Genomic DNA, 144,179 nt, shown 5'->3' on the forward strand with positions numbered 1-144,179 from the left:
GGACTCTGTCCTGCGCGGGGACTCTGTCCTACGCGGGGACTATGTCCTGCGCGGGGTCTGTGTCTTACGCGGGGACTCTGTCCTGCGCGGGGACTCTGTCCTGCGCGGGGACTCTGTCCTGCGCGGGGACTCTGTCCTGCGCGGGGACTCTGTTCTACGCGGGGACTGTCCTGCGCGGGGACTCTGTCCTGCGCGGGGACTCTGTTCTACGCGGGGACTGTCCTGCGCGGGGACTGTCCTGCGCGGGGACTCTGTCCTGCGCAGGGACTCTGTCCTGCGCGGGGACTGTCCTGCGCGGGGACTCTGTCCTGCGCGGGGACTCTGTCCTGTGCGGAGACTCTGTTCTACGCGGGGACTGTCCTGCGCGGGGACTGTCCTGCGCGGGGACTCTGTCCTGCGCGGGGACTCTGTTCTACGCGGGGACTCTGTCCTGTGCGGGGACTCTGTCCTGCGCGGGGACTCTAGCCTGCGCGGGGACAGGTCTATCGCCGTGGTTAGACATCTGACCGCCATCCGCCTGGATGCGTGAGACGCCGTCCTGTAGATAAAAACTGATCCTCTGAGGACGCCACCATGCTTCCATCAACGTGCACGCTCTGAGGAGCGCACACACCAACGGCTTCATCACCAGTTTCTGCTTTCCGTCCGTCCGTCTGTCCCTCTGTCTGAGGAGTGGCGGCAGGTCCGTTTGCCGGATGCATCGGTCCAGAACGGGAAGCGGACCTTCAGAAGAACCTCCACCAGGAAGAGACGAACCCGCTGAGTCATGTTTCCGCTGTCTGTAGCAAACGGCTTCAATGTGAACGTTGTGGTCTGCTCGACGTCTGACCAATCAGATCAGACCAGCTGTGTCTGCAGGCATAAACCAGTAAAAACTGGTTCTGTTTGCTTCCCACCTGTCCTGACTTCAGATGTAAGGACAAAACCTCATCAGGCGGATCTCGATCCTCCATGTCTACAGATGTAGCTGGAGATTCTCTGTAGACCATGAATCTCCATGTTGACACACCGACGTGCAGACGACAACTTTCACATCGAGCTCTGGCAAGTCGGCATCTTCCATCGGTTCGTCTCCTCGGAGCTCAAGTTGTTCCTTCTGACGCCAACTCACCGTTTATCTGGAGACGAAGAAAACCGCGTTCAGAGGATCTGGAAACTGCAGATTGGAGATTCTGTCCTGGAGGCGCTTAGAAGACGGCCTGATGGTTACCGAAGGCGGGAAAAGTCCAGCGCCGTCCTGACGGGACTTTGCTCTGAGTCTTCTCCGCTGTGAGACCGCGAGCGCTTCGCTGTCGTCGATTTTTCGCCATTGTCTCTTTTTCACCTTCGCCGTCGCCGCTTCGCCGTCGCCGCTTCGCCGTCGCCGCTTCGCCGTCGCCGCTTCGCCGTCCATAGTTCCCCCTCGGACTTCTGCTGCTGTTCTATGCAAAACGTTTTCCCCGAAATACCAAAAACCCCAAACCATGAAAATGCTTCCTCATCATCATCATCATCAGTGTTTCTGTCACCATCTTCGTCTGCAGCTCGGAATGAGCGCCTTCAGGATGAAACTAAAACCGCGCTGTTGGTACCAGGAACACTGTGGTCCAATCAGAGGTCCTGCTGAGGAGCCGAGTCATCAATCCCCCCCAAAAGACCATCATCATCATCAGTGAGCTTATGCAGGCGAATCATCTCCAGCCACGGCCCCCCGGTTCCCTGTAAAGTTCTGGTTTCCATGACGATGTGCGGTTGCACAGAAAGGCGACGTGTTTTTGGAGTTGGTCAAAGGTCAGATGGTCATGTCTGCGCGTCCAGCTACACGTGCTTCAAGCATTGCTTCCGGAAGCACGTGGAGCTCCTGCTTTTAACGTCGAAAACGGCTCAACTCGTTGCTTCCAGTCGTGTCTGCGTTGCTGTGAGGCAGAAACTGGATCACAAGGCCTTAAGGCTCCACTGCTCCTACTCCCATCCTGCTCCCACTCTGCTCCCTCCCTACTCCCATCCTGCTCCCATCTTGCTCCTTCCCTGCTCCCATCCTGCTGCCTCCCTACTCCCGTCCTGCCCCCTCCCTACTCCCATCCTGCTCCCATCTTGCTCCTTCCCTGCTCCCATCGTGCTTCTTCCCTGCTCCCATCCTGTTCCCATCTTGCTCCTTTCCTACTCCCATCCTGCTCCCATCCTGCTCCTGCACCCTGCTCCCATCCTGCTCCTGCACCCTGCTCCCATCCTGCTCCTGCACCCTGCTCCCATCCTGCTCCTGCACACTGCTCCCATCATGCTCCTGCACCCTGCTCCCAACCTGCTCCTGCACCCTGCTCCCAACCTGCTCCTGCACCCTGCTCCTGCACCCTGCCCCCAACCTGCTCCTGCACCCTGCTCCCATCATGCTCCTGCACCCTGCTCCCAACCTGCTCCTGCACCCTGCTCCCATCATGCTCCTGCACCCTGCTCCCATCCTGCTCCTGCACCCTGCTCCCAGCCTCAGACGTTCACCTCACATCTCACTGTAAAACCTGCGTTTGTTCTGGTGAAACTGGTTTGAAGACGTCCAGCTGGGAGGAGCGTTTGAAGACTTTGTCAGGAAGAAGAGGGAACGTCTGAGTAGCATACAGACTGAAGCCGCTCCCCATCGGTCGGAGGAACCGAGTCAGAAGGAAGAGTCTGATCCAACGACTCTGCTGTGACGGACTCGCCAATCCTCGTGGCGACTGCTGTACTAACGACATGTAATCCACTTGTATAATAGTATATATTGTAGTATATTTGAACCTGTACAGAAACACAGATTGTTCTCTTCCTTCAGTTCTTTTTTGTTTACCTCTGGTTTGCTAATAAAATATTGACGATACTCGGCTTCGACATCGCTGTTTGCATGTGTGACAACTTTTCAGCCCGACAATAAACTCACTTCCTGTATTCTGTCGTCTCTGCTCGTTTCTCTGCCTGTCTGCCGCTACTTTTGTCTTTGTGTCGAGGCTTTGGAAGCAGTGACCCCATTGCAGCAGGAATCATCAAACCACCAGAATTTACCTGCTGCAACACACCTGACACATATCCAGCTAAATCAGCTTCACATTAAGCTCTGCTGATCAGCCATAGCTTTGAGTCAAGTGTGTTGCAGCAGGGAAACTCCTAACGCTTGCAGGCCTGCGGCCCTTGAGGACCAGAGTTACCCACCCAGACTTAGAGGATGTTTGTTTATGCTTTTTATTTGGTTGTGTTAACAACATTACAGGTAAACATTCTATTAACTGCATGTTGTGGTTTGATAAAACATCCCTCAGCAAATCTTATTTTTCTTGACCGACAGAAATGGTCACCATGGCGACAGTAATAATGGTGCATTCACTTCCACTTACGCAGGTAAAACTCAGTTCACGGTGAATATTTGTGAGTTTGGTGTCTTGTGGAAACAAAAGTTTTGTGCTTATAAAACTAGAAGTGAAGTGACTTTAAAGTAAAAAGCTAATTTACAATTAACATTTATTTATAAAAAAAAATATGCGTGAAAAAATCCAAATTTCCAGTAAGCATCTACTCTTCATTTAACGAACAATTAAATCCGGTTGCAGACAATCTGGCCCAGCAGGAAATGCACAAACACACTCATGACCAGGAGCAGAGCAGCTATTTCTGCGTGGAGTTCGCACGTTTTCTCTCCAGCTGCCTCCAAACTCGTGCATCTCTCAGAGGAATTGATGTGAAATGCTTTGATAACGTTCAAGTGACACACAAGTCAGACTTATTCAGTGTTTTTCTTCCAGGTCATTTTTATTCCATTTCCACTGGAGATTTTTTTTGCACTAGTTTGCAAACACAAAAAAACTGCATAAAATATTTCACACAAATATGTTGTAAAAGGTTTTAAAACCTTGTTTAGCTTTTATAGATAATAAAAGGAAATAATTCTGCAATTTTAAGTGTTAAAGTTTCAATAAAAACAGGAAGAATAGTTTTTGTAGTTTACACGAAACGACCACAAAGACTGCAGAAATATTTTTCTTAAATCAACGAGTTCAGAACAATAAAACGGATCCAATCAGTGCATGCATCGTAAGTTTGTAACCAAAACACATGTGCAAAATAATGGATCAAACTTAAGCAAACAGTTAATTAGTGTAGATTTTAGATGGAGTGCATCTTTCATGAGTCTTTTCAAACAAAACAAAAAGAAACAAGAACAAGAAGAACAAGAAACAAGAAAAGTTCATGCAAACATAAAACATGAAACAAAACTCCATCAATCAAGTTTAATAAGAACTGTTCGTTGAACTGGCATCCCACAGCGAGCACCAACTTGTTTCTAAGGCCAAAAACAAATTAAATAAATACTAATAAAATGAATAAAAGTACATTTTTAACTTCATGTCTGTGGAACTTCTGCTATTCCAAAAGATTCCACAAGGGGGCACACTGGATAACTCCAACCACATAGAACTTCTGCTTTAGCAGAATGTAAACAAACAAAGACTCGATAAAGTATATATTTAATAAAATCACAACTGCATCATTATATGTAGTATTTAAGGATACAAAGATCCTGAACACCCAGCCATACGATATGTAGGAAGTACGCATGCCAACTCCGTCTGCCCCGCCTCTCTGCCTCTCTATTTAAATTCTATTTACACTGTAGTGGTTCAACAGGAGACAAATAACATGAGAATAAAACAGTTTTTCTGTAATATTCAGGTTTACACATTACATAGTGCAAAACAACAAACCACCAATATGATGGGCTTGGTTCACTAAAACGCATTAAATGTTTGTCATCATTCAACATGTGGAACCGATAAACAAATAGAAAACAACGTTAGAAAGGACACTTTCAGAAATACAGAAATGGAAGTGTGATGAAATACTTGTATAATTATACGGTATGTACTACAGACACTGATGAACCTTAAACTGTTTTTACTGTTTAAACTCAAACTAAATCCTAAAGCTGTTTTTCAATCTTTAGAAAAGCTTCCACTGTAAGAGCTTCTAAAACGCCTCATGTGTGACTCTCCATGTGTTTTTTCAGCCACGACGGGCGAATGAATAACTTTCCACAGGCATTGCAAGCGGAAGAAATCTCATCCGAGTGGCTCTTCAGGTGCCGGAGCAAATTGTTACTCTGTCTGAAGCTTTTCCCACACTGGTCACAGGAAAAGGGCCGGTCTCCGGTGTGGATCGTCATGTGGCGCAGCAAATGACCGCTCTGCCGGAAGCTTTTACCGCATATCTTGCATGAATACGGCTTGTCGTTTATGTGGATCGCTACGTGCCTTTTAAAAGCAGACGAGTCGGAGAATCGCCTCCCGCAGGTTTTGCAGCGGTACGGTTTCTCGCCGGTGTGCGTTCTCATGTGGACCGTTACGTCGCTGTTCTGACTGAAACCTTTCCCACAGACTTTGCATGAATAAAGCTTCTCGTCTGTGTGGATGGCTGCATGGCGTTTCAGAGCGGAGGACTGAGAAAAGCCTCTTCCACAGGTGTTACACAGGTAGGGCTTGTCCCCTGTGTGGATTCTCATGTGGACCAGCAGCTTACCGCAACATGAGAAGCATTTCCCGCAGGTCTTACAGGAATACGGCTTCTCCCCTGTGTGGGTTCTCGTGTGGTATTTCAGCGTCGATGCGTCCTTGAACTTTTTCCCACAAATGCTGCATGGGTAACGTTTCTCACACGTGTGGATTCTGCGATGCTTCTTCATTTTCGGCTTGGAGTGAAAGATTTTCCCACATACATCACATTTCACTAAGTTTTTGTTCGTCTCAGCGTCACACAGACCTTCTGATAGGAGAAAGTCATCAGTCGTGTTACTCGGGCTTTTATTTGGCCTCAGATCTGCTGCTCTGTAGTCAGCGTCCCTGCTGCTTCGCTCGCTTACAGGAGAAATCTGAAAGTACAGCTGATCTGTGCTCGATTCAGGCGCACTGCGGTCACTTCCCTCAGAAGTAGGAGTAACACACTCAGATTCCTCCTTCAGGACAACAACAATCTGCTCTCCCTCCTCATCAGTGGAGAGCTCCTCCTGTTCTTCTTTGATTATTGGAGACACTGCTTCTTCTTCTTCCTGGTCCAGATTGAACCTCCTCTTCCGACCAAAGAGCTTGCCATCAGTCAAAACTTTCCGTTTGCAGACGTTCTCCTGAGGGAGTTCTGGAGAGAAAAATACTAAGTTAGTGAAGCAAAAGCTGGACTTCAGGGGTGTAAAGCAGGTGTTAGACAGAACACACACATTTACGGTGATGTCGTCATGAACTGCGATCGTATTTCTTCCTACAAGTGAGAAGTTATCGTCTTGAACCGCTTCCTGGAAAGGTGAGGGGTGCAGATCATAGACTGTATATAAAAAGATGGGCGGAGCCTCCGTGACGTCACCCGTAGGTTTCTGAAGAGCTGAATTGAAGCTCGGTGGGCGGTTTCTACCATCTCCATCTTGGCAGGGGCATGCACCCGGAAAATACAAATATGGGCGAAGAGGTGGAGCTGAGAGGGGGGCTGTGAGCGTCATGGTGGATGATTGACATCGAGCGAACTCCGAGCTTTCTGTAGCTAAGAGCTAACTGAGCTAACCCGGAGATAACAGGAGCTAACCAGCTAACGAAGGTAAGCGGGCTAAAGCTAAGTCACGTTGTTAACCGGCTAAAAACCGCGGTTGTTCTATGTTCTTACTTGAAGTGGGAGATCGAGTACCTGTCAATCAAAAGGACACACCCCTAAATATGCCAAATTTCGAGATTAATTTACTTTTAAACGGGCAAGTTTGAAAAAAAATCCCCTCCCCCCACACTTGTCATGAAGGTAAACCTGACCTATTAAACCTAAAATGGATTTTTGAACCAGGTTGTAAACATGTTTATTTCTGGTGTAAACGTGTTTATTTCTGCGACAAACATGTTTATGTCTGCGGTGAAGTTGGTCTTTTTAACATGGGAGTCTATGGGGATTTGCTCTGTTTTGGAGCCCCTAGTGGATGAAGGGGGAACCACCGAAGGAGAAATGTAGTGTGTGTGAAGCAGCATGGACGGGATGTTGTTTGGTTTCCCATTAATGCTTTTTTATTCTTTACTTTCTACTTGTTTTAATGTTTCGCTCCAATGATTTGAAGCACTTTGAGTTATAAACGTCTGTCTGAAAAGCATTTCAGAAATAAAGTTTACATTTTTGGTTGCTGTAACGACAAGATCCCGTTTGGGGTCCATAAAGTAACCATGGTGATGGGGATGGGTGGAGGTTTGGTGCAGGCTCTTAGCGCCTCCTAGTGGAAGGAGGAGGTCATGGCGGGCTAATTGTTACCATATCATCAACTCGGAAACCGCTTTTCATTTAAAGGTTTGTTGAAATGTTTCCTCTGTGTGTTTATCATCCATCTCATCTGCTGGGAAAAAGAGAAGCTTTTATTTTAATTCTCTGATGAAGAAACGAATAAAACGAATAATGACTGGAAGGTAAAACTCGGATCAGGATCCTCCATGAGCCATATTCACATGTAAGCTTGATTTAGTCCTTCATAAGGATATTAAGTCCTTCATAAGGTGGTTTAGTCCTTCATAAGGTGATGCAGTCCTTCACAAGGAGAATCAGTCCTTTATAAAGGAGATTCAGTCCTTCATAAGAAGATTTAGTCCTTCATAAGGTGGTTTAATCCTTCATACGGAGATTCAGTTCTTCATAAGGTGATTTGGTCCTTCATAAGGTGATTTAGTCCTTCATAAGGTGATTTAGTCCTTCATAAGGTGGTTTAGTCCTTCATAAGGTGGTTTAGTCTTTCATAAGGTGGTTTAGTCTTTCATAAGGTGATTTAGTCCTTCATAAGGTGGTTTAGTCTTTCATAAGGTGGTTTAGTCCTTCATAAGGTGATTTAGTCCTTCATAATGAGATTTAGTCTTTCATAAGGTGATTTAGTCCTTCATAAGGTGATTTAGTCCTTCATAAGGTGATTTAGTCCTTCATAAGGTGGTTTAGTCCTTCATAAGGTGATTTAGTCCTTCATAAGGTGATTTAGTCCTTCATAAGGTGGTTTAGTCCTTCATAAGGTGGTTTAGTCCTTCATACGGTGATTTAGTCCTTCAAAAGAAGATTCAGTTCTTCATAAGATGATTTAGTCCTTCATAATGTGGTTTAGTCCTTCATACGGTGATTTAGTCCTTCAAAAGAAGATTTAGTTCTTCATAAGATGATTTAGTCCTTCATAAGGTGGTTTAGTCCTTCATAAGGTGGTTTAGTCCTTCATAAGGTGATTTAGTCCTTCATAAGGTGATTTAGTCCTTCATAATGAGATTTAGTCCTTCATAAGGTGATTTAGTCCTTCAAAAGGAGATTCAGTTCTTCATAAGATCATTTAGTCCTTCATAAGGTGGTTTAGTTCTTCATAAGGTGATTTGGTCCTTTATAAGGTGATTTGGTCCTTCATAAGGTGATTTGGTCCTTCATAAGGTGATTTAGTCCTTCACAATGAGATTCAGTTCTTCATAAGATAATTCAGTCCTTCGTAAGGGGATTTAGTCCTTCATAAGGTGATTTAGTTGTTCATAATGAGATTTAGTCCTTCATAAGGAGATTTAGTCCTTCAAAAGGAGATTCAGTTCTTCATAAGGAGATTTAGTCCTTCATAAGGTAGTTTAGTCCTTCATAAGGTAGTTTAGTCCTTCATAAGGTAGTTTAGTCCTTCATAAGGTGATTTAGTCCTTCATAATGAGATTTAGTCCTTCATAAGGTGATTTAGTCCTTCATAAGGAGATTCAGTTCTTCATAAGATGATTTAGTCCTTCATAAGGTGGATTAGTCCTTCATAATGAGATTTAGTCCTTCATAAGGAGATTTAGTCCTTCATAATGAGATTTAGTCCTTCATAAGGTGATTTAGTCCTTCAAAAGGAGATTCAGTTCTTCATAAGATCATTTAGTCCAGGGGTGTCCAAAGTCGGTCCTCGAGGGCCGCTGTCCTGCAGGTTTCCCATGTATTCCTGTTCCAACACATCTAGCTTCCACTAAATGGATCAAACAGCCAATGACGTGCACAACTGATTAAGCTCTACTACTAATTAATTTGAATCAGGTGTGTCTGAGCAGGGATACATAGAAAACCTATAGGATTCTGGCCTTCGAGGACCGGAGCTGGACACCTCTGATGTAGTCCTTCATAAGGTGGTTTAATTCTTCATAAGGTGGTTTGGTCCTTCATAAGGTGATTTAGTCCTTCATAAGGAGATTCAGTTCTTCGTAAGACAATTCAGTTCTTCATAAGGTGATTTAGTCCTTCATAAGGAGATTCAGTCATTCATAAGGTGATTTAGTCCTTCAAAAGGAGATTCAGTTCTTCATAAGATGATTTAGTCCTTCATAAGGTGGTTTAGTCCTTCATAAGGTGGTTTAGTCCTTCATAAGGAGATTTAGTCCTTCATCAGGTGGTTTAGTCCTTCATCAGGTGGTTTAGTCCTTCATAAGTTGGTTTAGTCCTTCATAATGAGATTTAGTCCTTCATAAGGAGATTTAGTCCTTCAAAAGGAGATTCAGTTCTTCGAAAGATAATTCAGTCCTTCATAAGGTGATTTAGTCCTTCATAAGGAGATTCAGTTCTACATAAGGTGATTTAGTCCTTCATAAGGTGGTTTAGTCCTTCATAAGGTGGTTTAGTCCTTCATAAGGTGGTTTAGTCCTTCATAAGGAGATTTAGTCCTTCATAAGGTTGTTTAGTCCTTCATAAGGTGGTTTAGTCCTTCATACAGTGGTTTAGTCTTTCATAAGGTGGTTTAGTCTTTCATAAGGTGGTTTAGTCTTTCATAAGGTGGTTTAGTCTTTCATAAGGTGGTTTAGTCCTTCATAAGGTGATTTAGTCGTTCATAATGAGATTTAGTCTTTCATAAGGTGATTTAGTCCTTCATAAGGTGATTTAGTCCTTCATAAGGTGGTTTAGTCCTTCATAAGGTGATTTAGTCCTTCATAAGGTGATTTAGTCCTTCATAAGGTGGTTTAGTCCTTCATAAGGTGGTTTAGTCCTTCATACGGTGATTTAGTCCTTCAAAAGAAGATTCAGTTCTTCATAAGATGATTTAGTCCTTCATAATGTGGTTTAGTCCTTCATACGGTGATTTAGTCCTTCAAAAGAAGATTCAGTTCTTCATAAGATGATTTAGTCCTTCATAAGGTGGTTTAGTCCTTCATAAGGTGGTTTAGTCCTTCATAAGGTGATTTAGTCCTTCATAAGGTGATTTAGTCCTTCATAATGAGATTTAGTCCTTCATAAGGTGATTTAGTCCTTCAAAAGGAGATTCAGTTCTTCATAAGATCATTTAGTCCTTCATAAGGTGGTTTAGTTCTTCATAAGGTGATTTGGGCCTTTATAAGGTGATTTGGTCCTTCATAAGGTGATTTGGTCCTTCATAAGGTGATTTGGTCCTTCATAAGGTGATTTAGTCCTTCACAATGAGATTCAGTTCTTCATAAGATAATTCAGTTCTTCATAAGGTGATTTAGTCCTTCATAAGGAGATTCAGTCATTCATAAGGTGATTTAGTCCTTCAAAAGGAGATTCAGTTCTTCATAAGATGATTTAGTCCTTCATAAGGTGGTTTAGTCCTTCATAAGGTGGTTTAGTCCTTCATAAGGAGATTTAGTCCTTCATAAGGAGATTTAGTCCTTCATCAGGTGGTTTAGTCCTTCATAAGTTGGTTTAATCCTTCATAATGAGATTTAGTCCTTCATAAGGAGATTTAGTCCTTCATAATGAGATTTAGTCCTTCATAATGAGATTTAGTCCTTCATAAGGTGATTTAGTCCTTCAAAAGGAGATTCAGTTCATCGAAATATAATTCAGTCCTTCATAAGATGATTTAGTCCTTCATAAGGAGATTCAGTTCTACATAAGGTGATTTAGTCCTTCATAAGGTGGTTTAGTCCTTCATAAGGTGGTTTAGTCCTTCATAAGGTGGTTTAGTCCTTCATAAGGTGATTTAGTCGTTCATAATGAGATTTAGTCTTTCATAAGGTGATTTAGTCCTTCATAAGGTGATTTAGTCCTTCATAAGGTGGTTTAGTCCTTCAAAAGGAGATTTAGTCCTTCATAAGGTGGTTTAGTCCTTCATAAGGAGATTAAGTCCTTCATCAGATGGTTTAGTCCTTCATAATGAGATTTAGTCCTTCATAAGGAGATTTAGTCCTTCATAAGGTGGTTTAGTCCTTCATAAGGTGGTTTAGTCCTTCATACGGTGGTTTAGTCTTTCATAAGGTGGTTTAGTCTTTCATAAGGTGGTTTAGTCCTTCATAAGGTGATTTAGTCCTTCATAAGGTGGTTTAGTCTTTCATAAGGTGGTTTAGTCCTTCATAAGGTGATTTAGTCGTTCATAATGAGATTTAGTCTTTCATAAGGTGATTTAGTCCTTCATAAGGTGATTTAGTCCTTCATAAGGTGGTTTAGTCCTTCATAAGGTGATTTAGTCCTTCATAAGGTGATTTAGTCCATCATAAGGTGGTTTAGTCCTTCATAAGGTGGTTTAGTCCTTCATATGGTGATTTAGTCCTTCAAAAGAAGATTCAGTTCTTCATAAGATGATTTAGTCCTTCATAATGTGGTTTAGTCCTTCATACGGTGATTTAGTCCTTCAAAAGAAGATTCAGTTCTTCATAAGATGATTTAGTCCTTCATAAGGTGGTTTAGTCCTTCATAAGGTGGTTTAGTCCTTCATAAGGTGATTTAGTCCTTCATAAGGTGATTTAGTCCTTCATAATGAGATTTAGTCCTTCATAAGGTGATTTAGTCCTTCAAAAGGAGATTCAGTTCTTCATAAGATCATTTAGTCCTTCATAAGGTGGTTTAGTTCTTCATAAGGTGATTTGGGCCTTTATAAGGTGATTTGGTCCTTCATAAGGTGATTTGGTCCTTCATAAGGTGATTTAGTCCTTCACAATGAGATTCAGTTCTTCATAAGATAATTCAGTTCTTCATAAGGTGATTTAGTCCTTCATAAGGAGATTCAGTCATTCATAAGGTGATTTAGTCCTTCAAAAGGAGATTCAGTTCTTCATAAGATGATTTAGTCCTTCATAAGGTGGTTTAGTCCTTCATAAGGTGGTTTAGTCCTTCATAAGGAGATTTAGTCCTTCATAAGGAGATTTAGTCCTTCATCAGGTGGTTTAGTCCTTCATAAGTTGGTTTAATCCTTCATAATGAGATTTAGTCCTTCATAAGGAGATTTAGTCCTTCATAATGAGATTTAGTCCTTCATAAGGTGATTTAGTCCTTCAAAAGGAGATTCAGTTCATCGAAATATAATTCAGTCCTTCATAAGATGATTTAGTCCTTCATAAGGAGATTCAGTTCTACATAAGGTGATTTAGTCCTTCATAAGGTGGTTTAGTCCTTCATAAGGTGGTTTAGTCCTTCATAATGAGATTTAGTCTTTCATAAGGTGATTTAGTCCTTCATAAGGTGATTTAGTCCTTCATAAGGTGGTTTAGTCCTTCATAAGGTGGTTTAGTCCTTCATAAGGAGATTAAGTCCTTCATCAGATGGTTTAGTCCTTCATAATGAGATTTAGTCCTTCATAAGGAGATTTAGTCCTTCATAAGGTGGTTTAGTCCTTCATAAGGTGGTTTAGTCCTTCATACGGTGGTTTAGTCTTTCATAAGGTGGTTTAGTCTTTCATAAGGTGGTTTAGTCCTTCATAAGGTGATTTAGTCCTTCATAAGGTGGTTTAGTCTTTCATAAGGTGGTTTAGTCCTTCATAAGGTGATTTAGTCCTTCATAAGGTGGTTTAGTCTTTCATAAGGTGGTTTAGTCCTTCATAAGGTGATTTAGTCGTTCATAATGAGATTTAGTCTTTCATAAGGTGATTTAGTCCTTCATAAGGTGATTTAGTCCTTCATAAGGTGGTTTAGTCCTTCATAAGGTGATTTAGTCCTTCATAAGGTGATTTAGTCCTTCATAAGGTGGTTTAGTCCTTCATAAGGTGGTTTAGTCCTTCATACGGTGATTTAGTCCTTCAAAAGAAGATTCAGTTCTTCATAAGATGATTTAGTCCTTCATAAGGTGGTTTAGTCCTTCATACGGTGATTTAGTCCTTCAAAAGAAGATTCAGTTCTTCATAAGATGATTTAGTCCTTCATAATGTGGTTTAGTCCTTCATACGGTGATTTAGTCCTTCAAAAGAAGATTCAGTTCTTCATAAGATGATTTAGTCCTTCATAAGGTGGTTTAGTCCTTCATAAGGTGGTTTAGTCCTTCATAAGGTGATTTAATCCTTCATAAGGTGATTTAGTCCTTCATAATGAGATTTAGTCCTTCATAAGGTGATTTAGTCCTTCAAAAGGAGATTCAGTTCTTCATAAGATCATTTAGTCCTTCATAAGGTGGTTTAGTTCTTCATAAGGTGATTTGGTCCTTTATAAGGTGATTTGGTCCTTCATAAGGTGATTTGGTCCTTCATAAGGTGATTTAGTCCTTCACAATGAGATTCAGTTCTTCATAAGATAATTCAGTCCTTCGTAAGGGGATTTAGTCCTTCATAAGGTGATTTAGTTGTTCATAATGAGATTTAGTCCTTCATAAGGTGATTTAGTCCTTCAAAAGGAGATTCAGTTCTTCATAAGGAGATTTAGTCCTTCATAAGGTAGTTTAGTCCTTCATAAGGTAGTTTAGTCCTTCATAAGGTAGTTTAGTCCTTCATAAGGTGATTTAGTCCTTCATAATGAGATTTAGTCCTTCATAAGGTGATTTAGTCCTTCAAAAGGAGATTCAGTTCTTCATAAGATCATTTAGTCCTTCATAAGGTGGTTTAGTTCTTCATAAGGTGATTTGGTCCTTTATAAGGTGATTTGGTCCTTCATAAGGTGATTTGGTCCTTCATAAGGTGATTTAGTCCTTCACAATGAGATTCAGTTCTTCATAAGATAATTCAGTCCTTCGTAAGGGGATTTAGTCCTTCATAAGGTGATTTAGTTGTTCATAATGAGATTTAGTCCTTCATAAGGTGATTTAGTCCTTCAAAAGGAGATTCAGTTCTTCATAAGGAGATTTAGTCCTTCATAAGGTAGTTTAGTCCTTCATAAGGTAGTTTAGTCCTTCATAAGGTAGTTTAGTCCTTCATAAGGTGATTTAGTCCTTCATAATGAGATTTAGTCCTTCATAAAGTGATTTAGTCCTTCATAAGGAGATTCAGTTCTTCATAAGATGATTTAGTCTTTCATAAGGTGGTTTAGTCCTTAATAAGGTGGTTTAGTCCTTCATAAGGTGGTTTAGTCCTTCATAATGAGATTTAGTCCTTCATAATGAGATTTAGTCCTTCATAATGAGATTTAGTCCTTCATAAGGTGATTTAGTCCTTCAAAAGGAGATTCAGTCCTTCATAAGATCATTTAGTCCAGGGGTGTCCAAAGTCGGTCCTCGAGGGCCGCTGTCCTGCAGGTTTCCCATGTATTCCTGTTCCAACACATCTAGCTTCCACTAAATGGATCAAACAGCCAATGACGTGCACAACTGATTAAGCTCTACTACTAATTAATTTGAATCAGGTGTGTCTGAGCAGGGATACATAGAAAACCTATAGGATTCTGGCCTTCGAGGACCGGAGCTGGACACCTCTGATGTAGTCCTTCATAAGGTGGTTTAATTCTTCATAAGGTGATTTGGTCCTTCATAAGGTGATTTAGTCCTTCATAAGGAGATTCAGTTCTTCGTAAGACAATTCAGTTATTCATAAGGTGATTTAGTCCTTCATAAGGAGATTCAGTCATTCATAAGGTGATTTAGTCCTTCAAAAGGAGATTCAGTTCTTCGAAAGATAATTCAGTCCTTCATAAGGTGATTTAGTCCTTCATAAGGAGATTCAGTTCTACATAAGGTGATTTAGTCCTTCATAAGGTGGTTTAGTACTTCATAAGGTGGTTTAGTCCTTCATAAGGTGGTTTAGTCCTTCATACGGTGATTTAGTCCTTCAAAAGAAGATTCAGTTCTTCATAAGATGATTTAGTCCTTCATAATGTGGTTTAGTCCTTCATACGGTGATTTAGTCCTTCAAAAGAAGATTCAGTTCTTCATAAGATGATTTAGTCCTTCATAAGGTGGTTTAGTCCTTCATAAGGTGGTTTAGTCCTTCATAAGGTGATTTAGTCCTTCATAAGGTGATTTAGTCCTTCATAATGAGATTTAGTCCTTCATAAGGTGATTTAGTCCTTCAAAAGGAGATTCAGTTCTTCATAAGATCATTTAGTCCTTCATAAGGTGGTTTAGTTCTTCATAAGGTGATTTGGGCCTTTATAAGGTGATTTGGTCCTTCATAAGGTGATTTGGTCCTTCATAAGGTGATTTAGTCCTTCACAATGAGATTCAGTTCTTCATAAGATAATTCAGTTCTTCATAAGGTGATTTAGTCCTTCATAAGGAGATTCAGTCATTCATAAGGTGATTTAGTCCTTCAAAAGGAGATTCAGTTCTTCATAAGATGATTTAGTCCTTCATAAGGTGGTTTAGTCCTTCATAATGAGATTTAGTCCTTCATAAGGAGATTTAGTCCTTCATAATGAGATTTAGTCCTTCATAAGGTGATTTAGTCCTTCAAAAGGAGATTCAGTTCATCGAAAGATAATTCAGTCTTTCATAAGGTGATTTAGTCCTTCATAAGGAGATTCAGTTCTACATAAGGTGATTTAGTCCTTCATAAGGTGGTTTAGTCCTTCATAAGGTGGTTTAGTCCTTCATAAGGTGATTTAGTCGTTCATAATGAGATTTAGTCTTTCATAAGGTGATTTAGTCCTTCATAAGGTGATTTAGTCCTTCATAAGGTGGTTTAGTCCTTCAAAAGGAGATTTAGTCCTTCATAAGGTGGTTTAGTCCTTCATAAGGAGATTAAGTCCTTCATCAGATGGTTTAGTCCTTCATAATGAGATTTAGTCCTTCATAAGGAGATTTAGTCCTTCATAAGGTGGTTTAGTCCTTCATAAGGTGGTTTAGTCCTTCATACGGTGGTTAAGTCTTTCATAAGGTGGTTTAGTCCTTCATAAGGTGATTTAGTCGTTCATAATGAGATTTAGTCTTTCATAAGGTGATTTAGTCCTTCATAAGGTGATTTAGTCCTTCATAAGGTGGTTTAGTCCTTCATAAGGTGATTTAGTCCTTCATAAGGTGATTTAGTCCTTCATACGGTGATTTAGTCCTTCAAAAGAAGATTCAGTTCTTCATAAGATGATTTAGTCCTTCATAAGGTGGTTTAGTCCTTCATACGGTGATTTAGTCCTTCAAAAGAAGATTCAGTTCTTCATAAGATGATTTAGTCCTTCATAATGTGGTTTAGTCCTTCATACGGTGATTTAGTCCTTCAAAAGAAGATTCAGTTCTTCATAAGATGATTTAGTCCTTCATAAGGTGGTTTAGTCCTTCATAAGGTGGTTTAGTCCTTCATAAGGTGGTTTAGTCCTTCATAAGGTGATTTAGTCCTTCATAAGGTGGTTTAGTCCTTCATAAGGTGATTTAGTCCTTCATAAGGTGATTTAGTCCTTCATAATGAGATTTAGTCCTTCATAAGGTGATTTAGTCCTTCAAAAGGAGATTCAGTTCTTCATAAGATCATTTAGTCCTTCATAAGGTGGTTTAGTTCTTCATAAGGTGATTTGGTCCTTTATAAGGTGATTTGGTCCTTCATAAGGTGATTTGGTCCTTCATAAGGTGATTTAGTCCTTCACAATGAGATTCAGTTCTTCATAAGATAATTCAGTCCTTCGTAAGGGGATTTAGTCCTTCATAAGGTGATTTAGTCCTTCATACGGTGGTTTAGTCTTTCATAAGGTGGTTTAGTCTTTCATAAGGTGGTTTAGTCCTTCATAAGGTGATTTAGTCCTTCATAAGGTGGTTTAGTCTTTCATAAGGTGGTTTAGTCCTTCATAAGGTGATTTAGTCCTTCATAAGGTGGTTTAGTCTTTCATAAGGTGGTTTAGTCCTTCATAAGGTGATTTAGTCGTTCATAATGAGATTTAGTCTTTCATAAGGTGATTTAGTCCTTCATAAGGTGATTTAGTCCTTCATAAGGTGGTTTAGTCCTTCATAAGGTGATTTAGTCCTTCATAAGGTGATTTAGTCCTTCATAAGGTGGTTTAGTCCTTCATAAGGTGGTTTAGTCCTTCATACGGTGATTTAGTCCTTCAAAAGAAGATTCAGTTCTTCATAAGATGATTTAGTCCTTCATAAGGTGGTTTAGTCCTTCATACGGTGATTTAGTCCTTCAAAAGAAGATTCAGTTCTTCATAAGATGATTTAGTCCTTCATAATGTGGTTTAGTCCTTCATACGGTGATTTAGTCCTTCAAAAGAAGATTCAGTTCTTCATAAGATGATTTAGTCCTTCATAAGGTGGTTTAGTCCTTCATAAGGTGGTTTAGTCCTTCATAAGGTGATTTAGTCCTTCATAAGGTGATTTAGTCCTTCATAATGAGATTTAGTCCTTCATAAGGTGATTTAGTCCTTCAAAAGGAGATTCAGTTCTTCATAAGATCATTTAGTCCTTCATAAGGTGGTTTAGTTCTTCATAAGGTGATTTGGTCCTTTATAAGGTGATTTGGTCCTTCATAAGGTGATTTGGTCCTTCATAAGGTGATTTAGTCCTTCACAATGAGATTCAGTTCTTCATAAGATAATTCAGTCCTTCGTAAGGGGATTTAGTCCTTCATAAGGTGATTTAGTTGTTCATAATGAGATTTAGTCCTTCATAAGGTGATTTAGTCCTTCAAAAGGAGATTCAGTTCTTCATAAGGAGATTTAGTCCTTCATAAGGTAGTTTAGTCCTTCATAAGGTAGTTTAGTCCTTCATAAGGTAGTTTAGTCCTTCATAAGGTGATTTAGTCCTTCATAATGAGATTTAGTCCTTCATAAGGTGATTTAGTCCTTCAAAAGGAGATTCAGTTCTTCATAAGATCATTTAGTCCTTCATAAGGTGGTTTAGTTCTTCATAAGGTGATTTGGTCCTTTATAAGGTGATTTGGTCCTTCATAAGGTGATTTGGTCCTTCATAAGGTGATTTAGTCCTTCACAATGAGATTCAGTTCTTCATAAGATAATTCAGTCCTTCGTAAGGGGATTTAGTCCTTCATAAGGTGATTTAGTTGTTCATAATGAGATTTAGTCCTTCATAAGGTGATTTAGTCCTTCAAAAGGAGATTCAGTTCTTCATAAGGAGATTTAGTCCTTCATAAGGTAGTTTAGTCCTTCATAAGGTAGTTTAGTCCTTCATAGGGTAGTTTAGTCCTTCATAAGGTGATTTAGTCCTTCATAATAAGATTTAGTCCTTCATAAGGTGATTTAGTCCTTCATAAGGAGATTCAGTTCTTCATAAGATGATTTAGTCTTTCATAAGGTGGTTTAGTCCTTAATAAGGTGGTTTAGTCCTTCATAAGGTGGTTTAGTCCTTCATAATGAGATTTAGTCCTTCATAAGGAGATTTAGTCCTTCATAATGAGATTTAGTCCTTCATAAGGTGATTTAGTCCTTCAAAAGGAGATTCAGTTCTTCATAAGATCATTTAGTCCAGGGGTGTCCAAAGTCGGTCCTCGAGGGCCGCTGTCCTGCAGGTTTCCCATGTATTCCTGTTCCAACACATCTAGCTTCCACTAAATGGATCAAACAGCCAATGACGTGCACAACTGATTAAGCTCTACTACTAATTAATTTGAATCAGGTGTGTCTGAGCAGGGATACATAGAAAACCTATAGGATTCTGGCCTTCGAGGACCGGAGCTGGACACCTCTGATGTAGTCCTTCATAAGGTGGTTTAATTCTTCATAAGGTGATTTGGTCCTTCATAAGGTGATATAGTCCTTCATAAGGAGATTCAGTTCTTCGTAAGACAATTCAGTTCTTCATAAGGTGATTTAGTCCTTCATAAGGAGATTCAGTCATTCATAAGGTGATTTAGTCCTTCATAAGGAGATTCAGTTCTTCATAAGATGATTTAGTCCTTCATAAGGTGGTTTAGTCCTTCATAAGGTGGTTTAGTCCTTCATAAGGAGATTTAGTCCTTCATAAGGAGATTTAGTCCTTCATAAGTTGGTTTAGTCCTTCATAATGAGATTTAGTCCTTCATAAGGAGATTTAGTCCTTCATAAGGAGATTTAGTCCTTCATAATGAGATTTAGTCCTTCATAAGGAGATTTAGTCCTTCATAATGAGATTTAGTCCTTCATAAGGTGATTTAGTCCTTCAAAAGGAGATTCAGTTCTTCGAAAGATAATTCAGTCCTTCATAAGGAGATTTAGTCCTTCATAAGTTGGTTTAGTTCTTCATAAGATGATTTAGTCCTTCATAAGGAGATTCAGTTCTTCATAAGATGATTTAGTCCTTCATAAGGTGGTTTAGTCCTTCATAAGGTGGTTTAGTCCTTCATAAGGTGGTTTAGTCCTTCATAAGGAGATTTAGTCCTTCATAAGGAGATTTAGTCCTTCATCAGGTGGATTAGTCATTCATAAGTTGGTTTAGTCCTTCATAATGAGATTTTGTCCTTCATAATGAGATTTAGTCCTTCATAAGGTGATTTAGTCCTTCAAAAGGAGATTCAGTTCTTCGTAAGATAATTCAGTCCTTCATAAGGTGATTTAGTCCTTCATAAGGAGATTCAGTTCTACATAAGGTGATTTAGTCCTTCATAAGGTGGTTTAGTCCTTCATAAGGTGGTTTAGTCGTTCATAAGGTGATTTAGTCGTTCATAATGAGATTTAGTCTTTCATAAGGTGATTTAGTCCTTCATAAGGTGATTTAGTCCTTCATAAGGTGGTTTAGTCCTTCAAAAGGAGATTTAGTCCTTCATAAGGTGGTTTAGTCCTTCATAAGGAGATTAAGTCCTTCATCAGATGGTTTAGTCCTTCATAAGTTGGTTTAGTCCTTCATAAGGTGATTTAGTCCTTCATAAGGTGATTTAGTCCTTCATAAGGTGGTTTAGTCCTTCATAAGGTGATTTAGTCCTTCATACGGTGATTTAGTCCTTCATAAGGTGGTTTAGTCCTTCATACGGTGATTTAGTCCTTCAAAAGAAGATTCAGTTCTTCATAAGATGATTTAGTCCTTCATAAGGTGGTTTAGTCCTTCATAAGGTGGTTTAGTCCTTCATACGGTGATTTAGTCCTTCATAAGGTGGTTTAGTCCTTCATAAGGTGGTTTAGTCCTTCATAAGGTGATTTAGTCGTTCATAATGAGATTTAGTCTTTCACAAGGTGATTTAGTCCTTCATAAGGTGATTTAGTCCTTCATAAGGTGGTTTAGTCCTTCAAAAGGAGATTTAGTCCTTCATAAGGTGGTTTAGTCCTTCATAAGGAGATTAAGTCCTTCATCAGATGGTTTAGTCCTTCATAAGTTGGTTTAGTCCTTCATAATGAGATTTAGTCCTTCATAAGGAGATTTAGTCCTTCATAATGAGATTTAGTCCTTCATAATGTGATTTAGTCCTTCAAAAGGAGACTCAGTTCTTCGTAAGATAATTCAGTCCTTCATAAGGTGATTTAGTCCTTCATAAGGTGATTTAGTCCTTCATAAGGTGATTTAGTCCTTCATAAGGTGGTTTAGTCCTTCATAAGGTGATTTAGTCCTTCATACGGTGATTTAGTCCTTCATAAGGTGGTTTAGTCCTTCATACGGTGATTTAGTCCTTCAAAAGAAGATTCAGTTCTTCATAAGATGATTTAGTCCTTCATAAGGTGGTTTAGTCCTTCATAAGGTGGTTTAGTCCTTCATAAGGTGGTTTAGTCCTTCATACGGTGATTTAGTCCTTCATAATGAGATTTAGTCTTTCATAAGGTGATTTAGTCCTTCATAAGGAGATTTAGTCCTTCATAAGGAGATTTAGTCCTTCATAAGTTGGTTTAGTACTTCATAATGAGATTTAGTCCTTCATAAGGAGATTTAGTCCTTCATAAGGAGATTTAGTCCTTCATAATGAGATTTAGTCCTTCATAAGGAGATTTAGTCCTTCATAATGAGATTTAGTCCTTCATAAGGTGATTTAGTCCTTCAAAAGGAGATTCAGTTCTTCGAAAGATAATTCAGTCCTTCATAAGGAGATTTAGTCCTTCATAAGTTGGTTTAGTTCTTCATAAGATGATTTAGTCCTTCATAAGGAGATTCAGTTCTTCATAAGATGATTCAGTTCTTCATAAGATGATTTAGTCCTTCATAAGGTGGTTTAGTCCTTCATAAGGTGGTTTAGTCCTTCATAAGGTGGTTTAGTCCTTCATAAGGAGATTTAGTCCTTCATAAGGAGATTTAGTCATTCATAAGGAGATTTAGTCCTTCATCAGGTGGATTAGTCATTCATAAGTTGGTTTAGTCCTTCATAATGAGATTTTGTCCTTCATAATGAGATTTAGTCCTTCATAAGGTGATTTAGTCCTTCAAAAGGAGATTCAGTTCTTCGTAAGATAATTCAGTCCTTCATAAGGTGATTTAGTCCTTCATAAGGAGATTCAGTTCTACATAAGGTGATTTAGTCCTTCATAAGGTGGTTTAGTCCTTCATAAGGTGGTTTAGTCCTTCATAAGGTGATTTAGTCGTTCATAATGAGATTTAGTCTTTCATAAGGTGATTTAGTCCTTCATAAGGTGATTTAGTCCTTCATAAGGTGGTTTAGTCCTTCAAAAGGAGATTTAGTCCTTCATAAGGTGGTTTAGTCCTTCATAAGGAGATTAAGTCCTTCATCAGATGGTTTAGTCCTTCATAAGTTGGTTTAGTCCTTCATAAGGTGATTTAGTCCTTCATAAGGTGATTTAGTCCTTCATAAGGTGGTTTAGTCCTTCATAAGGTGATTTAGTCCTTCAAAAGAAGATTCAGTTCTTCATAAGATGATTTAGTCCTTCATAAGGTGGTTTAGTCCTTCATAAGGTGGTTTAGTCCTTCATACGGTGATTTAGTCCTTCATAAGGTGGTTTAGTCCTTCATAAGGTGGTTTAGTCCTTCATAAGGTGATTTAGTCGTTCATAATGAGATTTAGTCTTTCACAAGGTGATTTAGTCCTTCATAAGGTGATTTAGTCCTTCATAAGGTGGTTTAGTCCTTCAAAAGGAGATTTAGTCCTTCATAAGGTGGTTTAGTCCTTCATAAGGAGATTAAGTCCTTCATCAGATGGTTTAGTCCTTCATAAGTTGGTTTAGTCCTTCATAATGAGATTTAGTCCTTCATAATGAGATTTAGTCCTTCATAATGTGATTTAGTCCTTCAAAAGGAGATTCAGTTCTTCGTAAGATAATTCAGTCCTTCATAAGGTGATTTAGTCCTTCATAAGGTGATTTAGTCCTTCATAAGGTGATTTAGTCCTTCATAAGGTGGTTTAGTCCTTCATAAGGTGATTTAGTCCTTCATACGGTGATTTAGTCCTTCATAAGGTGGTTTAGTCCTTCATACGGTGATTTAGTCCTTCAAAAGAAGATTCAGTTCTTCATAAGATGATTTAGTCCTTCATAAGGTGGTTTAGTCCTTCATAAGGTGGTTTAGTCCTTCATAAGGTGGTTTAGTCCTTCATAAGGTGGTTTCGTCCTTCATACGGTGATTTAGTCCTTCATAATGAGATTTAGTCTTTCATAAGGTGATTTAGTCCTTCAAAAGGAGATTCAGTTCTTAATAAGATCATTTAGTCCTTCATAAGTTGGTTTAGTTCTTCATAAGATGATTTAGTCCTTCATAAGGAGATTCAGTTCTTCATAAGATGATTCAGTTCTTCATAAGATGATTTAGTCCTTCATAAGGTGGTTTAGTCCTTCATAAGGTGGTTTAGTCCTTCATAAGGTGGTTTAGTCCTTCATAAGGAGATTTAGTCCTTCATAAGGAGATTTAGTCATTCATAAGGAGATTTAGTCCTTCATCAGGTGGATTAGTCATTCATAAGTTGGTTTAGTCCTTCATAATGAGATTTTGTCCTTCATAATGAGATTTAGTCCTTCATAAGGTGATTTAGTCCTTCAAAAGGAGATTCAGTTCTTCGTAAGATAATTCAGTCCTTCATAAGGTGATTTAGTCCTTCATAAGGAGATTCAGTTCTACATAAGGTGATTTAGTCCTTCATAAGGTGGTTTAGTCCTTCATAAGGTGGTTTAGTCCTTCATAAGGTGATTTAGTCGTTCATAATGAGATTTAGTCTTTCATAAGGTGATTTAGTCCTTCATAAGGTGATTTAGTCCTTCATAAGGTGGTTTAGTCCTTCAAAAGGAGATTTAGTCCTTCATAAGGTGGTTTAGTCCTTCATAAGGAGATTAAGTCCTTCATCAGATGGTTTAGTCCTTCATAAGTTGGTTTAGTCCTTCATAAGGTGATTTAGTCCTTCATAAGGTGATTTAGTCCTTCATAAGGTGGTTTAGTCCTTCATAAGGTGATTTAGTCCTTCAAAAGAAGATTCAGTTCTTCATAAGATGATTTAGTCCTTCATAAGGTGGTTTAGTCCTTCATAAGGTGGTTTAGTCCTTCATACGGTGATTTAGTCCTTCATAAGGTGGTTTAGTCCTTCATAAGGTGGTTTAGTCCTTCATAAGGTGATTTAGTCGTTCATAATGAGATTTAGTCTTTCACAAGGTGATTTAGTCCTTCATAAGGTGATTTAGTCCTTCATAAGGTGGTTTAGTCCTTCAAAAGGAGATTTAGTCCTTCATAAGGTGGTTTAGTCCTTCATAAGGAGATTAAGTCCTTCATCAGATGGTTTAGTCCTTCATAAGTTGGTTTAGTCCTTCATAATGAGATTTAGTCCTTCATAATGAGATTTAGTCCTTCATAATGTGATTTAGTCCTTCAAAAGGAGATTCAGTTCTTCGTAAGATAATTCAGTCCTTCATAAGGTGATTTAGTCCTTCATAAGGTGATTTAGTCCTTCATAAGGTGATTTAGTCCTTCATAAGGTGGTTTAGTCCTTCATAAGGTGATTTAGTCCTTCATACGGTGATTTAGTCCTTCATAAGGTGGTTTAGTCCTTCATACGGTGATTTAGTCCTTCAAAAGAAGATTCAGTTCTTCATAAGATGATTTAGTCCTTCATAAGGTGGTTTAGTCCTTCATAAGGTGGTTTAGTCCTTCATAAGGTGGTTTAGTCCTTCATAAGGTGGTTTCGTCCTTCATACGGTGATTTAGTCCTTCATAATGAGATTTAGTCTTTCATAAGGTGATTTAGTCCTTCAAAAGGAGATTCAGTTCTTAATAAGATCATTTAGTCCTTCATAAGATGGTTTAGTTCTTCATAAGGTGATTTGGTCCTTCATAAGGTGATTTGGTCCTTCATAAGGTGATTTGGTCCTTCATAAGGTGATTTGGTCCTTCATAGGGTGATTTAGTCCTTCACAATGAGATTCAGTTCTTCATAAGATAATTCAGTCCTTCGTAAGGGGATTTAGTCCTTGATAAGGTGATTTAGTTGTTCATAATGAGATTTAGTCCTTCATAAGATGATTTAGTCCTTCAAAAGGAGATTCAGTTCTTCATAAGGAGATTTAGTCCGTCATAAGGTAGTTTAGTCCTTCATAAGGTAGTTTAGTCCTTCATAAGGTAGTTTAGTCCTTCATAAGGTAGTTTAGTCCTTCATAAGGTGATTTAGTCCTTCATAAGGAGATTCAGTTCTTCATAAGATGATTTAGTCTTTCATAAGGTGGTTTAGTCCTTCATAAGGTGGTTTAGTCCTTCATAATGAGATTTAGTCCTTCATAATGAGATTTAGTCCTTCATAAGGTGATTTAGTCCTTCAAAAGGAGATTCAGTTCTTCATAAGATCATTTAGTCCAGGGGTGTCCAAAGTCGGTCCTCGAGGGCCGCTGTCCTGCAGGTTTCCCATGTATTCCTGTTCCAACACATCTAGCTTCCACTAAATGGATCAAACAGCCAATGACGTGCACAACTGATTAAGCTCTACTACTAATTAATTTGAATCAGGTGTGTCTGAGCAGGGATACATAGAAAACCTAAAGGATTCTGGTCCTCGAGGACCGGAGCTGGACACCTCTGATGTAGTCCTTCATAAGGTGGTTTAATTCTTCATAAGGTGATTTGGTCCTTCATAAGGTGATTTAGTCCTTCATAAGGTGGTTTAGTCCTTCATAAGGTGGTTTAGTCCTTCATAAGGTGGTTTAGTCCTTCATAAGGAGATTTAGTCCTTCATAAGGAAATTTAGTCCTTCATAATGAGATTTAGTCCTTCATAAGGTGATTTAATCCTTCAAACGGAGATTCAGTTCTTCATAAGGAGATTTAGTCCTTCCTAAGGTAGTTTAGTCCCTCACAAGGTAGTTTAGTCCTTCATAAGGAGATTCAGTTCTTCATAAGATAATTCAGTCCTTCATAAGGGGATTTAGTCCTCCATAAGGAGGTTTAGTCCTTCATAAGGTGATTTAGTCCTTGAAAAGGAGATTCAGTTCTTTATAAGATGGTTTAGTCCCTCATAAGGTGGTTTAGTTCTTCATAAGTTGGTTTGGTCTTTCATAATGTGATTTAGTCCTTCATAAGGAGATTCAGTTCTTCATGAGGGGATTTAGTCCTTCATAATGAGATTCAGTTATTCATAAGATAATTCAGTCATTCATAAGGTAATTTAGTCCTTCATAAGGTGATTTGGTCCTTCATAAGGTGATTTGGTCCTTCATAAGGTGGTTTAGTCCTTCATAAGGTGGTTTAGTCCTTCATAAGATGATTTAGTCTTTCATAAGGTGGTTTAGTCCTTCATAAGGTGATTTAGTCCTTCATAAGGTGGTTTAGTCCTTCATAAGGTGGTTTAGTCCTTCATAAGGTGGTTTAGTCCTTCATGAGGAGGTTTAGTCTTTCATAAGGTGATTTAGTCCTTCAAAAGGAGATTTAGTCCTTCAAAAGGAGATTTAGTCCTTCAAAAGGAGATTCAGTTCTTTATAAGATGATTTAGACCTTCATAAGGTTATTTAGTCCTTCATAAGGTGGTTTAGTCTTTCATAAGGTGGTTTAGTTCTTCATAAGTTGGTTTAGTCTTTCATAAGGTGATTTAGTCCTTCATAAGGTGATTTAGTCCTTCATAAGGAGATTCAGTTCTTCATGAGATACTTCAGTTCTTCATGAGGGGATTTAGTCCTTCATAAGGTGATTTAGTCGTTCATAATGAGATTTAGTCTTTCATAAGGTGATTTAGTCCTTCACAAGTTGGTTTAGTCCTTCATAATGAGATTTAGTTGTTCATAAGGAGATTTAGTCCTCCATAAGGTGGTTTAGTCCTTCATAAGGTGATTTAGTCCTTCATAAGGTGATTTAGTCCTTCATAAGGTGATTTAGTCCTTCATAAGGTGATTTAGTCCTTCATAAGGTGATTTAGTCCTTCATAAGGTAGTTTAATCCTTCATAATGAGATTTAGTCCTTCATAAGGTGGTTTAGTCCTTCATAAGGTGATTTAGTCCTTCATAAGGTGGTTTAGTCCTTCATAAGGTGATTTAGTCCTTCATAAGGTAGTTTAGTCCTTCATAATGAGATTTAGTCCTTCATAAGGTGGTTTAGTCTTTCATAAGTTGGTTTAGTTCGTCATAAGTTTGTTTAGTCCTTCATAAGGTGGTTTAGTCTTTCATAAGTTGGTTTAGTCCTTCCTAATGAGATTTAGTCCTTCATACGGTGATTTAGTCCTTCAAAAGAAGATTCAGTTCTTCATAAGATGATTTAGTCCTTCATAAGGTGGTTTAGTCCTTCATAAGGTGGTTTAGTCCTTCATAAGGAGGTTTAGTCCTTCATAAGGAGGTTTAGTCCTTCATAAGGTGATTTAGTCCTTCAAAATGAGATTTAGTCCTTCATAAGGTGATTTAGTCCTTCAAAAGGAGATTCAGTTCTTCATAAGATCATTTAGTCCTTCATAAGGTGGTTTAGTTCTTCATAAGGAGATTCAGTTCTTCATGAGATACTTCAGTTCTTCATGAGGGGATTTAGTCCTTCATAAGGTGATTTAGTCGTTCATAATGAGATTTAGTCTTTCATAAGGTGATTTAGTCCTTCACAAGTTGGTTTAGTCCTTCATAATGAGATTTAGTTGTTCATAAGGAGATTTAGTCCTCCATAAGGTGGTTTAGTCCTTCATAAGGTGATTTAGTCCTTCATAAGGTGATTTAGTCCTTCATAAGGTGATTTAGTCCTTCATAAGGTGATTTAGTCCTTCATAAGGTGATTTAGTCCTTCATAAGGTAGTTTAATCCTTCATAATGAGATTTAGTCCTTCATAAGGTGGTTTAGTCCTTCATAAGGTGATTTAGTCCTTCATAAGGTGGTTTAGTCCTTCATAAGGTGATTTAGTCCTTCATAAGGTAGTTTAGTCCTTCATAATGAGATTTAGTCCTTCATAAGGTGGTTTAGTCTTTCATAAGTTGGTTTAGTTCGTCATAAGTTTGTTTAGTCCTTCATAAGGTGGTTTAGTCTTTCATAAGTTGGTTTAGTCCTTCCTAATGAGATTTAGTCCTTCATACGGTGATTTAGTCCTTCAAAAGAAGATTCAGTTCTTCATAAGATGATTTAGTCCTTCATAAGGTGGTTTAGTCCTTCACAAGGTGGTTTAGTCCTTCATAAGGAGGTTTAGTCCTTCATAAGGAGGTTTAGTCCTTCATAAGGTGATTTAGTCCTTCAAAATGAGATTTAGTCCTTCATAAGGTGATTTAGTCCTTCAAAAGGAGATTCAGTTCTTCATAAGATCATTTAGTCCTTCATAAGGTGGTTTAGTTCTTCATAAGGTGATTTGGTCCTTCATAAGGTGATTTGGTCCTTCATAAGGTGATTTAGTCCTTCATAAGGTAGTTTAGTCCTTCATAATGAGATTTAGTCCTTCATAAGGTGGTTTAGTCTTTCATAAGGTGGTTTAGTTCGTCATAAGTTTGTTTAGTCCTTCATAAGGTGGTTTAGTCTTTCATAAGTTGGTTTAGTCCTTCCTAATGAGATTTAGTCCTTCATACGGTGATTTAGTCCTTCAAAAGAAGATTCAGTTCTTCATAAGATGATTTAGTCCTTCATAAGGTGGTTTAGTCCTTCATAAGGTGGTTTAGTCCTTCATAAGGAGGTTTAGTCCTTCATAAGGAGGTTTAGTCCTTCATAAGGTGATTTAGTCCTTCAAAATGAGATTTAGTCCTTCATAAGGTGATTTAGTCCTTCAAAAGGAGATTCAGTTCTTCATAAGATCATTTAGTCCTTCATAAGGTGGTTTAGTTCTTCATAAGGTGATTTGGTCCTTCATAAGGTGATTTGGTCCTTCATAATGTGATTTAGTCCTTCACAATGAGATTCAGTTCTTCATAAGATAATTCAGTCCTTCATAAGGGGATTTAGTCCTTGATAAGGTGATTTAGTTGTTCATAATGAGATATAGTCCTTCATAAGGTGATTTAGTCCTTCAAAAGGAGATTCAGTTCTTCATAAGGAGATTTAGTCCTTCATAAGGTAGTTTAGTCCTTCATAAGGTAGTTTAGTCCTTCATAAGGAGATTCAGTTCTTCATAAGATAATTCAGTCCTTCATAAGGGGATTTAGTCCTTCATAAGGTGATTTAATCGTTCATAATGTGATTTAGTCCTTCATAATGAGATTTAGTCCTTCATAAGGTGGTTTAGTCCTTCATAAGGTGGTTTAGTCGTTCATAAGGAGGTTTAGTCCTTCATACGGTGATTTAGTCCTTGAAAAGGAGATTCAGTTCTTTATAAGATGGTTTAGTCCTTCATAAGGTGGTTTAGTTCTTCATAAGTTGGTTTGGTCTTTCATAAGCTGATTTAGTCCTTCATAAGGAGATTCAGTTCTTAATAAGATAATTCAGTCCTTCATAAGGTGATTTAGTCGTTCATAATGTGATTTAGTCCTTCATAAGGAGATTTAGTCTTTCATAAGGTGATTTAGTCTTTCATAAGGTGATTTAGTCCTTCATAAGTTGGTTTAGTCCTTCATAATGAGATTTAGTCCTTCATACGGTGGTTTAGTCCTTCATAAGTTGATTTAGTCCTCCATAAGGTGGTTTAGTCCTTCATAAGGTGATTTAGTCCTTCATAAGGTAGTTTAGTCCTTCATAAGGTAGTTTAGTCCTTCATAAGTTGGTTTAGTCCTTCATAAGGTTGTTTAGTCCTCCCTAATGAGATTTAGTCCTTCGTACGGTGATTTAGTCCTTCAAAAGAAGATTCAGTTCTTCATAAGATGATTTAGTCATTCATAAGGTGGTTTAGTCCTTCATAAGGTGGTTTAGCCCTTCATTAGGGGATTTAGTCCTTCATAAGGTGGTTTAGTCCTTCATAGGGTGATTTAGTCCTTCAAAGGGAGATTTTGTCCTTCATAAGGAGATTCAGTTCTTCATAAGATAATTCAGTCCTTCACAAGTTTATTTAGTCCTTCATAAGGTGGTTTAGTCTTTCATAAGGTGGTTTAGTTCTTCATAAGTTGGTTTAGTCCTTCATAAGGTGGTTTAGTCCTTCATAAGGTGGTTTAGTCCTTCATAAGGTGGTTTAGTCCTTCATAAGTTGGTTTAGTCCTTCATAATGAGATTTAGTCCTCCATAAGGTGGTTTAGTCCTTCATAAGGTAATTTAGTCCTTAATAAGGTAGTTTAGTCCTTCATAATGAGATTTAGTCCTTCATAAGGTGATTTACTCATTCATAAGGTGGTTTAGTCCTTCACAAGGTTATTTAGTCCTTAATAAGGTGGTTTAGTCTTTCATAAGGTGGTTTAGTCTTTCATAAGGTGGTTTAGTCCTTCATAAGGTGGTTTAGTCTTTCATAAGTTGGTTTAGTCCTTCCTAATGTGATTTAGTCGTTCATACGGTGATTTAGTCCATCAGAAGAAGATTCAGTTCTTCATAAGATGATTTAGTCATTCATAAGGTGGTTTAGTCCTTCATAAGGTGGTTTAGTCCTTCATAAGGTGGTTTAGTCCTTCATAAGGTGGTTTAGTCCTTCAAAAGAAGATTCAGTTCTTCAAAAGAAGATTCAGTTCTTCATAAGATGATTTAGTCATTCATAAGGTGGTTTAGTCCTTCATAAGGTGGTTTAGTCCTTCATAAGGTGGTTTAGTCCTTCATAAGTTGGTTTAGTCCTTCATACGGTGATTTAGTCCTTCAAAAGAAGATTCAGTTCTTCATAAGATGATTTAGTCCTTCATAAGGTGGTTTAGTCCTTCATAAGGTGGTTTAGTCCTTCATAAGGTGGTTTAGTCCTTCATAAGGTGGTTTCGTCCTTCATACGGTGATTTAGTCCTTCATAATGAGATTTAGTCTTTCATAAGGTGATTTAGTCCTTCAAAAGGAGATTCAGTTCTTAATAAGATCATTTAGTCCTTCATAAGTTGGTTTAGTTCTTCATAAGATGATTTAGTCCTTCATAAGGAGATTCAGTTCTTCATAAGATGATTCAGTTCTTCATAAGATGATTTAGTCCTTCATAAGGTGGTTTAGTCCTTCATAAGGTGGTTTAGTCCTTCATAAGGTGGTTTAGTCCTTCATAAGGAGATTTAGTCCTTCATAAGGAGATTTAGTCATTCATAAGGAGATTTAGTCCTTCATCAGGTGGATTAGTCATTCATAAGTTGGTTTAGTCCTTCATAATGAGATTTTGTCCTTCATAATGAGATTTAGTCCTTCATAAGGTGATTTAGTCCTTCAAAAGGAGATTCAGTTCTTCGTAAGATAATTCAGTCCTTCATAAGGTGATTTAGTCCTTCATAAGGAGATTCAGTTCTACATAAGGTGATTTAGTCCTTCATAAGGTGGTTTAGTCCTTCATAAGGTGGTTTAGTCCTTCATAAGGTGATTTAGTCGTTCATAATGAGATTTAGTCTTTCATAAGGTGATTTAGTCCTTCATAAGGTGATTTAGTCCTTCATAAGGTGGTTTAGTCCTTCAAAAGGAGATTTAGTCCTTCATAAGGTGGTTTAGTCCTTCATAAGGAGATTAAGTCCTTCATCAGATGGTTTAGTCCTTCATAAGTTGGTTTAGTCCTTCATAAGGTGATTTAGTCCTTCATAAGGTGATTTAGTCCTTCATAAGGTGGTTTAGTCCTTCATAAGGTGATTTAGTCCTTCAAAAGAAGATTCAGTTCTTCATAAGATGATTTAGTCCTTCATAAGGTGGTTTAGTCCTTCATAAGGTGGTTTAGTCCTTCATACGGTGATTTAGTCCTTCATAAGGTGGTTTAGTCCTTCATAAGGTGGTTTAGTCCTTCATAAGGTGATTTAGTCGTTCATAATGAGATTTAGTCTTTCACAAGGTGATTTAGTCCTTCATAAGGTGATTTAGTCCTTCATAAGGTGGTTTAGTCCTTCAAAAGGAGATTTAGTCCTTCATAAGGTGGTTTAGTCCTTCATAAGGAGATTAAGTCCTTCATCAGATGGTTTAGTCCTTCATAAGTTGGTTTAGTCCTTCATAATGAGATTTAGTCCTTCATAATGAGATTTAGTCCTTCATAATGTGATTTAGTCCTTCAAAAGGAGATTCAGTTCTTCGTAAGATAATTCAGTCCTTCATAAGGTGATTTAGTCCTTCATAAGGTGATTTAGTCCTTCATAAGGTGATTTAGTCCTTCATAAGGTGGTTTAGTCCTTCATAAGGTGATTTAGTCCTTCATACGGTGATTTAGTCCTTCATAAGGTGGTTTAGTCCTTCATACGGTGATTTAGTCCTTCAAAAGAAGATTCAGTTCTTCATAAGATGATTTAGTCCTTCATAAGGTGGTTTAGTCCTTCATAAGGTGGTTTAGTCCTTCATAAGGTGGTTTAGTCCTTCATAAGGTGGTTTCGTCCTTCATACGGTGATTTAGTCCTTCATAATGAGATTTAGTCTTTCATAAGGTGATTTAGTCCTTCAAAAGGAGATTCAGTTCTTAATAAGATCATTTAGTCCTTCATAAGATGGTTTAGTTCTTCATAAGGTGATTTGGTCCTTCATAAGGTGATTTGGTCCTTCATAAGGTGATTTGGTCCTTCATAAGGTGATTTGGTCCTTCATAGGGTGATTTAGTCCTTCACAATGAGATTCAGTTCTTCATAAGATAATTCAGTCCTTCGTAAGGGGATTTAGTCCTTGATAAGGTGATTTAGTTGTTCATAATGAGATTTAGTCCTTCATAAGATGATTTAGTCCTTCAAAAGGAGATTCAGTTCTTCATAAGGAGATTTAGTCCGTCATAAGGTAGTTTAGTCCTTCATAAGGTAGTTTAGTCCTTCATAAGGTAGTTTAGTCCTTCATAAGGTAGTTTAGTCCTTCATAAGGTGATTTAGTCCTTCATAAGGAGATTCAGTTCTTCATAAGATGATTTAGTCTTTCATAAGGTGGTTTAGTCCTTCATAAGGTGGTTTAGTCCTTCATAATGAGATTTAGTCCTTCATAATGAGATTTAGTCCTTCATAAGGTGATTTAGTCCTTCAAAAGGAGATTCAGTTCTTCATAAGATCATTTAGTCCAGGGGTGTCCAAAGTCGGTCCTCGAGGGCCGCTGTCCTGCAGGTTTCCCATGTATTCCTGTTCCAACACATCTAGCTTCCACTAAATGGATCAAACAGCCAATGACGTGCACAACTGATTAAGCTCTACTACTAATTAATTTGAATCAGGTGTGTCTGAGCAGGGATACATAGAAAACCTAAAGGATTCTGGTCCTCGAGGACCGGAGCTGGACACCTCTGATGTAGTCCTTCATAAGGTGGTTTAATTCTTCATAAGGTGATTTGGTCCTTCATAAGGTGATTTAGTCCTTCATAAGGTGGTTTAGTCCTTCATAAGGTGGTTTAGTCCTTCATAAGGTGGTTTAGTCCTTCATAAGGAGATTTAGTCCTTCATAAGGAAATTTAGTCCTTCATAATGAGATTTAGTCCTTCATAAGGTGATTTAATCCTTCAAACGGAGATTCAGTTCTTCATAAGGAGATTTAGTCCTTCCTAAGGTAGTTTAGTCCCTCACAAGGTAGTTTAGTCCTTCATAAGGAGATTCAGTTCTTCATAAGATAATTCAGTCCTTCATAAGGGGATTTAGTCCTCCATAAGGAGGTTTAGTCCTTCATAAGGTGATTTAGTCCTTGAAAAGGAGATTCAGTTCTTTATAAGATGGTTTAGTCCCTCATAAGGTGGTTTAGTTCTTCATAAGTTGGTTTGGTCTTTCATAATGTGATTTAGTCCTTCATAAGGAGATTCAGTTCTTCATGAGGGGATTTAGTCCTTCATAATGAGATTCAGTTATTCATAAGATAATTCAGTCATTCATAAGGTAATTTAGTCCTTCATAAGGTGATTTGGTCCTTCATAAGGTGATTTGGTCCTTCATAAGGTGGTTTAGTCCTTCATAAGGTGGTTTAGTCCTTCATAAGATGATTTAGTCTTTCATAAGGTGGTTTAGTCCTTCATAAGGTGATTTAGTCCTTCATAAGGTGGTTTAGTCCTTCATAAGGTGGTTTAGTCCTTCATAAGGTGGTTTAGTCCTTCATGAGGAGGTTTAGTCTTTCATAAGGTGATTTAGTCCTTCAAAAGGAGATTTAGTCCTTCAAAAGGAGATTTAGTCCTTCAAAAGGAGATTCAGTTCTTTATAAGATGATTTAGACCTTCATAAGGTTATTTAGTCCTTCATAAGGTGGTTTAGTCTTTCATAAGGTGGTTTAGTTCTTCATAAGTTGGTTTAGTCTTTCATAAGGTGATTTAGTCCTTCATAAGGTGATTTAGTCCTTCATAAGGAGATTCAGTTCTTCATGAGATACTTCAGTTCTTCATGAGGGGATTTAGTCCTTCATAAGGTGATTTAGTCGTTCATAATGAGATTTAGTCTTTCATAAGGTGATTTAGTCCTTCACAAGTTGGTTTAGTCCTTCATAATGAGATTTAGTTGTTCATAAGGAGATTTAGTCCTCCATAAGGTGGTTTAGTCCTTCATAAGGTGATTTAGTCCTTCATAAGGTGATTTAGTCCTTCATAAGGTGATTTAGTCCTTCATAAGGTGATTTAGTCCTTCATAAGGTGATTTAGTCCTTCATAAGGTAGTTTAATCCTTCATAATGAGATTTAGTCCTTCATAAGGTGGTTTAGTCCTTCATAAGGTGATTTAGTCCTTCATAAGGTGGTTTAGTCCTTCATAAGGTGATTTAGTCCTTCATAAGGTAGTTTAGTCCTTCATAATGAGATTTAGTCCTTCATAAGGTGGTTTAGTCTTTCATAAGTTGGTTTAGTTCGTCATAAGTTTGTTTAGTCCTTCATAAGGTGGTTTAGTCTTTCATAAGTTGGTTTAGTCCTTCCTAATGAGATTTAGTCCTTCATACGGTGATTTAGTCCTTCAAAAGAAGATTCAGTTCTTCATAAGATGATTTAGTCCTTCATAAGGTGGTTTAGTCCTTCATAAGGTGGTTTAGTCCTTCATAAGGAGGTTTAGTCCTTCATAAGGAGGTTTAGTCCTTCATAAGGTGATTTAGTCCTTCAAAATGAGATTTAGTCCTTCATAAGGTGATTTAGTCCTTCAAAAGGAGATTCAGTTCTTCATAAGATCATTTAGTCCTTCATAAGGTGGTTTAGTTCTTCATAAGGAGATTCAGTTCTTCATGAGATACTTCAGTTCTTCATGAGGGGATTTAGTCCTTCATAAGGTGATTTAGTCGTTCATAATGAGATTTAGTCTTTCATAAGGTGATTTAGTCCTTCACAAGTTGGTTTAGTCCTTCATAATGAGATTTAGTTGTTCATAAGGAGATTTAGTCCTCCATAAGGTGGTTTAGTCCTTCATAAGGTGATTTAGTCCTTCATAAGGTGATTTAGTCCTTCATAAGGTGATTTAGTCCTTCATAAGGTGATTTAGTCCTTCATAAGGTGATTTAGTCCTTCATAAGGTAGTTTAATCCTTCATAATGAGATTTAGTCCTTCATAAGGTGGTTTAGTCCTTCATAAGGTGATTTAGTCCTTCATAAGGTGGTTTAGTCCTTCATAAGGTGATTTAGTCCTTCATAAGGTAGTTTAGTCCTTCATAATGAGATTTAGTCCTTCATAAGGTGGTTTAGTCTTTCATAAGTTGGTTTAGTTCGTCATAAGTTTGTTTAGTCCTTCATAAGGTGGTTTAGTCTTTCATAAGTTGGTTTAGTCCTTCCTAATGAGATTTAGTCCTTCATACGGTGATTTAGTCCTTCAAAAGAAGATTCAGTTCTTCATAAGATGATTTAGTCCTTCATAAGGTGGTTTAGTCCTTCACAAGGTGGTTTAGTCCTTCATAAGGAGGTTTAGTCCTTCATAAGGAGGTTTAGTCCTTCATAAGGTGATTTAGTCCTTCAAAATGAGATTTAGTCCTTCATAAGGTGATTTAGTCCTTCAAAAGGAGATTCAGTTCTTCATAAGATCATTTAGTCCTTCATAAGGTGGTTTAGTTCTTCATAAGGTGATTTGGTCCTTCATAAGGTGATTTGGTCCTTCATAAGGTGATTTAGTCCTTCATAAGGTAGTTTAGTCCTTCATAATGAGATTTAGTCCTTCATAAGGTGGTTTAGTCTTTCATAAGGTGGTTTAGTTCGTCATAAGTTTGTTTAGTCCTTCATAAGGTGGTTTAGTCTTTCATAAGTTGGTTTAGTCCTTCCTAATGAGATTTAGTCCTTCATACGGTGATTTAGTCCTTCAAAAGAAGATTCAGTTCTTCATAAGATGATTTAGTCCTTCATAAGGTGGTTTAGTCCTTCATAAGGTGGTTTAGTCCTTCATAAGGAGGTTTAGTCCTTCATAAGGAGGTTTAGTCCTTCATAAGGTGATTTAGTCCTTCAAAATGAGATTTAGTCCTTCATAAGGTGATTTAGTCCTTCAAAAGGAGATTCAGTTCTTCATAAGATCATTTAGTCCTTCATAAGGTGGTTTAGTTCTTCATAAGGTGATTTGGTCCTTCATAAGGTGATTTGGTCCTTCATAATGTGATTTAGTCCTTCACAATGAGATTCAGTTCTTCATAAGATAATTCAGTCCTTCATAAGGGGATTTAGTCCTTGATAAGGTGATTTAGTTGTTCATAATGAGATATAGTCCTTCATAAGGTGATTTAGTCCTTCAAAAGGAGATTCAGTTCTTCATAAGGAGATTTAGTCCTTCATAAGGTAGTTTAGTCCTTCATAAGGTAGTTTAGTCCTTCATAAGGAGATTCAGTTCTTCATAAGATAATTCAGTCCTTCATAAGGGGATTTAGTCCTTCATAAGGTGATTTAATCGTTCATAATGTGATTTAGTCCTTCATAATGAGATTTAGTCCTTCATAAGGTGGTTTAGTCCTTCATAAGGTGGTTTAGTCGTTCATAAGGAGGTTTAGTCCTTCATACGGTGATTTAGTCCTTGAAAAGGAGATTCAGTTCTTTATAAGATGGTTTAGTCCTTCATAAGGTGGTTTAGTTCTTCATAAGTTGGTTTGGTCTTTCATAAGCTGATTTAGTCCTTCATAAGGAGATTCAGTTCTTAATAAGATAATTCAGTCCTTCATAAGGTGATTTAGTCGTTCATAATGTGATTTAGTCCTTCATAAGGAGATTTAGTCTTTCATAAGGTGATTTAGTCTTTCATAAGGTGATTTAGTCCTTCATAAGTTGGTTTAGTCCTTCATAATGAGATTTAGTCCTTCATACGGTGGTTTAGTCCTTCATAAGTTGATTTAGTCCTCCATAAGGTGGTTTAGTCCTTCATAAGGTGATTTAGTCCTTCATAAGGTAGTTTAGTCCTTCATAAGGTAGTTTAGTCCTTCATAAGTTGGTTTAGTCCTTCATAAGGTTGTTTAGTCCTCCCTAATGAGATTTAGTCCTTCGTACGGTGATTTAGTCCTTCAAAAGAAGATTCAGTTCTTCATAAGATGATTTAGTCATTCATAAGGTGGTTTAGTCCTTCATAAGGTGGTTTAGCCCTTCATTAGGGGATTTAGTCCTTCATAAGGTGGTTTAGTCCTTCATAGGGTGATTTAGTCCTTCAAAGGGAGATTTTGTCCTTCATAAGGAGATTCAGTTCTTCATAAGATAATTCAGTCCTTCACAAGTTTATTTAGTCCTTCATAAGGTGGTTTAGTCTTTCATAAGGTGGTTTAGTTCTTCATAAGTTGGTTTAGTCCTTCATAAGGTGGTTTAGTCCTTCATAAGGTGGTTTAGTCCTTCATAAGGTGGTTTAGTCCTTCATAAGTTGGTTTAGTCCTTCATAATGAGATTTAGTCCTCCATAAGGTGGTTTAGTCCTTCATAAGGTAATTTAGTCCTTAATAAGGTAGTTTAGTCCTTCATAATGAGATTTAGTCCTTCATAAGGTGATTTACTCATTCATAAGGTGGTTTAGTCCTTCACAAGGTTATTTAGTCCTTAATAAGGTGGTTTAGTCTTTCATAAGGTGGTTTAGTCTTTCATAAGGTGGTTTAGTCCTTCATAAGGTGGTTTAGTCTTTCATAAGTTGGTTTAGTCCTTCCTAATGTGATTTAGTCGTTCATACGGTGATTTAGTCCATCAGAAGAAGATTCAGTTCTTCATAAGATGATTTAGTCATTCATAAGGTGGTTTAGTCCTTCATAAGGTGGTTTAGTCCTTCATAAGGTGGTTTAGTCCTTCATAAGGTGGTTTAGTCCTTCAAAAGAAGATTCAGTTCTTCAAAAGAAGATTCAGTTCTTCATAAGATGATTTAGTCATTCATAAGGTGGTTTAGTCCTTCATAAGGTGGTTTAGTCCTTCATAAGGTGGTTTAGTCCTTCATAAGTTGGTTTAGTCCTTCATAAGGAGGTTTAGTCCTTCATAAGGAGGTTTAGTCCTTCATAAGGTGATTTAGTCCTTCAAAAGGAGATCCAGTTCTTTAAAAGGTGGTTTAGTCCTTTATAAATTGGCGTAGTCCTTCATAATGATATTTAGTCCTTCATAAGGTGACATACCTGCAGTATTTAACGTTCTTCGTGGTTTCCAGCTGATCCTCATCGATCTGCGCCGGTTATTGATCTCCTCCTCGCGCTGATCGACGTTTCTTTCAGACATGTCCTCCCTTTCCGTGGCTGGTCCTGCTCCTCCGACTGGAATCTTCCTCCGCTGGTTGGAAAACACCATTACTAGAAAAAAAAAAAAAAAGCTAAATGTTTGCATCTATCGACCTAATACTGCTAACGTGGTTGTTTACTTCCGCTGAATGTCACGGTTTCAGGTTCCGGCGGAAGAAAGATGTTAAACATTCGTTCCGTTTCCAAAATACTGCAGTTCTGTGTTTTGATAAGATACCAACTGTTTACATTTCTATTTGACTCATTATGATTTTTTTTTTCTAAATGGTGACAAGTATATTAAAGCAAGACTTTGACAATATCCACAGTGCAACATGTTTTATTTTGGAGCTACGGTATCAGTTCCACCATCAAGGTGTGACCCAAATCAACGACAAATGTTCAACTTCTTTGTATATATATATATATATATATATATATATATATATATATATATATATATATATATATATATATATATGTATATATATATATATATATATATATATATATATATATATATATATATATATATATATATATATATATACATATGTTTTAAAATTGTATTCATTCTGAATTTTTCTTTTTATTCCATAAATGGTATAGAATTAACATTGGCTTATTATACAAACATGGAATAAAAAAGTAAAACAATTGAAAAAAAAACAACTAATATATATATATATTTTAAACCCCCAGAAATATATAGCTTTAGCCGTGTACCTCCATAACAAAATATCTCTGAAACAGCCTTTTAACACTTGTTTTACAAGCAAAATTGTATGACATAAAAATGCAACTGAAAAGTAAATAATGTTATTTTTTTTAAATGTTAAAGAAAATTAACCCAGAATACTCCCGAACCTATGACAGAAAACAGCAGATTTTAAACACAAACTCACACACGTCTCTACTTAAAATCTGCTGCGTTGTCGAATACATAAATAAGTCATCTGATAGATAGATAGATAGATAGATAGATAGATAGATAGATAGATAGATAGATAGATAGATAGACAGATAGACAGATAGATAGATAGGGCAACTGAGTTATAAACAAGTAAACAAACTCTGGTACATTCACGGACTTTGACTCAAAACAACCGTGATGTGTTCACGGTCGGAGAAAACGTAGGAATTGGTGTGGACAGAGACTTGGACCGGAAACAGCGGCGCCACATCCGGCCGTGCAGCCACGGACCCGGTGATGTCCCAGTGACAGCAGCGGAAGGAAACAGAGAAAGGCCCGCAGCGGGGAACACACCCACGGCTGCAGGTTGGCGTGGTTCTGCGTGGACGGAGCTGGAAGTGTTCTGGTCTGAGCGCTGCTTCTGAGAAACGATGTCTTCAGTTCAGCATCTGAAGGAGTTCATCAGCGAACGTCTCACTGCTGCTGCTGCAGAAATCTTCGGCGTGTTTGAGAAAACCATCGTCCAGTACGAGCAGGAGCTGGAGCGGCAGCGCAGACTGCTGGAAGTCAGCTGGAAGCCCCCGGGGAACTCCAACCCGGCAGGTAGAGAGTCTGAAGGGAATGATCTGAGGTTCCTGCTGCGTTTAATGTCACAGGGAAATGTCGCTGCTGCTGTTTATCAGCCAGAGATGCTCAGCAAACATAAAGGAAGCTGAGTTATCAGATTAATAGAAGTTATCATTTATTATCTACTCAGTAATAAAGTCACGATGTTCTGACCCACTCACCTGCTGCTTTGTAGTTAGCCTCTTTATCATGTTAGCATCATCATTCTCATCATCATCATCAGACAAAGGCTTCATGGGATATTTACCTGCTACACCTCCATGAAACACCTGGAAACCTGCTCAGCTTCACTTTTTACCTTCTGCTGGAGAACAGTTCCTCATTACTATGATTACTTTACTCATTACTATGATTACTTTACTCATTACTATGATTACTTTACTAATTTCCACTATTACTCGTTACTACGATTACTTCACTAATTCTTGGGATTACTTTACTCATTCATAGTTGAGATGCACTGATCCACTTTTTGCGAGTTCTGATCCGATACGATATATGAAATGTGAATATCTGCCGATACAGATATTTGCCGATACCAGACCTGTTTATGTGAACATTATAGTGACTATGGTTATTACTGCTGCTATAACTGTGTCAGATTTCATTAGGTTGTAATAAATGACCCATCCTTTCTGAAGTTACCTCACCAATACAGATAACATTACAGGTCTAACAATTTCAACAAGTTTTATTCTGATTCGGCTGATTTTACCTAAACACAACCATAAATATGTGGTTTTGGAAACAGATCCAGCTTTTAGTGCCGTGTTCCTCATCGCATGCGGCTCTCTGACTCTTGACTTGCGGCTCATGAAGCAGTCGCTGGCTGTCTGAAAATGCATCTAAACAAGTCATAATGATCCTCAACGCTGCAGTTCTCTCCACAAACAAGAGCTGCAGGCTGCTTGCAGAAACTCTGCTGTCCTAACGGCCCTAACTGACCCTGTCAGAGTTGCCAGTTCTGGTTGATTTCAGCTGCACCGAACTCCACCAAAGAGTTGCTCTGTCGGTAGCTCCGTATATATAATGAAAAAGAAACGCCCATATTCTGGAGGCATTATTGTATTTTCACCATATACTGTTGCACAAGAAGCCATTACTCCGTGCAATATTTAGGATAACCATTCCTTGCTGAAAAGCTGAATGTTACTGATTTGGCAACGTAGCGGGATACGTAGCGTGGGAAGGCTTTGGGGGAGTGGCGGCCCTCCTCTTGTCTTAGTATACTGAGTTCGGCTCTTGTTGAATTAACAGTGAGGATCACTGTTTTAGTGGAACAAAAAAATGTCACATTTTAACATTCAAAGCATTTATTTCTTTTAAAACACGTCCGAAGCATCAAACACATCTGTGCTGGCTTCACTAGTGTGGTATCGGTACGCTTTTATTAATACCAAGTACGAGGAAACATGCTTGGTATAGAGCCGGTATCGGTGCATCCCTAATTCATAGGATTACTTTTCTCATTCCTTAATGAGTAATCTTTTCTCTAAGATTACTCATTTCTATGGTTACGTTATTAACTTGTATGATTACTTTATTCACTCCTAGGATTATTTTACTTGCTCCTTGGAGTCCTTATTCCTAGGATTTACTTGTTTTTAGGATTACTTTAAGCTTTTCTGCATTCTTTCGAGAGCCTGATTCATACAGAATGTGTCTGTGAAGACAGTAGATTTATTCCGTGGATGTAATTTCTGACATGCAGCAGAAAAAAGGACCTTATGGAGAAGAAGTTTTTCATCAACTTGTGGACGTTAACTTAGTGCCACATCTCTGCTGGTGTTTGAAACTATCTCTTAACAACATCTAGTTTGCTCTTTCTTCTTGCAGATTTTCCACAGCAAGAGGAGGATGAGGATGTAGAGGTGGAGGAAGTTCTTCCAGGAAAGCTCAGTAATCAAGAGAAGAACTCCAATCTGGACCAAGAGGAACCAGATGGTCCCCTGATCAAAGAGGAACAGGAGGAATTCTGTACCAGTCAGGAAGCAGAGCTGGTCGTACTGAAGGAGGAGAGCGATGCCTTTATGGTGACTCTTACTTATGAGGAAAGTGACCACAGCGAGCCGGAACCAAACGATGAACAGCTCCAAGATCAAGATCAGGAAGGAAGTGAAGATGCAGACTTGGGATCGACCAGCAGTATGGCGATGAGGCCAAACGAAAGACTTCAAAGGAACGATAACAACGACGATGACCCGTGCTCCATGCCCGAGAGTCACCGTGACGCTGAAACTGGCAAAATTTCCTTAAAATGTGGCGTTTGCGGTAAAGTTTTTAAGAATAAGTACCACCTGAAGATGCATCACAGAATCCACACCGGCGTGAAGCCGTACGCCTGCAGTGACTGCGGGAAAAGGTTCAACGACGCGTCCACGCTCAAATATCACATGCGAACGCACACAGGCGAGAAGCCGTACTCCTGCCAAACATGTGGGAAGAGCTTCAGGTGCAGCTACAGCGTTCTGGTGCACATGAGAACCCACACGGGGGAGAAGCCATACCTTTGCAATACCTGCGGAAAAAGATTCACTAACTTATCAGCTTTTAAATGGCACACCGCCATCCACACGGGAGAGAAGCGCTACTCCTGCAAGATATGCGGGAAAAGTTTCACACAGAGCGGTAATCTCACCGCTCACATGGGAACCCACACGGGAGAGAAGCGCTACTCCTGCAAAATCTGCGAGAAGAGCTTCAGTCGGAGCAGCAACCTGATAGTCCACATGAGAACCCACACGGGCGAAAAGCCGTACCCCTGCAAGACCTGCGGAGAACGCTTCAAATATGCATCCGCGCTAAAAAAGCACATGCGAACTCACGCAGATGACGAGTCCTTCTCCTGCGAAACATGCGGGAGAGGCCCTGCAAGTAGCAACGCCTCGGGTCAAAGCGCTCCTCACTCGGGGGACGACTGCAGGCCTGAAACGTCTGCAGGGAAAATCATTTGTGTGGCGAAGCTCGAAGAAAACATGTAAAACGTTGTTTGCATTGGAAGTGTTTTGCATGTTAATAAACTCTTCAATCATTCTATGTGTCTATAAAGCGAATCTACCGAAGCACACGGCATGAGAGCTGAAGACCGCAGAACCTGAGAACCATAAAGGACCTGAGGAACCCTGGGGATTCTGAGAAACCTGAGGATCCCGGGGAACTTGAGGAATCAGAGGAACCAGGAGAACCAGGGGAAACTGGGGTACCAGGACAACCAGGGGAACCAGAGGAACTAAGAGAAACTGAGGTACTTGGGGAATCTGAGAACCTTGAGGAACCCAGGGAACTTGGGGAATCAGAGAAACCAGGGGAAACAGGGGAACCTGTGGAAACTGGGGAACTAAAGGAAAGTGGGGAGTCAATGGTACCAGACGTATTACTAAAGTGTGTGAATTTATTTGAATCATTTTCAGATGTCTGAAGTTTTTGTCTTGATAAACTGAATCGATCTTATGCTGTAAAAATCCATGAACTTTGTTTTGTCTTCTCTTTTTGGATAAAATTACAATAATAAAAAATGTCATTCTTTCAGTAAAATTTGAATTTTCAGATAACATGGCATCACTTTCCACCTTTGTGGACTCAACACACTGGGGACGTTCAGTCATAAGCAGCGTCCTGTCATGGGGGCGTTGTTCAGTCACAAGGAGTGTTCACTTACTCGGGGCATCCAATCACAGAGGGCACAAGGAGCATGGAGTCACAAAGTGCGTCCCGTCATGAGTTGCGTCCAATCACAAGGGACGTCCAGTTATGGGGGGAGTCCAGTCACGAGGCGCATCCTGTCATGGGGGGCATGGTTCAGTCACAAGGAGCGTCCAGTTACTGGGGGCGCCCAGTTACAAAGGGCGTACAGTCACGAGAAGCATCCTGTCACAGGGGGCGTTGTTCAGTCACGAGGAGCCTCCAGTCGCAGAGGTTGTCCTGCATGACGAGCATCTTGTCACAAGGAGCGTCGATTCACGGGGTGCGTCTGGTCACAAGGGGCGTCCAGTTACAAGGAGCGTCCAGTTACTGGGGGCGCCCAGTCACAGAGGGCGTCCAGTCACGAGAAGCATCCTGTCACGGGGGATGTCCAGTCACAAGGATAGTCCTGTCACAGGGGGCATTGTTCAGTCTTGAGGAGCGTCCAGTCGCAGATGTAACCCTGCACGACAAGCATCTGGCCACAAGGAGCGTCGAGTCACTGGGTTTTTCCAGTCACGAGGTGCGTCGAGTCACGGTGGAGCGTCCGGTTACGGGGGGCATCTTATCCCAGAGGGGGTCCTATCCCCGTACATGGCGTCCCCCGTCCAGTCACGGGTGGCGTCCTATCTCGGCGGATCTCCAGTCATGGGGTTGATCCAGTCACAAGGAGCTTCCTGTCACGGGTGGCGTCCAGTCATGGAGGGTGCCATCCAGTTACCGAGGATGTCCAGTGACAGAAGGTGTCCAGTTACGAGGAGCATCCTGTCATGGGGGGCATTCACTCACGGGAGGCGCCCAGTCATGGAGGGCTTCCAGTCACAAGGAGCGTCCACTCACGCGGTGCAGAGAATGACAGGATGGAGTTGTTGACCTTTGACCTCTGAGGGAGTTTCATTTCCTTGTAGTTGAGATGCCTTACAGTTGCAACAGTTGTGTTTCACACTTCAGTTTTATCCAGATGGTTGAGCTGACAGTGGTTGGACTCGGAGGCGGTTTCCAGTATGTATGGATCAGAATATCCATCTGGTTGCTACGAAGTGTTCAGTTCAACCTCGTACGCCATCGCTGCTCTGACCAGTAGCCTTTTATCAGAGCTGAAGTCGATTTAAACTGAAGGACTGAACAGGTTGCTAATCTGTAACGATGAGGCCAGATTTTACGTTGAAGATCATAAAACCTCGCTCCTTTGTCTGTCCTCCAGATGTTGAAGCGTCGCTGATGTCCAACATCTGGATCTGGTTCAGTCGTGTGTTGAAGGAGGAGAGAAAGACGCAGGAACTGCTGACATAAAGTCAGAAGAATGTTGTGCAGTTTGGTTACCTCAGTAGCTCAGAAACTCTACAGGAAATCTGCTTGTTTTGATTGTTTCCTGTAAAACAAGCTGATAAAACAGACTTTACTCCCAGCCAACGTTCATCTGCCTTTAGTTTCATGTTTTCTAAGGCAGTACTGGTTTCTATGGTGTGAATTATTAATGAGCATATTGACAATGTGGTAAAAGAAAATGGAAACACGCAGTGTTTAAAAAAACTGGAGACCTGCCGATGATTCACAAGATGCTGAAAAAGACTTTAAAACTCATTGAACCTGTTTTAGGTTGCAAAAAACAACCTGCCCATCAGACAGATTATAGCGCCATCTTGTGGCCAGAATGTAAACAAACTGCCGCTGGTGAATAAATAACATTTAGGTTAAACTTTATGAGTCGATGCTCGTTTTTCTCCTCCTGCAGCTCTGTCTCTAACCTGGTCGGCACTAGGACCCAGAGCTGCCGGCGGCAGTATTTATAGCAGCGATCGGTGTCGGTCGGAGCAGTTGGGGGTCACGTGGAGGCCGGAACCGACCGGATCCGTCTCAGGCGTCGGTTCTCCGTCTGCAGGACCAGACAGGGAACCCGGTCCTCCGAGGAACGGCAGATTTCAGCTGGAGGAGGCTGCAGGTCAGTCAGGAGATCAGTGTGAGGCGTTCACTGACTGCTGGATTACTGAGGATTTGATCTGGAAGCGTCAGAATATTCATCGTGTATGTTGTGGATTGTTTATTATAAAGTCATTAAAAAAGATTTAATTATTTTTTAACAAACCCCCACCCAGAAAAAAAGAGAAAACAAACTGCTTATTTTACACCAGTAATGATGTAAATTTTAGATTAAATACAATTTTTAAAAACACTTTTAAAAAAGTTAAATAGTTCGATTAAAAATAAAATTCAAAAGATAAATAATAAGTTAAAATAGATCATGGTGTTTTCTTTTCTTTTTACTCTAAAACTCACCGTCGTCTTCTGGTTATGCCGTGATATTTCATTTGACCACAAATGAATTATTCAGTAAAACATGATGAAAAGCGGCAACTACAAACCTGAAGTTCATCCAGACAGATTTATTTATCCAAAACCACCAAAAAGTTTTATTTTTCCATTATTATTCTACTTTAAATAATTTTATCTGAATTTTCTGTTCTGTGAAGAACTTCGGTCTGCAGGGGCCGTTTTCAATGTTCTATATAAATAAAACTGAATTGAATTGGGGAAAAAAAACATCAAATCTGGTTGTTTTAGTCGTTTAACTAAATAATGGCTAACAGAAACAAAAATCTGAATAGAGAATGTATTTTTAAAATAAATATTTTCTATTTCAAACATAGAAATGTTTTTTCTAAATGTTCCAGATCTCATGAACCACCACCTGAAGCCAAATACGGGTGTGAAATATTCCCTTCTTTACTCATCGACGGACACCGTTATCACCAGATTCAGACCTAAAATATGAAACCAAATTAGCAGTTTTTATTTATCAGCAGATCCAGATTCTACTTCATTTCTTCGACAGATTCTGAATCTGAACGTAAAAGTCTTTTGTTCCCTGAAATGTTAGGATAGCATTTCAGATTGTTGTTTGTTGTCGCTGAATCTTTTCCTGCTGAATGAGGGTTTGTGGTTGAAATAAAGACATTAAAGATGTTGTGACATAAAACTGGTTTAGTTTTAGTATCAACTAGCAGTTACCTGGATAAAAACCCAGACTTCTTTTCCAAGCAGGGACTGAGGAAGATGCTGCAGCTGTGTAAGGTCACCAGCGCTCTGTTCATCAGCAACGCCCGCTCAGCCTGCAGCGACGAGCTCATCCAGCAGGAGGCGGTGACGCTCTGCATCAACGTGTCCAAGCAGCAGCCCTTCCCCTCCGCGAGCGTCACCAAGCTGCAGATCTCTGTCTACGATGACCCCAACGAGGACCTCTACAGCCACTTCGACCGCTGCGCCGACGCCATCCAGAAGGAGGCTAACCGCGGTGGACGCAGCGTCGTTTACTGCAAGAACGGACGCAGCCGATCGGCCACCATCTGCATCGCCTACCTTATGAAGCACCGCAAGCTGACGCTGACGGAGGCCGTTCAGGTGAGGCGTTTTAGACCACACTCATAATAATCACATTCATTATTCTGTTTCATACAAAATAATGAAGAACATGAAGTCTTTTATTTGTATCCTGAACGTGTGGAATAATTTGAAGCTGCATTCATAACAACGGCCAGCAGGGGGCGACTGCAGCGGCTGGAAAATCCTGTGTCGTATGATTTCTCCCTTATGGACAGAGCTTTCAGAGAAAACAGAAGATGCAGTCATCTTCACAATAAAACATCTTTCACTGAACGCGTCATTATAACGATATCGGTTGTTCAGAGGTAAATGTGGTTGTCTGACAGCCGTATAATCTGCTGTGGAAAGTAACTTTCCGTACGTTTACATGGGCGTTCTAATTCCTGTTTAATTCAGAATAAAAGTTAATTCTGATGAAAAACGACCATGTAAACACTTAATTCCTAATACTAATTTCTATTCGGAATTAAACTTAATTCCGATGTAAGCGGCTGGTTTATTCGCATTTTAATTCCGAACTATTTAATCCCTCTGTCATATAAACCTTCATTCAGCTCTAAGTTAATTCTGGTCGTTCTGAGCATGCTCGTTACCTTGTCCTGTCCCGATGATGCGCGTTGTTTTGCCTCCCGTGTTCGGTGGTCTATCTTTCTTCTTCTTTTCAGTTGCTGCAGAAAGTGAAGTAGTATGCTGGTGTTGAGCTGCTACTTCACATTTAGAATAAAAATAGCAGTAAAACTGGTACTTATTGTGTAGTTTTTACAAGTTACGACTGAAAAGACGAGAAGCAGGGAGACAACTTTGTTTATTTCTGGTCTACGTCATACGTCACGTGAACCCTCTGTCCAATCAGAACCCTTCCCAACCCGCCGCTCTGAAGAGGAATTAAGTGAGGACATGTTTCATGTAAACCAGGGGTGCTCCAAGTCTGGTCCTCCAGATCTACCATCCTGCTGTTTTTAGGTGCAACCCTTCTCCAACACACTTGAATCTAATAAGTGGCTCGTTAGCAGGCCTCTACAGAGCTGAATGACACGCAGAAGAGGAATTCTGCTATTTGACTCAGCTGTGCTGGACGGGGGTTGCATCTAAAGGTTGCAGGATGGTAGATCTCGACTGGACTTAGGCACCCCTGGTGTAAACGTTTATTTGGAATTATTATCTTCATGTAAACTCGTAGGACAATACGTTAATTCTGAACTATTTTATTCCGAATTAAAAAAACACCATGTAACCGTACCCATTGGTTCCAAACCTGGGGTCCTGCAAAGAGCACAGCGATCCCAAAGGACTTGACTGTTCGGAGACGGTTTTATTTAATTAAGGTCAGGTCCACACAGAGACGAGATGAGGTGAAAACTCTCATGTTTCACCCTTTCATTAATGAGACGTGTCTGAAAAACGCTGCAGCGCAGATGATTCGTCTTTATTTGTTGAAGAAGAGGAAAATGTTGATCTCTTTGTTGGTAATCAGCTGAACTGCAGGTGTATTAAAGACAGACGTCAGCTGGAACGTGTCGTCTATGCTGCGAAGCAGCGAGTGAAGCAGAAGCTAATGCTTCTTTTTGGTAGTTGCATGATGGGGGTCCTTGGGGGACCACCAGGATGGGAACCACCGGTGTGGAGTGACATGATCGGTTTTTCTGACATTAAACATGTTAAACCTCTTGTTAGCGCGTCAGTTAGCATTGGTGAATAGCGTATTAACGTTAGCTTACAATGCATTGGGAAGGCCATCTCTTCTGCTTTCGTATTTTCATCCCATTTTAACTCACGTTAAGAAGAAAATAAAAACTGAAACCAGCGTCTGCTTCAAGGCAGATGATTGCATTCCAGAAGCAACACGGCTCTTTGCACATGCTCAGATGTAGATAGCTCAAATAAACCAGATGTACGTGAGGATGAAGATGTAGTATTTTCATCTGTTCATCTGATTTATCCTAATCTGATAAAGTTATCTGTTAAAGGATGTCATATGAGGACGTCTACACTATCACTTAAAATTATCTGATAAATCCGTAAATCTGATAATGATCTGGTTTCTAGTTTTAGTGTAAACAGGCTCTTTGAAAACATCAGACATGGATCTGAGTTAGACCTGGTCTGTGTCAGACCACCAGTCAGACCAGATCTGGGAGACATATGAACAGAATAGTTGGCTTTCAGACCGTCTTCCAGCAGCGTGAATCCATCCCGGCTCCGCGCAACACTGCCTCCTAGTGGTGGTTCTGACACATTACTACCAGTTAAAACTAAATATTTCCAAATCAAGACGATATATATCTGTAAATGCGAAAGTTTTTACAGTTTAAAGACAATAATCTCTTCCCAAATGTCCCAGCTTTTATGTTTATCCAGCATCTAGAGTAAGAAAGCACTGCAAGCTGCTCCTCTTCATGTTTTAAAGTTAGTAGTCGTGCTCCGTTTAGTCCCGGTTTGTACAACCAGGCGGTTGAAGCATAGTGTTAGATCACACAGCTGGATGTTAGACAGAAGGCAGATTAAAGAGAGTCAACGGAGCATCAGCTGAGATTTTACTGCTGATTTAAACCAGCTGATTAATACCGTCAGTGTCTCTAAAGACCAGGATGGTTGATACTGTGGGATGCTGGAGGGATCCGACGAGCCAGAGCTTCCTGTAAGCAGTTTTCCTGAGCCGGCCGTTGTCGCTGGGCTGCGAGCTGCCGTCAGCAGACTCCTCTGCTGCCTGAAGGTCAGAAAGCTGGCAGACTGGGTGTGTTTTCTGACACCGAGGCTCCTGTTATGCACCAGTCCAGACGACAACTCCGCTCTGAAGCTGCTATAAACCGGATCTGGTTGCTGACAGTCAAGCTGGTTTCTGGAGAATTTCTTATTTAATTAGTTTTATTGAATAACTTCTGTATTAACAATAAAAGTTAATAAATTCTCTTTATGCATGTCTACTGGTTCACTTTGTGGTCCATTTCCACGGCTCGTACGGTCTGCTTGAAGCAGTGTGAACTCATACACTGGTGCACAGAAGCAGAATCTGGTCCGCTTGGAAACGGGAGGTCTGCTGCGGTTCTGTTGTAGCGTAGAGTCAGTCAGAGCAGCAAGGAGAGGAGAGGACGCAACGCAACATGGAGGACGTCCTCTCCTGTAAACTCTGGTTAAAACTGGATCCGGCTGAACCAGAAACCAGACTGCAGACTTACTGAACGAGCCGTTCTCCGTCTACAGGATGCAGGTTGAAAAACAGAAGTAAAAGCTGGAAGGAAGAGAATCCAGGCATGAAAGCAGCCGATGTCTCACCTGCTGCCGTTTGTCCTCACAGAGAGTGAAGACGGCTCGTCACGTGATCGACCCCAACCCCGGCTTCATGTCTCAGCTGCAGAGATACGAAGAGGAGCTGAAGCGGAGGCGAGGAAAGTCCTGATCCACAAGCCGACAGCGAGTCCCGATGTAAAAACAGAACCAACGGGAGACGCCTCCTCGTCCTCTCAGCTCCGACTCCGCTGGGAAACCAAACCTCCGCACACAGAACAGTTTTTCAATGTTAAGATAGCAACAAAACACGACACAAGTTCACAAAGTTGTAGTTTTAAAGCAGAACTTGGTAGAAAACTACAAACTAATAAAACACAATAATAAAGTAGATCAGAATATTTACAGCAGATTAAAAACATGACAGAAAATATTTATTCTGTCCAAAGCTCTTAAACAGACCAAATATATTTAATATTAGAGAATAAATATATAATAATAAATAGGTTAAAAAAGCTCAAATAAATATAGCAATTATTGCATCCAAAAGAAATGTTTATTTCTGATGCAGAATATGAGCCGAAGTTTAGATTACAGCACATTATCACCGAGTTAGTCACATGGCAAAACATGGATAAAATACAAAAAAACACTGTGATAAAAGACCAGGAAAGGCTCATTCTGCATGATAAATGCAGTTAAATGAAGTTTTATTAAGCCAAAAAGAGCAAAACAAAAGAGAACATTTCAGCAAGCGGGAAATAATTTTGTGTTTATCTTTTAATAAGCTGATTTTCATGATTTTAAATTCAGAAAAGTATTTTATTTTTTGACACTTTAATGACAGAAAATCTTTATTGGTGAAATACACAACTTATTATTATTATTATTATTATTATTATTATTATTATTATTATTATTATTACCATCATGCAGTTCCAGATTTGACCATTAGGTGGAGCCGTTTCCACACAGAAAAGCGACCATTAGAGGAAACGATCAGTTTGATCTGAACTTTCAGAATAAAATCCTCAAGCTGAATAAAAACAAGACTGATGGAAGTTTGATGCTCCACAGCAATCAACATTTAAATGACAAGTTTTCTGTTATTGTCTGTGATGCAGAAATCAGCAGAAATAACCTGAGGAGGCAGAGATACTGATCTCAGGTCAGGTCGTGTTACGTTGCACGTTTTTCCTTCCAGCCTTTCCTTTTGCAGACATGCATGAGCAGCGTTTCAGAATACTCACCTTCAGTTCTGTAAGTTTTATTCAGGATGTGTCCACCATTCTTTACCTTCCCACTGAGACCCTCAGTGTGTTGGTATTACCTGGAAATGAAAGCAAATTTCTAAGAAACCTTTATGTATTGTGGACCGTCTTAGTTTTTTCTAGTGAAATCTGTTCTATTGAATAAATTTAAATTAGAAGCTGGTACTTAAGGAAAAACAGCAGATAAATGAATATTTACAAGTTTTTTGATGCAGCTTTTATTTTTACTTCAAAGTAGAAAACATTCTCCTCCATTCTTAAAGTTCAGAATAACCTTTAAATAAATATTTCTCAATATTCTGCAACGTCTCATTAAAAAAAGTTGCAGATACCAATAAAGTCGTGAAATTAATTTGGGTTTACTTCAGTATTTACGTTGCAGGAAGATCATTTGACATTTTTTATGAGAAAATAAAGTCTTTATTCATAATAAAAACTTTTTAAAAAGTCTTAAACTGTGACTTGAAGAGATCGAAGCCTAAAAACAAAAACGCCAGCATCACCACAGAAGGTCAAAGACGTGCAAACACGGCTGATGTGAGGAGAAAAGTAAAGTCTGCCACGCTGAACTGGGACACCTCGGTGTGTGTTATTCTCTGGTGTGTTTTTGTTCTATGGTGCTTCCATATTCTTAAAGCAATAATATTAGCAACTCATAAAACCTCAAATGTGTGTGTGTGTGTGTGTGTGTGTGTGTATAAAGTATAAAGTTGTAGAGTTCTACCTGAGTGAAAAGCCTTAAACACACCAGTGTGCGTCACTGTCCCTTTAAGACTCTGTATGTGTGTTCATGTGGAATAAAGTTTATTCCTCCTCAGCAACCGGCTCTCTGGTTTTAGTTGAGCGCTCTGTTAGAGTCTCGTCTTCTGGAATCTTATTTATTCATCTGTACTTGTTGATTTCAGCAGTTTTACTTTGTTTCGGTCCATTTATTTAGTGTTGTTGTAAAGCCAGCAGTTTGCTGTCTGAATTTTGTCCCTTTTTCTGCACCATACGCTCCTGACCCTGATCTGGAGTCTGATCCTGGAAGCTCCTCAGACCCAGGCGGACCCACGCAGACTGACAGACGCCGTTTGAGCGACGTGACACTGAACTGAGGTCAGCTGTGGTGAAAAAGCAGACGGAAGCCTGTTGGGACAAAATCAGTTTATTTAACAAAAGCATGTCAGACACATTGCGGTGTTTCTGTGGACCAGCTGGGGGGGGGGCAGCTGGGGGGGCTTCGGTGTTCTGGGGTCATTGTGGATGGTGGCCTTTGTCCCACTCCTCCTGCACCTGGCTGATCCAGTCATTGTAGTTGGAAACCTTGGTGTAGATGCCCAACTTGTCCTCAAAGCCGCAGCCCTCGCCCCACGACACCAGGCCGAGCAGGAACCAGGTGTTCCGGTACAGAGTGACCATCGGCCCGCCGCTGTCGCCCTCGCAGGCGTCCATGTTCTGGCCCAGGATCCCGGCGCAGAGGACGTTGTTGGTGACGACGTGGGGGAACATCTGCTGGGTGCAGATGCTGTGGCTGACCAGCGGGACTTTGATGACGTTGAGGGCGGAGCTGTACTGACCTTCATCGTCTTTACCCCAGCCGCTCACCACGGTGACGGTGCCGTTGAGGTGGAGGACACGCTCGGCCATCTCGCGCCCTGGCAGGCAGATGGGGACGATGTATTTGGAGAAGGGGGCGGGGGTCTCCAGGCGCAGCAAGGCGATGTCGTTGTCCACCGTCTGGCTGTCATAGTTGGGATGTGTGAAGGTCTTGACGACGTTTAGTGTCACCTCCGTCTCTTCGTGTCTTATACGCTCGTAGTCGCCTGGCAACACAGATCAACAACAATCAGGATTTACAGACATGAGCTCCATCCTCCCAGAGATGTGATTGGTCAGATCACAACATGTGCAAAAACAACTCCAACCAAGTGTCTCAAGCATAGACCGTATATGAAAGATAGACGGAGACTTAATTATAAGTGAAGCCTTTGCGGAAGAGGAAAAAACTGCAGTTCCCCCTTCATCCTCTAGGGGTGCCACAACAGAGCGAATTCCCATAGACTCCCATGTTAAAAAGACCAACTTCACAGCAGAATTTTTTCAAACTCACTCGTTTAAAAGTAATTTAATCCCGAAGTTCGACATATTTAGGGGCGTGTCCTTTTGATTGACAGGTACCCGATCTCCCGCTTCAAGTCAGAAGAACGTAGAACAACCGCAGTTTTCAGCCAGTTAACAACGTGACTTAGCTTTAGCCTGCTTACCTCCGTTAGCTGGTTAGCTCCTGTTTTCTCTGGGTTAGCTCGGTTAGCTCTTAGCTACAGAAAGCTCGGAGTTCGCTCGATGTCAGTCATCCACCATGACGCTCACAGCCCCCCTCTCAGCTCCACCTCTTTGCCCATATTTGTATTTTCCGGGCGAGACGACGCACATGCCCCTGCCAAGATGGTGATGGTAGGAACCGCCCACCGAGCTTCAATTCAGCTCTTCAGAAACTTACGGGTGACGTCACGGAGGCTCCGTCCATCTTTTATATACAGTCTATGGTCCTAAGACATGGTTTCAGCCAGACATTCATATTATATTATATTATATTATATTATATTATATTATATTATATTATATTATATTATATTAAATTAATCTGTATTATGTGGAAACTGGGTTGTTACATGTCTCATATACTAATAATATTAATAATAAAAGTAACTGGGTGCGTCCTGGCCTCCATATGTGACTGCGTTCACACCGACTCCTCACCAAGTCGAACGTGGAACCTGTTGGAGCTTTTGAGACAGTGCGCGGCTGTCAGGACCCAGCTCTTGCTGATGAGGACGCCTCCGCAGTGAAAAGCTCCTCTGGCGTTCAGTAGCAGCACCTGTTACAACAGCTTGTGTCACAGTGGTGTTTCTGTTTGTACCAAAGAGAAACATGGTTCTAAATATTGTTGTCTTGGAGCAGCTAAAGGCTATATTCATGCAAAAATAATTAAGAGCTGCTGTCTGGATAAAACTGTAGCTATCTAGACAGTCAGTGAAGGCATCACACCGACTGAATGTGTCCTGATAGCAGTGGGGATCAGTTACCTGCCAGGGACTCTCCCCCTTCTTGCCCACCTCTGCTCCAGTCATCCAGGGCAGCAGCCCGTCGGTGGGCTTGCTGTACTCTGACCGGTTGATCAGCAGCTGACCACAAGTAGAAGAACCTGCAGAGAAACTCATTTTAGATTTCCTGTCATTCACTGTAAATAAAAAAGACTGAAACGATAGAACAAGTGATCAAAGCATCTCCTCTGGAGGCGCAACACTTCCTGTTTAAAATCTTTCAGCTTCCTGTTCGAACCTGTTTTCATCCATCTAACCTGCATCAGAGATGTTGAAGCTGAGTAGAAACTGTAAGTTCTCAGCTCAAACTGAGCAGAAACATCCAGATTATATCAGAAAGGGCTGCTTCTGAAACTGAAAACACATTTTGGTTTTAAGGTTTATTAGAAACTCAAAGTTGCATTAGTCTTTATGGAAATAGTTTATTTTATGGTCCATTAAGTCTTTAGGTGGCCTTTCAATAAATAAATAGATCATTTGCACAAATGCAGCTGAAGTTCATCACTGTGTGATAATGACTGTAGTGCATCGGGTGTCCACTAGTCGGATTGTAAACAAGTTTTTACCATAACGTGATGAAATGGGACACAGAATGTATCTGATATGTTATGTGAGACTTTAAGGGATTAAAATGTCCAGTTAGATTCAGAGTCTTTCAGCCTACCTGCAGACCCACCAGTCAGACCACAGCGGGACCATCTCACCTTTCGGGACACATTTCCTGCTGTCCTTCTCCAAATTGTACCCGTTCAGACAGCTGCAGGTCCTCGACTGTCCATCCGCGCTTTCCGTACAGTCGTGGTCACAGTCGCCATTGTCCACCGAGCAGTTGGTGGCGGTTTGGTCTGATAGAAAACACAAGACAACAAACTTTCACACTCCTCATGTTTCTGTAAACTTTTTTATTTTTAATTTATTAGGCTACCGAAAGGGAACAAGCTCACTGACTGAACAAGGTGAGTTTTTAATAACCATAAATAAACAGCATGCAGCTCAGACAGACTCACTGTATTCGCAGAATTTGCCCTCGTATCCATGGTGACAGCGGCAGGCGTAGTCCTTGTACAAGTCCACACACTCGCCATGAACACACAAGTTGGACTGACACTGGTTCCCATCTGAAACACAGTCAGAGTAACATTATACACAATGCTCTGCAGGGCAACACATCACCGGGACCTGATGAGCGGGGGAGGCTGCAAATTGCCGGTTTCCTTCTGCAGCACCCAGTCCAGAACCAGATGGCTCTGCAGGGGGACATCAAGTCCTGATTCTGGACTCAGCATCATGGACTAAAATCTTTCCTTTTCAGTCACCTGAAGATCATCATCACACTGTTGACCGCTTTAAGGCTAATGAGCTAGTGTGTGTTTCAGCGGGAAACCACTAAACCTGCATGATGGCAGCTCATCAGGACTGGATACACTGTAGATGTTTAGGTTATCATCAGTTTCATCCTGGAGATGTCTGATCAGATCCACTCTACAACAGGACGTTAAAGCAGCTCTACACCTACATGTCCTCTGAGGGTTTCAGTCCTGATGCTGATCCAGCTCTGTCTGCCAGTCTGCTGACTGGACTGGCAGACTGGGGTGGTGGTCCAACAAGGGGGTCCGGAGGGTGTGTTCCAATTACAGGGGAATCACACTCCTCAGCCTCCCTGGTAAGGTCTATTCAGAGGTCCTGGAGAGGAGGGTCTGCTGGATAGTTGCATCATGGATTGAGGAGGAGCAGTGTGGTTTTCGTCCTGGTCACGGAACAGTTGACCAGCTCTATGCCCTCTTTGGGGTCCTGGAGGGGGCATGGGAGTTCGCCAAACCAGTCTACATGTGCTTTGTGGACCTGGAGAAGGCGTTCGACCGTGTCCCTCGGGGGCTCCTGTGGGGGGTACTCCGGGAGTATGGGGTACCGGACCCCCTTGTGCGAGCTGTCCGGTCCCTGTACGACAGGTGTCAGAGCTTGGTCCGAATTGCCGGTAGTAAGTCAGATTCTTTTCCAGTGAGGGTTGGACTCCGCCAAGGCTGCCCTTTATCACCGATTCTGTTCATAACTTATATGAACAGAATTTCTAGGTGCAGCCGAGGTGTTGAGGGGATCCAACTTGGTGGCCTCAGGATTGGGTCCCTGCTTTTTGCAGATGACGTGGTCCTGTTGGCTTCATCTGGTCGTGATCTCCAGCTCTCACTTGAGCGATTTGCGGCCGAGTGTGAAGCGGCTGGGATGAGAATCAGCACCTCCAAATCTGAGACCATGGTCCTCAACCGGAATACGGTGGATTGCCCTCTCTGGGTCGGGAGTCAAGTCCTGCCTCAAGTGGAGGAGTTTAAATATCTCGGGGTCTTGTTCACAAGTGAGGGAAGGATGGAGCGTGAGATTGACAGACGGATCGGTGCGGCGTCTGCAGTAATGCGGGCTCTGCGCCGGTCTGTCGTGGTGAATAAGGAGCTGAGCCAGAAGGCGAAGCTCTCAATTTACCAGTCGATCTACGTTCCTACACTCTCAAAAATAGAGGTACAAGATAAGGACATTTCTGTACTTATAGGTACATTTTAAAGAAATGTTCTCTCAAAAGTACAATACTGGTCTTTAAGAGACCAGAAGCACACCTTCAGAGTACAAAAAAGGGTTCAAAGTGACATAAAGTACAAATTTGTACCATTTCGACCATAAGGGTACCTGCAGCATTGAAAAATGTAATGTTAATGGCTGTAATGTTACAAACTAGAGCAGAGTTGAGTGATGACAATAGTACTACTTAACAGTCATTTACTACACCAGACAATGAAGGTCAGATGCTGCAAACTTAAGTGTATGGCTGGTCAGTATTTTGAGTTTTTGAAGATTATTTCTAGATTAAAGATAAGATAATATTGCTAAGTTGCATGGACCAGGCCTAATGCTGGGAAAACATAAAAAAGTATAACTTGATAAGGTGAGGTTGAACTTGATGAGGTACAAAAATAGACCAGAACTGAAGGGTACAGAAATGTCTCTCAAAAGAGTACACCCCCAGCGACAAGCATTTGTACCTTTTTAGGTACAAGCTGGTACCTCTATTTTTGAGTGTGTACCCTCACCTATGGTCATGAGCTGTGGGTCGTGACCGAAAGAACGAGATCTCGTATACAGGCGGCTGAAATGAGTTTCCTCGCAGGGTGGCCAGGCTCTCCCTTAGAGATAGGGTGGGGCGCTCAGTCATCCGGGGGGAGATCAGAGTAGAGCCGCTGCTCCTCCGCATCAAGAGGAACCAGTTGAGGTGGCTCAGGCATCTGGTCAGGATGCCTCCTGGACCTCCCTGGTGAGGTGTTCCAGGCACGTCCCTCTGTGAGGAGACCCCAGGGAAGACCCAGGACACGCTGGAGGGATTATATCTCTCGGCTGGCCTGGGAACGCCTCGGGATCCCCCCCGCAGAGTTGGCAAATGTGGCTGGGGAGAGGGAAGTCTGGGCTTCCCTGCTTAGGCTGCTGCCCCCGCGACCCGACCCCGGATAAGCGGCAGAAGATGGATGGATGGATGGATGGATGCTGATCCAGCTCCTCTTACCTGTATACACGGTCCAGAACTCCAGCTGCAGACACACAGAACAGACAAGTCAGTGATAAAGCTCGTGGCTGCAGACACTCAAAATGTGTGACTTGACCAGAGAAGTGATTTCTCCCAGCATGCAACTCTGCGTAATGAACCCACATCTTCTACTGGTTCCCAGCAGAATAACATGATCATATCTTACTGTAGCCTCCCTGGTCTGGAAAATCTCTCTGGCCTCTTCGAAGTCACACCGTTCCTCCACACATTCGCGCTCCTTGTTGCCAGGCTTCAGCTCCTCCAGGAAGCTGTTGGCCCGGCGGGACCGGAGCAGCATGTGGGCCCGCGGAGCGTCCGAGAACACTGCAGGGAGAAAGCATCAGACAGGAACACGGTGAAGAGACACAACTTCCGCTTGATTTCCCACTGATCTTGATCATGTAATGATTTGCTGCGATTGGATCAATATTAACTGATCAGGTCGGAATCGACTTATTTTTTGATAAACGTTTATTCAATCATCAACATGAAGGAATAAATAAATGATTGATCTGAATGAACAATCATCCAAACGCCCACCTGACAGGCTGATGACGGAGGCAGACCACAGTGTGATGCCGACACACACACACACGACGAGGTGAGACATGATGTCGGTCAAGCCTGCTGGACATCACACAAAGCGTCATGTCAGCGATCTAAACATGTAAAAATCCACATGTGACGAGTCCGATACTCACAGTGGAGCCGTGAAGGAGGAGTTTTATCAGAGCTGAAACCGGGAGAGAAAACAAGTCAAAACGTTTCTGCAGTATTGATTCTTCTGAGCTGGAAACACCGAGGCCTCCGAGCCGAACCTCGGACGGCCCCATGTGACCCTCTCCAACCTCTGACCTCATCGGCCCGATAAAAGCCCACCCCTCACGCGGAAGCCGTTCCAGCAGCCCCGAACCTGACAAGCAAAGCGGTGGGTTTCACACACAGAGGAGTGTTTTCATACTTACATGTGAAGACCCGATGCCGTGGACAGAGGCAGCAATCTCCTCCGATTCTGCTGCGTTAATAACTAACTAACAGTGTTTACAGAGAGTCCACAGTCTGCACAGTCAGCGGACACACACCTCCCCTTTAACCTCCACCCACTCACCCCGCTACAGATCAACACCTTCTCACCCCAAAGCCGGAGATCATTCTGATACTGGCTATGGTGGGAGGGCTCCTCATGGGTTGTCGTTTGGGTCAGAAAACTACAACAGTTCTAAGATGTCAGGACATCACGATGAAAAAAAAGGACAAAAGCCGAAGATCTACATGTCAGACTCTCCAGGCCTCCGTTAGCGTGTTCAGTGTTCATGACAGTCCGGTTGGAAAAAGGCTGACCAGGTGGCTTGTTTGGAAGGTTAGCAAGAGAATAGACAACATGGCGGCAGGGCTTTGGTTGGAACATGGACGTCTGCTTTCCTTTCACGACTACCTTCTGTCAGATTCCCAGGCGAGAATCGTTCGTGTCTTTCCTCTGAGCTCTGCGAACATCGGAACTAAACATCCGTCTCTTTTTACATACCAAAGCTTTAAGTGATGCTGGACTGAAGCTTGCTTTGCTGGTCACACGTCAGCTGTACTGCTCAACGCTGCCCCCCCATGATTTCTCCTGGTATCGCTCCGTTTACTGCGTCAAGCTACGGATCCCCAACGCCGCTGAAAACCGACCAAATTATGAGCATAGCCGACCACGTAAACAGATCAAGATGTCCGTCTTCTACATCTGTCTTGTCCGTGTGTCTTCTAAATCCGTCTTCCACGGCTGTCTTCTACGTCCAACTTCTAAGTATGTCTTATATGTCCGTCTTGTAAGTCTGTTTTCCACGTCCGTCTTCTACGTCAGTATTCTACATCCTTCTTCTACGTCCAACTTCTAAGTCCGACTTCTACATCTGAGTTCTAAGTATGTCTTCTATGTCCGTCTTGTAAGTCTGTTTTCCACGTCCGACTTCTACGTCTGTCTTCTAAGTATGTCTTCTATGTCCAACTTCTAAGCCCGTTTTCCATGTTTGTCTTCTAAGTTCATCTTCTAGGTCCGTCTTCTGGTTTTGTCTTCTATGTCCGTATCCGACGCCCGTCTTCTACAACAGTTATATAAATATAAATCAACCTGTAGAAGGTGACAAATGTTAAAAATATATTTTTTTATGTTTCAACAAATCTGCAAATATTTTTTGTTTTCATATTAAGAAATCATTTATAAGAAACTGGACTTAAACGGAGAAAAACCATTTAAACCAGAGGAACTTTCACTCAGAACCATTTTAAATGGACCAGAATCCAGTCTGGCTGCTGGGAGGAGAGACGCCAGAACTTCTAACCTGGACTGAACTTCTGATGCAGCTTGTTTCTCCGGCATCATGTGTGCGATCACATGACCCTTCTTGACTCAGGTATCTCCACCGTGGTGTTTCTGTCCTCGTTTCCCCTCATGCCGCCCGACTGAAACCCTTCACACAGGAATGCAGGTCTTGCTGTTCCCTGCTGAGAGCGAGCAGGTACCGGAGAGGAACCCGGGTCGGCCTCCAGGGCGTCACCGAGCGCCGCCGGCTGTGGAAACCAGGACACTTATTAGGGTTAACTATTCATCTGCTTTTCTTCTTTTGTGACTCAGCAGCTCAGTTTACATCTGTGTCCTGCTCTGTTTTTAATTTTCCGAATGAAAGCAAGCCTGGGGACATAAAGGAGACTTCTCTGGTTCCACAGGCGATGAGGCGACTGGCGGGGGGCACAGAGGGTGGGGCCTTCCCAGCTCACTGTTCTGGGTTAGAACTGGCTCAACGCCTTCTGCTTTGTGGTCACAACTTCCTGTTCCTACTTTCCAACGGCAGCTTGATGGACACAGGATTTCACTCGTTCTAAAAGTTTAATGTTTGGTCCATAACTCACCGAGGTGTCGACGCTTTGATTCCATTTCTGTTTAGTTAGTGCTGAAACTCTGGTTTAAACTCACCTGACTGCTTTTTCCAGCTTGTATTCTTCTGTTGTCTCTGCTTTCATTTCCAGGCTGGTCTCATAGTTCTGTAAGGGAACGAAGGGAAAGTTGAGGTGGAGCCGGACTAAAATCACTCTGAGAATCCAGTTTAATTAAAGTCTGGTTTAGCTGCGCTTTGACCACCTTGTTACTGGGATGTGCAGCTTTTGTCCTTCTCAATCTGACGACTGCGGTTTAGTTAAGCGTCGCAAATGGAAGTGTTGGTTTTCTGTTCCCGTCTTTCAGATGTGGTGACCTTTTCTTCCTGATCAGTCTTTGAGTCAGGTCTGGATCAGTGACCCTGATGCTTTCCTTTAGTCCTCCTGCTGGAGGCTGAGGCTGCTGGGAGACGTCCCAGGATGCACTGGGAGACGTCCTCCCACCGCGCTGGGAGACGACCCAAGAAGGACTGGGAGACATCCCATAATGCGCCGGTAGACGTCCCATGATGCACTGGGGGAAGTCCCATAATGCAGTGGGGGACATCCCATAATGCACTGGGCTCCTCTCTGCTCCCTTCACTCTCCGTGCAGAAATTTCTGACATTTCTGTTGTCACATATTTGCGTTCTTCTTTCTCTCAGCAGGACCCTGGACCAGAGTTAGGTTGCTTGTTGACCCCCCTTCTGGTCCTGTCCACCTCCAACCGGACCAGGAAGTTTTTCCTTCCTGGTTGTGGTTCCGATGCAGGTTTTCTCCCTGGTTCTGATGGACTTTACCAACCGAGATTAGGAAACAAACCGCAGTGTGGTGAGAGACAGCTGGACAACCGTCACAGCTCCCAGATTCTGTAGGACCCAACGCCGACAAGGTGTCTTCATGTTGCTTTTGTGCTGAATCAGCACGTTTCTCAGCATGAGGTCCGTCATACACACACGTCAGGCAAACGATCTGGTGGGAATCACACAGGAACAACTGGAAATCATCTGCATGGCAGTGATGCAGGAAAGCACGGGACAGGTTGACCCCGACCTGGGGAGGCTGCGTCTGGGGGACCCAGTGTGGAGTCGGGGGGCTTCTAATGAAAGCTGTGAGGTATGAAGCTAAAACATGCCATGACTGAGATGATCATCTGAGTTTTTTCGCCCCTGAAAGCTTAAAATCTGCAATATTTCAGTCCACAGAATTCCCTTTTCCCAACCTGGTGTGGACTCAGATAAACACAAAGTTCCGTTCTGTCGGATAGGGACTATTTTCTCTAGCAGACCTTCAGGACGGCTTTTTAGTCATTATTTCATGACGTCTTCATCAGACTCTCGTAGATCTCACCTGAAACTTTAACGCCAGTGGGTTACGGATATTTTAGTGGCAGGAAAGAAAACTTTAATATGAAATTAAGCTACAATTCATGGCAGGAAATCCCAGACAAAGCGTTTAAAAGGCAGTAAAAAAGCTCCATCCAGGTTCCAATAGCAGCTGTTTTATTTTAGCAGTGACTGAAAATCTGCTGATTTTATCAGATAAGTGAAGAAGCCTGCTGACCTTTGACCTTTTGTCTTTAAACGTCTTTAAGTCCATTCTGTCCGAACCGTCTGGGAGGTAACCTGCTGTTATATCAGAAGCTCCTGGCTCTCTTTCATGGCAAACAACGGCTCTGATTCAGTGATCAGTTTTTCTTTTCACGCCACCTTCAGCTCACCATCGCTTCCTGAAAGCTTCGCTTTCACAGGACGACCCGAGGAGCATCACTTATCACGACTCGTCTGACGCAGATCTGTTTCCAGTCTTATCGCACATCAACACCCAAAGAACAAAAGAAAGTCTGAGGAGAAAAGAGAGAGAGAGGTCGAGCGATGTCGCTGCAGAAAGGAAAAATGTCAGTAAAAAGGAGAACTCATGACGTCTGGAACAAACCGCAGTGACTCGGCGTTTCAGTGGCAAACGCCTGTTTCCATCAACACTGCAGAGAATCCCGGTTTTCTCCAAACATGTAATCAGTTTGGTTTATGTGTTGTGTCCAGACCGTCCCCGGAGACGCGGAGGTCTTTGTCCTCGGCTGTAAAACGTAGAAGTAGGCTGCTCATTGTGAAGCCTGCAGTGTTGCGTTACGGCATTGTTCAGCTGGTTCTCCTGCAGACGATGAAGAGACTCCGGCTGCATTCGCCAGGCTCGTTTTCCTGTCCAGATGTGGAAGTTTTTACCGTGTTTAGTCGCATGGTGCGCACAAACAGCTGGATCAGAACACGATAAAACTTTTACTGGCCTGAAGCTGCTCCCAGTACAGCAGAGGGGTTGGAATATGGGATTTTTTTTTATTATTATATTAACAAAAATAACATGAATAAAACAAACAAATGACTTGTTTTCAGCCTTCAGGTTTAAATGTTGTTTCTTTTTGTGTATTTTAGTTTTTTTAAACAGTTTTTTGCCTGTGTTGTCCATGTTTATCAGCGTTACTGTAGTCTGTCCTAATCTGTTCATTTCTTTTAATCTGTTTGTTTCTTTAAGTGTATTTTAATCTGTATATTTCATAATCTTTCGGACGTCAGTGTGTTTTTATTCTCGAGTCTTCCGTATGTTTTTGGAGATATTTGCTGTGTATTAAATGTGTTTCGTCAGTGGCATTCTACATAGATGGTAACTGTGTTTTATAATGTGCTAAATGATTAAAGGGGATCTAAGAAAGTAAAAAAATTACAGGTATTATGACTCGTAACATGAAGTAATAACTTATTTTTATCCTTTTAAATTAATTAGTACTGTACATCTTCACTAAGTGTTGTTTATATTTATTTATTATTTATTTAATGATGCATCCATCCATCATTATTAAAACAAAACATTTCTATTTTATCTGATGGGGAAAAATCAGAACTTTGCGTTTCCAACTTTTGGGCTCAAACTAAATGATTAAATGAATTATGATGCGTCTGAAAAAAACCTGATTATATTATACACTAATGGTCCAGAAACCGTCGGGTTTTACAGCCTCTGTTGTCTGAATTTTCACCACTTCGGCCACATTTCATACAAAAAGTAGCACAAAGTGTTCTACATAACACACACACACCAGATCATAATCTTTCTGTCTCACACACACACACACACACACACACACACACACACACACACACACACACACACTTCTGTCTCAGGTTTGGACTGATTGTAACCGGGATGTTCTTCTTTTATGGTTTTTTTAAAACAGCTTTTTAGTTCCAGGCTTTAGATGAGATGAAGAGTCACTTTTGTGGTTTTTTTGTGTATTTTGTGTATTTTGTGTTGTCCCGTTGTGTCTCCTCGCTAAATCTATCTGACCAAGAACTCATGCAGTTCTGGAGGAAGAGGAGGGTCCAACCTGCTACGAGAAGCAGAGGTTTCCAGGGAGTGGTAGAACTGTGAATAAAAAGAAATAAAATAAAACAATAATCTAACAACAGTTGTGTTACTAAGTGTCTTATTGGAGGAAAGAAGAAAGTCGGACAGGAAAAGAGAAAAACCGTCATTATGTTGGATTAATACTAAAATACTGTGATGTGGTTCGAACTGAAAATCAGCATTAAGATGATTTATATGAATTTTATTCTGCTTTGAATTGTTCTGTTTGAAGATGAATCTACAAAACTTCTTTTCAGACATCATGATGTCTTCATCAGCCGTTGGCAACCGTCTCCAGGCCGCTCCGTCCTGGACGAACGCAGAGCGGAGGCAGCTTTTCCCCTCAGCCCGGAGCAGTGTGGTCGCTGTGGATGGGACATGTTTGCATGTTGACTTGTGGTCAGTCTGACAATCAGCTGCAGCTAATTAGAGATAAAACTCTCCTGTTTTGCAAGTCAGTGTTTGTCCAATCAGCTCCGTCTGAACGTCCAATCACGTGTCAGGAGCTCCTTCACACGCGGCGTGTTCAGCTGCCACCAGCTCAACCAGTTGGGTTGATGGATCTAATCAGATCATATCATGAGGGAAAGCTTCCCACCCCTGATTGTTATATCCCGTCCCTCTGAGGTTTCCAAATAAAAATCTGCCACATGAGAAACCAACCAGATCCATTATTTGGTGTGAAAAGCAGAAGTCTAACGCAGGCAGCGGGTCCGTTGGTCCGGGGGAGGGGTTCACCTCTACAGGCCGCAGGACAGATCTCATGTTTTCTGAAGTAATGTGAGAAAAAACGAAGCTGTTTTTATTCCCAGAGACGTGCAGCCGAACAGGGTGGCGGAGACTAAAACGCTAAAAGTTCCTCTGTGGAATGACAGCAGAGGGGTCAAACATCTGGCCTGGGGGCCAAGAGCCCCTCGTCAGAGGGTCCGGTCTGGTCCACAGGATCAATCTGGTCAATGTGAAAATAACATAGAAGATGTTCAACCTAAAAACCAGCTCGATCCCCCGACCACCGCCGACCCTTTATGGGGAAGTGACTATTTATCATCACTTTGTTTTCTTTCATATTCAGCATGAAACTATTGGGACAGACCAGAAGGATGATTGTAGCCAAAACACACACGTAGATGATAAACAGAAGCAAACTGAACTTATAAGTTTTAGGTTTCATCATATTTTGTAAAAGGAAGATTTATTAAATGTAAACATCTTGTTGTTTGCAATAAAACAAGAAGAAAAAATGAGTTTTCATCGTTTACAGACCATTGTGCTGATATTTACCGGGTCCGGCCCACTGGAGAGCAGACTGAGCTGAATATACAGAATATGGAATATTTATCTTTGTATTTCATGTACTAATAAATATAAAGATAACAGCAAGTAAAATCCATGTTTTTGGTGAATCTGTGAAGCACCAGAGACAACATTCAGCCTGCAGAGGTTGTGAATGCAGAATAAATGTCCAAACAAAAGAAAATGTTGTTTTTAAACGATCAGAGAAGAGAAATGGGGTGGAAGATGATGGATTGATAGCAACTTGTCTCTTCTTTCTCCTCTGACACTATTTTTGCAGTTTCATGGTGAACGAGGTCACATGGCAGGCCGAGGCCCAGATTTCTTCTTCAGCAGAACAATGAAGACACTCCTCCTCCTCCTCCTCCTGTCCTCATCCTTTTGTCTGCCGGGCCGGCAGCTGAGACGGAGCCTGAAAGATGTTTTGTTTTGGCCGAGGTTTATAAATGCATCAAAGCTTCTCCCATCCAGCTCACCTTCCCAAAAACCTTGTGGAGAAGATGCTGCACAACTCCAGCGGAGAGGTGAGTTTTTCTTTCCACCTCAGAGGACTTTGAGTCAAAGCTGGTAAAAATGCCATTCATGCTTCATTTGTACGTTTCAGCAGAATCTGCAGATATGGAAGCGTTGGACCACCCACCACTAGTCAAGTTTTATTTATTTTTACTGAGCAGTGTTTAGTTTTAAGTTTGTGGACTGTTTGTCATGTTGTTGTTCAGCACTTTGGCAGCTGCTGATACAAACAACGTGCTTCATAAATACATTTGAACTTCAGCAAAAGAAAAAAAAATTAAAGTAATTTTTGCTAGAAATCCATCCTAGGTTGAATATGGGAAGTAAGCGGAGGTGAATTGTGTTTTCCAGATGTTGCCAAGCCTTCTTGGCCTTCTTGTCCTGTCGGCCGTCGGTTCGGCCATGCTGCTGCCAAACACCACCAAGTACATGTCCTCCGAGGAGGAAGGCTCCACCACCAGCGAGGGGAAGTCGTCGGAAGAAATGCCCACCTGGTCGCCCAAAACTCGCACACTTCCAATCATGCCCCCCCCAGGACAGCCGTGGCCACCTGGGGGAAACCTGACTGATGGCTCCGACATGCTGCGGATGTTGGGGACCACCGACACGCAGCTGCCTCTGACGCCCGACATGGCCATTTGCGACATGCTGTTCAATGCACCCGTACCTCCGCCTGTCGACCAGATCCCATTCTTCTGCATCTGCTCCCACTGCAAAGGAACTGTGGGACCCAAAGGAGACCGCGGAGACCGGGGCCTTCCAGGCATGTTCAACTATTCATTTGTCTTTTAGGTTAAATCTGTCCATGGCTTCACTTTTATCTCCTGAGATATCAGGCTGTTAGAGTTGTTCATGTCTGAAGCCTCTGAGGAACCCGCCTCTGTAAACTAAAAGTCTATCATCATTATAAACAAACAAACATTAAGACTTTAACAAAGATTATAGTTGAAATAATGTTGTGATTCAAGTCGTGCTCCTAGAAAAAAGCCTCTTCTGTGTAATTTACACATTTAAACTCACACAATTCAGTCATTTGCATCCAGAAATCATCCAAAATACAACATCTCCAGGCATGAATGCAGGATACGGGACGATATCCTGCTTTCACGCTGCAAACAGTTGCATCAATGCAGCAAACAGTTGACATGATATCAAGGTAAATCATCACAACTGTGATCCTAACTGCCAGTTGAGAGGAAGGTCAGCTATGCATGTTCTGCAGGCCGAGCCTAGGACATGTAGCGCTGCTGTAAGTTTCCTACATACTACAGGAGGAGAATCCCACTCATACATCTACTGCAGAGAGCCATAAATCATCTTCCTGAACAAACGACAAGAACTAAACAGGTTTACTCTGCTGACACTGAGCGGTTATCGGGTCCAGTTTCAGGTCAGCTGGACGCCTTCTGTTAAAGTCACATTTCTGCTCATCCTTTCAGTTCATCTACAGTTTACACAGTCGCATTCAGAAGAAGGATCACACGCTACTTTACCTCGGGGAACTGTGGTTTTATTGTTCACTAAGGAAGAAATCTTACATTTAGAAACAAATTCTGATGAAATTACTTTGTACGTTTTTATAAACTGACCTGAATGTCACTCCAGGTGAACCTGGAAGCCCAGGAAGAAGAGGCATGACGGGATTTAAAGGCTACAGAGGCTTCACTGGACCTCAGGGGATAAAGGGTGAGTCACACATATCCATATGCACTTTGTGAACCAGCAGGTTTAACTGTTAATAGAAAGTAAGACAACGCAGAATGTTCTGTAATGTCCTTGTGTGACGAGTGAGTAGATGTCCCTGTACACCTGATGCTCCTGGATGTTCTTTCTGAAGATCCTCTCCTACCCCAGCAGACCTGATGGGACTGCTGCGTTGAGATGTTCTCCAGGGATGAAGTCTGGGCTTTTAAAACACAAACCTACAATCAGGTCATTGTGGTGCTGGGGGGCGAATCACCCACTGTCATATCATATACAGCATAGCACCAGTCCCGTTGTCCCTGCTGATCAGAGGCCCCCGGTATCATAATGCTGCCACCACCATGCTTCATTGTGGGCAGCTGTAGCTCAACAGGAAGCCCAGTCATCTTTCAACTGCAAAGTTGGGAGATTGATTCCAGGCTTCCCCTCACTATGTGCCGAAAGGTCCTTGGGCGAGGCACTGAACCCCAAGTTGCCCCCCGATGTGCCTATCGGGTTATGAGTATGTATGTAAGTCGCTTTGGATAAAAGTGTCTGCTAAATGACAGTAGAATAAACAGAATAGACCTGATCCACATGGGGATGAGTTGAGATGATTCTGCTAGAGGTATTATCACTTGGAGGTTTCGTCCACACAGAAGCTACGTTTTGGGAGGCTGAAATCACTGATTTTTTAAGGAAATAAAGCTGCAAATGGCAGAGTTTTCAATCCCATGTCCACAACTTCAGAACCCAGCCACCTTTAGAAGGAAACTCATTTTGACAACATGTTTTCACAATCTCATTCTCTTCACTTCCAACAGCTCATTACGGGTGAAAATGGGAATGTAAATGCACAGGTGGATCAACAGGTTTCAGTCTGTCTTTGTAGAAACAGTTACTCCCTGCTGGGATTACATATGCCTCAGTGGGGCCAAGGTCATCAACTCATGCTCAGTTTGGAGCCATGTCTAAACACATAAGTTGTTCTTAACCATTCAGACAATTATTAATAATTTTTTCCATCAGAGATGCCATTAATTTAGTTTTTCTGCTGTCACAGGTCAGAAGGGAGACTTTGGTGAGAAGGGAGAACCTGGTATGGTTGGTTTTACTGGGACAAAGGGCGAGCGTGGGTTTAAAGGTGAGCTTTCTCTAAAATGTCATGGTGTCCAAGGAGACTTAAAAGATTAGTGGATGTTTTCTGAGGAAGACACACTCATTTAATCGATGAAATAATCTGATGCTTGAAATCAAATGTAAACACCTATATTTATATAAAATACTCAATGTGTTGCTGGTGTTTTTAGGAGAGAAAGGAGACCAAGGATCAATGGGACCCCCAGGTCAACAGGGTCCTGCGGGAGAAACCGGAACATGCCCTGCTTCCTGCGAAAGTGTCCCAGGTGCACCAGGACTTCAAGGACCACCTGGACCAGTTGGAGCCCGAGGTCTACCTGGGGTTCAAGGTTCTGTTGGACCTAAGGGTGTGAAGGGTGATAAGGGTGATGTAGGTAAACCTGGAGAGCCTGGTGTAAATGGTCTCAAGGGTGACCAGGGTGAACAGGGAATTTGTGAGTGCACAGATGGAGCAGATGGTGTTGATGGGAGACCAGGAGAAAAGGGTGAGAAAGGGGAAAAAGGTTCTACTGGTTCGCAGGGTACACAGGGTCCCATTGGGAATAAAGGGGACATGGGTAATATGGGTCTTATGGGGCCACCTGGTCCCTGTTCCCCTGCAATCCAGTCAGCATTCTCTGCATGTCTCAACCAGTCATTTCCTGCTCAAAACTGGCCCATAGCTTTTCCTCACATCCTTACCAACCAGCAGGGACATTATAATCCATCAATGGGGATTTACACTGCCCCCGTCAATGGTACTTATGTCTTCTCCTTCCACCTGGCAACTGCTGACAAACCTCTTAAAGTTGGCATGTTTCTAAACTTCTATCCTGTTGTCAAAACAACGGAAACATCCAACCTGGCAACCACCAGCCAGATGGTTGTCCTCCACCTCTCTATGGGAGACAGGGTATGGCTGCAGGTGAAGGACACTGCAACAAATGGCATGTTTACTGACTCTGAAAGCACCAGCACTTTTTCAGGGTACCTGCTGCACCCTGATTCCTGCGACATACCCTTAGGCCGGCATCACATGTTCATGAAAACATTTACAATGAGTGGTTTTGGGTGGAATGGTCCATCAACTGACACGACTACGCCAAGTAATTAGCTGTAGCGAGTTGCACACTTTTAGACAAAGCATCCAGCCATCAAATCAATTTTTCTGTGTGATTTTAACTAAACGTTTTAAAGGAGGGGTCTTTGCACCTTTGTCTATTTTATGAATGCTTGATGTCCTAAAAGTATTGCATTTTTTAAATAAATCTGGTGGTTTTCACAACCATTTAAAGTGAAGCCAGACTCCAGAACTGTCCAAAACGTGATGTGACACCAGAAGAAAATGATATTAACATTTATTCTTCCCTTTCTTTGACTAAATCTGCATCCTGTTAGACATTACTAATACTTGAATTTTGTAGGAGGGAAATAACATTGTCCTAACTTTATGCTAGTCTGTTACCAAGTCCGAATGTTTTGTCCAGATTTTAAAAACTACTTGACTGATTTAATTATTCTGGCTTTAATTAATTCATTTCTCCCCTTGTTGAGACCCATAATGGTCATTTTGAGAATGAGAGTTTAAACTGTTGAATGGATTGTCATAAATTGTTGCTCATTCCTTGTTTTAGTTTAACTTAAATAAATTGAGATATTCAGACTTTTAAAAAAATATAGACATTAGTTTTTAGGGCAATCTAATCTGTATTAGGAGTATGTCATGTGTTCTGAGTTTTTCCAGAAAAAAAATATCCAGGCACACATTAAAATTTAAACAAATTAGAGTTCCAGCACAGTGGCGAGTCGATTCAGTTTTGGGAGCTTAACTTGTTTATGTTCTGGGAGCATGTTGCCCACTAACATTAAAATTTTGGTTCTTTAACCAAGTCCACATCTTTTATTTCCAAAACATTCTATAAAAGAGCCTGAGCTGCATAAAAAAAGCTTTTTTGATTGTACAAGTTGTTGCCTTAAATGAAGCATATTCACAGTAGCTAGCTAACAGCTACAAAGTTAGCTAGCTTGATGCTAATGTGGCTACCATTTTTTTTAAAATGTCACATTGGATAAGTTTTAAGTATTGCTTCCACTGCGGCATCAAGTTGGGATTTCTTACCCACACAAAAACATCTTGAACATAAATCTCCACTTTTCTGCATATTAACAATTACTTTCTGGAAACGCCAGGAGTCTTGTCAGATTTCAGCGACAACACAGGATATGTGCCTTCTTAGATTCATGATAAAAAATTTACCATGCTGCCTTGTTTCTTATATTTTTTTAAGGACAAAACTGGAGGTAAAAATGTCCCTCTGCAATGTGGACCATCAAGCTTTAATCAAACTTCTTTAAGCCTTACATGCAGAAGCTACGACTAAAGTGAGTTTTAAAAAAATGAAGAAAAATACCCCTTTTTTAAACGCAGAGATAAATTCACACTTGGGATTCAACGCTGCATCGCTTGTATGTGCCTGGCTGACGTCTGCAAACCTCTGGCCATCTGCTGTGGAGGTTTAGAGCTGCTCCAATGTTAAAAGTATTTCGCAACTTCAGAGTAGATTTGCATTTAATCCTTGAGATCTGCTTGCAGAAGCTTCGTTTTAGAGCCTTTGTCTGCATGCCTTTCAAATGTGTGATGCATTATTAGTAAATGACATTAAATTGCAACCAAAGCAGATTCTTTAATTTAAAGTACTCCAACATTTTTGTTTCAGCAAGTCTGTTTCAGATGAAGTGACATTACCGGAAGTATACTTTATTTTATTGTATAAATTTACAATTTAAAACTCTTTGGTGTAGTTCAGTTTTGCAAGAGACAACTATAGATTTATAAAATGACTAAAAACCACTTTGAGGCTTTTTCCTGAGCTGGAGACTGACGCAGACGCCTCGCTAATCATCTGTTGTAATGCTGTTATATTTCTGCCGTTCACTCTGTTTTAAAGATGATAATGTGTTAAAAATGTTACATGAAGTTTTAACCATAAAGGTACAAATACAACTCCAACGCTTTCTAACTACTTTTAGCTTTGCTAGTTATTTAAATACAAATGAAACAGATGCACTTTGACAGCTTTGGATTAGTTCAGTGACTTGCAGTCAACCCTTCGCCCGTTTTTAGGCCACTTTCAAGTCAGACAGGTTGGACTCACAGAGTGTAGAGCCAGCAGTGATGAAGACTGTGGTGATGAAGAAGGAACTGAGCCAAAAGGCAAATATCTGTATAGATCAGTAGATCTACATTCCTACCTTCACCTGTGTGAGGTAGAAGTTACTGGAAGAACCAGTTCATGGATACAAGTGACAGAGTATCTTCCACCTCCTGGATGCCTCCCTGAGGGGTTGCACCAGACATGTCCCACCAGGAGGCCAAGGGAGACCTGGGAAACATTTGACGGACTACGTCTCTATGGACTCTGGCCAGGAAACACCTCAGGATTACCCTGGATGAGCTGGAAGAAGTGTTGAGAGGAAGGTCTGGGCTTTCCTCCTCAAACTGCTGCATTTGTAACCCAACGTTCTGGTCAGAAGTGGAGATATCTGGTTTCAGGAAAAGAATCTGACTGCTGAAATTTAGACGGATCACATGACTCGTACAATGAGAAACAAAGAACAGCAAATTCAGGGACACATCAGTTTTTATTGTCCCGTAGTTGAAAAACAGAGCAGCACTTTGGTGCCAGAGAAAGTGCAGATTTCTACATCAATGTAAACTGAGCAGCAGCAGAAGTCGAACACACAAAGACTTTTATGATCATAAAGACATTCAAACGTTAGCTTCACTACAGTAGCAGGTCACCAAACAATCAGGATTTGGTTGCAGAAAACAGACATGACCTGAAGGTGTTTAGGTTGCTTTAAATCTGATCATATGCCTGTCAGCCTCTTAACTAGAAACACTAAAGCATTAAAATAATCATACAAGTCATCTTAAAGGGTTGTTTCTCTCAATTTAAGGACCGATAGCGGAGTTGTGTGAGATGTTAGCTGAAATGCTAACAGAGTGTCAGGTCTTGTGTTCTTCTGGTTCAGTTGTGTAAATCCAACCATTTCATGCAGATCTGAAGACGAGGTGAGAGGAAACGGAAGCCTGGAGGATTAAATGCATTCAGAAAACATGCAACATCACACGAACGATCCTTTAATTAACGTTTTCTACCACGAGCACCGAGACGCCTGAGCCTCTCAGCCGGCGCCACAACGACTCACTTCTACTTCTCTTTGGGCGCCATGTCGTCACCGCCCGACACGTTGCCTTCCTCGTCCTCATCATCTCCGATGATACCCTTCAGGTAGGAGCGCTTGAACTCTTGGAACACCATTTCCTCCTCCAACTCACTGGATAAAGCAGAGAATCAGCTTTATGGTGGGAAGAGAAGCAGCGTCGATCCAAATGGAGAAACATGCAACATCACACGAACGATCCTTTAATTAACGTTTTCTACCACGAGCACCGAGTCGCCTGAGCCTCTCAGCCGGCGCCACAACAACTCACTTCCACTTCTACTTCAACATAGTGGTGAAAGTTTAACGTCCGATGCAACTTGTTCCACTTTTCTACAGCAGAACGACTCCATGCTGCTTCTCCATGTTCAGTCTGGTCTGGACTCTGGACTCTGGTCTGGTCTGGACTCTGGTCTGGAGTCTGGACTGGAGTCTGGACTGGTCTCTGGACTGGTGTCTGGACTGGACTGGTGTCTGGACTCTGATCTGCAGTCTGGTCTGGACTCTAGTCTGGACTCTAGTCTGGACTCTAGTCTGGACTCTAGTCTGGACTCTGCTCTGGAGTCTAGTCTGGACTGGTGTCTGGACTCTGATCTGCAGTCTGGTCTGGACTCTGATCTGGACTCTAGTCTGGACTCTAGTCTGGACTCTGCTCTGGAGTCTGGTCTGGACTGGTGTCTGGACTCTGGTCTGGTGTCCGGTCTGGACTCTGGTCTGGACTCTGATCTGGTGTCCGGTCTGGACTCTGCTCTGGACTCTGGTCTGGACTCTGCTCTGGACTCTGGTCTGGTGTCTGGTCTGGACTCCGGTCTGGACTCTTGTGTGATCCTTGGACTTGTAGACTATTGGAGGGGTTTTCAGCTCCATCTTTTTTCTGACTGGAACCCAGTATGAACTGGAACCCAGCATGAACTGGGACCCAGTATGAACTGGAACCCAGCATGAACTGGAACCCAGCATGAACTGGGACCCAGTATGAACTGGAAACCAGTATAAACTGGAAACCAGTATAAATACGTTGAACTGGTGTCATGTGTTCCAGGCCAACCTCACTGCAGCAACATGAAAAATGACAACCACAATGGAAGTGGAAGTTTGTTATGATTCTAATCAGCTTTTTCCAAGCAGAAGGATGGAAATATATCCCACATGAAGCTAAACGCTCTTCAACATCGTCTTTAACACGGGAGTCTGTGGGGATTGACGTCCTGCTAGAGCCCCCAGTGGACAGGAGGGGAACTGCAGTTTTTGGTTTTATTTTCACCCTGGAGGTTGCTGCATGGATGGAAGAGGAACTCATCAGGCAGGACTCTGGGTCCTGAGAAACACTGCTTTACATGTTGGTTTTGGTTTCATTGCTGCATCACATTTCTGATCCAAATCTGTTAGTTAATGAAGGTGCTGCTTTTCTTCTGATCCAAACTGGTTTTCTGTTCAGTTTCTTCTGCAGATGAAACTCCGTCATTCCGGGTATTCCAAAATCTGCCCAGAAAGATTAATTAAATGACTGGAACCCAGTGGTTTAATCCTGAACCTACTCTTTCTGTGTTAATCCTTTCCTAGTGGAACTGAAGCTTTTACGTGAAATTATTAATTCCAGGTGCTTCTGTGCTGAATTTTCACCAGAACAGATGTTTTTACCTGCATTTTATTCCCCAAGAACACATATAAACATGAGATTAAAGAGTCAAGCAGAGGACAGCCGATGCTGCTGATAAGGACTCTGCTGACGCAGTGATAACAGATCCAGAAATAACATCCTGTACCTGGAAAAACCTGGACAACAACCAAAACACAGGCGCAATAATACTCATCCTCAGTAAACCTGCTGTCTTCACAGCAAAAACCGCAGGTTCAGCAGAGTTTAGCAGTTCATTATAAAATAAACGAGTCAACAGGACAGTTAATCAGCATGTTTACCTGTCTCTCACTGCCGACAGCAAAAGGAAAAGAAAAGACAAAAAAACCCAAAAAAACAGATTACTGTGTGAACAGGAAAGAATGGAGAAAAGAAGCATTTTTCTCACGTTTTAAACACAGGAAAGGATGATAATGGTTTACCTGCTTCTGGTTTGGGATGCATCAGTCTGAAAGGAATTTCCAGGCCGACCTCACTGCAGCACAAAGAAGAATGACAAGCAGATTGGAAATGTGTTTACTATTTAATACTGGTCAAACTGGGATGGAGCAGGATGAATGACCTGGAGGGGAGTTATATGATTAGAATTTGCCTTTTTCAGAAAACTTTAGTTAAGTAAGTAGCAGGAGGGAAACACACCTTATATAAGCTAAATACTGTGTTGTCAACCGTCGCCGACTTTGAGAGGTAAACAACTGAGACCAGTAAGTAAATAAATCTGTACAGAACAGTCATTTGATTAAAACTAAAATCTTACCTCTAAGGAACTATAAGTAATCATGGTCTGCGGTAAATAACACAGTTTTAAAAGATTTTTGTTTTAATAGTTGCCATGGTTACATGAAATCCTAAAATCCCTTGTTCAAGCTGATAAAGGATCATAGTTGGGGCTAAAATGCGTTTATTTGGTCATTTTTATCTTTTACATGCAGTTTCTCACATGACCACTAGATGTCATTATAGCTGTGTCATGTCTGACTTGCCACTAGGTGGCAGCCTTTCATTACTGGTTTAGTGCAAGCCAAGGAGAGGAAGAAGCAATCAAGCTGAGTTTTCTCATCTGTTACGCGTCCTTACTGCTGGCCGTACCATTGTGCTAACGTTTGCCTCGGCATCTGCAGACCTCGATAAACTGACGGTTACATCTCAAACTGCGATCAGCTCGAGAAGTTGATGTTTCCACGAATGTTTGGAGCTCCTCAAGCATCAGATCTTGGTTAAGTGGAATGAGGTATGTCGTGTTAAATTTTGTTTGCTTGGTTTTCTTTCTTTGTTTCTTAAAAAAACGTCCTCATTGTTGTTCAGTTTTCAGTTTATGACAGTTTGCATTCTTTTTTTTAAGGGTTAATTATGTAGATAATTATTTTGTGACTGTATATTTTTTAAGATGTTCTTAAATTGAGTCCTTAAGTGTGTTCAATTCCCCTTTTTTTTTGGCATTCCCTTGCTTTTTATTTTTCAGTGTTTAATAAAGACTAGCAGCTGTATGGAACTCTCTATGACAGGGGTGTCAAACTGCAGTCCTGGAGGGCCGGTATCCTGCAGGTTTTTGTATCCTGCAGTATCCTGCAGCTTCTTGTCAACAGGTTGACAAGAAGCTGCTGGATCCATTGATTTGAATCAGCTGTGTTGGTGGAGGGAAACAACAAAAACCTGCCGGATTCCGGCCCTTGAGGACTGGATTCTGACACCCCTGCTCTACGACCTTTTACTGTTGAAGCCAAAGTTCAGGTACAGTCGAATATGTTCCGAATGCCATTGTGGTTCATATGCACCTGCATGTACTCACGTAGCCCATATGATCCCCACTGATGTGTCCTGTCAGTTTTATCTGTAAAAACATTCACTTGGACTGAAGGTTTAGATCAAGGCTGCGTTCACACTTATGCTATTTGCTTGAAACAGAATCTGCTGCTTCCGAGATAGCGAGGATCATCTGGAGAAGCATGAATATTCAATCGCACTTTACAAAGTTGGGAAATCTCACAAGCTGAACAACTAAAGGCTGCAGTTAACTTTTAAGTGAATCCTGATGTGGTTCGCATGCAGTGTGAAAGCAGATGGACCATCAAGTGCATAAAAAACAGGAAGTGATGTAGGACAACATGGTGGATATCTAACTGCCTCTCCTGCTGCTCATACGGCGCAGATTCTTTGGTTTTAACTACCAAAAAAAAAAGAATTCCCAAGACTGCCGAAACGTCATGTTGATGTGTTGTAGAGGTGAATGAGCTGGCTAAACGGGAAGATTATCTGTTTCCGGTCCTGGCCAGATGACGGACCAGGCTTTTTTCCCATTTTAGTTTGAGGTTTTTGGGAATATCGCCCCCTAGTGAGCAGATGCTGTAACTACACAATGTTTAGAGCCACTTCAGTAAAGTTTAAAGGCAGAAAACCGAACAAACAAAAAGGAAAAGGAGGAGTGAGGACCTCACCTGGATCCCATCATGCTGTGAGCATGTTGGAGACAAAGATGAAAATGAGAACAATAAAAAAGTAGAGTAATGCTTTGCTTCACGTGAGGACCAAGTCTGTGATTTCAAACACTGACTTGCCAACGATGAGCTTCACCATGACTCTGTATGACACCATGATTCCCAGAACCTCCTTCAGCACGCCCTCCTTGATGCTGAAAGACAGCAAAAACATCTTAAAGCTGGGAATCGGAGCCTGGCCCCCTCTGCTGAGCCGGAGCTTCCAGGTCTACTGACATGCTGGATGATGCCAGGTTGGTGTCTTCATGCTTCAGTTTGCCATCCAGAGCGATGCCCCGCCGCTCCCTGTTGTTCGCCAGCAGAGGCAGCATCTTGTAGACTTTCTGCAGCGTTGCTCCGGCCGACACCGAATCCCTGATGTTAACAACAGACACATTCAGCAGGAAGCAAACCGTCCCGGTGGGATTCACAACCAGGTGGGATTCACATCCAGGTGGGATTCACATCCAGGTGGAATGACAAGGTTAATTCTGATTCATGCAGAACTGAGAAACACACTAGAAAAGGAGGTTGTGTATTCCCTGTATTTTATCAATCCATCCATCCATCTGTCTTCTGCCGCTTATCCGGGGTCGGGTCGCGGGGGCAGCAGCCTAAGCAGGGAAGCCCAGACTTCCCTCTCCCCAGCCACATTTGCCAACTCTGTGGGGGGATCCCGAAGCGTTCCCAGACCAGCCGAGAGATATAATCCCTCATGTCCTGGGTCTTCCCCGGGGTCTCCTCCCAGAGGGACGTGCCTGGAACACCTCACCAGGGAGGTCCAGGAGGCATCTTGACCAGATGCCCGAGCCAGGTTGTTTTTTTCTGGATAAGAGACTTGTTGTGGACTAACATTTGCTGGTCTACTGAATCAACAGTTATTTACATCATTCACCAGTAACTTTCTACTGGTGTGTAACGTGTGCAGGTGGAGGGTAGGAAATGTCCCATCAGTGGGATGTTGGGGACCATACAAATTCTTATTATGGTACATATAGAGCAGGGTGTCCAGCTCCCATCCTCGGGGGCCGCTGTCCTGCATGTATCCCTGCTCCAACAAACCTTACTCAAACTAAACTCAGCAGAACATCATAGGCTGTTGGATCCATTTAATGGAAGTTAGGTGTGTTGGAGCAGGGATATATGGAAAACCTACAGGACAGCAGCCCTGGAGGACCAACTTTGGACCCCCTGATTTAGTTTTTACACAAACAACGTCAAATCTTTGTGTAACGTTTTGGGGATCATCTTGACTTCCACCTTTACAGCAGAATTACTGTGCTTTGGTTGTTTCACTGCTTCAGAAGCAGGTCTAAAAGAAAGGCAGAAAACATCAGTCTGGGCCTCATCTGGCAACGGCACAGGCAAATACGAGGCCCTGATGGGGTCCAGGCATCTGGTCTGGGTTGCAGTAAGCAGTTTCTGAGCCAGAAGTGGTGCAAATGCAAGGAGCAGGCCTGACTTATGGACATTTCCTTCTGAGCCACACATGGCTGAGTTTTGGCAGCAACACGCAGTGTTTTTTCTTCCTTGTCTTTCCGGGTCCTGCATCTCGGCTGAGACGGCGCTTCACTACAGTTTTTGTATTTTTGGGATGTAGTTTCTGCTCAGCGCTCACTGATGGAAGATTTCTTCTGCTACTTTCTAGTTTTTACTGATTAAATCTTAAGATTCTACAGAAAAAAGAAACATTTTCTCTGTGGTAACCGGACCAACACCAGTGTCCAGATCTGTGCTGTGACTGCTGTGTGTGCTGTTACCCAGACTCCTCGAGGTCCACGCATTTGATGTAGGTGTCGTTGGAGTACAGGACCACCGTGGCGACCTGATCGACTGGAGAAGACCACAGATTCAGACTCTGTTCGCAGCAGTGGGGAGACTTTGGGGGGGGCTTTTGTACATGTGGCCCAGCCTACCTGAGATGATGATGTTCTTGACGTTCTTGTTGGACTCATTCGTGATGTTGAGGGTGACTTTGATGGTCTCACCGTGGTAGTAAAGCTGAAGACGAGATGCAGAGTGAACATGGTCTGTCAGTGACATATCTGAGTGTCAACCAGAAGGTTAACGTGAAGCAGCCCACCTCTTTGTCCAGACTGGCCTTGACGTGCAGCGGTTTGTCCGACATGATGAAGTCCTTAGTGGTTTCAACAGAAGGCGGCTCACCCAGGCCCTCTGGAGCGTACTGGACCTTCCTCAGCATCAGCTTCACCGTGCTCCTGCCGGACCAAACCCAGAAGCAGAGATGGTGAGGAGACCAGGTTGCTCCCTCAGCCAGGTTCTTGCACGTGCTCCATCACTCACCGTTTGCGTACTTTAGCGTCCTGACTCTCAGCGCTGAACGCCTTGATCTCAAACTCCACCGCACATTGCTGTTGGAGAGGAAAGCAGATGTTTCAGCATCGGGTCACATCATGGCTGCTGCAGCCTGAACAGCAGCGTTCAGGCGTCGCCTCAGACATCTCTGATGTCACAATGCCTCCTTCCAGAAGAGGAGGACTCAGACATTAGTGCTTCGTTTATAGAATCTGTTGTGTGAGATTTGGAGGAAGCACAGCGCTCACTGCAAACACAGACAAAAAGCAGTTTTCCTGCATTATCTCTATTCGTTCTGTTCATCCACCTCAGTGGCGCAGGTGGACTTTCCTCTTGCCTAGCAGCTGCTTCAGCCTAGAGCATCTAACATAATGAATAGGGACATCTGCAGTACCGGAAGCTGCACACAAAGAGAGAATTACGACTCCATCCTGCACTTTTACCCAACCTGAACCAGTTTGCCGTGGTAACCAGGTGAAATGTTGAAAACTTGTATAAATAAAGTGCTGAAAATGGCATTAAAAATGCTCCTCAGAAACTTGTCCAACATTTATTTCTCAGTTGTCATCTGGTAAAAGTCCAGCAGAGCTAAAGGATCATGATGTCAGATGTGTTCATGCTGACCAGCCTGCGGGTTGTACATCCTGCAGGTGAGAACACTGCCCCAAGATTCTTGCAAAACTTCGATCTCGTTAATTCAGAGAAACAGAAGAAACGTTTATTTAGTTGAAAACTAAACAAAAAGTTACATTATTAATAACAATTTATTTTAACCCCTTTAAAGCTCAACTCCCCAAAAGGTTTAATTTGGCTCCTTAACAAAAGTAAAAGAATAATTTATATATTTACCTTTTATGTCTTAATTATTGTGGGGCAGAAAGTGTCCACCAGGGGGCAGAAGACTAATCAAATTGTGTCCACCAAGGCTTTGAGCAAAGTTTTTTTTTTTTTTTTTTACTATGAAATGATGCAAAGTGTCTCAAAAACTGCACATATTAGATATGATACAATAACATTATAATGTTACAGAATATTGCCATAAGACTGGTTTGATGATAATGATGTGGAGGATAAGACTTCAATGAGTGGATCTCTAAATGAATAAATATATATTTGCATTTATTATATGCATTTATATGACATACATTAATGTGTTTCTGCATTTCTTGTGGAGTAACAAGTTGTGGATGTGAAATAAAAAGCTTGTTGCAACATTTTAGCATGCAGACCTGCAGGTTTTGTAGCTTCAGGTGTGCTGCTGCAGCGTTGCGTTTGTGCTGCAATATGTTTCAGACTTTGAGTTATTTTTCTACTTTGTGTCTTAAGCTGTCTGTGGTGACATCATTCCCACGTTTAAGGCATTTAGTTGAATAATTTACAACCAGTTTTACTGGAACTGCTCAGTTATCATCAGAGATGGACGTTGAGATGCTGAGGTTGGACCTGCATTACCATGGTAACATATCCAGGTGAAAAGTGGAGCGACACCAACATCCCAGAGTGAAACCTGAAGCTCAGGTTTGGTTTATCTCACAGGATCTCACCTTGCCAACATCATGGGGTCCCGGTTGAAGGGCCACTGAGCAAGGCAGGTTGTCAGGAAACTGAGTACACAAAACCAGTATATTTAATAATCACAGGAGGGGGGAGGGGTCATTCAGTCTGACTCTGATCAGCTGTTCTGTCTCGTCCCACCTCGAAGAAGAATGGGTATGCGTTGTTTCCCAGCTTGCGCAGAAGTTTAGCCTGGATCTTGGTGTGGACCCCCTTCTCGCGGTCCTGCAGGGGAGGGTACACCTGTCGGGTGGACAGGTACAGCTCCCTGCGGAAGGCGATGCCCAGCACATCCATGTCATCTCTGCCGTAGCGAAAGGTGCAAGATAGGGTGACAAACACTGCATGGAGAAGCAGAAGAAGGAGAAGAAGTCTGAGCTGGAGTATATCTGATGCTTTTCCAGAATCTTTGCGTTAATGCTGAGTTAATTTTAGACATTTTAACAGGAAACTTTAGGAAACGTGTAAATTGGAGTTGGATCAGGATTTCTGATGGCATGAATGATGGGTGTTTGGATACACACCTTTCCTTCCCTCCAGAGCCTCAGGATCAATCACGATAACGCCATCTAGTGGTGAAAAACAACATGGCTGTAAAGATAGATCAGTTCTGCTGCTGGGACCACCAGAAGACACAGACCAGACCCCTGCAGACGAGCTGGAGTCTGTCACGTGACGAAACATTCAGTCTGTTGATGAACGGATCACATTTTTCTGTTTTAAGGGGCTCTAATAAGCTTCACGGAGGGTTTTTTTTTTTTTTTTTTTACAGTGTTATGGTGTTTAATTCTCATCAGAAAAGCAGTTTTTATCACATAAATGCATGTTTGAGTTTGCCAGTATGTTTCCACATTTGGTTTCCACGGCGATGAAAATGACAGTCAGATTTTTGTTTTGTACTGCACCATTTTAGTGACATCCGGGGATGGGGGGTTCTGTGTTGCACAGGTTCATGAGCGGCAAGCCATGCCCACCTTCACTACTCGGGCCGAAGAGGCGAAAACTTCGGATGTTTTCACAGCCAACATGTCTCATAAGAACGGCTTGTTCTGCTGTGAAGGAAAGCTACGACTGTTCACATTTCTGAACGAAACGACTGGACAGCCATGGATGGAGTTTGTTTTTGTTCTACTTCACTGAAGACTGCAGGGTAAATAAAGAATACCATGGTGAAGGATTTGCTACCAAACTTTGTTGGTTCTGATCAGGCTAAAACAATCGCAGTGATCGGCTACACAAGACAGCAGATGTAGATGGCATTGAGCTACATTTTCCTCATGTAAACCTTTTAACAGGGACGTTATTTCAGACTATAGCTGGAAAGTGAGTCCGTCCAGATAGTTAATATCTTTTCATATCCGTTTTCTTTAATTTGTTCAAAAGCAATTCTGCATTTCAATTTGGCGACTTAAACAGAAAACCCCCCAAAAACCAAAGCCGGTGATGTCAGCAGGTGACTGTGATATGGATCTGATCCATAAACAGCATCCATTAGAGTCCGAGTTATTTCAGGAGGACAGAAAATCAACTTTTCTTTAACCATTAAGAGAAATTTCTGCCTCAAACATTCAGGAAATCTGAATTACTGGGATGTGATGCGGGTATGAAATACAAAACTAGATCTTTCCAGAATTCTGAGTCAGATTCCATCATGTGACATCATTAGCATGAATTTCTAAAGCTCCAGATTAGTTTGACTCCACCTCCAGCTGGTCCTGATGTCTGAGACTCACCCACTGGATCCACAGAGTCCACACGGTCCACAAAGTCCCTTCTCCCCATGTACACTCCGACCTGAACAGGCAAACAGAGGACAAACTGTCACTGACAAGCCGGCGTGTACAAGGCCGGGTGCACAAGGCTGATGAGCGCAAAGCCGACGAGCACAAGGCCGACGAGCACAAGGCCGACGAGCACAAGGCCGACGAGCACAAGGCCGACGCGCACAAGGCCATCAAGCAAATGGCTGACGAGCTCAAGGCTGACGAGCGCAAGGCCAAAGTTTGCAAGGCCGACGCACGCAAGGCCGATGCACGCAAGGCCAACATGCACAAGGTCGAGATGCAACCTTTCATTCCCATCTGAGCTCGGCAATTCGGCGAAGTTGTGATTACTTTTAACTCTTAGTTGTAGCTTTGAGGTCCCACCACTGCAACTTTGTGCTGACCTGCTGAGGATCAATCAGCTGTGTAGCTTCACAGATTTAGACGCAGACAGATAACGATAAAAAAGTTGGAGAGATTGTCATAAAAAGCAGTCGATCTGCTCGGTTTGATGTTCTGGTACATAAAGATCTTTAGTTTCTGCAGCAGCAGAGATGTTTCTCTCTGAACTAGTGCAGGAACCACAGAGACAGTTCCCTACTACTACTGTGGTCTTACTGGTATCTGACTGACTTTGAGTTCTAGTTCACATTCCTGCTAAAACGTCTCCTCAGTTCGTGATCATCTCTCGGACACTGGTTGCCAAGCTGCGTCAGCAGATAATAGTCTTTACTGGACTGGTTTTTATCAGACTGTCAGAATGAAATAATTAATTCAGATAAATCTGTTAGCACTTCATGTTTAGCAGAAACAAAGCTTCCCCAAGAATCCCCTAAAACCTCGTCATCCTCCTTATTTCTTAAGGTTTTCCAGCCTTGCGTTTAGAGGAGGATCACACAGTTCTTCACAGTCTTCACATGGACGTGGGAGTTGTTAACACCGACATGATGGGGTTGTAGCTCATAGCTCAGAGTTGTGCTAGTAGGACACATTTTCTCAGGCAAAACTGTTTTTGATTACTGAGCCGAACATTGAGTGGCTCCGCTCGCATCGGGAGAAAACACATTAACCATCCTGCAGGTGATTTCTGGGTGAAGGTAAAAGGTATTGAAGTAGATAAACAAACGTAAACGTGGCTCATGCACAGCTGGAGGAAAACCTCACATCTGTCTGACTCCTGGGAGAATTTTCTCACCGACTTGTCTTTGCAGATCTTCTTGAAAATTACATTTTTCGGACTCATGTTGGTGAAGATTGATGGGAAGCTGCTCGGCAGTGCCTGAGAGGAAGACAGAGAAACACACATCATCATCATCATCATCATCATCCAGCCAAGCAAACGGGATGAAGCAGCAGCTGGTGAGTGCAAGCTCGGCTCAGTAAAACGTTTCCACACCACGCAGTTCTGATGGTAGAAGCTCGGCATCAGAGCACCATGGAGGAAGAGGAGCAGACAAGCCGTTGGTTCACTTCCAACACAAAGATGCAAAACAAACGCTGGAGGAAAACAGGCTTAACTCCGGATTAAAACCAAGCTTCTAAACAGAGATTTAGATGTGTCAGATGAGCTGAGATAATCCTGCAGAGCAGCACAACAAAAACACAAGCTTTTCGCAGAGCGTGCACGCCCTTCATTCATGCAGGTCGTCCATGTCAGCGCCTGAACAGGTCAACGCTTGTTTTCTTCGGTTTGGTTTACAGATTGATGGAACAACAGAGTCAGCAATAGGATTTGACTTCTAAAGTCAATTCATATCTTACAACGTATTTTATATAAACTGGAGAGTGACCCCATCAGGTTGGGAGAGTGACCCCATCAGGTTGGGAGAGTGACCCCATCAGGTTGGGAGAGTGACCCCATCAGGTTGGGAGAGTTACTCCATCAGGTTGAGAGAGTTACCCCATCAGGTTGGGAGAGTTACTCCATCAGGTTGAGAGAGTTACCCCATCAGGTTGGGAGAGTTACTGCATCAGGTTGGGAGAGTGACCCCATCAGGTTGAGAGAGTTACCCCATCAGGTTGGGAGAGTTTACTCCATCAGGTTGAGAGAGTTACTCCATCAGGTTGGGAGAGTGACCCCATCAGGTTGAGAGAGTTACCCCATCAGGTTTGGGAGAGTTACTCCGTCAGGTTTGGGAGAGTTACTCCATCAGGTTTGGGAGAGTTACTCCATCAGGTTGGGAGAGTTACTGCATCAGGTTTGGGAGAGTGACCCCATCAGGTTGGGAGAGTGACCCCATCAGGTTGGGAGAGTTACTCCATCAGGTTGGGAGAGTTACTCCATCAGGTTGAGAGAGTTACCCCATCAGGTTGGGAGAGTTTACTCCATCAGGTTGAGAGAGTTACTCCATCAGGTTGGGAGAGTGACCCCATCAGGTTGGGAGAGTGACTCCATCAGGTTGAGAGAGTGACCCCATCAGGTTGGGAGAGTTTACTCCATCAGGTTGGGAGAGTTACTCCATCAGGTTGGGAGAGTTACTCCATCAGGTTGGGAGAGTTTACTCCATCAGGTTGGGAGAGTTACTCCATCAGGTTGGGAGAGTTTACTAAATCAGGTTGGAAGAGTTACTCCATCAGGTTGGGAGAGTTTACTCCATCAGGTTGGGAGAGTTACTCCATCAGGTTGGAAGAGTTACTCCATCAGGTTTGGAGTGTGACTCCATCAGGTTTGGGAGAGTTACTCCATCAGGTTTGGGAGAGTTACTCCATCAGGTTTGGAGTGTGACTCCATCAGGTTGGGGGAGTTACTCCGTCAGGTTGGGAGAGTTTACTAAATCAGGTTGGGGGAGTTACTCTATCAGGTTTGGGAGTGTGACTCCATCAGGTTTGGGAGTGTTACTGCATCAGGTTTGGGAGTGTGACTCCATCAGGTTTGGGAGTGTGACTCCATCAGGTTTGGGAGTGTGACTCCATCAGGTTTGGGAGTGTGACTCCATCAGGTTTGGGAGAGTTACTGCATCAGGTTTGGGAGAGTTACTGCATCAGGTTTGGGAGAGTTACTGCATCAGGTTTGGGAGAGTTACTGCATCAGGTTGGAAGAGTTACTGCATCAGGTTGGGAGAGTTTACTAAATCAGGTTTGGAGTGTGACTCCATCAGGTTTGGGAGAGTTACTCCATCAGGTTTGGGAGTGTGACTCCATCAGGTTTGGGAGTGTGACTGCATCAGGTTTGGGAGTGTTACTGCATCAGGTTTGGGAGTGTGACTCCATCAGGTTTGGGAGTGTGACTCCATCAGGTTTGGGAGTGTGACTCCATCAGGTTTGGGAGAGTTACTGCATCAGGTTTGGGAGTGTGACTGCATCAGGTTTGGGAGTGTGACTGCATCAGGTTTGGGAGTGTGACTGCATCAGGTTTGGGAGTGTGACTGCATCAGGTTTGGGAGTGTGACTCCATCAGGTTTGGGAGTGTGACTCCATCAGGTTTGGGAGTGTGACTGCATCAGGTTGGGAGAGTTACTGCATCAGGTTGGGAGAGTTACTGCATCAGGTTGGGAGAGTTACTGCATCAGGTTGGGAGAGTTACTGCATCAGGTTGGGAGAGTTACTGCATCAGGTTGGGAGAGTTACTCCATCAGGTTGGGAGAGTTACTCCGTCAGGTTGGGAGAGTTTACTAAATCAGGTTGGGGGAGTTACTCTATCAGGTTTGGGAGTGTGACTCCATCAGGTTTGGGAGTGTTACTGCATCAGGTTTGGGAGTGTGACTCCATCAGGTTTGGGAGTGTGACTCCATCAGGTTTGGGAGTGTGACTCCATCAGGTTTGGGAGTGTGACTCCATCAGGTTTGGGAGAGTTACTGCATCAGGTTTGGGAGAGTTACTGCATCAGGTTTGGGAGAGTTACTCCATCAGGTTGGAAGAGTTACTGCATCAGGTTGGGAGAGTTTACTAAATCAGGTTTGGAGTGTGACTCCATCAGGTTTGGGAGAGTTACTCCATCAGGTTTGGGAGTGTGACTCCATCAGGTTTGGGAGTGTGACTGCATCAGGTTTGGGAGTGTGACTGCATCAGGTTTGGGAGTGTTACTGCATCAGGTTTGGGAGTGTGACTCCATCAGGTTTGGGAGTGTGACTCCATCAGGTTTGGGAGTGTGACTCCATCAGGTTTGGGAGTGTGACTCCATCAGGTTTGGGAGTGTGACTGCATCAGGTTTGGGAGTGTGACTGCATCAGGTTTGGGAGTGTGACTCCATCAGGTTTGGGAGTGTGACTCCATCAGGTTTGGGAGTGTGACTGCATCAGGTTGGAAGAGTTACTCCATCAGGTTGGGAGAGTTTACTCCATCAGGTTGGGAGAGTTACTCCATCAGGTTGGAAGAGTTACTCCATCAGGTTTGGAGTGTGACTCCATCAGGTTTGGGAGAGTTACTCCATCAGGTTTGGGAGAGTTACTCCATCAGGTTTGGAGTGTGACTCCATCAGGTTGGGGGAGTTACTCCGTCAGGTTGGGAGAGTTTACTAAATCAGGTTGGGGGAGTTACTCTATCAGGTTTGGGAGTGTGACTCCATCAGGTTTGGGAGTGTTACTGCATCAGGTTTGGGAGTGTGACTCCATCAGGTTTGGGAGTGTGACTCCATCAGGTTTGGGAGTGTGACTCCATCAGGTTTGGGAGTGTGACTCCATCAGGTTTGGGAGAGTTACTGCATCAGGTTTGGGAGAGTTACTGCATCAGGTTTGGGAGAGTTACTGCATCAGGTTTGGGAGAGTTACTGCATCAGGTTGGAAGAGTTACTGCATCAGGTTGGGAGAGTTTACTAAATCAGGTTTGGAGTGTGACTCCATCAGGTTTGGGAGAGTTACTCCATCAGGTTTGGGAGTGTGACTCCATCAGGTTTGGGAGTGTGACTCCATCAGGTTTGGGAGAGTTACTGCATCAGGTTTGGGAGTGTGACTGCATCAGGTTTGGGAGTGTGACTGCATCAGGTTTGGGAGTGTGACTCCATCAGGTTTGGGAGTGTGACTCCATCAGGTTTGGGAGTGTGACTCCATCAGGTTTGGGAGTGTGACTGCATCAGGTTGGGAGAGTTACTGCATCAGGTTGGGAGAGTTACTGCATCAGGTTGGGAGAGTTACTGCATCAGGTTGGGAGAGTTACTCCATCAGGTTGGGAGAGTTACTCCGTCAGGTTGGGAGAGTTTACTAAATCAGGTTGGGGGAGTTACTCTATCAGGTTTGGGAGTGTGACTCCATCAGGTTTGGGAGTGTTACTGCATCAGGTTTGGGAGTGTGACTCCATCAGGTTTGGGAGTGTGACTCCATCAGGTTTGGGAGTGTGACTCCATCAGGTTTGGGAGTGTGACTCCATCAGGTTTGGGAGAGTTACTGCATCAGGTTTGGGAGAGTTACTGCATCAGGTTTGGGAGAGTTACTCCATCAGGTTGGAAGAGTTACTGCATCAGGTTGGAAGAGTTACTGCATCAGGTTGGGAGAGTTTACTAAATCAGGTTTGGAGTGTGACTCCATCAGGTTTGGGAGAGTTACTCCATCAGGTTTGGGAGTGTGACTCCATCAGGTTTGGGAGTGTGACTCCATCAGGTTTGGGAGTGTGACTGCATCAGGTTTGGGAGTGTGACTGCATCAGGTTTGGGAGTGTGACTCCATCAGGTTTGGGAGTGTGACTCCATCAGGTTTGGGAGTGTGACTCCATCAGGTTTGGGAGTGTGACTCCATCAGGTTTGGGAGTGTGACTCCATCAGGTTTGGGAGTGTGACTCCATCAGGTTTGGGAGAGTTACTGCATCAGGTTTGGGAGTGTGACTGCATCAGGTTTGGGAGTGTGACTGCATCAGGTTTGGGAGTGTGACTGCATCAGGTTTGGGAGTGTGACTCCATCAGGTTTGGGAGTGTGACTCCATCAGGTTTGGGAGTGTGACTGCATCAGGTTGGGAGAGTTACTGCATCAGGTTGGGAGAGTTACTGCATCAGGTTGGGAGAGTTACTGCATCAGGTTGGGAGAGTTACTGCATCAGTTTGGGAGTGTGACTCCATCAGGTTTGGGAGTGTGACTCCATCAGGTTTGGGAGTGTGACTCCATCAGGTTTGGGAGAGTTACTCCATCAGGTTTGGGAGAGTGACTCCATCAGGTTTGGGAGAGTTACTCCATCAGGTTGGGAGAGTTACTCCATCAGGTTGGGGGAGTTACTCCATCAGGTTGGGAGTGTGACTCCATCAGGTTGGGAGTGTGACTCCATCAGGTTGGGAGTGTGACTCCATCAGGTTTGGGAGTGTGACTGCATCAGGTTTGGGAGTGTGACTGCATCAGGTTTGGGAGTGTTACTGCATCAGGTTTGGGAGTGTGACTCCATCAGGTTTGGGAGTGTGACTCCATCAGGTTTGGGAGTGTGACTCCATCAGGTTTGGGAGAGTTACTGCATCAGGTTTGGGAGAGTTACTGCATCAGGTTGGGAGTGTGACTCCATCAGGTTGGGAGTTTGCACCATCTCGCTGCAGCGCCAGCACCAGTCAGTCCCCTGGTGAGCGGCTGCTTGTTGGTGGTCAGGAAGTCGAAGCTATGATGTCTGTGAGGTGAAAACAAGGCTGGAAAAACCAACCAGAACATTTTGATCGACAAATGTCATCTGTCAGCACTAAAACCTCCTCACTGAGCATGCCCAGTTTCTGATAAGGCACAATTAAGGTTGGCGAAAACGCCACTAGTTCAGCCAAAATCTCAATCAGCAGGTTGGATTGTTTATTTGTTCAGCTCGCTTGAGGTCTCAGTCCCAGGTCCTGTTGCAGAGGTGAGGTATCTCTTTCTCCACTCTGCCCTTCATCTGTGGCATTTATGACCACGGCTTCGTGGTTCCCAGGAGAAAAACAGCTTTTAGAGTCATAAACAGAAGAAGAGGGTCTACAAAGAGGCGTGGGGAAGGGGGAGGAAGGCCTGGGAGCTCAGAGATGTTAAGAGACGTTTGTTTGAAGAAACAAAATGAGTGTTGGATGTTTGTCTGATGTGAATCTGCTCCTTCAAGGCTTTTTAGCTTCAGCTTTAAGTCAACCTGCGAGTTCCCACAGCTAAACGTTTTCACTTTGAAAAAAGGTGAAAATGTTCCGACGGGGAGATGACTTAAACAAGTGTGTTTAAAGAGGTCTACTGAACGAGGTTTAACCCTTTCCTGTCCTGGAAAACAAACATGGACGACCTCCCTCTCCCTCCGGCCCAGCCTGCAGCACGATGTTACAGCGTTTCCTGCAGCGTGTCGAGGGGAAAATTCCTGGAATTATTCAGTTCCTGCTTATTCAGCGGCTCAAGTTGTCGTACAGAAACACTATTTCCCAAAAGTAGCATCCATTTCTAAAGTTTTAACATCAGTGTTTCTTCTCATCGATCGATCGGAGCCAAAGCTGATAAATCTCTGCAGATGTGGCCTCACAGAACACGTACCGACGTGTTTTTAGATCAATTTCATTTGGTTTTGATGTGAACCACACATAATCTACATGTTCTTCACATCTGGATCACATCAACTCATTCCTGTTTATATACATGTGAACCACAAACATGTAGTTAATGTGGCTTTTCTGTGAGTCCAGATGCAGCGGAAGTAGAAATCCCGTAAAACAGTCAAAGCAGCAACGTTTTAATCAGCGTGTGAGGGATGAGATCTGGCATAAAACTTCCAGGACCTGTGAGGCCAGGACAGAAGCAAACAGTACCAATCTAATCCTGAAGAATAAAACATGTCGTTCTGCATGAAGAGCTGCGCAGCAGAAACTTAAAACAGCTGAAGATTTCCACCAAATAAACTCATTTCAGGGTTTTAGTTTCGTGTTTGGTCCTTTTACTCCGCCACAGATAAACAGGTGGAGATTATGACTCAGAGATGAAATGATGCTGAGCGCCTTAAACTTAAAGTCTGCGCTGCTTTCCAGCTCTCCTCACCACACTGGTCTGGAACAACCAGAGAAATCCTGCATGAAAAGCATCAAGCTGTTTTCCTCCTGATGCAGCTGCAGAAAACCCTCTCAGTCCAGATTCTCCATTTTTATTCCTCCGTTTCTTACGGAGTTTCCAGAAAAATGCTGCAGATATTAAACCCCCAAAGTTTCTTGTTTGTTCCTAGCAGTCTGGCAGGACAGCAAACGCACCGTGAAACCGTGTTTCTGGTTGGATTAAGCCCCAAATATCAGCTCATCCACGCAGAACTTTCCCGCTGAAGCTCAGATTAAATCACAGATGTCCTGAAAACTCAGCTTTTCAGTTTTTTAAATTCTGCTTCAGCCTGTTGGGTCCAAACTAACCAACCTGGATCCAGAAAGCAGGACTCACCTGTGCTGCAGGAGGGCTGGATGAGAGGAGACCAGCGCCGGTCAGAGAGGCTGCATATAAACCGCTCCGTCAGCCAATCAGACGCCTTGGTGCCGAGGACCACGGAGCAGCTCCTCCCTCCTCCTCTCAGACGTCCAGACCAGCCCACGGAGCAGCTCCTCCCTCCTCCTCTCAGACGTCCAGACCAGCCCACGGAGCAGCTCCTCCCTCCTCCTCTCAGACGTCCAGACAGATGCAGACTTCCTGGGAAAGATCCACCTGAGAGGATTGAAGCGGTTCCACCTCCGTCAGCACAACCACTCCGGATTAACGCCGCGCGCACCAGGAGCACGTTCACACTACACCCGTAAACTGTTGCTTCATCCCCTCCTTCCTCCTGTCTCCTCCTCTTTCTTCTCCTTTCATCTCCAGTTCCAAATCGACACAAAGACAAAAGCATCACATGTCGGATCAATAAAAACATATTAATCATTCAGCTTTAGACACCAAAGATGATCAAAGATTTTGAACTTAATGCAGATAAAAACAAATGAACGAATGAATAATGAATAATAATCCAAATAAAAATAGTTTATAAGCTGCTTCAAGAGATTAATGAGAGATTTGACAATGGAATTATGATTTATTTTAAGCATGAACTCTAAACAGGAATACAAACGCTGCCGTCTACTCATGTACTGCGTAGAAAATTGAAGATGTGTACTGTGTAGTAAACTAAAAGTGAAATAAATGTATATATTTGGTGATCACAGCATTCCTTGATGTTCCTAATTCAATCAAACTTTATTTATAATAAAACACTTTTCATACAAACGCAAAGTGTTCAACATGATAAAAACAAAAACTTTCTCACACTCAGATATAAAACATTAAACGACACACAGCTGATCAACACACACACACACACACACACACACACACACACGCACGCACGCACGCACGCACGCACGCGCGCGCGCGTATATGCACCCCCAGCCCTCTGCACCAACAACTCTTTTACTGAAACATCAGAAAAACACATCTGGAGATGAACATCTGGCTTGATGCTGAGATGACCAGGAACCACTTCTCTGAGGACCACAGAAACCTGAACCAGAACCTGAGTTGGATTAATGGTGTGTAGAAGATGGATGGACTGGTTTGGAGCGTGCACATGCAGTGGGAGTGGGTGCAGACACGGGGAGCCTGAAGGTTGAGCAGCAGTTCTGATCCGGTCTGCCGCGTGTCTATAGATAGACAGATGAGCTTTAATCCAGAGTCCTGCCTGTCAGCAGGTAGAGACCCAGGTGGATTACTGCTGCATTCATCATCATTATTACACAGGAGATTACCCCCCCCCCCCCCCCCCCCCCCACACACACACACTACATATAATCACACACTGCACGTGGCGGAGCTTTCTTCAAAGTCTTCAGGTCTTTCTTCAAATCAGATTTTATTCAGATAGAACTTCATACCAAACAGATAAAACCAAAAGTTTTTTGTATGATAACAGCAACCTGACTGGAAACACACTTCATCATTTCACACCCCCCCCCACCCACCCCCCTCCCCAGTTCCAGAAATACATGATAGATATCACTGTTTCATCAAACAAGTCCCAGAAGAAGAGTTTTAAGGTCAGAAAGTTACGTAATGCATCTTTAAAGGCATTAAATGTTGACGCCCGGGGCCACTGGATCCATCGCAGATGGAAACATGTTTGTCTGGAAGAAGTTTGGCCGCTGATGGCCACCGTACATTCACAGCTGTGATATACCCATCACCACCACTAGATGTCAGTAAATCCTACACGCTGGACTTTTGGGTAATATTATTAAACCATAATGTTTATCTAAAATAAGAACAATAACATGTTTGTCACTATAACTAATAAAAACACAGAACTTTCTGATTTGTTTATTTATATAAACATTCATTAAGATAAAAACAAAGTCCAGACAGGTTTACTACAATCACCAACAATCATCAACAAATCAGTTGTTTTTTCAGACACCAAAGATTTCTGTTCAAAACTTTTCAAAACAAATAAGTAAAATGTCAGAAAACAGCTAAACTCCATCACACACACCTGGGTTGTGTGTCGCTGAATGGGGGGGGGTTGGTTTAGACGTAAGCTCGGCCTGAATCAGGGTCGGACTTGGCTGTCGCAGTGTAGATCTTCTGAGGTGCGTTTCCATATAAACCGCTGTAAAATAAGGAGAAGGAGGTCAACATCAAACATGCCGACTTAAATTCATTTTAATCTGAAAAAACAACCAGAAACTCTGAGAATGTTCCAGAAACTGTAAAGAAGCGAGCGAGGCGTCAGGCTGCTTGCAGTTACCCCTTCTTGCCACCAGATGACGCCCTCTTGCAGGCGCTGCAGAGCATGGCGCCCCCCAGGATGGACAGCGAGGCCGCCCCCCAGCCCATGTAGAGACCGGCGCCCAGCTCGAACCTGCAAACACACCACAGCGTTTGTTACTTTTCAGTCTGAGAGTTTTTTCTGTTCTGTAGAAACAGAGAAATGAAGAGAATTTATGTGATAAATTCTAACAAAATGATGATAAAAGAAAATTTAATTCATTTCATGCATCTTATGTAGTTATTTTGGTGTGTGCATATCTTATGCAGTGATTCACCATTTTTATCCATATTTTTCCTTTTATTTTTTTCCTTTTATCTCTTTATTTTTTTAATCATTTTTAAAAATGTATTAATTCTTTATGCAATCGACCCTGAATTAGACTAAGCTGTTAAAAAAAATGCATGGATCTTGTTGTGATTATATTGTTTATTTTAGTCCTGGAAGATCTGGATGAAGATTTGACAGCGAAGTACCAAGTAGCGACATGGACTAAACCAGTCTGACCAGAGGATGGAGGGACGCTCATCCTCTACACGGAACAGGACTCAATGAAGTGAAAAATGGCGGAAAATGTGTTTGCAGAAAAGAGGAGCGAGTAACACTTGCGGCCACCAGGTGGCGAAAAAACTGCAGCTGGATGTGATTTGACATCATTCAAGAAATAATATAAAAATCTACGTTTGGATCAGTTTTCATTCGATGATATTTAGGGTGAAGTGGCAGTTTAGTAGCAGGATCAGGCATGCTGGGAAACTCACTTCACTCCTCCAGTCAGCGGGTTGTTGAAGTCCTCCACCACCTGGAATCCGTACCAGGAACACGCGATGATGCAGCACAAACCTGCGGACACAGAGACATGGAGACACAACGTGTTTCAGTCTGAATCCGGATCTGGTTTATGTCTTGAAGCCTGTTTCCTGTCTCGCACGTTTCATTTTTACTCTCCTGAAGTAACCTCATTTAGTTTTCACTCTGCAGCGTCTCCATCTCATTAGCTTCGTTTTTATTTCCACTGGATTTCTTCTCCATTGCAGCTCCAATCTTTTCATTTCTTTCTCTTCAGGTCTGAACGTCTGCGTGAATCTTTCTGATCATTTTAACCATCTTGTTTCTCTGCATCTATTCTGCTTTAAAAAGTCTCATTACAGGTGTTTTATTTATATAATATGCATTTATTTGTATTTATTTTGTCATGTTTGTTGGTTTGTTTTTCACTGGGGCCCTGATTAACAGGGACCCTGACTCACTGGGACCCTGACTCACTGGGGTCCTGACTCACAGGGACCCTGACTCACTGGGGTCCTGACTCACTGGGACCCTGACTCACTGGGACCCTGACTCACTGGGGTCCTGACTCACAGGGACCCTGACTCACTGGGGCCTTGTGCCTACATGAAGCCCATACCTGCTCAGCTCCACTTCAAGTCGATCTAACAAACTCTGACTTGTTTTTACTTTCCTGTTCTGTCATCGTTTGGCTCTAAAACTTCCTGCTGAGATGAAAATAAAAACTTCTCTTGGTCTCGTGTGATCTCTAAGCTATAAATAAATAAAAACATAAAATAAAAAAGTAATTCACTGAGGTTAAGCGGTGATTTGACTTCATGTGGTGATGGTTTCACAGATGGTGCACAGACCTCCCAGGATGGCCAGGATCCCCCCCGTTGTAGCGATCTTGGCCTTGGACTGGTCGGTGGTGGAGCCGATCTTGATGCACTTGAGTCCGAGCAGAGAGACGATCATGCAGCCGAGGCCGAGCAGCAGCGAGATGATCATCAGAGCGCGACACGCCTGCACGTGAGCTGCAAACAGGCAGGGATGACGTCACTGAACAGCAAACAGAACTGCTCTCCAAACAGCTCTTTCAGTTGCAGGTAAACAATCTGATAGACATCCTTTTTATTTCAATAAAAATGTTCTTCTTATAATTAAAGATGATTAATTACTCATTTAAATATATCTAAATCAAAGCTATTGATTCCTATTTATTTTATGTCTACATAAACGTAGAGTTATGTTTCATCTTTAATCAGATTTTATTTATTTATTGATATTCTTTGAAAATATTTAGACAATAATATTCTGTCATCTTTAAATACCTAATTATGGAAGAACATATTGATGATGATGTAGCAAATCATCTGAAGCCCTCACTGTATAAAGGTCACGTCACTCAATATCATTCAAGCAATCAATTGGTTTCATCAGATAAAGACAATAATACTCCAACAGCTGAGAAATTAACTAATTTGTTTTTCTTAAAGTTTATTCAATAAGACAAATGTAATGTTTTACTAATTAATTATGCATCTTTAATGATCTTGTTTCAGTGTTTTTTATATAAAATGTTTTACAGTTTAAAATTCAGAACAGTTTTCTGATCCATTAAAAAAAAAAAAAAAGAAGAAAAATGTCCGAAAGTTACAGCAGGACATTAGGAGAATGAAACATAATTATGTTTATATAGCACGTCTGCCGCTTTAGGATTCAACATTTCACTGGGATAAATGTGCAGTCGTACACGCTTTCACACTGTCAAGGCCCAGATGTTTAAAGATTAAAATAGAAAACACTAAAAATGTTTCCAAGCACCAAAGATGCGCAAGTTTTGCATATTCACTTATAATCTGTGAAATTTAAATTCCAGCTAATCTTTTTTAATCTTTAGAGAAATTTTCATATTCGTTTTGCTTTAGGTTGATTTTTAAGAGCATTAAAGGGTTCATCATTATTATTACAATTTATTTAAATAAATAAGCACAGTACACATATGTAAATAAATCCTCCAATAAAAAATCTGGTCATTACTTTACTAAAGGAGCAGTAATGTCTGAAAACCCTCCTGCAGAATTAGCAGGGAAGTGCAGCTCATCTTGTGGCCACTAGAGAGCATCTCACCTCATAACTAAGATAAACTATGTTTAACTATTTAGGAATCTTTCTTCAACACAGGATCAATCTTCCTATAAATCTTCAATAAGTTACTGCTTTACTAATTCAATACCTAAAAGTAATCATCCCAAGCAGCAAGTTTATGTTTTAAACTTCTTCAGGAAGTGTTTGTCCAATTTTTCTTTTCTCCAGAAGGACTTTTATTCTCCTTTAGATCTAATAGTAAACAAATAAAAACATGTCAAAAGGAATTAAACTGAGTCCAGAATCAAAGCAGACTCATCAAATCTACATCTGAAGGTAAATATGATGAGCATCATATAGCATAATAACCAGACTCATTATGCTGTTGCATTTCTGTAAACACTATAATATGACTCAGACCATTACACCATTAGGTAAATGATGTCATAAGCTGACATAAAGACTTAAGCTGAAGTTTAAAATGTAAGAAAAAGTGTAAAATCCAGAATATTTTGACTTCTTAAGTTTCAGGAACGACGCATGAGGTTAAATTAGGATGCAGCTGCAACATTTCATCTGTTCCCAGCTAACAGCTGGAGAAAAATGTTCTTCTTTCTACCAGTTCATCACAAAAAGTTCTTCTTTCCGTCTGAAAAGTGACTCCGCGCTGCTGTTTTTACAGTCAAGGCGAAGCTGCTTCTGTTAGCATGAAGGCTACTAGCTTGCAGCTAATCTGTCTAAATCCTACTGATGAACATGTTTAACGTCTTCTTTTACAGCCGTGGTGTGGAATACGAAGCAGAAACGATGAACAACTTCTGCTTTCGAGTTGATGTAGTCATTTATTAACTAAATGACCTCTGCGATCATAAAAACCTGCTGCACCTTTTTATGACCCTCCCCGAGTTTCAGGAGGGTACGAGGAGAGCCGGTTAAGACAAAGCAGTCCCACAATGCAACGCAGTGCTGACGTCAGCAGACTTTCACCGTAACGCAACCCAACACAAAAATCTGACGCTGTTTTTGTCCGAGTTCCAAACGTCGCGTTTCCAGAAGCCTCACAAACTGCAGGCTACACTGTAAAACAAAAACTGAAGCATTTAACAAGTTAAAACAACTGAAACAAAAATTAAAAATACATTTTCGTCCTTTAATATTTTTGTGAAAGAATAAAAAACCATCAATGAAGGTTTTCTCATCTTTTAATGTGAAATATCAAATTACGGGGAGAAATTTTTAATAATAAAGACAAAACTAACCATAAGTTTTAATGTTTATATCTAAAGATAGTTTTATAAGTGTTGGATTCAGGTTTCCTGATGATCATTTTAATAAAACAGAATTAAAAAAAAAACCCTGCAGGACATTAAAACGTACAGAGAAAGCTGGAAGATGGTTGAGAATGTCAGAGAACTTAATCCATGTTTCAAACAACATTTTATCCATTTTTCTTATGGAATATAAATCTTCTAAATAAACATTCAAGTCAAACTACAAGTGAGTTCTTTCTATAACGCTTTACCGCCATTGGGGAGGTTGATCAAAATGGTGGCCAGATGAAAACGTCACGATGGAGGAGAACTATGTAAGGAGCTTTAAATGCATTTTCCTAAACCTGCCAAGTGGTTTAAAAACGTTCTGGTGATTTCACAGAAAGACTTTGACCACAGACTGAAGTTAGGTTCAGGCGGGAAACCTATTGCAGTAACGTCCCCCGACCTTTGAGCCGCATCGCATCCTGACCTAGTTTTTGTGAATCGTTCAGGTTTTGTTTCACGAAGCTTTTATACATCAGAGTGAATGATCTTCGATCAGACGCTGCGAGCTGAAGGTTGCGATTCTATTCCGACATTTGTGACGTTGACTTTACTGAAAACTGGACCTCAAGTCTTCGTGTGAGCTCAAGTTCTGAGTTCTGATCGTATCGTCACCAAAACTCATGAAAGTCCAACAGATTGTTTGCTAATTCGACTTCAATTTCCTTTGCCTCTCGTCTCATGGCGTCTAAAAGTATCCTGATGAAAGAAATCCAGAGGTTTTCTCAAACGTCCGTATGTTTAGAGGCGGCGGCCATGCTGTGGTCTTACCAGGCAGGGCGAGAAGCGATTCGAAGTCCCGGCACTCGGCGATGCCGGCACTGTTCTCAGCGCAGGCATGCCACAAGTTCTCGAACTGTCTGTGAGAGATGATGACGCTGCCAGACACAGTGGAAATCTTCCAGTAGTCGTTAGAGAGCGACGTTCCGGTGATCAGCCAGCCGACGATGCACATCACGAAGCCGGTTATCTCCACAGCCATCGACATGGTTGCAAAGTTCCCCAAAAGCAGCCGAAACAACAGTTTCTGAGCAGGAAATCCAGCCGCTGAACTAACCTGGAAACGGCAGCAGAGCCCTGAAGGAGTCAGGCAGGAGGAAGAACCAGGTCTGAAACGGGGTAAAGGTGGACTCTCTGCTCTCGCTGCTGCAGGTAGCCTTGATAACAGGACGTCTGTGGCGCTAAGTGGAGGACTTTACACTTATCAGGGGCCATAAACCAGACCGCCACTCCCTGTAGTTCCCTTTGCTTCTCTAATGACTGATGATGATGATGATGGTGACTGAAAGTCCTCGGACACACCTTAGACATATGTGACAGCCATTCACAGCCTCTCTGAGGGAAGCGAACATGAGGCGCCATCTGTAGCGGTTGCTAAGTGACGTAGCGGTTGCTAAGTGACTGCAGGCGGCATGTTAGCGTTAGCTGCCAGACACGGTCTCCATCATACATGTAACCTGCAGAATCACTGATCTCAACAACACCCAGTTGGCAGAACAGCTCACGCTCAATTGGACGTCTTTTTTTAATAGCTATGGTAATTTATGGAAATTTTAGATACAAACACACAAAATATTCGTACAAAAATACATACAGCAAGTACTACAAGAGGGCAGTACTGCAGTTTGAAGGAAATACTTTTACAGCAGTAAATCAGCATGAAAAACAATCTGCCACTGAAATACGTCTGACGGTTTGTATAGAAAATCCTGATTTTCATCTCGTTGCCTCGCTGCAGGTGGTCACAACCTCCGCTTGTCCCCTCACTCGCAGGACAGACTGGATCATGTTTAAAAGCTTCCTGCCGTGTTCAGTGTGTGCATGACACGTGCACTTGCATGTGCATGTGGAACTCATCACATCTGCGTTAAATACATGCTTGCTGGAGGTACTGATGTCATTTCCCGCTACAGCCATTCCACCGTACGAAGGATGCTCATAAAACTCCTCTACATACCTGTTACCTGTGTGTTCAGGTCTTACATTACTGTGTGAGAGGACAGGAAGAGTCGGACCAAACGGCCCAGCGGCAGTGGTTGATAAAAACCTGAAACAAAACAACTATAATATATTTATTATGTAACAATGATGGACTGGATTCATATAAACGTTCATGTCCAAACACCAGCGACGCCACTCTGGAGGCGAGGTGGGAAAAGTGTCTGGTCCAGAGACGCAGTTGACAGGAGGAGCAGGATTCAAACCACCAACCTTCCGGTCAGGATGACCCGCTGTTTCTCTGAGCCGCTGCAGCCCAGACTTACAGATGAAATATGCTCATTAATGCGTCAGATATGAACGTTCATTTCTGACACATGAAGCACCTCAGAAACACCGACATTAACAGTATAAGGATTCACTTTGGTTTGGTACAGAAACAGCCCGGTGGTCTCATCTGTCCCACCGAGCCGGGTCTGTCACTGCTGCAGACTCACCGGAACCTAAACCACCGGGTTTACATCGTAGGGATGGGACCACCGGGTTTACATCGTAGGGATGGGACCACCGGGTTTACAACGTTAGGAACGGACCACCGGGTTTACATCGTCGGGATCGGACCACCGGGTTTACAACGTTAGGAACGGACCACCGGGTTTACATCGTAGGGATCGGACCACCGGGTTCACAACGTTAGGAACGGACCACCGGGTTTACATCGTAGGGATCGGACCACCGGGTTTACAACGTTAGGAACGGACCACCGGGTTTACATCGTAGGGATCGGACCACCGGGTTCACAACGTTAGGAACGGACCACCGGGTTTACATCGTAGGGATCGGACCACCAGGTTTACATTGTAGGGATGGGACCACCAGGTTTACATCATAGGGATTGGACCACCGGGTTTACATCGTAGTGATCGGACCACCGGCTCTGCATCCCAGGGATTGGACTGCCGGCTCTGCATCCCAGGGATTGGACCACCGGCTCTGCATCGTATGGATCGGACCACCGGCTCTGCATCCTAGGGATCGGAGTACCGGCTCTGCATCCTAGGGATCGGACTACCGGCTCTGCCTCCTAGGGATCGGACTACCGGCTCTGCATCCTAGGGATGGGACCACTGGGTTTACATCGTAGCGATCGGACCACCAGCTCTGCATCCCAGGGATTGGACCGCCGGCTCTGCATCCTAGGGATTGGACCGCCGGCTCTGCATCGTACGGATCGGACCACCAGCTCTGTATCGTCTGGACGCTACAGGACGTTCCTCTGGTTGTAAAGCTGCTGGAAGCTGAAACAGAAACTGAAAAGCAACAGGAGTTCCTGAACATCCGTCTCTTTATTTCCCAGTTTTTATTTGTTCTGAGTCACCAGAGGAACTGAACCTGTAGCCCTTCCTGCATGCTTCACGTTGCTAAACCACTAAGGAGAAGCTCTGTTCAGGTGTTTCCTACGTTGCATCAGCTGACAGACTGTAAAAGAGGAAGAGGTGTCCATGTATCGAGAAGAGCTGCGTTCTGCCTCCGTGTGATGAGTAAAGGACGGTAACAACGTCCACCGCTGTGCCTCGACCTGATCACTACCTGCACATTAATCACCTTAACTAACAGAAATAACCTGTGAATGGGACATCGAGCTGGATTTGTGTGTGTGTGTGTGTGTGTGTGTGTGTGTGTGTGTGTGTGTGTGTGTGTGTGTGTGTGTGTGTTGGTCTAAACAGAAATATCAGAAAACAGAAGGTTGGTAGCTTGTTTCAGTTGTTGTGTGTTTTATGGTTTTATGTTTGGTGAGTCAATATTTGTTCAGGATGAGAGTCCAAAGTCTGACACACACACACACACACACACACACGCACACACACACACACACACACACACACACACACACACACACACACACACACACACACACTGCTGCTTTCTCGACCTGTCACTGAAACCAGCGATCAGTCCTGAAAATAAAATAACTCTTCTATTTGCTGCCATAAATAAAAATAATTGCTCAAGTTTTAACTTTTATTTAATCATTTCAACTACATTTTTATCATTTTATTAACTTTATTTCCATTTTTTTAGATATGATTTATACTGTATAAATTATATTCTGTCATTTAGCAGATTATTAATCTGAGATTATTAATCAGATTATTAATCTGCTAAATATAGTCACATCTATATGAAATATATATACATATACACACATACATATATATATATATATATATATATATATATATATATATATATATATATATATATATATATCAGTTTTATGGTTGTACCAGGAAATTGAGCGCAGACAAATGTTCCATGTTTCAAATGCAAACTGAAATTAAAACCGCAAGCGGTGATATAGGCCCTCGCACCATGGCGCCGCTCGGCATATTGCCACCGCCTCCCCTGGCAACATCCTTCCCATGCCTCTCTCAACCTAAAGTGCAGCCAGACTGCACTTCAGGCCGTTTAGGCCTTATGAACGGTCACTTCCTGTCACCAAGGGGCGGGGCTAATTTATATTCTAATTATTGACATACAGAAATGTGAAGGATATGACTGGCATCATCTGTAGCAAATTTGGTGCAGGTTGGTTGTTTTTTGTGGGAGTTATGTCAGTTTTCCTTTTCATTGCATCACATCTGCTTTGCTGCCCCGCCTCTCCTAAACGATATCCCCTATTAAAAGAAATAGTACAACTTTTAATCACACATGCCTCTTGAGCATCCTGACTCATTTGGGTTAAAGTTAGACAAAATTCTTTGGAGAAGTTCCTCAAAATGCATGGCAAAGAAAATGACAGAAATGACCCCAAAAATGGCACCTTTTTCAAAATGGCCGACTTCCTGTTTGATTTAGCCCATATGTCCAAGAGACTTTTTTGAAGGTACTGGGAGGGTCTACAAATTTCCCGAATCATATCCATGTCAGTCAATGTAGTGGGCGGGGCTGATTGATTGAAATATTGTAGGGGGCGCTATGGAGCCATTTACTATCTTTTCCACTATATTGTAATTTTACTCTATTAAGGACATAACTGTCATGACTCATGGCAAGTATGGTGAAGATCAAAGGTTTCATGGCTTTGTTACAGGTACTTCCTGGTTCACGATATCAGACACTTGTTGTTGCCAAGGGGTGGGGCTAGTTCATAGTCATATTATTGCATTGTATATTTTGTTCATCATGGGACTGCCATCAAATGTGGTGATTCCTGTGCTGATATGTTGTTTTATGTGGGAGTTTTATCAATAAGTCTTTGTTAATGAGACATAAAACTTTGAAGGCCCGCCCCTCCTAAACTAAATCTTCTATTAGAAGAAATAACACAACTTTAAATCACACATGCCTCCTTAGCATCCTGTGCAAGTTGGGTGTCAGTTGGACAATATCCCTAGGAGGAGTTGTTTAAAATGCATGGCAAAGAAATGACCCCAAAAATGGCACCTTTTTCAAAATGGCCGACTTCCTGTTGAATTTAGCCCATATGTCCAAGAGACTTTTTTGAAGGTACTGGAACGTTCTCCAACTGTGCTGAATTTTATTCATGTCGGTCCATGTAGTGGGCGGGGCTGATTGATTGAAATTTTGTAGGGGGCGCTATGGAGACATGCTCCATTTATTCCATAATGTTTCAATGGGGCTTAGTTCAGGGCCTTACTGTCATCAGTCATGGCAAGTTTGGTGGCGGTCCAAGGTTCCATGGCTTGGTCACAGGTACTTCCTGTTTCATGGCGTTGGACCGCCATTTGCCATGTCCTGTTTAGCGTAGCAACTTGAGGTTTTTATTGTGGCATCATGAAAGGGTTTGACATGTTTTGGAGGAGTCTCAAGTGTTTGGGACCATTTGCTTAGAAGCATGACCCTCGAACGTGGAAAAAACCACTTCCTGTTGTAAGTGGGCGGGGCTTAGGTCTACACCAGCAATGGTCACATTAATCTGTTCAGGACTGATCCCTTATTAATCCCTATAAGTTTTAGGGTGATCAGATCAAAATTGACAATTTTATAGTGATTTATGATGTCACGCCGCCGCATGGAACTTCGCCATGGCGTCACGGGCACGCCGTGCAGCGTAGAGCAACGTCCTTTACCAGATCTCTTCACTGACATGTTTTGTGATGCCTGAGTGAATTTGGGCCATGTGGTGTCCACCAAGCCAGAGTTATGGGTGTGTGAGCAAAAAACAACACTTTTGACCTCCAGGGGGCGTGGCTATTTCATAATCAAAATATTGACATATAGAACTCTGTAGGAGGGGACTGCCATCATATCTAGCAAATTTGGTGCAGAAATGTTGCTTTATGTGGGAGTTATATCCGTTTAATTTTTCCTGGCGAGACATCAAACTTTGAGGCCCCGCCCCTCGTAAACTAAGTCTCCTATTAGAAGAAATAACACAACATTTAATCACACATGCCTCCTGAACATCCTGAGCAATTTGTGGCTCAGTGGGATAAAAGCTCTAGGACGAGTTCGTTAAAATGCGAGGTGCTAAAACGCCAAAATATTGACTTTGACCTAAAATGGCCGCCTTCCTGTCGACATTTCACCATGACATTAAGAGGATTTTTTGTTTGCCCTAGCATGTAGATCATGTGTATGAATTTTCATAAAGATTAACGACATGCAGTGGCGGGGCACCTAAAATAGGTGGCGCTCTCATTCAGTTTTGCCCAAACATTCTGGAGCACCTCAAAATATCAAATTTTTCGCATTCCCTTGGGGGGGTACGCAAAATTTGGTGAGTTTTTGAGCATGTTCAGGCCTCCAAAAAAGCAATTCATTTATTAGGAGAATAATAATAATTAAAACCGCAAGCGGTGATATAGGCCCTCGCACCATGGCGCCGCTCGGCATAATGCCACCGCCTCCCCTGGCAACATCCTTCCCATGCCTCTCTCAACCTAAAGTGCAGCCAGACTGCACTTCAGGCCATTTAGGCCTTATGAACGGTCACTTCCTGTCACCAAGGGGCGGGGCTAACTTATCATCTAATTATTGACATGCACAAATGTGAAGGATATGCCTGGCATCATCTGTAGCAAATTTGGTGCAGGTTGGTTGTTTTTTGTGGGAGTTATGTCTGTTTTCCTTTTCATTGCATCACATCTGCTTTGCTGCCCCGCCTCTCCTAAACGATATCCCCTATTAAAAGAAATAGCACAACTTTTAATCACACATGCTTCTGGAGCATCCTGACTCATTTGGGTTAAAGTTGGACAAAATTCTTAGGACAAGTTCCTCAAAATGCATGGCAAAGAAAATGACAGAAATGACCCCAAAAATGGCACCCTTTTCAAAATGGCCGACTTCCTGTTGGATTTAGCCCATATATCCAAGAGACTTTTTTGAAGGTACTGGGAGGGTCTATAAGTGTGCTGAATTTTATCCATGTCAGTCAATGTAGTGGGCGGGGCTGATTGATTGAAATATTGTAGGGGGCGCTATGGAGCCGTTTACGATTTTCTCCACTATATTGTAATTTTACTCTATTAAGGACATAACTGTCATGACTCATGACAAGTATGGTGAAGATCAACAATTTCATGGCTTTGTTACAGGTACTTCCTGGTTCATGATATCAGACACTTGTTGTTGCCAAGGGGTGGGGCTAGTTCAGAGTCATATTATTGCATTGTAGATTTTGTTCATCATGGGACTGGCATCAAATGTGTCGATTCCTGTGCTGATATGTTGTTTTATGTGGGAGTTTTAGCAATAAGTCTTTGTTAATGAGACATAAAACTTTGAGGGCCCGCCCCTCCTAAACTAAATCTTCTATTAGAAGAAATAACACAACTTTAAATCACACATGCCTCCTGAGCATCCTGTGCAAGTTGGGTGTCAGTTGGACAATATCCCTAGGAGGAGTTGTTTAAAATGCATGGCAAAGAAATGACCCCCAAAATGGCACCTTTTTCAAAATGGCCGACTTCCTGTTGAATTTATCCCATATGTCCAAGAGACTTTTTTGAAGGTACTGGCAGGTTTTCCAACTGTGCTGAATTTTATCCATGTCGGTCCATGTAGTGGGCGGGGCTGATTGATTGAAATTTTGTAGGGGGCGCTATGGAGACATGCTCCATTTATTCCATAATGTTTCAATGGGGCTTAGTTCAGGGCCTTACTGTCATCAGTCATGGCAAGTTTAGTGGCGGTCCAAGGTTCCATGGCTTGGTCACAGGTACTTCCTGTTTCATGGCGTTGGACCACCATTCGCCATGTCCCGTTTAGCGTAGCGACTTGAGGTTTTTATTGTGGCATCATGAAAGGGTTTGACATGTTTTGGAGGAGTCTCAAGTGTTTGGGATCATTTGCTTAAAAGCATGATCCTCAAACGTGGAAAAAACCACTTCCTGTTGTAAGTGGGCGGAGTTTAGGTCTACACCAGCAATGGTCACATTAATCTGTTCAGGACTGATCCCTTATTAATCCCTATAAGTTTTAGGGTGATCAGATCAAAATTGACAATTTTATAGTGATTTATGATGTCACGCCGCCGCATGGAACTTCGCCATGGCGTCACGGGCACGCCGTGCAGCGTAGAGCAACGTCCTTTACCAGATCTCTTCACCGACATGTTTTGTGATGCCTGAGTGAATTTGGCCTATGTGGTGTCCACCAAGCCAGAGTTATGGGTGTGTGAGCAAAAAACAACACTTTTGACCTCCAGGGGGCGTGGCTATTTCATAATCAAAATATTGACATATAGAACTCTGTAGGAGGGGACTGCCATCATATCTAGCAAATTTGGTGCAGAAATGTTGCTTTATGTGGGAGTTATATCCGTTTAATTTTTCCTGGCGAGACATCAAACTTTGAGGCCCCGCCCCTCGTAAACTAAGTCTCCTATTAGAAGAAATAACACAACATTTAATCACACATGCCTCCTGAACATCCTGAGCAATTTGTGGCTCAGTGGGATAAAAGCTCTAGGACGAGTTCGTTAAAATGCGAGGTGCTAAAACGCCAAAATATTGAATTTGAACTAAAATGGCCGCCTTCCTGTCGACATTTCACCATGACATTAAGAGGATTTTTTGTTCGCCCTAGCATGTAGATCATGTGTATGAATTTTCATAAAGATTAACGACATGCACTGGCGGGGCACCTAAAATAGGTGGCGCTCTCATTCAGTTTCACCCAAACATTCTGGAGCACCTCAAAATATCAAATTTTTCACATTCCCTTGGGGGGGTACGCAAAATTTGGTGAGTTTTTGAGCATGTTCAGGCTTCCAAAAAAGCAATTCATTTATTAGGAGAATAATAATAATAATAATAATTAAAACCGCAAGCGGTGATATAGGCCCTCGCACCATGGCGCCGCTCGGCATGATGCCACCGCCTCCCCTGCCAACATCCTTCCCATGCCTCTCTCAATCTAAAGTGGAGCCAGACTGCACTTCAGGCCATTTAGGCCTTATGAACGGTCACTTCCTGTCACCAAGGGGCGGGGCTAACTTATCATCTAATTATTGACATGCACAAATGTGAAGAATATGACTGACATCATCTGTAGTGAATTTGGTGCAGGTTGGTTGTTTTTTGTGAAATGCTAGCTTTACCTAAAGGTGGGCAAAATGGTGTTCATGGTCCAGTAACATGTATTCCGGCTAATCTGGTAGAAACGTGTAACTTGTTGCCAAGATCAAATATGGAAGGTTCTTTATTGGCTGTAAAATTAAAGCGCAAGTTGACATACAAAGGTCATTATGAGTATCAGTTTGTTGATGTTATGCATATAAAACAAGCATTACAGTATTTAAAACAAAAACATATACATTTTACAAATATAGAGTTTAATGAGGCTTGGATAAACCAATTTACTAGGGATGATGACAGTGACATGTTGGATGAGCAAATTAGTGGTAATACTGAATGTGATGAATCACTTTTAGGTGATGAACTTTTGCATGATCGGCAGCAGCATTGCATGTTTCAGGATACATGTCTTATGCCTGTTGATATTGGTCAGGAAACACTTGATCAGTATGTTGATGCAACGTTGAATGTAGCTCCAGGAGAAGGTAATAACCCAGTCAGATTGCTTTCAGATCATGCAAATGAAGCCAAATGTTTTCCAGTGTTATTTCCATCAGGACTAAACACATATCATGAAATTAGGCCACAGCGTTTAACATTGTCGCGTTATTTTAATAACAGACTTTTACTTGCGGATGGTAGATTTGCTCAGAATACAGAATATATATTTTTTGCACAATATATGTCAGAGTTAGAGCAGGTGCTGTCAAATGTGTCAATCGCGTTACGTAAAGGAAAATGTGGTCCATCACTGAATTTAGGAAACTTGTTAAATAATGAGGATTCTTTGAAAAATATTCTGGAGTTTGATGATGGCTATCGTTTTCTCAAACCAATCAGAGGAACACCAGCTTTCTGGCAGTCAGCACAGCGTGATCTTTTAGCTTGTGTTCGTCAGCTTGGTGTACCAACTTGGTTTTGTTCATTTTCATCAGCTGATATGCGTTGGACTAATCTTCTAAGTAGTATTTTAAAACAGGAAGGTAGGACACAGACGGTAGAAGATTTAGAGTGGGCAGACAGATGTGAACTCCTGCGACGGAATCCTGTTACTGCGGCTCGAATGTTTGATTTTCGCTGGCATTGCTTTTTGAGAGAGGTTCTGATGTCGCCGTCCCATCCCATTGGTGAAATCACAGATTACTATTATCGTATAGAATTTCAGCAGCGTGGCAGTCCTCACGTGCATGCTCTATTTTGGGTTAAAAATGCACCTTTTATTGATAAAAACTCAGATGAAGAGGTGGTTAACTTCATAGATAGATATGTAACTTGTGAATTGCCACCAGAAGATGACAAACTATTTGAAGTAGTTACATCTGTACAACAACATTCAAAGCGGCATTCCAAAACATGCAAAAAGAAGAAGACAGTTTGTCGTTTCAATTTTCCTAGACCAGCATCTGTCCGAACATTTATATCTCGAGGGCAAAATTCAGAAGAGGAGTCCTGTAAATGTAAGAAAAACAAAACAGATGAAGTCATTCAGTGTACATGTAAGAAAGAGAAAACAAATGACAAAATGAACAGTGAGACTGCTAAAGAAATTTTGACCAAACTCAAAGAAGTTGTTTTAGATGAAAATAGACCTCTTACTACTGTAAAAGAATTATTTGGTAGTTTGGGTCTAACTCAAGAGCTATTTGAAGCAGCTTATAAACGTTGTGGTCGAAGTACCCAGGTTGTCTTGAAAAGGGAGGTTAATGAAGTCTGGATTAATCAATATAGCAGGCCACTTTTAAAAGCTTGGAATGCAAATATAGATATCCAGTATTGTGTTGACGCATATGCTTGTGTTGTTTATATTATTTCTTACATGTCCAAGAGTGAACGTGAAATGGGGTTGTTGTTGGGAAATGCTCAAAGAGAAGCTTCCAGAGAAAATAATCTCAGTGCAAGAGAGGCATTGAAAAGTCTAGGTAGTGTTTATTTGCATAACAGAGATGTGAGTGCACAAGAGGCAGTGTACAGGTTGACAAATATGCATCTAAAGGAGTGTTCCCGGAAGGTTGTATTTATTGCTACAGTGGATAGTGTTAAAATGAGTTTGCCGTTGGGTGTTTTGAGGCAAAGAGCAAAATCACAGAATTTTAACACAGAACATATGTGGATGACTAGTTTAGTGGATCGATACAAGAACAGGCCAAATAATGAGGAGTTTGATAACATGTGTCTTGCAAAGTTTGCTTCTGAATATCGTGTATTATCACAAAATGAAAGGGGTAAAAATGCAATCAAGTTACAGAACAATTTTGGATATGTAGCTAAACGTACTCGAACACAGCCAGCCGTTGTACGTTATGCACGTTTTTCTGAAACAAAGGATCCAGAAAAGTTTTTCAACAGCATAATTCAGTTGTTTCTGCCATATCGTTTAGATATCGAACTAAAGCCATCAAACTTTGAAACCTTTCAGGAATTTTATCATGGTGGTTCTGTTAGGGTTACAGATGGATGTAGACAGTCAGTGAAAGCAGTTGTGGATCTCAATAGAAGTGTGTTTGAACCAGAAGCCAAGCAATTAGAAGATATTCAAAATACAATCGATATTAATGGTGTAGTGGAAGATGCTTGGTGTGAACTGTGTCCTGCCCAAGAGTTGGAACGTCTGGAGTGTTTGGAAGAACTGAAAGACAATGAAAGGATTGTGGAAGAAGAGGCTGAACAAATTCCAGATTTAGGAAGTGGTAATGAACAGGTCAGAAATGTTGAGAAGAAAAATAACATCATGAATAGAACTGATGCTTTGGCCTTATTTAGGTCACTTAATGACAAACAGTTGTCTGTGTTTTATCAGGTTAGACAGTGGTGTTTAGCTAAGATAAATGGCAGAAATCCTGAACCATTGCATGTATTTATTACAGGAGGTGCAGGCACTGGCAAAACTCATCTAATAAAAGCAATTCAGTATGAAGCCATGCGTTTGTTGTCCCCAGGATGTCGCCATCCTGACAGCATATGTGTGTTATTGACTGCTCCTACAGGCATAGCTGCATATACTTTGCAAGCTTCTACAATTCATACAACATTCAGTATTGGGAAAGATGTGCGCTTACCATACACTCCTTTAGGTGAAGAAAAGCTTAATTCTTTACGTACAAAATATAGTGATTTACAGCTTTTGATAATAGACGAGATTTCCATGGTAGATCAAAATCTATTCTCATACATTCATGGTAGGTTGAGACAAATAAAACAAACTGGTAATTTTGCACCATTTGGAAATGTTAGTGTGATTGCAGTCGGAGATTTTTTCCAGTTGCCTCCAGTAAAAGGTAAACCTCTATATGTTGACGGAGCACAAAATACTTTGTGGTCTCCTTTATTCAAGGTAGCAGAATTAACAAAAATAGTTCGACAGAAAGATAATACGTTTGCTGAGTTGTTGAATCGGGTTAGAACTCATTCAAAGGGGACATCCATGTTGGACAGTGATGTGGAAATATTAAAAAACTGTGATACTGGTGAGGTCAGCTCAGCCTTGCATATATTTGCAACAAATCGACAAGTAAATGAGCACAATTTAAAAGAGTTGATCAGAATTTGTCCCGACTATGTAGAAATTAAGGCACAGGATTATGTTAATGATAGGAAATCCGGCAAGCTGAGATTGTTAGATGGTCATCATACCAAAGCAACAAACACATGCTTATCAGACACGTTGTGTTTAGGTAAAAATGCATGTGTAATGTTGTGCAAAAACGTGGACATTGAAGATGGCTTAGTTAATGGTGTTTGTGGCATTGTTACAGACATAGTCATTTCCATAAATAACAAGTTTCCTCAGAAAATATACATCAAATTTGATGACAGTCGTGTAGGTGCACAAAGGAGGAGAAGACAGCAAATGTCTTCATTAGATTTAGCAGGTTCCACTGCTATTGAGCCAGAAGAAGAGAGGGCAACATGTAAGGGTGGATTGCGCAGACAATTTCCACTGAAATTAGCCTGGGCCTGTACCGTTCATAAAGTACAAGGTATTAGTGTTGATCGCTCTGTGGTTTCTTTGAAAAAGATATTTGCAGCTGGTCAAGCATATGTTGCATTAAGTCGTGTCAGAACTTTGCCTGGGTTAGTCATTCAAGATTTTGATGAGACAAAAATATATTGTAGGGAAGATGTCAAAGATGCTATTAAGAATATGCCACCCTTTGTGGTAGAAACCATACCAAGATACCAAATTCATCAACAAACCTTCAGTCTATTTCTAATGAATGTGCAATCCTTGGTTCATCATGTGTCAGATTTGGCTTCATGTACACAACAATTACAGCTTAACTGTATTGCTGTGACAGAAACATGGCTACCTGCAGCTGTCCCATTAGAAGCAGTGAAGATTGCTGGTTTCAGTTTCCACAACTCTCCAAGAAGTTCATCATACACTGGCAGTCATCCAATACTGAAGGCATTACAACAGCAGCAGCATGGCGGTGTTGGCATTTATTGTGCTAATGGTACGATATGTAACCTTTTGAGTGTACCAGATGTCAACATTGAATGTTTAGCATATGAATTTGTTAGTTATAACATCATAGTGATCATTGTTTACCGACCACCTTCTTATCCTCTTTCCTTGTTTAAAAAACATCTAGGTGAGATTCTTGATTGGCTCCATCCACTAGATAAAACCATTGTAGTGATGGGAGATTTCAATGATGATATTTTAAAATCATCAACAATTTCACAATTTGTGACTACTAGAGGATATTTACAAGTAGTGTCAGAACCCACCACTGAGAAAGGCACATTAATTGATCATGTCTATGTAAAGACTACACAGTATGAGGTGGCAGCAACTGTGCTACAAACTTATTTCAGTGATCATGAGGCAGTAATATGCACTTTTAAGTAGTTAGTTGGGAAGTGTTCTGTGGCTGTTTAATGAAAGATGAAATATTCTCTTGCATACATCAGTAAAAGAGCAAATGGGGAACAGATTTGTGAACAAGTTTTTGACACTGTAATAAAACAAATTCTATATGATTTGGGGAACAGTTTACAATTGTATAGAAAATATTTCTGCATTTCTAGATACATTTCTATAAATTGAAAGAAATCATTTCTTCCGTTTTAAGTGTTCATTTGAGAAGTAAGTTAAGGTTTCGTTTCCTGCATTAAGACAGCATTGTATGATAAATTGGAAATTATGATACAACACATGGCTGGGAATTATGTACCAGAAAACATATCATTAATTGTAAATTAATGACATTGGGTGATAAATATGCTGTTCTTGATGCAGGTTTTGCTTTACCTTGTCATGTCATACAAAAAAGCAAAAGGCACTGGTATGGTACTCTCAGCAATGGGATGGGGTTCAATTCCCTGCGGTGCCCTGCTTCACTTGACATTGACATAAAAATAAATACTTTTGAATAAAGTAAAATAGGGGTGTAAAGTATTAAACTCTTTCAGTAGTCATAAAATGGTAATATTATAATAAGTATTTCTACAAAGGATACAAACAGGTGTAGGCAGAGTATAAATTTAAAATACATGCAATGTTGGCTTCAGTAATGTCTTCCATATCTCAAACTTACTGACCACTACAGGACATTTACAAGTACAGTCAGAACCCACCACTGAGAGGCACATTAATTGATCATGTGTGTATATAAGGAGTACACAGTATGAGGTAGAAGCAGCATATCTCAAACTTAGTTAGAGATATGGGTGTATTGGTTCATGCCAGTTATAGTACACATGGGTGTTACTTTGTTAGTTACTAGTACTTCCTGTTTCATGGTGTCAGAATGCCATTCACCATTGTAACATTTACCCTTGTAATGTCAGATTTTTATTGTAAATACATAAAATGGTTTTACATGCTCTGGAGTAGTTTAAAATGTTTGGGATTATTTACTGAGGAGGATAACCAACTGCTAACTTTTTGTCACCAAGGGGCAGAGTTTATTCATAATATGATTCTGGACATGCACATATGTTCAGCATGGAACTGGTATTATATATGTCAGTTTTGGTGCAAATGTCTTCTTTGTGGAGTGACATTTTTCTCTTTATAGCATTAACATGTATGTCTCCTGTCTCAGCAGGTCTCCCTGGCCGGGAGTAGCAGTTCCTGTTGTCTGTTGTCTTTCTGTCCTCTTCCCCCCACACAGCAGAGGCAGATGGCTGCCTGTCCTGAGCCGGGTTCTGCCGGAGGTTTCCTTCCTGTTAAAAGGGAGTTTTTTCTTTCCCACTGTTGCCAGTGTGCTTGCTCAGGATTGGAGATTGAGTTGGACTCAACTCAATCTGTTGGTTTCCTTATATAGGCTGTTATGAATTGGCTTTCATTATGTTTTCTTCTCTGTCTGTAAAGCGTCTTGAGATGGCATTGCCGTGATTTGACGCTATATAAATAAAGTTGAATTGAATTGAATGTTGTGTCCAACAAACTACTTTACTGTGTCCTTCATCAGGTCCAGAATTCAACACCAATCTTCTCTCTGTGTCAGGATGTTGTCTGACCTACAATGACGATCAACACCCAGTGCAAAGCAAATGCAAAATCCACATCACAACAAATGCTGCATTAGTTCACCTGTCAACCTTCTGCTCTGTTCCTCCTCTATTATGAAGACTCAGTGTCACAAGTCCCACACTTGAAACAGGACCTGATCCCAACCCAGAGGAAGTAATCTAAATTTCCCCACTGGGTATATGCTCTCAGATTTGGAGCCAATTTCCATCCTAGACTGATCTGCTCCACTAAAAGCTAAAGGTTACTGTCAAGGTTTTCAAAAAGCAAAGATCAACCCCCTCAACCCCCTTACTGCATCTTATAATTATTTCCATAAGTGTAATGAACAAAAAAGTTTACAAATGTGTATGAAGTCAGCAGCGAGGGTGCAACACATAAAACATGAACAGGAATTTGTTCATGTTGTATATAGTTGTGTCTTCTGTTTGTGGATCATAGACTTTTCTCTGTGGGATTTGTGGTGTGTTTATACACTGTTAGATCTGTATTTATTACAGTCATAAATTGTAATAAACTTTTATCTTGTTCCTGTATGATCACATCCTACTGCAGTTATTTAGATGACTTGAATGTATTGAATAAATGGGGAAAAGCATTTAAATTTCTTTATTTTAAAAACGCTTCAAAGTGTACAAAGTAGCTCAAATTACTTAATTAGTAACACAAAGTTATAAGTAAGAAACAATACAATCAACGAACATGTAAACAATAGATTCCACAGAAATGCTATTAAATTGTGGTTTACTAGAAAAAAAAAAAAAGAATCAAACACCAAAAACAAAACCAATGTTGTGTCTGTGCAGATCAGGAAACTGCTCTTCAGTAGCCACACAGCAACTGGGAATCAAGCCTTGTTTCCTTCTGAGGAGCTGGGATGTGAGTCTTCTTAGGTCCTTCACATTTATGTCATCAAGACGTCTCTGCAAAATTATACAAAAGATTGGTTAGATAAATAGAGCCACATTTTACTAACTGATGGAAAACAAAGTGAAAAGTGAAAGATCAGATTTTTTAGTGAAGGTCTGTGTCTACCAACTTTGTTCAGAGACTAAGTTAATATATTACTGTAATATCTAAAACTAATGTCTGGATGCCAAAGCAACAAGTAACATATGGAAGACAGAGCAGTAGGTAACAAGCTCAAATATAAAATTACATTTATGTTACAACAACAAATAATACATAAAACAGTTACCATTGACGAGGCTGAAGTTAGCTTCCGATCCGCAGCTTATGGCTGCAATATGTGTAAAGGGCAATTACACTGAATTTTTTGGAAACACCACCACATTAGACCAGGTACTGACAAAAAACTGGTATAGTATGTGGACTATTTTAGCCCACATTTGAAGAGTCTAAGTGTTTTAGTTTTTTGTCAGGACACTGATGTAATGTGGTCCAGATGCCAAAAAAGTCATGAAATGACCCTTATTTGCATTTTCACAAATAGAATAAAGATTTCACAAATCAGACACTATGTTTTATTGAATCTGCATAGTATGTGGAATATTTTAACCCAGGTTTTAAGAGTCCAAGTGTTGTAGTTTTTTGTCAGGACCTGGTCTAATGTGGTGTTTCCGAAAAATTCAGTGGAATTGCCCTTTACACATATTGCGAATCGGAAGCTAACTTCAGCCTCGTTTACCATTGTTGGTTATTGGAATACTGTGGAATTCCTGTAATAAATGTTTTTTTATCAGTAATATCTTGAGACAAAACAGTGAACATGAAACTGCATTTTACCTGTACTACAGCTAGCCAGTCACATCTCTGGAAGCTGCAGCTCGTCTTCCTCAGACTGACCCGCTTGTCCTCGTACCGTCCACCAGCCCTGCCTCGGCCTTCCTGGCAACCTTAACATGTCATATTCATCACTGAAAACAAGTGTGTACACGGATCATCGCTGTAACAACATTCAAACATGTAAATTCTGCATTATGTCAGTGTCTGACTGCCTGTGTTAGGCTGATTCAGTCTAACATCAGCTGAATATATGCAGAAATATTAATAAAGTTAGAATTAGCCTAACAACTATAGCTAGCTTAGCACGTAGCTTAGCCTCTTCTTAGTACCACCGTTTATTCCATACGCGATATTGTCATTTTTACGTACTACTTTGCAAAAAAAAACACCATAAGAGAGTATCATTTTCAGCATGACGAAGAGCCTGTTGTGTTAACAGTTACTTACCGGTTCATGTGGAGCTGAAATACTGGATGGAAATAAACTTTGAGTCTTGTGGACGGTGACGGTTCCGCTGTATTTAGAGGATGGGAGGGGTGAGGAGCAAGTTTAGCTCACTACTTCCGCCCTGTGGTGGTTTGTAGAGGTAGCAGTTGTGTGGTTTTGCTCACTACATGGCGTTTGCCACCTAGTGTTGGAAAGAATCGCTTTGAAATCTTACATACTCTGGCTTCAATACATTGAAAAAAATAATCTAAAAGTGGATCAAATATGCCACAGTGTTTAATGAAATTGAAAAAAAAATCCCACCAGTTTTCCATAAATGGATGTTATATTATTTTTACTTTATTCAAAACAAGAATTAGCTGCTCATTCTCAGAACCAAAGCCTCAGATTTTTTCTTTTTCATGTAATCCCCCACAGTAGAGACAAAGAGCAACAGGGAGGAATAATACATAAATGCTTCAAGTTTAGTTTTAATTCATTATGCTTATTAACATGCCTGTGACATTTGTTAAAAACTGTTAACATCATTTACATAAATATAGTTTTCAGTAACTTATTGTTGTAAGTATTAGCCGCACTGGATGTTTTAATCAATCCATCAACAGAGCTGATCCAATACCACTCTATCCAAGAATCCGAACAAATGTCTATAAATCAAAGAGCAATCAGTCTGCTTCTAAACAATAAAACACATATGAAACTGATTCACATAATTAATAATTCCTTCAGATGGACCTGCATGTTCATCTGTACATACATGTCTATAAATATGGTTGGTTGTTTTTTGTGGGAGTTATGTCAGTTTTCCTTTTCATTGGATCACATCTGCTTCGCTGCCCCGCCTCTCCTAAACGATATCCCCTATTAAAAGAAATAACACAACTTTTAATCAGATATGCAGCTTGAGCATCCTGACTCATTTGGGTTACAGTTAGAGAAAACTCTTAGGAGGACCTTCTCAAAATGCATGGCAAAGAAAATGACAGAAATGACCCCAAAAATGGCACCTTTTTCAACATGGCCGACTTCCTGTTTGATTTAGCCCATATGTCCAAGAGACTTTTTTGAAGGTACAGGAAGGGGCTACAAGTGTGCTGAATTTGATCCATGTCGATCAATGTAGTGGGCGGGGCTGATTGATTGAAATATTGGAGGGGGCGCTATGGAGCCATTTACTATCTTTTCCACTATATTGTAATTTTACTCTATTAAGGGCATAACTGTCATGACTCATGGCAAGTATGGTGAAGATCAACAATTTCATGGCTTTGTTACAGGTACTTCCTGGTTCATGATGTCAGACACTTGTTGTTGCCAAGGGGTGGGGCTAATTCATAGTCATATTATTGCATTGTAGATTTTGTTAATCATGGGACTGGCATCAAATGTGTCGATTCCTGTGCTGATATGTTGTTTTATGTGGGAGTTTTAGCAATAAGTCTTTGTTAATGAGACATAAAACTTTGAGGGCCCGCCCCTCCTAAACTAAATCTTCTATTAGAAGAAATAACACAACTTTAAGTCACACATGCCTCCTGAGCATCCTGTGCAAGTTGGGTGTCAGTTGGACAATATCCCTAGGAGGAGTTGTTTAAAATGCATGGCAAAGAAATGACCCCAAAAATGGCACCTTTTTCAAAATGGCCGACTTCCTGTTGAATTTAGCCCATATGTCCAAGAGACTTTTTTGAAGGTACTGGAAGGTTCTCCAACTGTGCTGAATTTCATCCATGTCGGTCCATGTAGTGGGCGGGGCTGATTGATTGAAATTTTGTAGGGGGCGCTATGGAGACATGCTCCATTTATTCCATAATGTTTCAATGGGGCTTAGTTCAGGGCCTTACTGTCATCAGTCATGGCAAGTTTGGTGGCGGTCCAAGGTTCCATGGCTTGGTCACAGGTACTTCCTGTTTCATGGCGTTGGACCGCCATTCGCCATGTACCGTTTAGCGTAGCAACTTGAGGTTTTTATTGTGGCATCATGAAAGGGTTTGACATGTTTTGGAGGAGTCTCAAGTGTTTGGGACCATTTCCTTAGAAGCATGACCCTCAAATGTGGAAAAAACCACTTCCTGTTGTAAGTGGGCGGGGCTTAGGTCTAGACCAGCAATGGTCACATTAATCTGTTCAGAACTGATCCCTTATTAATCCCTATATGTTTTAGGGTGATCAGATCAAAATTGACAATTTTATAGTGATTTATGATGTCACGCCGCCGCGTGGAACTTCGCCATGGCGTCACGGGCACGCCGTGCGGTGTAGAGCAACGTCCTTTATCAGATCTCTTCACCAACATGTTTTGTGATGCCTGAGTGAATTTGGGCCATGTGGTGTCCACCAAGCCAGAGTTATGGGTGTGTGAGCAAAAAACAACACTTTTGACCTCCAGGGGGCGTGGCTATTTCATAATCAAAATATGGACATATAGAACTCTGTAGGAGGGGACTGCCATCATATCTAGCAAATTTGGTGCAGAAATGTTGCTTTATGTGGGAGTTATATCTGTTTAATTTTTCATGGCGAGACATCAAACTTTGAGGCCCCGCCCCTCGTAAACTAAGTCTCCTATTAGAAGAAATAACACAACATTTAATCACACATGCCTCCTGAACATCCTGAGCAATTTGTGGCTCAGTGGGATAAAAGCCCTAGGACGAGTTCGTTAAAATGCGAGGTGCTAAAACGCCAAAATATTGACTTTGACCTAAAATGGCCGCCTTCCTGTCGACATTTCACCATGACATTGAGAGGATTTTTTGTTCGCCCTAGCATGTAGATCATGTGTATGAATTTTCATAAAGATTAATGACATGCAGTGGCGGGGCACCTAAAATAGGTGGCGCTCTCGTTCAGTTTCGCCCAAACATTCTGGAGCACCTCAAAATATCAAATTTTTCGTATTCCCTTGGGGGGGTAGGCAAAATTTGGTGAGTTTTCGAGCACGTTCAGGCCTCCAAAAAAGCACGCGAAGTGTCCGAATAAAAATAATAATAATAATAATAATAATAATTAAAACCGCAAGCGGTGATATAGGCCCTCGCACCATGGCGCCGCTCGGCATAATGCCACCGCCTCCCCTGGCAACATCCTTCCCATGCCTCTCTCAACCTAAAGTGCAGCCAGACTGCACTTCAGACCATTTAGGTTTTATGAAGGGTCACTTCCTGTCACCAAGGGGCGGGGCTAACTTATCATCTAATTATTGACATGCAGAAATGTAAAGGATATGACTGGCATCATCTGTAGCAAATTTGGTGCAGGTTGGTTGTTTTTTGTGGAAGTTATGTCAGTTTTCCTTTTAATTGCATCACAGCTCCTTTGCTGCCCCGCCTCTCCTAAACGATATCCCCTATTAAAAGAAATAGCACAACTTTTAATCACACATGCCTCTTGAGCATCCTGACTCATTTGGGTTAAAGTTGGACAAAATTCTTAGAAGGAACTTCTCAAAATCCATGACAAAGAAAATGACAGAAATTGCCCCAAAAATGACAACTTTTTTCAAAATGGCCGACTTCCTGTTTTATTTAGCCCATATGTCCAAGTGACTTTTTTCAAGGTACTGGAAGGTTCTACAACTGTGCCGAATCATATCAATGTCAGTCAATGCAGTGGGCGGGGCTGATTGATTGAAATATTGTAGGGGGCGCTATAGAGCCATTTACTATCTTCTCCACTATATTGTAATTTTACTCTATTAAGGGCATAACTTTCATGACTCATGGCAAGTATGGTTAAGATCAACAATTTCATGGCTTTGTTACAGGTACTTCCTGGTTCAAGATGTCAGACACTTGTTGTTGCCAAGGGGTGGGGCTAGTTCATAGTCATATTATTGCATTGTATATTTTGTTCATCATGGGACTGGCATCAAATGTGGCGATTCCTGTGCTGATATGTTGTTTAATGTGGGAGTTTTAGCAATAAGTCTTTGTTAATGAGACATCAAACTTTGAGGGCCCGCCCCTCCTAAACTAAATCTTCTATTAGAAGAAATAACACAACTTTAAATCACACATGCCTCCTGAGCATCCTGTGCAAGTTGGGTGTCAGTTGGACAATATCCCTAGGAGGAGTTGTTTAAAATGCATGGCAAAGAAATGACCCCAAATATGGCACCTTTTTCAAAATGGCCGACTTCCTGTTGGATTTAGCCCATATGTCCAAGAGACTTTTTTGAAGGTACTGGAAGGTTCTCCAACTGTGCTGAATTTTATCCATGTCGGTCCATGTAGTGGGCGGGGCTGATTGATTGAAATTTTGTAGGGGGCGCTATGGAGACATGCTCCATGTATTCCATAATGTTTCAATGGGGCTTAGTTCAGGGCCTTACTGTCATCAGTCATGGCAAGTTTGGTGGCGGTCCAAGGTTCCATGGCTTGGTCACAGGTACTTCCTGTTTCATGGCGTTGGACCGCCATTCGCCATGTCCCGTTTAGCGTAGCGACTTGAGGTTTTTATTGTGGCATCATGAAAGGGTTTGACATGTTTTGGAGGAGGCTCAAGTGTTTGGGACCATTTGCTTAGAAGCATGACCCTCAAACGTGGAAAAAACCACTTCCTGTTGTAAGTGGGCGGGGCTTAGGTCTACACCAGCAATGGTCACATTAATCTGTTCAGGACTGATCCCTTATTAATCCCTATAAGTTTTAGGGTGATCAGATCAAAATTGACAATTTTATAGTGATTTATGATGTCACGCCGCCGCATGGAACTTTGCCATGGCGTCACGGGCACGCCGTGCAGCGTAGAGCAACGTCCTTTACCAGATCTCTTCACCAACATGTTTTGTGATGCCTGAGTGAATTTGGGCCATGTGGTGTCCACCAAGCCCAAGTTATGGGTGTGTGAGCAAAAAACAACACTTTTGACCTCCAGGGGGCGTGGCTATTTCATAATCAAAATATTGACATATAGAACTCTGTAGGAGGGGACTGCCATCATATCTAGCAAATTTGGTGCAGAAATGTTGCTTTATGTGGGAGTTATATCCGTTTAATTTTTCATGGCGAGACATCAAACTTTGAGGCCCCACACCTCGTAAACTAAGTCTCCTATTAGAAGAAATAACACAACATTTAATCACACATGCCTCCTGAACATCCTGAGCAATTTGTGGCTCAGTGGGATAAAAGCTCTAGGACGAGTTCGTTAAAATGCGAGGTGCTAAAACGCCAAAATATTGACTTTGACCTAAAATGGCTGCCTTCCTGTCGACATTTCACCATGACATTAAGAGGATTTTTTGTTTGCCCTAGCATGTAGATCATGTGTATGAATTTTCATAAAGATTGATGACATGCAGTGGCGGGGCACCTAAAATAGGTGGCGCTCTCGTTCAGTTTCGCCCAAACATTCTGGAGCACCTCAAAATATCAAATTTTTCGTATTCCCTTGGGGGGGTACGCAAAATTTGGTTAGTTTTCGAGCACGTTCAGGCCTCCAAAAAAGCACGCGAAGTGTCCGAATAAAAATAATAATAATAATAATAAACACTGCAATTACAATAGGCCTTCGCACCGCCAAGGTGCTCGGGCCTAATAAACACTGCAATTACAATAGGCCTTCGCACCGCCAAGGTGCTCGGGCCTAATAATAATAAACGCTGCAATTACAATAGGCCTTCGCACCGCCAAGGTGCTCGGGCCTAATAATAATAATAATAATAATAATAAACGCTGCAATTACAATAGGCCTTCGCACCGCCAAGGTGCTCGGGCCTAATAATTAAAACCGCAAGCGGTGATATAGGCCCTCGCACCATGGCGCCGCTCGGCATAATGCAACCGCCTCCCCTGCCAACATCCTTCCCATGCCTCTCTCAACCTAAAGTGCAGCCAGACTGCACTTCAGGCCATTTAGGCCTTATGAACGGTCACTTCCTGTCACCAAGGGGCGGGGCTAATTTATAATCTACCATTTGCTTAGAAGCATGACCCTCAAACGTGGAAAAAACCACTTCCTGTTGTAAGTGGGCGGGGCTTAGGTCTAGACCAGCAATGGTCACATTAATCTGTTCAGGACTGATCCCTTATTAATCCCTATAAGTTTTAGGGTGATCAGATCAAAATTGACAATTTTATAGTGATTTATGATGTCACGCCGCCGCATGGAACTTCGCCATGGCGTCACGGGCACGCCGTGCAGCGTAGAGCAACGTCCTTTACCAGATCTCTTCACCAACATGTTTTGTGATGCCTGAGTGAATTTGGGCCACTGCATCTTATAATTATTTCCATAAGTGTAATGAACAAAAAAGTTTACAAATGTGTATGAAGTCAGCAGCGAGGGTGCAACACATAAAACATGAACAGGAATTATTGACCTTCTATTGTGGAATCTAAACTTCACATCTTTTGTATATAGTTGTGTCTTCTGTTTGTGGATCATAGACTTTTCTCTGTGGGATTTGTGCTGTGTTTATACACTGTTAGATCTGTATTTATTACAGTCATAAATTGTAATAAACTTTTATCTTGTTCCTGTATGATCACATCCTACTGCAGTTATTTAGATGACTTGAATGTATTGAATAAATGGGGAAAAGCATTTAAATTTCTTTATTTTAAAAACGCTTCAAAGTGTACAAAGTAGCTCAAATTACTTAATTAGTAACACAAAGTTATAAGTAAGAAACAATACAATCAACGAACATGTAAACAATAGATTCCACAGAAATGCTATTAAATTGTGGTTTACTAGAAAAAAAAAAAAAAGAATCAAACACCAAAAACAAAACCAATGTTGTGTCTGTGCAGATCAGGAAACTGCTCTTCAGTAGCCACACAGCAACTGGGAATCAAGCCTTGTTTCCTTCTGAGGAGCTGGGATGTGAGTCTTCTTAGGTCCTTCACATTTATGTCATCAAGACGTCTCTGCAAAATTATACAAAAGATTGGTTAGATAAATAGAGCCACATTTTACTAACTGATGGAAAACAAAGTGAAAAGTGAAAGATCAGATTTTTTAGTGAAGGTCTGTGTCTACCAACTTTGTTCAGAGACTAAGTTAATATATTACTGTAATATCTAAAACTAATGTCTGGATGCCAAAGCAACAAGTAACATATGGAAGACAGAGCAGTAGGTAACAAGCTCAAATATAAAATTACATTTATGTTACAACAACAAATAATACATAAAACAGTTACCATTGACGAGGCTGAAGTTAGCTTCTGATCCGCAGCTTATGGCTGCAATATGTGTAAAGGGCAATTACACTGAATTTTTTGGAAACACCACCACATTAGACCAGGTACTGACAAAAAACTGGTATAGTATGTGGAATATTTTAGCCCACATTTGAAGAGTCTAAGTGTTTTAGTTTTTTGTCAGGACCTGATGTAATGTGGTCCAGATGCCAAAAAAGTCATGAAATGACCCTTATTTGCATTTTCACAAATAGAATAAAGATTTCACAAATCAGACACTATGTTTTATTGAATCTGCATAGTATGTGGAATATTTTAACCCAGGTTTTAAGAGTCCAAGTGTTGTAGTTTTTTGTCAGGACCTGGTCTAATGTGGTGTTTCCGAAAAATTCAGTGGAATTGCCCTTTACACATATTGCGAATCGGAAGCTAACTTCAGCCTCGTTTACCATTGTTGGTTATTGGAATACTGTGGAATTCCTGTAATAAATGTTTTTTATCAGTAATATCTTGAGACAAAACAGTGAACATGAAACTGCATTTTACCTGTACTACAGCTAGCCAGTCACATCTCTGGAAGCTGCAGCTCGTCTTCCTCAGACTGACCCGCTTGTCCTCGGACCGTCCACCAGCCCTGCCTCGGCCTTCCTGGCAACCTTAACATGTCATATTCATCACTGAAAACAAGTGTGTACACGGATCATCGCTGTAACAACATTCAAACATGTAAATTCTGCATTATGTCAGTGTCTGACTGCCTGTGTTAGGCTGATTCAGTCTAACATCAGCTGAATATATGCAGAAATATTAATAAAGTTAGAATTAGCCTAACAACTATAGCTAGCTTAGCACGTAGCTTAGCCTCTTCTTAGTACCACCGTTTATTCCATACGCGATATTGTCATTTTTACGTACTACTTTGCAAAAAAAACACCATAAGAGAGTATCATTTTCAGCATGACGAAGAGCCTGTTGTGTTAACAGTTACTTACCGGTTCATGTAGAGCTGAAATACTGGATGTCATCACACAGTTTGTAAATAAACTTTGAGTCTTGTGGACGGTGACGGTTCCGCTGTATTTAGAGGATGGGAGGGGTGAGGAGCAAGTTTAGCTCACTACTTCCGCCCTGTGGTGGTTTGTAGAGGTAGCAGTTGTGTGGTTTTGCTCACTACATGGTGTTTGCCACCTAGTGTTGGAAAGAATCGCTTTGAAATCTTACATACTCTGGCTTCAATAAATTGAAAAAAATAATCTAAAAGTGGATCAAATATGCCACAGTGTTTAATGAAATTGAAAAAAAAATCCCACCAGTTTTCCATAAATGGATGTTACATTATTTTTACTTTATTCAAAACAAGAATTAGCTGCTCATTCTCAGAACCAAAGCCTCAGATTTTTTCTTTTTCATGTAATCCCCCACAGTACAGACAAAGAGCAACAGGGAGGAATAATACATAAATGCTTCAAGTTTAGTTTTAATTCATTATGCTTATTAACATGCCTGTGACATTTGTTAAAAACTGTTAACATCATTTACATAAATATAGTTTTCAGTAACTTATTGTTGTAAGTATTAGCCGCACTGGATGTTTTAATTAATCCATCAACAGAGCTGATCCAATACCACTCTATCCAAGAATCCGAACAAATGTCTATAAATCAAAGAGCAATCAGTCTGCTTCTAAACAAGAAAACACATATGAAACTGATTCACATAATTAATAATTCCTTCAGATGGACCTGCATGTTCATCTGTACATACATGTCTATAAATATGGTTGGTTGTTTTTTGTGGGAGTTATGTCAGTTTTCCTTTTCATTGGATCACATCTGCTTCGATGCCCCGCCTCTCCTAAACGATATCCCCTATTAAAAGAAATAACACAACTTTTAATCAGATATGCAGCTTGAGCATCCTGACTCATTTGGGTTACAGTTGGAGAAAATTCTTAGGAGGACCTTCTCAAAATGCATGGCAAAGAAAATGACAGAAATGACCCCAAAAATGGCACCTTTTTCAACATGGCCGACTTCGTGTTTGATTTAGCCCATATGTCCAAGAGACTTTTTTGAAGGTACTGGGAGGGTCTACAAGTATGCTGAATTTTATCCATGTCAGTCAATGTAGTGGGCGGGGCTGATTGATTGAAATATTGTAGGGGGCGCTATGGAGCCATTTACTATATTTTCCACTATATTGTAATTTTATTTTATTAAGGACATAACTGTCATGACTCATGGCAAGTATGGTGAAGATGAAAGGTTCCATGGCTTTGTTACAGGTACTTCCTGGTTCATGATATCAGACACTTGTTGTTGCCAAGGGGCGGGGCTAATTCATAGTCCCATTATTGCATTGTATATTTTGTTCATCATGGGACTGGCATCAAATGTGTCGATTCCTGTGCTGATATGTTGTTTTATGTGGGAGTTTTAGCAATAAGTCTTTGTTAATGAGACATAAAACTTTGAGGGCCCGCCCCTCCTAAACTAAATCTTCTATTAGAAGAAATAACACAACTTTAAATCACACATGCCTCCTGAGCATCCTGTGCAAGTTGGGTGTCAGTTGGACAATATCCCTAGGAGGAGTTGTTTAAAATGCATGGCAAAGAAATGACCCCAAAAATGGCACCTTTTTCAAAATGGCCGACTTCCTGTTGGATTTAGCCCATATGTCCAAGAGACTTTTTTGAAGGTACTGGAACGTTCTCCAACTGTGCTGAATTTTATCTATGTCAGTCCATGTAGTGGGCGGGGCTGATTGATTGAAATTTTGTAGGGGGCGCTATGGAGACATGCTCCATTTATTCCATAATGTTTCAATGGGGCTTAGTTCAGGGCCTTACTATCATCAGTCATGGCAAGTTTGATGGCGGTCCAAGGTTCCATGGCTTGGTCACAGGTACTTCCTGTTTCATGGCGTTGGACCGCCATTCGCCATGTCCCGTTTAGCGTAGCGACTTGAGGTTTTTATTGTGGCATCATGAAAGGGTTTGACATGTTTTGGAGGAGTCTCAAGTGTTTGGGACCATTTGCTTAGAAGCATGACCCTCAAACGTGGGAAAAACCACTTCCTGTTGTAAGTGGGCGGGGCTTAGGTCTACACCAGCAATGGTCACATTAATCTGTTCAGGACTGATCCCTTATTAATCCCTATAAGTTTTACGGTGATCAGATCAAAATTGAGAATTTTATAGTGATTTATGATGTCACGCCGCCGCATGGAACTTCGCCATGGCGTCACGGGCACGCCGTGCAGCGTAGAGCAACGTCCTTTATAAGATCTCTTCACCAACATGTTTTGTGATGCCTGAGTGAATTTGGGCCATGTGGTGTCCACCAAGCCAGAGTTATGGGTGTGTGAGCAAAAAACAACACTTTTGACCTCCAGGGGGCGTGGCTATTTCATAATCAAAATATTGACATATAGAACTCTGTAGGAGGGGACTGCCATCATATCTAGCAAATTTGGTGCAGAAATGTTGCTTTATGTGGGAGTTATATCCGTTTAATTTTTCCTGGCGAGACATCAAACTTTGAGGCCCCGCCCCTCGTAAACTAAGTCTCCTATTAGAAGAAATAACACAACATTTAATCACACATGCCTCCTGAACATCCTCAGCAATTTGTGGCTCAGTGGGATAAAAGCCCTAGGACGAGTTCGTTAAAATGCGAGGTGCTAAAACGCCAAAATATTGACTTTGACCTAAAATGGCCGCCTTCCTGTCGACATTTCACCATGACATTAAGAGGATTTTTTGTTCGCCCTAGCATGTAGATCATGTGTATGAATTTTCATAAAGATTAACGACATGCAGTGGCGGGGCACCTAAAATAGGTGGCGCTCTCATTCAGTTTTGCCCAAACATTCTGGAGCACCTCAAAATATCAAATTTTTCGCATTCCCTTGGGGGTGTACGCAAAATTTGGTGAGTTTTTGAGCATGTTCAGGCCTCCAAAAAAGCAATTCATTTATTAGGAGAATAATAATAATAATAATAATTAAAACCGCAAGTTGTGATATAGGCCCTCGCACCATGGCGCCACTCGGCATAATGCCACCGCCTCCCCTGGCAACATCCTTCCCATGCCTCTCTCAACCTAAAGTGCAGCCAGACTGCACTTCAGGCCATTTAGACCTTATGAACGGTCACTTCCTGTCACCAAGGGGCGGGGCTAATTTATAATCTAATTATTGACATACAGAAATGTGAAGGATATGACTGGCATCATCTGTAGCAAATTTGGTGCAGGTTGGTTGTTTTTTGTGGGAGTTATGTCAGTTTTCCTTTTCAATGCATCACATCTGCTTTGCTGCCCCGCCTCTCCTAAACGATATCCCCTATTAAAAGAAATAGCAGAACTTTTAATCACACATGCCTCTTGAGCATCCAGACTCATTTGGGTTAAAGTTGGACAAAAATCTTAGGACAAGTTCCTCAAAATGCATGGCAAAGAAAATGACAGAAATGACCCCAAAAATGGCACCCTTTTCAAAATGGCCGACTCCCTGTTTGATTTAGCCCATATGTCCAAGAGACTTTTTTGAAGGTACTGGGAGCGTCTACAAGTTTCCCGAATCATAACCATGTCAGTCAATGTAGTGGGCGGGGCTAATTAATTAAAATATTGTAGGGGGCGCTATGGAGCCATTTACTATCTTCTCCACTATATTGTAATTTTACTCTATTAAGGACTTTACTGTCATAAGTCATGGCAAGTATGGTGAAGATCAAAGGTTTCATGGCTTTGTTACAGGTACTTCCTGGTTCACGATATCAGACACTTGTTGTTGCCAAGGGGTGGGGCTAATTCATAGTCCCATTATTGCATTGTAGATTTTGTTCATCATGGGACTGGCATCAAATGTGGCGATTCCTGTGCTGATATGTTGTTTTATGTGGGAGGTTTAGCAATAAGTCTTTGTTAATAAGACATCAAACTTTGAGGGCCCGCCCCTCCTAAACTAAATCTTCTATTAGAAGAAATAACACAACTTTAAATCACACATGCCTCCTGAGCATCATGTGCAAGTTGGGTGTCAGTTGGACAATATCCCTAGGAGGAGTTGTTTAAAATGCATGGCAAAGAAATGACCCCAAAAATGGCGCTTTTTTCAAAATGGCCGACTTCCTGTTGAATTTAGCCCATATGTCCAAGAGACTTTTTTGAAGGTACTGGCAGGTTCTCCAACTGTGCTGAATGTTATCCATGTCGATCAATGTAGTGGGCGGGGCTGATTGATTGAAATATTGTAGGGGGCGCTATGGAGACATGCTCCATTTATTCCATAATGTTTCAATGGGGCGTAGTTCAGGGCCTTACTGTCATCAGTCATGGCAAGTTTGATGGCGGTCCAAGGTTCCATGGCTTGGTCACAGGTACTTCCTGTTTCATGGCGTTGGACCGCCATTCGCCATGTCCCGTTTAGCGTAGCGACTTGAGGTTTTTATTGTGGCATCATGAATGGGTTTGACATGTTTTGGAGGAGGCTCAAGTGTTTTGGACCATTTGCTTAGAAGCATGACCCTCAAACGTGGAAAAAACCACTTCCTGTTGTAAGTGGGCGGGGCTTAGGTCTACACCAGCAATGGTCACATTAATCTGTTCAGGACTGATCCCTTATTAATCCCTATAAGTTTTAGGGTGATCAGATCAAAATTGACAATTTTATAGTGATTTATGATGTCACGTCGCCGCATGGAACTTCGCCATGGCGTCACGGGCACGCCGTGCAGCGTAGAGCAACGTCCTTTATAAGATCTCTTCACCAACATGTTTTGTGATGCCTGAGTGAATTTGGGCCATGTGGTGTCCACCAAGCCAGAGTTATGGGTGTGTGAGCAAAAAACAACACTTTTGACCTCCAGGGGGCGTGGCTATTTCATAATCAAAATATTGACATATAGAACTCTGTAGGAGGGGACTGCCATCATATCTAGCAAATTTGGTGCAGAAATGTTGCTTTATGTGGGAGTTATATCCGTTTAATTTTTCCTGGCGAGACATCAAATTTTGAGGCCCCGCCCCTCGTAAACTAAGTCTCCTATTAGAAGAAATAACACAACATTTAATCACACATGCCTCCTGAACATCCTGAGCAATTTGTGGCTCAGTGGGATAAAAGCTCTAGGACGAGTTCGTTAAAATGCGAGGTGCTAAAACGCCAAAATATTGACTTTGACCTAAAATGGCCGCCTTCCTGTCGACATTTCACCATGACATTAAGAGGATTTTTTGTTCGCCCTAGCATGTAGATCATGTGTATGAATTTTCATAAAGATTAATGACATGCAGTGGTGGGGCACCTAAAATAGGTGGCGCTCTCGTTCAGTTTCGCCCAAACATTCTGGAGCACCTCAAAATATCAAATTTTTCGTATTCCCTTGGGGGGGTTCGCAAAATTTGGTGAGTTTTCGAGCACGTTCAGGCCTCCAAAAAAGCACGCGAAGTGTCCGAATAAAAATAATAATAATAATTAAAACCGCAAGCGGTGATATAGGCCCTCGCACCATGGCGCCGCTCGGCATAATGCCACCGCCTCCCCTGCCAACATCCTTCCCATGCCTCTCTCTATCTAAAGTGCAGCCAGACTGCACTTCAGGCCATTTAGGCCTTATGAACGGTCACTTCCTGTCACCAAAGGGCGGGGCTAACTTATGATCTAATTATTGACATGCACAAATGTGAAGGATATGACTGGCACGACCTGGAGCAAATTTGGTGCAGGTTGGTTGTTTTTTGTGGGAGTTATGTCAGTTTTCCTTTTCGTTGCATCACATCTGCTTTGCTGCCCCACCTCTCCTAAACGATATCCCCTATTAAAAGAAATAGCACAACGTTTAATCACACATGCCTCTTGAGCATCCTGAATCATTTGGGTTAAAGTTAGATAAAATTCTTAGCAGGACTTCCTCAAAATGCATGGCAAAGCAAATGACAGAAATGACCCCGAAAATGACACCTTTTTCAAAATGGCCGACTTCCTGTTTGATTTGGCCCATATGTCCAAGAGACTTTTTTGAAGGTACTGGAAGGTTCTACAACTGTGCCGAATCATATCCATGTCAGTCAATGTAGTGGGCGGGGCTGATTGATTGAAATATTGTAGGGGGCGCTATGGAGCCGTTTACCATCTTTTCCACTATATTGTAATTTTACTCTATTAAGGACATAACTGCCATGACTCATGGCAAGTATGGTGAAGATCAACAATTTCATGGCTTTGTTACAGGTACTTCCTGGTTCATGATATCAGACACTTGTTGTTGCCAAGGGGTGGGGCTAATTCATAGTCACATTATTGCATTGTAGATTTTGTTAATCATGGGACTGGCATCAAATGTGTCGATTCCTGTGCTGATATGTTGTTTTATGTGGGAGTTTTAGCAATAAGTCTTTGTTAATGAGACATAAAACTTTGAGGGCCCGCCCCTCCTAAACTAAATCTTCTATTAGAAGAAATAACACAACTTTACATCACACATGCCTCCTGAGCATCCTGTGCAAGTTGGGTGTCAGTTGGACAATATCCCTAGGAGGAGTTGTTTAAAATGCATGGCAAAGAAATGACCCCAAAAATGGCACCTTTTTCAAAATGGCCGACTTCCTGTTGAATTTAGCCCATATGTCCAAGAGACTTTTTTGAAGGTACTGGCAGGTTCTCCAACTGTGCTGAATTTTATTCATGTCGGTCCATGTAGTGGGCGGGGCTGATTGATTGAAATTTTGTAGGGGGCGCTATGGAGACATGGTCCATTTATTCCATAATGTTTCAATGGGGCTTAGTTCAGGGCCTTACTGTCATCAGTCATGGCAAGTATGGTGGCGGTCCAAGGTTCCATGGCTTGGTCACAGGTACTTCCTGTTTCATGGCGTTGGACCGCCATTCGCCATGTCCCGTTTAGCGTAGCGACTTGAGGTTTTTATTGTGGCATCATGAAAGGGTTTGACATGTTTTGGAGGAGGCTCAAGTGTTTGGGACCATTTGCTTAGAAGCATGACCCTCAAACGTGGAAAAAACCACTTCCTGTTGTAAGTGGGCGGGGCTTAGGTCTACACCAGCAATGCTGACATTAATCTGTTCAGGACTGATCCCTTATTAATCCCTATAAGTTTTAGGGTGATCAGATCAAAATTGACAATTTTATAGTGATTTATGATGCCACGCCGCCGCATGGAACTTTGCCATGGCGTCACGGGCACGCCGTGCAGCGTAGAGCAACGTCCTTTACCAGATCTCTTCACCAACATGTTTTGTGATGCCTGAGTGAATTTGGGCCATGTGGTGTCTACCAAGCCAGAGTTATGGGTGTGTGAGCAAAAAACAACACTTTTGACCTCCAGGGGGCGTGGCTATTTCATAATCAAAATATTGACATATAGAACTCTGTAGGAGGGGACTGCCATCATATCTAGCAAATTTGGTGCAGAAAGGTTGCTTTATGTGGGAGTTATATCCGTTTAATTTTTCCTGGCGGGACATCAAACTTTGAGGCCCCGCCCCTCGTAAACTAAGTCTCCTATTAGAAGAAATAACACAACATTTAATCACACATGCCTCCTGAACATCCTCAGCAATTTGTGGCTCAGTGGGATAAAAGCTCTAGGACGAGTTCGTTAAAATGCGAGGTGCTAAAACGCCAAAATATTGACTTTGACCTAAAATGGCCGCCTTCCTGTCGACATTTCACCATGACATTAAGAGGATTTTTTGTTCGCCCTAGCATGTAGATCATGTGTATGAATTTTCATAAAGATTAACGACATGCACTGGCGGGGCACCTAAAATAGGTGGCGCTCTCATTCAGTTTCACCCAAACATTCTGGAGCTCCTCAAAATATCAAATTTTTCACATTCCCTTGGGGGGGTACGCAAAATTTGGTGAGTTTTTGAGCATGTTCAGGCCTCCAAAAAAGCAATTCATTTATTAGGAGAATAATAATAATAATAATAATTAAAACCGCAAGCGGTGATATAGGCCCTCGCACCATGGCGCCACTCGGCATAATGCCACCGCCTCCCCTGGCAACATCCTTCCCATGCCCCTCTCAACCTAAAGTGCAGCCAGACTGCACTTCAGGCCATTTAGGCCTTATGAACGGTCACTTCCTGTCAACAAGGGGCGGGGCTAATTTATGATCTAATTATTGACATGCACAAATGTGAAGGATATGACTGGCATCATCTGTAGCGAATTTGAAGCAGGTTGGTTGTTTTTTGGGGGAGTTATGTCAGTTTTCCTTTTCATTGCATCACATCTGCTTTGCTGCCCCGCCTCTCCTAAATGATATCCCCTATTAAAAGAAATAGCACAACTTTTAATCACACATGCCTCTTGAGCATCCTGACTCATTTGGGTTAAAGTTAGATAAAATTCTTAGAAGGAACTTCTCAAAATGCATGACAAAGAAAATGACAGAAATGACCCCAAAAATGGCACCTTTTTCAAAATGGCCCACTTCCTGTTAAATTTAGCCCATATGTCCAAGAGACTTTTTTGAAGGCAATGGGAGAGTCTACAAGTGTCCCGAATCATATCCATGTCAGTCGATGTAGTGGGCGGGGCTGATTGATTGAAATATTGTAGGGGGCGCTATGGAGCCATTTACTATCTTTTCTACTATATTGTAATTTTACTCTATTAAGTACATAACTGTCATGACTCATGGCAAGTATGGTGAAGATCAACAATTTCATGGCTTTGTTACAGGTACTTCCTGGTTCATGATATCAGACACTTGTTGTTGCCAAGGGGTGGGGCTAGTTCATAGTCATATCATTGCATTTTAGATTTTGTTCATCATGGGACTGGCATCAAATGTGTCGATTCCTGTGCTGATATGTTGTTTTCTGTGGGAGTTTTAGCAATAAGTCTTTGTTAATGAGACATAAAACTTTGAGGGCCCGCCCCTCCTAAACTAAATCTTCTATTAGAAGAAATAACACAACTTTAAATCACACATGCCTCCTGAGCATCCTGTGCAAGTTGGGTGTCAGTTGGACAATATCCCTAGGAGGAGTTGTTTAAAATGTATGGCAAAGAAATGACCCCAAAAATGGCGCCTTTTTCAAAATGGCCGACTTCCTGTTGAATTTAGCCCATATGTCCAACAGACTTTTTTGAAGGTACTGGAAGGTTCTCCAACTGTGCTGAATTTTATCCATGTCGGTCCACGTAGTGGGCGGGGCTGATTGATTGAAATTTTGTAGGGGGCGCTATGGAGACATGCTCCATTTATTCCATAATGTTTCAATGGGGCTTAGTTCAGGGCCTTACTGTCATCAGTCATGGCAAGTTTGGTGGCGGTCCAAGGTTCCATGGCTTGGTCACAGGTACTTCCTGTTTCATGGCGTTGGACCGCCATTCGCCATGTACCGTTTAGCGTAGCAACTTGAGGTTTTTATTGTGGCATCATGAAAGGGTTTGACATGTTTTGGAGGAGTCTCAAGTGTTTGGGACCATTTGCTTAGAAGCATGACCCTCAAACGTGGAAAAAACCACTTCCTGTTGTAAGTGGGCGGGGCTTAGGTCTAGACCAGCAATGGTCACATTAATCTGTTCAGGACTGATCCCTTATTAATCCCTATAAGTTTTAGGGTGATCAGATCAAAATTGAGAATTTTATAGTGATTTATGATGTCACGCCGCCGCATGGAACTTCGCCATGGCGTCACGGGCACGCCGTGCGGTGTAGAGCAACGTCCTTTATCAGATCTCTTCACCAACATGTTTTGTGATGCCTGAGTGAATTTGGGCCATGTGGTGTCCACCAAGCCAGAGTTATGGGTGTGTGAGCAAAAAACAACACTTTTGACCTCCAGGGGGCGTGGCTATTTCATAATCAAAATATTGACATATAGAACTCTGTAGGAGGGGACTGCCATCATATCTAGCAAATGTGGTGCAGAAATGTTGCTTTATGGGGGAGTTATATCCGTTTAAGTTTTCATGGCGAGACATCAAACTTTGAGGCCCCACCCCTCGTAAACTAAGTCTCCTATTAGAAGAAATAACACAACATTTAATCACACATGCCTCCTGAACATCCTGAGCAATTTGTGGCTCAGTGGGATAAAAGCTCTAGGACGAGTTTGTTAAAATGCGAGGTGCTAAAACGCCAAAATATTGATTTTGACCTAAAATGGCCGCCTTCCTGTCGACATTTCACCATGACATTAAGAGGATTTTTTTTTCGCCCTTGCATGTAGATCATGTGTATGAATTTTCATAAAGATTAACGACATGCAGTGGCGGGGCACCTAAAATAGGTGGCGCTCTCGTTCAGTTTCGCCCAAACATTCTGGAGCACCTCAAAATATCAAATTTTTCGTATTCCCTTGGGGGGGTACGCAAAATTTGGTGAGTTTTCGAGCACGTTCAGGCCTCCAAAAAAGCACGCGAAGTGTCCGAATAAAAATAATAATAATAATAATAATAATAATAAACACTGCAATTACAATAGGCCTTCGCACCGCCAAGGTGCTCGGGCCTAATAATAATAATAATAATAATAATAATAATAAACGCTGCAATTACAATAGGCCTTCGCACCGCCAAGGTGCTCGGGCCTAATAATAATAATAATAATAATAATAATTAAAACCGCAAGCGGTGATATAGGCCCTCGCACCATGGCGCCGCTCGGCATAATGCCACCGCCTCCCCTGCCAACATCCTTCCCATGCCTCTCTCAACCTAAAGTGCAGCCAGACTGCACTTCAGGCCATTTAGGCCTTATGAAGGGTCACTTCCTGTCACCAAGGGGCGGGGCTAACTTATCATCTAATTATTGACATGCACAAATGTGAAGGATATGACTGGCATCATCTGTAGCAAATTTGGTGCAGGTTGGTGGTTTGTTGTGAGAGTTATGTCTGTTTTCCTTTTCATTGCATCACATCTGCTTTGCTGCCCCGCCTCTCCTAAATGATATCCCCTATTAAAAGAAATAGCACAACTTTTAATCACACATGCCTCTTAAGCATCCTGAATCATTTGGGTTAAAGTTGGACAAAATTCTTAGAAGGTACTTCTCAAAATGCATGGCAAAGAAAATGACAGAAATTGCCCCAAAAATGACACCTTTTTCAAAATGGCCGACTTCCTGTTTCATTTAGCCCATATGTCCAAGAGACTTTTTTGAAGGTACTGGGAGGGTCTACAAGTGTCCCGAATCATATCCATGTCAGTCAATGTAGTGGGCGGGGCTGATTGATTGAAATATTGTAGGGGGCGCTATGGAGCCATTTACTTTCTTTTCCACTATATTATAATTTTACTCTATTAAGGACATAACTGTCATGACTCATGGCAAGTATGGTGAAGATCAAAGGTTTCATGGCTTTGTTACAGGTACTTCCTGGTTCACGATATCAGACACTTGTTGTTGCCAAGGGGTGGTGCTAGTTCATAGTCATATTATTGCATTGTATATTTTGTTCATCATGGGACTGGCATCAAATGTAGTGATTCCTGTGCTGATATGTTGTTTTATGTGGGAGTTTTATCAATAAGTCTTTGTTAATGAGACATAAAACTTTGAAGGGCCGCCCCTCCTAAACTAAATCTTCTATTAGAAGAAATAACACAACTTTAAATCACACATGCCTCCTGAGCATCCTGTGCAAGTTGGGTGTCAGTTGGACAATATCCCTAGGAGGAGTTGTTTAAAATGCATGGCAAAGAAATGACCCCAAAAATGGCACCTTTTTCAAAATGGCCGACTTCCTGTTGAATTTAGCCCATATGTCCAAGAGACTTTTTTGAAGGTACTGGCAGGTTCTCCAACTGTGCTGAATTTTATCCATGTCGGGCAATGTAGTGGGCGGGGCTGATTGATTGAAATTTTGTAGGGGGCGCTATGGAGACATGCTCCCTTTATTCCATTATGTTTCAATGGGGCTTAGTTCAGGACCTGACTGTCATCAGTCATGGCAAGTTTGGTGGCGGTCCAAGGTTCCATGGCTTGGTCACAGGTACTTCCTGTTTCATGGCGTTGGACCGCCATTCGCCATGTCCCGTTTAGCGTAGCGACTTGAGATTTTTATTGTGGCATCATGAAAGGGTTTGACATGTTTTGGAGGAGGCTCAAGTGTTTTGGACCATATGCTTAGAAGCATGACCCTCAAACGTGGAAAAAACCACTTCCTGTTGTAAGTGGGCGGGGCTTAAGTCTAGACCAGCAGTGGTCACATTAATCTGTTCAGGACTGATCCCTTATTAATCCCTATAAGTTTTAGGGTGATCAGATCAAAATTGACAATTTTATAGTGATTTATGATGTCACGCCGCCGCATGGAACTTCGCCATGGCGTCACGGGCACGCCGTGCAGCGTAGAGCAACGTCCTTTACCAGATCTCTTCACCAACATGTTTTGTGATGCCTGAGTGAATTTGGGCCATGTGGTGTCTACCAAGCCAGAGTTCTGGGTGTGTGAGCAAAAAACAACACTTTTGACCTCCAGGGGGCGTGGCTATTTCATAATCAAAATATTGACATATAGAACTCTGTAGGAGGGGACTGCCATCATATCTAGCAAATTTGGTGCAGAAATGTTGCTTTATGGGGGAGTTATATCCGTTTAATTTTTCATGGCGAGACATCAAACTTTGAGGCCCCGCACCTCGTAAACTAAGTCTCCTATTAGAAGAAATAACACAACATTTAATCACACATGCCTCCTGAACATCCTGAGCAATTTGTGGCTCAGTGGGATAAAAGCTCTAGGACGAGTTCGTTAAAATGCGAGGTGCTAAAACGCCAAAATATTTACTTTGACCTAAAATGGCCGCCTTCCTGTCAACATTTCACCATGACATTAAGAGGATTTTTTGTTCACCCTAGCATGTAGATCATGTGTATGAATTTTCATAAAGATTAACGACATGCAGTGGCGGGGCACCTAAAATAGGTGGCGCTCTCCTTCAGTTTCGCCCAAACATTTTGGAGCACCTCAAAATATCAAATTTTTCGTATTCCCTTGGGGGGGTTCGCGAAATTTGGTGAGTTTTCGAGCACGTTCAGGCCTCCAAAAAAGCACGCGAAGTGTCCGAATAAAAATAATAATAATAATAATTAAAACCGCAGGCGGTGATATAGGCCCTCGCACCATGGCGCCACTCGGCATAATGCCACCGCCTCCCCTGGCAACATCCTTCCCATGCCCCTCTCAACCTAAAGTGCAGCCAGACTGCACTTCAGGCCATTTAGGCCTTATGAACGGTCACTTCCTGTCAACAAGGGGCGGGGCTAATTTATGATCTAATTATTGACATGCACAAATGTGAAGGATATGACTGGCATCATCTGTAGCAAATTTGATGCAGGTTGGTTGTTTTTTGGGGGAGTTATGTCAGTTTTCCTTTTCATTGCATCACATCTGCTTTGCTGCCCCGCCTCTCCTAAATGATATCCCCTATTAAAAGAAATAGCACAACTTTTAATCACACATGCCTCTTGAGCATCCTGACTCATTTGGGTTAAAGTTAGATAAAATTCTTAGAAGGAACTTCTCAAAATGCATGACAAAGAAAATGACAGAAATGACCCCAAAAATGGCACCTTTTTCAAAATGGCCGACTTCCTGTTGGATTTAGCCCATATATCCAAGAGACTTTTTTGAAGGTACTGGGAGGGTCTATAAGTGTGCTGAATTTTATCCATGTCAGTCAATGTAGTGGGCGGGGCTGATTGATTGAAATATTGTAGGGGGCGCTATGGAGCCATTTACTATCTTTTCCACTATGTTGTAATTTTATTCTATTAAGTACATAACTGTCATGACTCATGGCAAGTATGGTGAAGATCAACAATTTCATGGCTTTGTTACAGGTACTTCCTGGTTCATGATATCAGACACTTGTTGTTGCCAAGGGGCGGGGCTAATTCATAGTCATATTATTGCATTGTAGATTTTGTTCATCATGGGACTGGCATCAAATGGGTCGATTCCTGTGCTGATATGTTGTTTTATGTGGGAGTTTTAGCAATAAGTCTTTGTTAATGAGACATCAAACTTTGAGGGCCCGCTCCTCCTAAACTAAATCTTCTATTAGAAGAAATAACACAACTTTAAATCACACATGCCTCCTGAGCATCCTGTGCAAGTTGGGTGTCAGTTGGACAATATCCCTAGGAGGAGTTGTTTAAAATGCATGGCAAAGAAATGACCCCAAAAATGGCACCTTTTTCAAAATGGCCGACTTCCTGTTGAATTTAGCCCATATGTCCAAGAGACTTTTTTGAAGGTACTGGAAGGTTCTCCAACTGTGCTGAATTTTATTCATGTCGGTCCATGTAGTGGGCGGGGCTGATTGATTGAAATTTTGTAGGGGGCGCTATGGAGACATGCTCCATTTATTCCATAATGTTTCAATGGGGCTTAGTTCAGGGCCTTACTGTCATCAGTCATGGCAAGTATGGTGGCGGTCCAAGGTTCCATGGCTTGGTCACAGGTACTTCCTGTTTCATGGCGTTGGACCGCCATTCGCCATGTCCCGTTTAGCGTAGCGACTTGAGGTTTTTATTGTGGCATCATGAAAGGGTTTGACATGTTTTGGAGGAGGCTCAAGTGTTTTGGACCATTTGCTTAGAAGCATGACCCTCAAACGTGCAAAAAACCACTTCCTATTGTAAGTGGGCGGGGCTTAGGTCGACACCAGCAATGGTCACATTAATCTGTTCAGGACTGATCCCTTATTAATCCCTATAAGTTTTAGGGTGATCAGATCAAAATTGACAATTTTATAGTGATTTATGATGTCACGCCGCCGCATGGAACTTCGCCATGGCGTCACGGGCACGCCGTGCAGCGTAGAGCAACGTCCTTTACCAGATCTCTTCACCAACATGTTTTGTGATGCCTGAGTGAATTTGGGCCATGTGGTGTCCACCAAGCCAGAGTTATGGGTGTGTGAGCAAAAAACAACACTTTTGACCTCCAGGGGGCGTGGCTATTTCATAATCAAAATATTGACATATAGAACTCTGTAGGAGCGGACTGCCATCATATCTAGCAAATTTGGTGCAGAAATGTTGCTTTATGTGGGAGTTATATCCGTTTAATTTTTCCTGGCGAGACATCAAACTTTGAGGCCCCGCCCCTCGTAAACTAAGTCTCCTATTAGAAGAAATAACACAACATTTAATCACACATGCCTCCTGAACATCCTCAGCAATTTGTGGCTCAGTGGGATAAAAGCTCTAGGACGAGTTCGTTAAAATGCGAGGTGCTAAAACGCCAAAATATTGACTTTGACCTAAAATGGCCGCCTTCCTGTCGACATTTCACCATGACATTAAGAGGATTTTTTGTTCGCCCTAGCATGTAGATCATGTGTATGAATTTTCATAAAGATTAACGACATGCAGTGGCGGGGCACCTAAAATAGGTGGCGCTCTCGTTCAGTTTCGCCCAAACATTCTGGAGCACCTCAAAATATCAAATTTTTTGTATTCCCTTGGGGGGGTACGCAAAATTTGGTGAGTTTTCGAGCACGTTCAGGCTTCCAAAAAAGCACGCGAAGTGTCCGAATAAAAATAATAATAATAATAATAATAATAATAAACATTGCAATTACAATAGGCCTTCGCACTGCCAAGGTGCTCGGGCCTAATAAACACTGCAATTACAATAGGCCTTCGCACCGCCAAGGTGCTCGGGCCTAATAATAATTAAAACCGCAAGCGGTGATATAGGCCCTCGCACCATGGCGCCGCTCGGCATAATGCCACCGCCTCCCCTGCCAACATCCTTCCCTTGCCCCTCTCAACCTAAAGTGCAGCCAGACTGCACTTCAGGCCATTTAGGCCTTATGAAGGGTCACTTCCTGTCACCAAGGGGCGGGGCTAAGTTATCATCTAATTATTGACATACAGAAATGTGAAGAATATGACTGACATCATCTGTAGCAAATTTGGTGCAGGTCGGTTGTTTTTTGTGGGAGTTATGTCAGTTTTCCTTTTCATTGCATCACATCTGCTTTGCTGCCCCGCCTCTCCTAAATGATATCCCCTATTAAAGAAAATAGCACAACTTTTAATCACACATGCCTCTTGAGCATCCTGACTCATTTGGGTTAAAGTTGGACAAAATTCTTAGGAGAAGTTCCTCAAAATTCATGGCAAAGAAAATGACAGAAATGACCCCAAAAATGGCACCCTTTTCAAAATGGCCGACTTCCTGTTGGATTTAGCCCATATGTCCAAGAGACTTTTTTGAAGGTACTGGGAGGGTCTACAAGTTTCCTGAATCATATCTATGTCAGTCAATGTAGTGGGCGGGGCTGATTGATTGAAATATTGTAGGGGGCGCTATGGAGCCATTTACTATCTTTTCCACTATTTTGTAATTTTATTCTATTAAGGACATAACTGTCATGACTCATGGCAAGTATGGTGAAGATCAACAATCTCATGGCTTTGTTACAGGTACTTCCTGCTTCATGATATCAGACACTTGTTGTTGCCAAGGGGTGGGGCTAATTCATAGTCATATTATTGCATTGTATATTTTGTTCATCATGGGACTGGCATCAAATGTGTCGATTCCTGTGCTGATATGTTGTTTTATGTGGGAGTTTTAGCAATAAGTCATTGTTAATTAGACATAAAACTTTGAGGGCCCGCCCCTCCTAAACTAAATCTTCTATTAGAAGAAATAACACAACTTTAAATCACACATGCCTCCTGAGCATCCTGTGCAAGTTGGGTGTCAGTTGGACAATATCCCTAGGAGGAGTTGTTTAAAATGCATGGCAAAGAAATGACCCCAAAAATGGCACCTTTTTCAAAATGGCCGACTTCCTGTTTGATTTAGCCCATATGTCCAAGAGACTTTTTTGAAGGTGTTCGAAGAGTCTACAAGTGTGTTGAATTTTATCCATGTCAGTCAATGTAGTGGGCGGGGCTGATTGATTGAAATATTGTAGGGGGCGCTATGGAGCCATTTACTATCTTCTCCACTATATTGTAATTTTACTCTATTAAGGACATAACTGTCATGACTCATGGCAAGTATGGTGAAGATCAACAATTTCATGGCTTTGTTACAGGTACTTCCTGGTTCATGATATCAGACACTTGTTGTTGCCAAGGGGTGGGGCTAATTCATAGTCGTATTATTGCATTGTAGATTTTGTTCATCATGGGACTGGCATCAAATATGTCGATTCCTGTGCTGATATGTTGTTTTATGTGGGAGTTTTAGCAATAAGTCTTTGTTAATGAGACATCAAACTTTGAGGGCCCGCCCCTCCTAAACTAAATCTTCTATTAGAAGAAATAACACAACTTTACATCACACATGCCTCCTGAGCATCCTGTGCAAGTTGGGCGTCAGTTGGACAATATCCCTAGGAGGAGTTGTTTAAAATGCATGGCAAAGAAATGACCCCAAAAATGGCACCTTTTTCAAAATGGCCGACTTCCTGTTGAATTTAGCCCATATGTCCAAGAGACTTTTTTGAAGGTACTGGAAGGTTCTCCCAACTGTGCTGAATTTTATCCATGTCGGTCCATGTAGTGGGCGGGGCTGATTGATTGAAATTTTGTAGGGGGCGCTATGGAGACATGCTCCATTTATTCCATAATGTTTCAATGGGGCTTAGTTCAGGGCCTTACTGTCATCAGTCATGACAAGTATGGTGGCGGTCCAAGGTTCCATGGCTTGGTCACAGGTACTTCCTGTTTCATGGCGTTGGACCGCCATTCGCCATGTCCCGTTTAGCGTAGCGACTTGAGGTTTTTATTGTGGCATCATGAAAGGGTTTGACATGTTTTGGAGGAGTCTCAAGTGTTTGGGACCATTTGCTTAGAAGCATGACCCTCAAACGTGGAAAAAACCACTTCCTGTAGTAAGTGGGCGGGGCTTAGGTCTAGACCAGCAATGGTCACATTAATCTGTTCAGGACTGATCCCTTATTAATCCCTATAAGTTTTAGGGTGATCAGATCAAAATTGACAATTTTATAGTGATTTATGATGTCACGCCGCCGCATGGAACTTTGCCATGGCGTCACGGGCACGCCGTGCGGCGTAGAGCAACGTCCTTTATCAGATCTCTTCACCAACATGTTTTGTGATGCCTGAGTGAATTTGGGCCATGTGGTGTCCACCAAGCCAGAGTTATGGGTGTGTGAGCAAAAAACAACACTTTTGACCTCAAGGGGGCGTGGCTATTTCATAATCAAAATATTGGCATATAGAACTCTGTAGGAGGGGACTGCCATCATATCTAGCAAATTTGTTGCAGAAATGTTGCTTTATGTGGGAGTTATATCCGTTTAATTTTTCATGGCGAGACATCAAACTTTGAGGCCCCGCCCCTCGTAAACTAAGTCTCCTATTAGAAGAAATAACACAACATTTAATCACACATGCCTCCTGAACATCCTGAGCAATTTGTGGCTCAGTGGGATAAAAGCTCTAGGACGAGTTCGTTAAAATGCGAGGTGCTAAAACGCCAAAATATTGACTTTGACCTAAAATGGCCGCCTTCTTGTCGACATTTCACCATGACATTAAGAGGATTTTTTGTTCACCCTAGCATGTAGATCATGTGTATTAAGTTTCATAAAGATTGACGACATGCAGTGGCGGGGCACCTAAAATAGGTGGCGCTCTCATTCAGCTTCGCCCAAACATTCTGGAGCACCTCAAAATATCAAATTTTTCGTATTCCCTTGGGGGGGTACGCAAAATTTGGTGAGTTTTCGAGCACGTTCAGGCCTCCAAAAAAGCACGCGAAGTGTCCGAATAAAAATAATAATAATAATAATAATAATAATAAACACTGCAATTACAATAGGCCTTCGCACCGCCAAGGTGCTCGGGCCTAATTAAAACCGCAAGCGGTGATATAGGCCCTCGCACCATGGCGCCACTCGGCATAATGCCACCGCCTCCCCTGGCAACATCCTTCCCATGCCTCTCTCAACCTAAAGTGCAGCCAGACTGCACTTCAGGCCATTTAGGCCTTATGAACGGTCACTTCCTGTCACCAAGGGGCGGGGCTAACTTATCATCTAATTATTGACATGCACAAATGTGAAGAATATGACTGGCATCATCTGTAGTGAATTTGGTGCAGGTTGGTTGTTTTTTGTGGGAGTTATGTCAGTTTTCCTTTTCATTGCATCACATCTGCTTTGCTGCCCCGCCTCTCCTAAATGATATCCCCTATTAAAGAAAATAGCACAACTTTTAATCACACATGCCTCTTGAGCATCCTTACTCATTTGGGTTAAAGTTGGACTAAATTCTTAGGAGAAGTTCCTCAAAATGCATGGCAAAGAAAATGACAGAAATGACCCCAAAAATGGCACCCTTTTCAAAATGGCCGACTTCCTGTTGGATTTAGGCCATATGTCCAAGAGACGTTTTTCAAGGTACTGGGAGGGTCTACAAGTGTCCCGAATCATATCCATGTCAGTCAATGTAGTGGGCGGGGCTGATTGATTGAAATTTTGTAGGGGGCGCTATGTAGCCATTTACTATCTTTTCCATTATATGGTAATTTTATTTTATTAAGGACATAACTGTCATGACTCATGGCAAGTATGGTGAAGATCAACAATTTCATTGCTTTGTTACAGGTACTTCCTGGTTCATGATATCAGACACTTGTTGTTGCCAAGGGGTGGGGCTAATTCATAGTCATATTATTGCATTGTAGATTTTGTTCATCATGGAACTGGCATCAAATGTGTCGATTCCTGTGCTGATATGTTGTTTTATGTGGGAGTATTAGCAATAAGTCTTTGTTAATGAGACATAAAACTTTGAGGGCCCGCCCCTCCTAAACTAAATCTTCTATTAGAAGAAATAACACAACTTTAAATCACACATGCCTCCTGAGCATCCTGTGCAAGTTGGGTGTCAGTTGGACAATATCCCTAGGAGGAGTTGTTTAAAATGCATGGCAAAGAAATGACCCCCAAAATGGCACCTTTTTCAAAATGGCCGACTTCCTGTTGAATTTAGCCCATATGTCCAAGAGACTTTTTTGAAGGTACTGGAAGGTTCTCCAACTGTGCTGAATTTTATCCATGTCGGTCCATGTAGTGGGCGGGGCTGATTGATTGAAATTTTGTAGGGGGCGCTATGGAGACATGCTCCATTTATTCCATAATGTTTCAATGGGGCTTAATTCAGGGCCTTACTGTCATCAGTCATGGCAAGTTTGGTGGCGGTCCAAGGTTCCATGGCTTGGTCACAGGTACTTCCTGTTTCATGGCGTTGGACCGCCATTCGCCATGTCCCGTTTAGCGTAGCGACTTGAGGTTTTTATTGTGGCATCATGAAAGGGTTTGACATGTTTTGGAGGAGGCTCAAGTGTTTGGGACCATTTGCTTAGAAGCATGACCCTCAAATTTGGAAAAAACCACTTCCTGTTATAGGTGGGCGGGGCTTAGGTCTACACCAACAATGGTCACATTAATCTGTTCAGGACTGATCCCTTATCAATGCCTATAAGTTTTAGGCTGATCAGATCAAAATTGACAATTTTATAGTGATTTATGATGTCACGCCGCCGCATGGAACTTCGCCATGGCGTCACGGGCACGCCGTGCAGCGTAGAGCAACGTCCTTTACCAGATCTCTTCACC

At 41.9% G+C, this 144,179-nt stretch overlaps 7 protein-coding genes across 8 annotated transcripts; 3 read left to right on the forward strand and 4 right to left on the reverse strand.

Annotated features, from left to right (window-relative positions):
• Positions 1 to 4,978: 4,978 nt before the first annotated feature.
• Positions 4,979 to 37,917, reverse strand: LOC306758100 (uncharacterized protein; the record flags this gene model as incomplete). Its single annotated transcript, XM_079243311.1, has 2 exons — positions 4,979 to 6,129; positions 37,749 to 37,917. 2 exons carry the CDS (start codon positions 37,915 to 37,917, stop codon positions 4,979 to 4,981), a joined length of 1,320 nt encoding a protein of 439 aa, XP_079099437.1.
• Positions 37,918 to 39,092: 1,175 nt separating this feature from the next.
• LOC306758101 (uncharacterized protein) lies at positions 39,093 to 42,368 on the forward strand (the record flags this gene model as incomplete). The annotated part of the gene is made up of 2 exons (XM_079243312.1): positions 39,093 to 39,363; positions 41,224 to 42,368. Exons 1-2 carry the CDS (start codon positions 39,192 to 39,194, stop codon positions 42,366 to 42,368), a joined length of 1,317 nt encoding a protein of 438 aa, XP_079099438.1. The 5' UTR covers positions 39,093 to 39,191.
• Positions 42,369 to 44,885: 2,517 nt separating this feature from the next.
• On the forward strand, positions 44,886 to 51,762 carry dusp28 (dual specificity phosphatase 28). Of its 2 annotated transcripts, none has more exons than XM_079243174.1 (3): positions 44,886 to 45,010; positions 46,111 to 46,467; positions 49,745 to 51,762. In XM_079243174.1, the coding sequence occupies exons 2-3, from the start codon at positions 46,123 to 46,125 to the stop codon at positions 49,844 to 49,846; spliced, it is 447 nt and encodes a 148-aa protein (XP_079099300.1). In that variant the 5' UTR covers positions 44,886 to 45,010; positions 46,111 to 46,122; the 3' UTR covers positions 49,847 to 51,762. The 2 variants fall into 2 exon arrangements, with proteins under 2 accessions (XP_079099300.1, XP_079099301.1); XM_079243175.1 differs by having other exon boundaries at positions 44,893 to 45,010; positions 46,108 to 46,467.
• Positions 51,763 to 52,181: 419 nt separating this feature from the next.
• proca (protein C (inactivator of coagulation factors Va and VIIIa), a) lies at positions 52,182 to 58,206 on the reverse strand (the record flags this gene model as incomplete). The annotated part of the gene is made up of 8 exons (XM_079243038.1): positions 52,182 to 52,750; positions 53,688 to 53,805; positions 54,014 to 54,132; positions 54,736 to 54,876; positions 55,039 to 55,149; positions 57,576 to 57,600; positions 57,763 to 57,920; positions 58,137 to 58,206. 8 exons carry the CDS (start codon positions 58,204 to 58,206, stop codon positions 52,182 to 52,184), a joined length of 1,311 nt encoding a protein of 436 aa, XP_079099164.1.
• A 7,892-nt stretch (positions 58,207 to 66,098) lies between these two features.
• Positions 66,099 to 69,612, forward strand: LOC306758103 (uncharacterized protein; the record flags this gene model as incomplete). Its single annotated transcript, XM_079243314.1, has 4 exons — positions 66,099 to 66,459; positions 67,302 to 67,382; positions 68,443 to 68,523; positions 68,690 to 69,612. The coding sequence occupies 4 exons, from the start codon at positions 66,099 to 66,101 to the stop codon at positions 69,610 to 69,612; spliced, it is 1,446 nt and encodes a 481-aa protein (XP_079099440.1).
• A 3,100-nt stretch (positions 69,613 to 72,712) lies between these two features.
• Positions 72,713 to 83,733, reverse strand: saga (S-antigen; retina and pineal gland (arrestin) a; the record flags this gene model as incomplete). The annotated part of the gene is made up of 14 exons (XM_079244385.1): positions 83,667 to 83,733; positions 82,442 to 82,502; positions 81,233 to 81,277; positions 80,850 to 81,049; positions 80,699 to 80,758; positions 79,143 to 79,210; positions 78,922 to 79,057; positions 78,755 to 78,839; positions 78,599 to 78,671; positions 77,076 to 77,213; positions 76,916 to 76,993; positions 76,800 to 76,814; positions 74,753 to 74,839; positions 72,713 to 72,839 (listed from the first exon to the last, which is right to left on the reverse strand). The coding sequence occupies exons 1-14, from the start codon at positions 83,712 to 83,714 to the stop codon at positions 72,713 to 72,715; spliced, it is 1,221 nt and encodes a 406-aa protein (XP_079100511.1). The 5' UTR covers positions 83,715 to 83,733.
• Positions 83,734 to 92,841: 9,108 nt separating this feature from the next.
• On the reverse strand, positions 92,842 to 98,245 carry cldn15la (claudin 15-like a; the record flags this gene model as incomplete). The annotated part of the gene is made up of 5 exons (XM_079243717.1): positions 92,842 to 92,923; positions 93,062 to 93,175; positions 93,844 to 93,925; positions 94,723 to 94,887; positions 98,029 to 98,245. 5 exons carry the CDS (start codon positions 98,243 to 98,245, stop codon positions 92,842 to 92,844), a joined length of 660 nt encoding a protein of 219 aa, XP_079099843.1.
• Positions 98,246 to 144,179: the final 45,934 nt, after the last annotated feature.

This window comes from Telmatherina bonti, assembly GCF_933228915.1.
Source record: "Telmatherina bonti genome assembly, chromosome: 7".
In the NCBI taxonomy this organism is placed as follows: Eukaryota; Metazoa; Chordata; class Actinopteri; order Atheriniformes; family Telmatherinidae; genus Telmatherina; species Telmatherina bonti.

What these genes read in the sequence shown, in the direction of transcription:
- dusp28 (XM_079243174.1), top strand. Translation starts at nt 46,123, where the DNA reads ATGCTGCAGCTGTGTAAGGTCACCAGCGCTCTGTTCATCAGCAACGCC. An exon ending in CGCTGACGGAGGCCGTTCAG is followed by an intron (nt 46,468 to 49,744) that starts GTGAGGCGTTTT and finishes TTGTCCTCACAG; the next exon opens with AGAGTGAAGACGGCTCGTCA.